We start from the raw sequence: 144,179 nt of genomic DNA on the forward strand, positions 1-144,179 counted from the left end.
AGTGCTACAGGTTTTTTTCCCCCAAGGTAGAGTACCTTGCATTTTTCAGCGTTAAACACCATCAGGTTCTCATCAGCCCATTTCCTGAGCCTGTCGAGATCTGCCTGGATCATCTTCCTGTCCTTAGGTGTGGATGCCTTACCCCAAAGTTTGGTGTCATCAGCGAACTTGGACAGTCCACTTCTGACTCCAATGTCCACATCATTAATGAAGATGTTGAATAGAATTTAGGGCCCCCGTTTTGTCTACACCTGTATAGTTAGTGGGAATGAAGCTACAACTGGCACTACAGAAATGTCTACCACAGCTGAAAGGTGTTATTTCACTTTTCATGTGCTTTTCTATGCACTTACTTTAACTTTGTTTCCCAATTATACATGCCATCTATTGGATTTCCCAAACATACAGGGAGAATGCTTGGGATTACAGCTGTCTATTAATCAATACCCATTTCCCATAAACAAACACACATGACAATATCTAGACCAGTGCTTCTCAAACTATCTGATGTGGTGGACCGGCAATTTTTTTTCCAGTGGGCCAGGGACCGGTGCCTTGTTCAGCCGGCGGCAGCAACTGAGTGTAACAGCGCTACACAAACATGCAACTAGCTGTTTCTTTCTCTTTCCTCACCTCGCACAACGTGACGTCGCCTGGATTGTTGGAACGTATGAACTGTGGCGCTATGACATATCGATGTTATGCTTCTGAAAATATACTTCTTTCTTTCCTGGCAACTCACTGAGGACCAGTGACCGGTGGCTTGCGGACCGGCACCGGTCTGCAGACCACCACTTTGAGAAGCACTGATCTAGATAACACTTTGTTAGCAGCAACTTCAACACCTATTTTCCTGTTTATTCAAACAAGAATTAGTCTTGGTAAATGGAAGGAAGAATATTAGGTCTGCTCTGTTTTTTAAAGTACAGTGGAGTGTTGGTGGACGTACTTAAAGTGCCAGAATAAGCATTTATGCCAGTAGAAGGATTTATGCTTGCACAGTTTATTCCAGTTTGGGAACCAAAGTAAGCTATACCTGGAGTTAATGGTCACCTAAGCTACTGTTTTTAGCAAGAGTTAAAAACTGTCTGCAGGGCTGTGAATTAGGAGCTAGATTACCAGAATCAGCTAGGAGAACCAGATAGATTATAATGAACCATGAATTCAAGTGTCTCCCTCATTGTTATCTGAATAGAAATGCTGCTACCTCTGCCAGGCAATTGGTTTTAAGCTATGGGTGGACCAGGAATCAAAGGCACCACAGCACCTCCCCTGGATCCACCCCTGACTTTGCCTTCTGCTTGAATTGAGACTAACACAACTAACTACATTTAGTAAGTGGAAGCTTTCTCCTGAATCTTTTCTCGATTCACATGCTTCTACCCACAGTCAGTTAAAAAACACCAGAATAAGTTTAAATGCTGCTCTGTGGTACTACTTCACCCCATGTTGCTAAGAGCTGAAAGAAGAAGTGGAGAAAAGAAAAATGAGTATGACTGTAGAAGCCTGAACAGCCATGCTATGGATGCTGGCATATCATGAATTTCAGCCTTCTCTTCTTGAGTCCTCCCTACACCACTGGTAATGCAGTTTAACTACACAACCATAGATTTTTCTCCTGTGCCAAGTTATGATTCTTTGCCCAGGGAGACCACAGCCCTTTTCCTCCACTGGCCCTGTCTATATAACACACTGACAACACACTGTCCTCTTGATCAAGGAAATGCTGCTCTTGAATAACATTTGTCCCCAGGAGCACTTTTCCTTTTTGATGGTGCATAGGAGCCTTATGCATCAGCCCACACTGAAGGGAAATGTCTTGGGAACAAAAAGAAAGGGTGACTGGGCTACAGACAAGCAAGCGTTTTGAAAAGTGCAAGGAGGATAGGCCAAATGAACACTTTGCTGCTATTATAAACCACCCTGTGTCAGTTTGATGTCTGGTAAAACTCAGCTTGCTGTTCTGTTGCTGCATGATCAGCCTGGACTCCCTGCATGGGTTACAGCAAAATTGACTTCATTGGTGTGAGCCTTTTTATTTATGAAGTGAAGTTAGTGCTGTGCTTCACCTCTACAGAGCTGGGACAATCAGGCACTTTGAAGTTTGCAATCTGATCATTGCTGCTATTAAGAGAAAACTTGTCCTGCTCCCTGTCTGAGTCTATTCACATGGCTTGATGCAGGTTGGAAACATGTCTACCTAGTAAGGAGCTGGAGGACAAGCCATGTGAACAGAAAAGGCAACAGCTACACTGACCATGGTTCCTAGTCAATGGCAGCAACCAAGTGGTGACAACATGAAGGCAGCTATGGACCCAGAGGTAGCAGGAAATAGGGGCTGTGAAGAAATCAAGCAGCAGCAGCCAGATCCTCAGCTGACACCCACTGTAATTGCCTGCATCACCCGCTGGCAGGTCCGAGGGCCAAGGGATGCAAATCTGTGCCACTCCCTTCGCTTCGGTGCAGCTATGCTGATTGACACCAGGTGGGAATGGGACCGGAGGAGGGGAATAGCTTGGGTACATGCCATTTCCAGGGCAGGGTGTCATATCCTTGTTGTTTGTTCCCTATTGAAATAAAACCTGAAACATGCACTTAGGCCATAAGTAACAGCCTTGAAAACAGACCAAGTGTCAAGGTCTGCTTGAGCAGGCAGTCTGTCATGCTAGCATGGTTCAGGCATGGTAATCTCTGTAGCCAATGGCATGCAAGGAAGGGATGTGGGCAGCATCACATCCAGCTGCCTTTGATGCCCCAGCTTGAATGACCAGGTGTTATTCAGAGCTGAGTCAGATGGGGGCAGCTTTTGACACAAGCCCAGAGGCAAGGCTTGAACACATGACTCGGGAGCCATAGCCTGACCGCCTCTGTCACTGCACCCCCACTCAACAGGGAGCAGGGTTTTACTTGGTGGAAACTGTATTAGGCCAAATCCTGCTTGCCTCCCTTAGGCCAACAGCCCTACTTACTTACTGAAATATTATGGCTAAGGTGGTCACTAGCCTACCCTGGCATTACACAGTAAGACTTTAAATTAAAGTTCTGTACAAAGAAATTGCATTAGGAGACAGAAATGGCTGCTGGTGACTCATGGTTGCATGATTACGGTACAGCAGTTGCACAGGTATGAATCAGAACCCCTAATTGTCAGCCCTCCATCTGAAATCATTCTGAAAACAAGGTGCCTTTTTTCCTGCTTGACAGATAAGATGCACTGTGCAACAGCAATATTTCCCTCTTTTACATTCATTAACCCACAAATATAATTACAGTGTATTCAGGAAAAGGAAAAAAGAAAGGATCAATAGGACATCAAAAGAAATCATTATAGCTAAATAAATAAATACATCCAAACACAATCCCACCAACGGCTTAGTTTGGAAAATCCCAGGGAGGTGGGAGAGAATAAGTCTTGTTCTTTCCATTCACACCATTTCTGCTTCTTAAAGTTGCTTCAGTTCATACCCCATAAGGAATCCTATATGAAATCAAGTAGAATAAAACCACCTCAAAAGTCAGTCTCTTAAAAGGATCTTTTTCTCTGCTGGGTTAAGTTTGTTTCTGCTTCTTCATTATACAGTGATGGCTTGAGAAGGTTTTTTGTTTGTTTCTTTGTTTTTTTCCTCCCTGCATGTTATCACACCTTGATCAAAGGGATCGGGCTGCCGAACATTCAAACAACATCCTTCCTCCAAAACATTACAGTGATATTGAAGTTAAGCAAGTGCTAAAAAACTCAGCGAAATGAAGAAAAACACTTCACTGCAAACAATGCACCCTCCTGTCTGGTGTTCTTATTTTTTCACTAGGCCTCCAGTCACCAGAGTGATTTACAGGGTCAACAAAATGCTAAAGAAATATAAGAAAAATAAACACTCAAAAATAAAAGTAAAAATAAAAACCTGTTGGACTCTTTTCCCTGTGTTACAAGAAAAGAAAGGGGAATCAGCCCTGTTCTTTTTTTCTAGTTACATTTATAAGTGGCTAGGAAAGCTCTGTGAGGAGTAAATAAAAGATGACACAAGTGGTCTCAGCATGCACCCCCTCCCAAATGTTAGGTGTGGACCTACAATTTTATCATCATGCGGGGGGGAGGGGAGAGGGAATGTGAGTGTGAGTGAGAGAGAGAAGGTCAGCCTCTCCCAAAAATAGCCAACGTCATGCACAGTCAGCCTATTAGCATGCTAATTGTGCTCACAAAGGTAAGTATGTGACAATGCAAATTTATTTGGACACAAGTCATCTTCTATTTCATGAAAACATTCCCTTGTACGTCAGTCTTTGTGCTTGTCACATTATGATGAATAGCCAGGTTCTAATTCTGGCGTGTGCAATTCAAACACAAATATATTTGGTGCACTTCTTCCCTCAACTCGGTAATCACTTGGCTGGTGTGCACACAAACATGCTGGGTAGTGGCGCTTATAATGCAGAAGTATGCAGTTGTGCGTGGTTCAGTTTAATTAGGTACTCTCACAGTGCTTATGTCTAATGACGAAGGAACAAGTTCATGTTAGTCATTGGTCTGACTTGTCATTTGTGGTGAAGTTCATTACAAGATGTCTCTATTCCAGGTCTGAGTTGTTTAACTGGTTAATTGGAATGCTTAGACACTAGACTGATGGGTACTTCAGCACACAGTGTAACATGTCATTAGTAATTAGTAATGAATAACTGAATAATATAATTGCAATGCCATCTATCTTTCTCTATAATCTATACCCCACCCCCTTAGTGCTTGCATACAGAGAAGAGTCTCCCACATGGTGTTTTTAATATTTGCAGCTCAGATAGAAAATTGAAACAGCTTGGGGGGGAGGAGGGGGGAGGAGTTAGGAGCAAGAATCTGTTCCAGTTTAGATTAAAAAGATATTTTTTTGGAAGAAGTACTTGCATTTTATCCAAACTCTTTCACTCAAATTCACTGATGCATGAAAGACCCTGGCACAATTTTCCAACTATGGATGCCTTAAAGTTAGGCACCTAAAACCATAATAGGGCCCCTTGAAATAAGTAACCCAAACTTCATCATTCATGAACACCTGCCACCCCACTAGAAGCAGCTGCATACTCAGGCTATCAGGCCTGCATACAGATAAAGGAGCTTCACTTCAGGCACACATGCTCCAAAAAAGAGAGAGACCCTGGATTTCATGATGGTCAGCCTCATAATACTCCTGGGCCTATTATAGTATGGTTTTTAATCCTGTTACACAACCACATGAACAAATGACCCTGTAAACTGGTTGAGAAACCCATACTAGGACTCCTTCATCGAACTCCTGGTTTAAACAGGAATACAGAATAAGATGGCTGAGGCTGAAGAAATGTCTGACTCTTCAGAAACACACAGATTTTATCGTAGCCTATGTTACAGCTATTTCTTTAATTCCAAAACAGTTCACAAGTATTTTGCCAGCATAGCAAAGCTCTGGCCTTTATTGATTACACTTGATGCACAAAGGGCCTGATCCAGCACTTGCTGTAGTCAGTAGACATTTCTCTGCTGGCTTCACTGCATGGTAGGATCTGACCTACTCAGCCCCTTTCATCCAAATATTTCAGGAACTGTAAAATCACAGGTAATAAAACCGGTCAAACTGGTTATATTTTGCATTCACAAAAAGCATTCAAAGAAAAGTGGGGGCCTTTTGTCATTTTGTTCAATGATTTTTTAAATTTTATTTTTCAATTCAATGAGGGGGCAAAACACTCTTATTTGAAACAATATCCTTCCTCCCCCTCCCCTGCAACTTCCTACTGGAAATGAGGGTAAAATAAGGTGTGGGTAATACAGAGCGAGAGAGCGAGCGAGCGACTTTGGCTTTTAAACATTTAGTATAAAACATCAAAAACAAAAAAGGTGAAAGTGCAAAAGTGATTATCCTTCCCAGAGGCTGAACATAAAATACTAGTCAGCAACAAAAACACCATATTGCCAGGGACTGAAACCTCTCCCCCACCCCATCATGGGGTTACACGTTTAGGACTAGCCATCTTCCACTTTGCAGAATACCCCCTCAATGGCCCAGCATTGCAACAAAATTTAGAACAATCTGTATCCAGTGAAGTATCTAAACTCAAATATGATAGTCACCCGGACCAAGAAATGGAAGAGTTGAAGGGTGTTGGTGGAGCTGGCCCCTGAGAGCTTGCTTCTGTGGCTTTTCAGGGTTGCCATCTTGGCCAGGCCCAGCAGGTAATTGAGCAGTCATATCATGCTCCCTTCAGCTGCTTGGTATGGGGTAGAGAAGATGCACACAGTCTCGGAGAAGTCCAAGTCCAGTGCACCAGAGAGAGCTCTGTGGACAGCAAAGAGTGGCCTTAGCCAGGGGCAGTGCAAGAAGGGATGTCCGACTCCTCCTGCAGAATTGGCAGGCTGGTTTGATGCAGCTGGGTCTAAGTGACGGGCAAAGGTGTCCATGGCCAGGGCCTTAGGCAGCAGCCACCCCTGAGTCTCCAGTTCTCTTAGCAATGGGCAGCTTGTACAGGGTGCACTAGGCTGGGTAGACTTTATTTGATGTTGCTGCCGCTAAGTGCTGCATCCAGGTTGTGTCAGGGTAGATAGCAAAGACATAATGCTTTTAGACTGCTTCCATGTACAGTTCCTTTCCAGATGGGATCTTGAAGCAGATCCTACCCCTGTTCTCTGTGGGCATGCAAAGGGACAGCAGGGTACCAGGCCCACCACTGTCACCGCTGTCCATATGGCCAGATAATTAAAGCAGCAATGCGGGGGGGTAAGCCTGCCATCAAGGAGGGCTTGTGTGCAGAGGTGGTCCTCCAGGGCAGCAAGAGCAGCCAGGGGGAAGGCAGGTTTCATTTAATCTAAAAGATGCAAAGTAGACTGAATATGGGCCCAGTTTTTCCCAATTTTTTTACTGAGAGCGCCAGTTTGGGGTATGCATTGCCTGTGGCACATGGTATCAGTCAGGTCCTTTGACTGGCATGCAGGGCCAGACTGAGTCCAATCTAGACCAGCCCCAGATCCAGTATACAAGACCAGTCTGGCATGGGCAACCCATGTAGTGTGCACCCCAAACTTGCCCTGCATGCCGCATGAAGCACATGTGCCATGTCTAGCTCTGCCCCCCATCTATAGTGTATAACAGACCAGCTCTGCATATGGAACAGTCTAAGACCCAGAGGCAGCACCATGGGCCAGATAAGGCTTCAAGGAACAAATATATTTTGACACCCCTGAGGTAAATTATAATGAGCAATGAAGTCAATTGACTCCATCAGCACTGCTTGAATAGAAATGCCACTGCTGCTACCAGATAGTTGATTCTAAACTTTGGATGGAACAGGAATCAAAACGAGGTGCAACTGCATCCTCCCTGGATCTGCCTCTGCTGGACTCTGCTCTTCCCTCCATGCTGTTGCTGGAGGGGAAAAAAAAAAGGACAAGATGACACAGCAGTCATCTTATAGTGTCTCCATGCTTTTATTCTGGGCAGAAAATCAGTTTCCTCACTTAAGATAGGGACCTCAGTTTTGGGGGAAAAAGGTGAGTATGAATAAACATAGTATCTCTCTCTTACAATGTCAGTCACTGCTATAAAAAGATAGGAAAAATAAATATTTCACATCTTATTGTTTCCTCCAAAACTGGTGAAAAAAATTTATCTTAAATGCATTTTAATTAACATCTTTCTTGTTCATTACAGTCCACAAATATTTGAAAATGGATACGACTGCCAACAGGTGCAAGGATCTCATAAGCAGACAATTCATATTTAAGATCCAATTGTTCCAAAAACATAAAACTACAACTTGACAGAATGTGTATGCAAGTTTGAAAATTTCCTTAGGAGAGCAGCTTTCAACTCCTGCTATAGTAATAGGTTTTCCCACTGTAGGGCCTCAAAGGAGTTATTAAATACAATTCACCAGACTCATCCAAATGTCAACTCATTATAATCCATGCCCGTAAAGAAGCCAGACCATGGGATTTGTGGTTTGTTTATAACCATACTTATATTAAATCTTCAAAAATGTATAAAGGAGCATTACATTCCATTATTTTTTTCCAATAACTGCCCAATCTGTTTTCAAAAAGGATCCTTCATGAGAGGCCAAGTAATAAAAATTGGATGAGGATATTCTAATCCCTCCTTATCCATTTAAAAATATAATATTGCAAAAGCAATTCTGAAGTGCTTCTTTTGGCAGCCCTGTCTCAAGATACAGTAGAATCATTTTAATGGGTCACCCCAGTATACAGCCTCTTGTCTTCATTCAGTAGTTGTCGCAGTTACAGAAACATTTGTTAAAATAATTAAAAGTAGCCAAACGAGACTTCAAATGAATATTTTATTATTAATAAATACTTACCTCTTACATAGCTCATTTGACACCCAGAAGGAAGGCAGCGTTTTACCTCTCCATTTTTATAGGTGCAGAACCAAAGCATAGAGAGTTAACATGGTGTGCCCAAAGTCACTCAGCAAGCAGGTGACAGAGCTGTGAACAGAACCCCTGGGAACGGTGCCCTAACCTCAAGGCTACACTGCATTCCCCAGGGGAAAAAATCCTTTGCTGATTAACCGTACATGAATTGCAATAACATTATACATTTATAACCACCCTCCTTTTCCCCCCCTTCTGGGTTCCTGTTCTGAAAACACTTTCTGTGGGGTAATGCAGGAATATAATGCTGGGCATCCTATTGGCCACTTCAACGCTCAATGTTCTGAGAACTTCCACTCATGGAGGCAAGTCTCCTTCCAAGCCTCTTCTCTTCCTCTTCCATTTAGAACAGAGAACATTATTGCATTTCCTACAAATTTGCTAAATCACACATGCATGCATTAAACCAACAGAACGCAGACAGGCTGCTAAAGGGATGCATTATAAAACCCAGAAAACCATCATTTTTTAAGTCCCCATAATTTTGACAAAACATAACCCAATTTCACTAGACCATCCAAAGGCACTTGCATAACCTCTGCCTATTTTGAAGATATGACAGTCTAGCTGCTAGAACAGTTTGGGTTGGGGGGGGGGGGGGCGGGGGTTAAAGGTTACAAACCTCCTTTTTACTGACAGGAAGTTTCTTTTATTATTCTCCTCATGGAAGATGACTGAACATATTTCACTCAAACATTAAAAAATGAATGTTGCTACTGGGTGGAGAAGAAACCTGGCACATTTCAGTCCAAAAAGAAAAAGATTGACAAAAGACAAAAGCCACTAAAAATGGCCTCCTTGACTAGAAACATATACGCAACCTTAACAATATGTGCTACGTACTTTGCCAGTAAATAAGGATGGATTGAAAGTCTCTGTTCCTTTAATCTCTCAGAAGTACTGAGAGTTCAGAAAAAAGTACAGTAGTAGACAAACAAGATTAGGGAATATTATTATGCTAACCCTTTATGGGCTATTCAGGCCTTGCCCAATTCATGAGTAATAGAAAATTAGGCTACCTTAAGATTTATTACAGAATGAAAATGTGATTTTTCTTTAATAACAGTCACACACTTTCGGTATGTGCATGCATGGGCATGCTGAGGTGGATATGGTCATTTGGCTCATTTAATTCCCTCTGTGCTAGGAATCTGGTAAGGAAACTTGCCGTGTCAAGTGATATCCAATCTCATATGAAATCTAACACCTCAGGTACAAGTAGTTGAGCTCACAAGCTGGAAATACACCTCATTGCTCTTTGTATGGGTAAAATATAAGCACTTGCAGAAGTTTTGCACTGTTTGACCAACTCTGAGAGACACATTTACATCTATCCCACACAGAACTGGTGCAAAATTGCCAACTCTTGCAATTTGATTGAAAGCCTAACAACATTTGGTGTTTTCCCTCAAACCTCACTGACTGGAATTTGGTAATTACATTGGAAACTCATCTTGGATTTGTTTTAAAAAAAATAAATAAACATATGTTTCTAGACCTCCTGGTTGCAGAAGAAAGCTGAAAAGCACAGCTCATACACGTTCTAACATCAGAGGACAAATCAAAGTATCCAAAATGTATCTTTTAAAACCAAATCTTATGACTTTTAAGCCAATATTATGTTTTTGGGCTGCGTGTAGATGAAATGAGGGGCATGTGTACATGACATTTTAAAGCAGGTTAAATGCTTTTGCACCGCTTTAATGGTGGTGGTGTTTGCACAAGTTGGCAGTGCATTGCACAGTAATTCCAGCCGCTGTAGCAAATTCAGCAGCATAATGCACTTTAAATGACTTGGGGCACCAAGGACTCCAAGGAATTTTAGTTTGCTGCCCTACATCCGTGGAGCAAAGCACCGGGCTCCGTGCAGCTCAGGGGCACTGCAGGAAGCCTGTGCAGGCAGCCTGGCAGCAGCCCAGGAAGGCAGGCTCAGCCCAAGAAAAAAGAAAAAGAAAGCAGTGAGTCTGACCTTTTCTTTTTTTTTTCCCCCAGGAGCCTGCCTGTCTGAGCTGCACAGGGGCCCAGTGCTTCCCTTCTTGGCTGCGGTGCCCACCGGGACTGCCCAAGCTGGGTGCCTACGGGCGGGCGCTGCCTGGGAAAGGGGCCGCCACTGCCATGGAGGGAAGCACCAGCCCCTCGTGCAGCCCCAGGACCACTCTGCCTGCCGGCAGCTTACCCTCCCCTCCCCACTGCCAGAGAAGCTGGTAAGTGCACAGGTGTGTGCATGACACGGGAGTTTAAAGGGCCCTAAATTGAAGTGGTGTTTTTAAAAACCCACTGCTTCAATTTAGGACCTCTGTTTCATCTACACACACCCTGAGTCATGATATTTGAATTCTTGTGGTTAAATATTCCACCAGTAGGCAGTATAATTTTCATGGGTTAAGGCCTTAATGTGATATAAAAATGTGGAATCATGAACATGAGGCATTTAAAATATTTTTTATGCTTTCAAGAAATTAACTTTTTATTTAGTTCAAACCTTGCCCATTTGGGATTTGCACTTAGATCCAGACCGCAAAAGCTTGAGAGCCAGCTATTCAAATAGCACCCCCCCCAAAGATTTATTACTAGTGTAACAAATGAAAAGCAATCCACAAATGAAGAGCAATTAAGTTTTTCATTCAGGAAAGCCTGTTAGAGAATTTTAGGGGACCACTTTGCATCACAATTTTATTACTCCCAAAAGGCAGCATAGATATTGACTTGAAGCCTTCTGAATAAATTTTCAAGACAATTGCTAGTTTCATGTGTGGATAACGCAATCAAAATCCAAACATCCTTTTAGTTTCTTTTAATCATTTAGTTACTGAAAACTCTCTGCCTCAAATACATTATCTGTCTACAGTATTCTGAACTAAGCCTGCTTGTGAATGTGCATTCATTTTTGCCCAGTCTTGTAAGTGAACTACAAACACATCACTACCTAGGGAGGTAGTACTTAGTAAGGCGTGGTGTTTTAGTTGGACAACTGCATGCTTAAGTACCAGAAGCCCCTGAACTATATATTACCAGTTCTGATACCTCCTGTGCAGCCTTGAACAGGTCATCTCTTTACGACAGATTTTTCAAACAGCTTCACTCCCAATTATGTCCTAACTGAAGTATCCAGATTTCAAAATCTGTCCATTTGCTTAACAGCAAAGGCAAGCAATTATTTTGGGTGGAGGGGCACTTAATGAGTTTTGGTGAGCTGTCAAGGGCTGCATGGGTAGTCCCACTCCTTGACAGTGGCCTCAACCCCATGGTCCCCATCTTGTGACTTGAAGTCCCATCCCCTAACTCCTGCCACTGGAAGTCCCTCCCCTTCCCCCTGGAAATACTACTTTTGGAAGTGGAGGGTTGACATCTTGGAACCAGAACACCCCCCACCACCCCTCCCCATCATACTCTAACAGTCAAACACCTACTATAACATATTTTAATTTTATGGCAAAAATATTTTGTCATGATTTACGTTTACATAGTGTATATAGAGGATTGCATAGTAACTCAAAAATAAAGTCTTAGTCTGTGCAGTGTGTGTGAATGAGGGGGTGCAGTGTAGCTTTTGTGCGGTGTGAGGGACTGTGGTGAGGTGTGGGGACCCCCCGCATCCTCCCCCCATGGCGTGCACAGCCCCTGTCAGTGGCATCAGGGGCACCAGTAAGCGATGGGCGCTTGTGCCTGTCACAACCCAAAGTTGTGATTTTTGTTTGTGTGTGTGCTTCGGCACCGCTAAATTATTTCCCGCTATTTGTCGCTTTCTTTGCACGGTAGAGTTCTCTGCTGCAAGAGAGAACTCTGGTGCAACGGGGGATTTCCCGCCAAATTACAGCTTCTTTGCAGGGTGCATTTCTTTTGCATTGTAGTGATACACGCTGCAAAGGAGTTCCCGCCATTTGTATTCGGATTCGCGCCACATAATTGGCCAATTCCTAATATAGGCACACGTGGCGGCTAGAGATTGGCTTGCTAGCCGTACAAAACACTTGTGTGGTTTCTGCCCAAGTTGGAGGACTCCACGAACATCTGGGAGGAGGGAGGAAAAGAGAGAGATTCTGTGTGAAGATCTCCAAGTGCTGCGGACCCTCGCGGACCCAACGCGCCTCCCCTAAGCAGGCAATAGAATCGAACCTACAGAGCTTTCGCTTCTAGCCTCTCCCCGTCGCCAATTGCAATCCCAGACGTATCCCTTTCCTGTAACTTCGGACCTGTGGAGCCTGAGCAACTCCGGGGAACCTTCCGAACCTCGAACCGGACCCGCAGAGCCTGAATAACTCCGTGGGAGCAATCGATTTGTCGTGTTCCTCTAGCGAGGATCTAAGCGGGAGCTGTGCCTGGAAACCTGTCCAGCCTACACCAATACCATCTTTGGGTGCAAGTAAACAATCTTTTCAATCTACTATTACGCCTCCATAACTAATTCTAGCTCGCGCATAGCAAACCGCGCCGCCGGTTCTCTCCAACCCCGCGTGCCCGGGCTGCTGGCCACAGCCCGCGTGTGCGAAGACGGGCCCGGCTCGCCCCCAGCTCGCACATGGCGACGGGAATGAGATCGGAATTGCCGCCGCACATGGCGACAAAGGTGGGATCGGGGCTCGGCTCGCACAGTGCCCAGTACAAGTGCTGCCGCCCAGCAGTGCACGGCTCCAGCCAGTGTTGCACGAAGGGGCGAGGAGCACAGCCTGGCCAGGCTGCCCCTATTGCATGGCACTCCCCACACGCAGGTGCAGCTCTTGCACTCGCGTGGCACAGGAGGGAAGCCCCACATGCTGGAGCCTGCTGCCTTCCCTACCCCCTGCCATACAGGTCCTGGGGCTCTCCTCCACTTCCGGTGGAGTCCTGGGACCTGTGCTGCATGGGGCAGGGAAGACAGTGGGCTCCAGTGCATGGGGCTTCCTTCCCGTGCTGTGCGTGTACGAGAGCTGCACGTGCATGTGGGGAGCGTCATGCAGTAGGGGCAGCCTGGCCAGGCTGTGCTCCTTGGCCCCATGTGCAGCACTGGTGGGAGCCATGTGCCGCTGGGTGGCAGCACTTGCACTGGGCATGAGCACCCCTCACCTGATGTTGGTCCTGCTGCCACCAACAGGGGCTGTGTGCACCATGTGGGAAACGTGGGGGGTCCCCACTCCCCACCACAATCCCTCACACCCACATTGTGCCCACCCGAGCTGCACGCTCCCACCAGTCCCTTGGGCATGGGCTCTGCACTCCACACTCTTACCCGGCTGCAGCTCCACCCTCACTACTTCCCTACCTGGTGCCTGGAGTGAGTAGGATGCTGGGGAAGCTGAGCAGGTTCGCCGGCAGCTGCAGCAGCAGCAGCCACTCTGTCCAGAAGCTGCATGCTGGCCAGTCTGGGCCCTTACACCCACGAGGGTGGGAGTGAGGCACAATAGGTATGTTGGAGGTGGTATGTGTATGTAAGCACCTCACTCCCACCCTCTGAACAAACTGGGCACATCTACACATGCATTAATGCGCCATCGTTATTGCTTATTAAGTTTAGTACTTGTAATAATAGGTACTAACTGAATGCACAGTAAATGGTGCTAATGCACAGTAGTACCACACCTTTTTAGCGATGCTAATGTGCAGTGGACTAATTCTACTGTGCATAAGCACGGCTTTTGCTACGATGCAATAATGCACGGTAGAATTAATCTACTGTGCATTTAGCGTCTCAGATAGATGCACCCACTGTGGAATAGCTGGCATTAAAAACACCAGGAGCAAATTCTTAATCTCTGTGTAGCATTTACCAGTTTGAAGAAAAACTTGGACACAACAGGCCAACCTGGACTTCAGAGCCTCTTGGAAAGTCTTGGCTTCCAAGAAAGTTTCTGTTGGACTCCAGACAACTTCATAATGGTATGTGTGGCAGAGTAAAAGGTCCACAGAATCCTGACTAAAACCTTCCTTCTGAGTGATGAATGATGTCAAGCAAGGATACGTCTTGGAGTTGTTCCTTTTTAATCCTGTTCTACATGGTGCTGCTAGACAAGATGTACTGTAACCTGCATGTAGGCATCAGAGTTTGCCTTCAAAACACCAAGTTGCTTAATCTCTCTAGAGTTCATTCTTGGGTCAAAGAATGCCAAATGGACTATACAGGAATGCTTGAATGCTGATAACTGAGATGGTGGCTCACTCCAGGGAAGATCTTCACAGCTAGGGACAGACATTCAAAAAGACCAAGCCTGAATTGATTCAACCTTTGCAGGTTAGCCTAACCTGCAGAGATTGAACTGGTTTTCAAGTGGACAGATATTCCCCTTTCATTTTGGAAATGCAAGCACATGCATGGCTCAGGCCAGAAGCCTGGGGGCACTAGAGCAGCCCTTCCCTTTCACAGGGAAGCTAAGCTGGGGGAGAGGGGGATGGGGACGGGGGGGATGGCCGGGCCTGGGGAGGTCCTGAGTAAGACTGAGGATGGGTTTAAACCCCCACCTTGGCCTGCAGGGTTTGGAGGGTGGGGGGAAGAGGAAGCATGGCCAGACTCCTGTGGCAGGGGAGGAGGAGGAGGAAGGGAGAGCTCTGCTGGCCCCAGTGGCTCTGACAGCCGGGAGCAATCTGCTGCCTCCTCCCTCTCCCCTAATCACCAGAGGGTGGGGAGGGGAGCTCTGTTTGGTGCTGGAGGGAGTCTCTTCCCCCTTCCCCTCCCCCCGCAAGCACCGTGGGGTGGGGTGGGGAGGGGAAACTGCGGCGCTGCCTGGCCTGGCCCAGCCTGGATGCGGGAGTGGCCGTCACTGAACCACATCTGCTGTGGGTGGTCCTGCCCCTGCAGCCCAGGCCGGTCCCACTCAGCCCCAGTCGAGGCAGCTGCACAACAGGGACAAGCCATGGGGGTGGGGACCTCTCCAGTGGCTGCAGCTCTGACAGGGAAGCTGAGCCCTGTTAGCGAGTGCAGCCTCACCTGGTGTGCATGGCTGGCTGGGCAGCAGACTACCTGGGCCAGCTTGGAGGTGCTGGTGGGCCTGGAGCCCAGCAGCCACCCTCCCTGGGGTTTCACCCTGGACCCACAAGCCCCTGTGGCACCTCTGAGCCAGCCTGGGTAGCCTGCTGCCTGGCCAGCTGCTGCCCACGCATGTCCCAGCTACAGTCCCCCGGTGGAAGGGGGGAATTAACCTCCTCCCTGCCCCCTTAGCCTTAATGGGGCCATGCCAGAATGGCTATGGTCCCTGCCAGTCAGACAGGGAAAGGAGGGGTTGGGAAATAAACCCCCTCCTGGGCACCCTGACAAAAGCTACTACCCCTCCCCTTCCCGTCGCTGCTCTACTGGCGGCAGGTGGCCAGACACCATTCTGGCATGGCCCCATTAAGGTGAAGGGGGCAGGGAGGGACTTAATTCTTCCCTCTGTCCCTTCTGTCCCTAGGGCCCACCAGCCCCAGCCACCCCCTCTGCCTCCACCGCTACCCAGCAGACAGGCAAACCCCAGCGGGGAGGGGAAGGAGGGAAGAATGAAGCCCCTTCCTGCTCGCTTTGCCTTAACTGGGCCATGCCGTCCAGTGTCTTGCCACATCCCCACTCCTGCTCAGGCTAAAGAGCAGAGGGGCTGGGCCAGCCCTGCTCTCTGGAGCAGAGAGCACATCCCAACCCAGACAGCATGCTGGGATGCTGGAGGACTCTCATTTAAATTAAACCAGGAAGGGGATCTGGGACAGAAGTTACATAAATTGATTTGATCCAAATCAGTTAAGTCTGATACTATCTGCAACCAGGTTTATTTTAAACCAGTTTCAGCCATTTTGAAAATAGTTTATGTGCCCTGAACTTACGTTCTTTTACAGATTTAAACCAGCTTCTTATCACTTAAACTGGTTTATGTGCAACTACTATCCCTAGCCCAGCTGTTTGTAGACCATTTTGCTGCCTTTGCAACCAGCTTTGGACTTGCCATCGCTATGACAAACTATTAAGTTCTGTGGCAAGTGGACCCTGGTAAAGAGTGTATCGTCTCTTCCACATTTGTCAAAAGAACTGAACATCCATTTATTCACGAGCACACTTACCTTGTTTTTTGCATAATCATATCAGCATTGAAAGGGAGGTACTCTTACACTTCAGGGCATGTTTACATAAGACATTTACTGCACAGTAGACTAATTAGCTGCACAATAAACATTGCACACCTGCACATGCGCCCCATTAGGCTGGAGTAAACTAATTTAATCTGCAGTGAGATAGTACTTATATTTACAAGTACTATCCTGCTATGGAGCTTTTTACTTCACAGCAGCATATGTGTAGATGCTGCCCTGGCTGGCTGGGGCATGGGGGTACTTCAGTGCAGGTGCTACCTGCCAGCTAGCCCCATGCTGAAGCACCTGCATGCGCCAGCCAGCCCCATCCACATTGCGTTGAACCAGGGGAGCAGCCCCTGCCAGTCAGGGCTGTTGAGACTCAGCTCAACATGCTGCAGTTCTGGGCGCACATGCAAATGGTGCTTCATGTTAATATGGACACGTAGATGCTCCTACAGAAAACTAGCATAATCTTAGTCAGCCTTACAATGTGAGCAATGAGTCAACATGAGACCAAGCTCTTAACCAAGATGGAGCATACAAAATTGTCAGGTTTACCCTGCATGGCCGTGAGATTTGAATACTGTACAGAATGTATATCTAGCAACTGAAGAAGTTTCAGCAGAAACACTTTTATGAGTAACAATGGTGTGACCTTGAGTGAGAAAAGCACAGAGCAAAGGATGTGTTAGCCGCAGCAGGCCGCTTCACCCACTGAATGGGGCTGGGAGTTTTGTGACAACAGATACTTATTACTTACAGGCTCAGGTATCCCCGTGGCACTCAACTCCACCATCACCTCCATGGCACTGTCATTTTTGACTACAAAGCCCTCAAGGCAACCACCATCATATCTGAGCACTGCACAGCCTTTCCTGTATTTATCCTCACAGCATCCTTGTGAGGTAAGGAAGTTGAGGCCTGAGGAAGCTAAGGGTTTGTCCCTATGGTGCAAGGCAGTGTTGTGCTGAGCAGAGCAGACCTGACCCTGCTCCTGAACCAGGAGTAAGAGCCAATTTGCCTACATGTAGTGCCATGTTAATGGAACCCCACTGTTTCCAGTTTGGGAGAAAGCATGGAAAGGAGCCACAGAAAGGCACAGCAAGTTAATGGGATAGATCTGCCCAAAGTGACTTGCCTGAGGTCATGCAAAAGGCCCATGGCATAACAGGGAATTGAAGATGGGACTCCAGAGACCCTAATGACTCTGCAATCCTCCCTCCCTCTGTCTCCAAGAGAAACATAAGCGAGAAAGAAATCTGCTACAATTTTCTTTATTTTCTGTTTCCCCAAATTTCCACCTAAGTGTTAAAAGAAATATCTGGAGGTCTGTCCATTTCAGTTGCGTAAATCAACAAAACGCTATCTTCTTCCTTACTGATGAGCATGTAAACGTTCTATCCCCTAGCTACAGGCTGCTAATAGGGATCATGCGGCTTGGATGTACTGCCAAGAAGAAAGCTTCAACACTGCTTTTTTCCAAATCTCCCAAGATGCCCGGTCTGTGCACAAATGCTTTCTGGATTATTTTTTAATGTTCTGTTTTGTTAGGTTTTGCACTTCCAAGTAATAATCCGACATACCAGATGGCCACATGTTGGCTATGAAAGGCAGAAGGGTCATCAATGGAAGGTTTGGATGCTCTTGTATTGCCTCAAGTAAATTGGATTACGAGGAAGCTGAACAACTCTCACATTCTAGTTTGGTTTTGGAGTCATAATAATTTTGCTTTTTTTATTACCTCATTTTACTTTGCCAGTGATAATTATCTTCTTAGTCACAAGAACAAACCAAATTTGTGATTATTAATGCGGGTATGAATCTCAACGTGCTCAAAAACAAATCTGAGAGACTTTTTTAAGATAGGAGGCCAAGCAATTGAAAGAGTGTCCAGGGCAGGGGGAAATGTATCCGAGCAAGAAAATCCAAACAGTGTACCTGGGGCAACAGTCCCTTCTGAAAGTTCACCTAGCTCCTCACCTTTCAGGGTGAACTTGAATGAGAGGTCTGTGTCCCCTCAGGAGTTAAGATACCCAGTCTCTTTCAGGGAGATAAATAGTGTCACTTCTATTTTGCAATTAAGACAAAAAAGATTAAGCAACTTCTTGGGAGAAAACAAGGACTAGAAAAGGAGAGAATTGTTCAGGAAACCTTGAATAGAGAGTTGTTGGAAATAAAGGCTGCATCACTGGGCATCTTCCAAAAGGCAGAGCATAGCCATTTATTAAATGTGGTCTGCATTTTTGTTGCAGAAGCCACACAAATCTGCTCTTCTGTCCCCATCTGTAAAATAAAGACACAGGGCTAGATTTTCATTCACATGAAGATCCCTTTATGCTGCCTGAGTATAAACAATAAAGAGTGTCCCATTTAGTGTAACTTAAGTTGGTATTATGCTAGCCTTGGTAATACCAAAATATGTCACTCATTCCAAAACAAGGGTGGCAGTGCACTGGTTTGCACCGAAATACTGAAAGCTGCAAATCACAGCCCGTTTGGCCAAATCAGCTTAATTTCCATGTAAACCAGTTGTTAGAAACAGACTTACTTAAGTCAGTGTAACCCGCCCTGTAGACACTATGGAACTGATTAAATTGATTGATATATAAATGCTCTTAAACCAATTCAACAGTGTCCACAGAAGGCAAGGCTATAGCAATTTTACCACACCTTTTTCTAAACTGATGCAGATTAATTGGTACAACTTGTGTGTGCAGACAAGGTTTAAGCGTATCTTATGACCCAGGCTTGTAACAACAGTGGGAGAGAGAACATACTGTTTTCAAGTCTGTCTTTAAACTGATGCAATGAAATATCAAACACAGCAAGACAATAATGCTCTTTAGAATCTGGATTGTGTTAGCATTAAATCTGGTTCATGATCTGAATGGTGTTGTTTTCAAACACTTAAAGTTAAAGACCAATGGAGGTATTAAGTGCTTTGCATACATTAAAAAAATGCCTGTGAGAACATGTCTAAAACACAAAAAGCAGTTTATGCCAAGTGTTAGCAAACTTTCAGCTCCTTCATTCCTCTACAAATAATTCAAAATGAGAGAATGAAAAGCGGAGAAAGGGGAAGAAGCAGCAGATAAAAACAAGCAGAGCATTCTACTAACCATGGGATTACTGAGAATCATACAATCAGGGGCTTGGATGGTCAGTTAGTTCAATTGTCGTTCTGATTTTAAATTTTTGCTCTCCGATTTTAACCATCATACTAATCAAGTGACTTTAGGAGTGTCAGGCTGGTGTTGCTTTCAGCCTTTGGGTGATTACATCATCTGAACTGCTGAAAGACTTATTAAATAAATTACATTCTTATATCTGTTCTTGTAGTTTTCTGTCTTTCTTCTCCCTCATCTCTTTTCCTGTGCCAAGTATAGGGCCACATCTAGAGTACCGTGTCCTGTTTTGGGTCGCCCACTCCAGAAAGGATGTGGACAAAAATGGTTAAAGGGCTGGGACACACGACTTCTGAGGAGTGGTTGAGGGAACTGGGCTTATTTATTCTGGAGAAGAGAAGACTGAGGGGGAATTTAATAGCAGTCTTCATCTACCTGAAGGGTGTTCCAAAGAGGATGGAGCTAAACTGTTCCCAGTGGTGGCAGATGACAGAACAAGGAGCAATGGTCTCAAGTTGTAGCAAGGAAAGTTCAGGTTAAATATTAGAAAAACTTTCACCAGGAGGGTAGGAAAGCTCTGGCACAGACTACCCAGAGAGGTTGTGGAATCTGCATCCTTTGGAAGTTTTTAAGACCTGGCTAGACAAAGCTTTGCCTGGGATGGGTGGCTCTGGGAAGATCTTTTTAAGAATAGGGTCTTTTTCTAGTATGGGTAGAAACTAGGAACTAGAAAGAGACCCAATTCTTAAAAAGATCTTCCCAGAGCCACCCATCCTAGCCTTCAAACAAGCACCGAACCTCTCCAACCTCATCACAAGAAGCAAACTTCCTCAAGCCCAGAACACACCAAAAGGATCCAGACCGTGCCATGACGAGAAATGCAAAACCTGCCAACACATCTCCACCACCCCCACGATTACTACACCCCACAACAGAGCCATCAGCATCCTAGGATCTTACAGCTTCACCTCCAGAAATGTAATATACCTCATCCACTGCACCAAATGCCCTGATGGAAGATATGTAGGAGAGACCAGACAACAACTGCGCACCAGAATGAATGCACACTGGAAATCGATCAAAGCCAAGAATACCCAATTACCAGTGGGGGCACATTTCTCACAAGAAAACCACTCTCTTTCCAATCTCTCAGTCCTGATCCTCAAAGGAAACTTACACAACACTTCCCAGAGACGAGCCTATGAACTCCACTTCATCAACCTCCTGGATACTAAAAATCATGGACTAAATATAGACATTGGATTTATGACACATTATAACCTGCCTGACATCTGACTCCCAAGGTATCTCTCCACTATTCATCCTCCTTCTCTCTCTCCCCCCCCAGCCTGTCTCTCACCCACTGACTCCTCAATCTACATCTTCACTGACTACCTGTCTTGTACGCATACCAGCCCAGACTCTGGCTGCTTTACTATTCATTCCATCCAAGAAGAGCACGCACCAACTCCTGAAACTTCCTTAGCTTGACGGGTTTTTGAAGCCGAAAGCTTGCTTAATAACTGTTTTCCAACTATTTAAGTTGGTCTAATAAAAGATATCAGATTCACCCAAAGAACCTTGTCTGCCTATGTCCTCAGACCAACACGGCTACAACTTACATCTTCTCTTTCTCTTCATTTGAAGATCAAAATACTTTTAAAATACTGCTTCAACCTTGAGATGCCTCACGAAAGATTATGGAAATATTAACATGATCACTTCAACTGCCACTGAAATAAATGAATCTTTTAAGCAGTACTGCTTCATGTAACAGCAAGTAGATATGCTACAAACTACTTAGGACAGGAAGTAAAGATGACTGTTGCATCCAACAGAAATTGCAAGAGTATTTAGTTAAACAAGATCTAATTGTGCAAGATAGGAATTTGGCCAGGACAACAGTTCTAACACTGAAGGCAAGGCGGAGAATCTAGCTCTGGTTCTTCTCCAAGTCCAGAGTTGTTCTGAATCGGGATTTTGGATCAGGACCATCTTTATTTAACACATCTATTCTTACAAAAATGTCTATACAACCTTTGTTCACCACAAATGGTTAGCACATCAGTTACATGTCAACTAAATGGCAGATCTCAAGTATGTCCCTATACAAAATGTAAATATTATTGCAGAGTCTATTAGCCCTGTAATGCCAATGTTTCTGACAGCTGAGGCTAGAGGCCCTTAAATAGGAAAGAAAAAGAAGTTCTTATTAAAATACCAAGAGAAAAAGTAATTCTCCCCACCAAATTTCACTCTATAAAGCCCTCTGTTTAGTACACATGATTATCTACTGGAGAATGCATAGTGATTGCAAGAGAGATCATGTGCTCTGTTTATAAAATACATGCCAATGACCGCACCTAGGCACACCTGCCCACGGTTTAGCCATTTACATCATCATTGTCCAAAACAGTGTTGTTGTTTTGGGGCCCTGGCCTATATTGGCAGTTGTAAACAAGGCATTTATACATGTTACAACTGTTGTTTTGCAGGTGCTAAAAGATATCACAGGATGTTCTAACAAGCAAATCTAGTTGCTCCAGAATAGCTTAGCGCAATAATGACGCCAGAATGAAATCACATAGGAAGTGGAATTGGTAATGTCGAACAGAGTCAAAGGACAAAACTAGCTATGAGTGTAGCCATGATAAGAGTGTTGAGCCTCTGACTTTATTGAAGTTAAGGTGTGGTGAAGTGTAGATGTTATCAGATGGAAGGCAAGTGCAAAGCAACATATACACTTTACTGCCAGCAAGTGCTCCCACTGAGACTTCTGACATGTTCAGCTGGCTTTAAACTCTTCATGTTCCAGATATGTTATATTCCTAGCTCAAGTAATTACAACCTGTCAGCCTAAATCCCTCCTTGTAATTTGGTCTGCCTGACACTTTTCCTCACATGGCTATCTGGGGTAAAGAGAAGGTTCATTAAAAAGATGTTATAATTTTGCAAAAATACGTGTGTGTCTGCTGGAAGTGAGGGGCAACACATTAGAGTGAAGCAGGGCTGCCTGACCTACACAAAATGAAGCCCTAAAAGTAACAATATACTCAGTCTCTGCTGCACATCAGTCCACTGGACTCTGTCCCTTCTACATATGGGTTTAAGCTCGGACATTCAGATCCAGACCCAGTTTGGGGGTATTTGGATCTCACATTTTAGTTCAGTCTCATTTCTGATTCAACTACCTGGACGTGTTGTAAAGGGATAATTTTAGTGGTTTATAGCAATTAATCAAGGTGGATGGAAAGTGGAGCATTGAGTTCCTGTGGCTTTTACAACCATCAGTAATGGTTCACAAGCATGGTTTTTGCACCAAGGTGGAACAGTGATACTTCATACATTCCATGTATAGACACATGAGAGAGGTTCTAAGGCAAATTCACCCAATTATCAATCATTCCCAAAAGCCCTTCTGATACGTAATTAACTTACTGCTTAAAGCTTTATAATTTAGTTACAGATCTTAGACATATGCTGTAATTCTTGACTCCATTATCTAGCAGGACGTGGTATATAGGCTTTTACCAGGTCTCTGTGGGATGATGTTACATCTGTGGTGCGTGTTGCTTTCTTCATGAAAAGATATATAAAAGGCCAGGACATTTTTAGTGGTCAGGGTGACAGATCCTGCTCATGTAATACTTAGGTAGACTAGATAGGGTTCATAATGGGCACTGGGAAACAAGCAAGATGAAGGGGGTTTCTGTCTGATCTCCTCTTATGGGATTTCTGCCCAAAATTGCATATCTGAGGGGGTCATCATGGTTCATAGATTTCATAGACATTAGGGCTGGAAGGGACCTCGGAAGACCATCGAGTCCAGCCCCCTGCCCAAAGGGCAGGACGTCAGCTGGGGTCATAGGATCCCAGCAAGATAAGCATCCAGTTTCATCCGGAGGTGTTCAATGAAGGCGCTTGAACCACCTCCGGTGGCAGGCTGTTCCAGACCTTGGGGGCTCGGACAGTAAAGAAATTCTTCCTTATGTCCAGCCTGAAACGATCTTGAAGTAGTTTGTGATCATTTGACCTCGTCATCCCTTGGGGCGCTCTGGTGAACAAACGTTCCCCCAGATACTGGTGGTCACCCCTGATAAACTTGTAGGTGGCCGTCAGATCACCCCTGAGCCTGTGCTTTTCCAGGCTAAACAGCCCCAGGGCTCTCAGCCTGTCATCGTAGGGTCTGCTTCCCTGACCTCTGATCATGCGCATGGCTCTTCTCTGGACTCTCTCAAGCTTCTCCACATCCTTTTTGAATTGTGGAGCCCAAAACTGGACACAGTACTCCAGCTGCGGCCTCACTAAGGCCGAGTACAGGGGGAGAATGACGTCCCGGGATTTGCTTGAGAAGCATCTATGGATGCAAGCCAGCATTTTGGTCGCTTTACTAGCTGCCGCATCGCATTGCAGGCTCATGTTCACTTGTGGTCAATGATGACCCCCAAGTCTCTTTCTTCCATAGTGCTAACCAACATAGCACTGCCGAGCCTATAAGGATGCTGCGGGTTTTTTTTCCCCCCCCCCAAGGTGGAGCACCTTGCATTTATAGGCGTTGAACACCATCAGATTCTTGTCCGCCCACTTGCTGAGCCTGTCCAGGTCAGCCTGGATCACCCGCCTGTCTTCTGGTGTGGATGCTTTGCCCCAAAGTTTGGTGTCATCGGCGAACTTGGCCAGTCCGCTTCTGACTCCAGTGTCCACATCATTAATGAAGATGTTGAACAGTATGGGTCCAAGGACAGAGCCTTGGGGGACCCCACTGGTCACAGGACACCACGATGAGTGATTTCCATCAATTACCACCCTCTGGGTCCGACCCCGGAGCCAATTTTTCAGCCAGTGGATCGTGGAGAACCCAAGGTGACAATTGGCCAGTTTCTCGAAGAGGAGATCATGGGACACCAGATCGAAGGCTTTTTTGAAGTCAAGATATATGACATCAATCTCTTCTCCCTTGTCCAGGTGATAGGTCACCTGGTCGTAGAAGGAAATGAGATTGGTCAAGCAAGACCTACCCACAACAAACCCGTGCTGGCTATCCCTTAAGATGTTGGCGTTGGCCAGTCCATTAAGGATGGCCTCTTTAATAAACTTTTCTAAGATCTTCCCTGGGGTAGAAGTCAGGCTGATGGGCCTATAGTTAGCCGGATCCACTTTCCTCCCTTTCTTGAAGATAGGCACCACGTTGGCCTTCTTCCAGTCTTCAGGCATTACACCAGAGCGCCAAGAGTTTTCAAAGATCCATGCTAGAGGCTGTGCTATGATGCTTGCCAGCTCCTTGAGTACCCTGGGGTGAAGATTGTCAGGGCCGGCTGACTTGAAGGTATCCAGCTTCTCAAGATGTTCCTTCACAAAGTCAGCATTAATGGAGGGCAGGGGATCACCCTCACCCGGACTTCCTGGCCCTGTAGCGGGCATGGGCATCCCATGGGGCTGATGAAAGACTGACGCAAAGTACCTATTTAATAGGCTGGCTTTTTCCTGGGCGTCAGTTGTCAGTTGCCCCATCTGGTTCAGCAGGGGTCCAATGTTGCCCCTGCTTTTCCTCCGGCTCCCCACATATCTGAAAAAGGACTTTTTATTGTCCTTGATGCTCAAAGCTAGCTGGAGTTCAGTTGCAGCCTTGGCTTTCCCGGTCTGCTTCCTACAGGACCGGACCAGTGCAGAATAATCCTCCTTGGAGGTGACTCCCATCCTCCATCCTTTGTAGGTCTTTCTTTTTAGCCTCAGGAGGTCTGCCAGGTCCCTGGAGAGCCAGGGGGGCTGCTGTGCCCTCTTGCTGCCTTTCCTCTGAGATGGAATAGACTTAGCTTGTGCACTGAGGATCGCTCCCTTGAGGAGCAACCACTCTTCTTGAACTCCCCTCTCCCTGTGGTCACGGTCCCTTAGGGCCTCACTGACAAGCCTCCTGAGCTTGTCAAAGTCGGCTTTCCTGAAGTCAAGGACTTGCGTGTTGCTGACTGACTTGCCAGCTTTTCGGCGGATGGTGAAGGTGATCAGCTAATGGTCGCTGTCACCCAGCTTCCCATCGATCACTAGGTCGCCAACTAGGTCCTCCCCAGTAGCCAGTACCAGGTTGAGCAGCGCTTTGCCTCTCGTTGGCCCATAGACTTCTTGAGTCAGGTAGAGGTCATCCACGCACGAGAGGAAGCTCTGCGACAGCTCAGATTTTGCCGAGCGATCCTCCCATGAGATGTCTGGGTAATTGAAGTCACCCATGACAACCATGATCCTGGAGCAAGCTGCCTCAGCCAGTTCCCGGGCAAACTCCTGGTCAAGCTCAGGACTTTGGGTGGGAGGTCTGTAATAGACTCCCACCATTGTGTCCCCTGTGCCGTGTTCCCCACGGATTTTAACCCAGAGGGTCTCCAGCCATCCACCCTGGTCGCCAATATCGGCTTGCAGGGACGTGTAGCTTACACGTAATGGTGATTACAGATGCAACTGCTAGTTTTTGTTTCTTTCTATATACAAGTGGTGAGCTGCAGGGAGATCTATCACCCTGTTACTGCTAAGGCGGCAAAACCAGCAGTCATGTACCTCAACAAGAGAAGCCTTGCCCTGAGCCATTGACCAACAGAGCTCTGTTCTGACCTCAAGGCTCCAAGCAAGCTGAAGAGCCACTACAGGGCTGTATAAATAAGAGTGCTTTACTCTTAATCACATAAGATGCAGGGTTGCCACCCTCACTGGCACTGAATACTACCTTATTTTGCATGATGTCGGGTCTACTTACTTACTAAAAGGTATTATTAAATGGGTTAGATTATAACTGCAGTCTGACAGGAGCAAAGTACTAAAGACCTAGCTGCAATCTGACCACAGCAAGGGGTAACACACATTTCCTTTTACCTAGAAAAGTAATCCTCTAGTAGATTATGGAAACAAGGCATTTATACATGTTACAACTGTTGTTTTGAAGGCTAGAAAAGTAATCCTCACTCAGGAAGTCATGGTTCCTCCTTTCTTCCCCACTTGTTTGGCAAGGGGGTAGGAGGATTACTCCCCATTGTGCACTGGTGAATCCATGAGGAGAGTTAGGTTACTCCACTTGTCTTCCCTTTTCTCTACTTCCCATCTGCTTGCAGTGAGGCATATTAGGCAAATAGTTCCTAGCCTCGCCATTGCAGCCAAATCTCAATCTGAGTAAGGCTGAGCACAGGAAGAGAAAAGACCCTTACTCACCAGTACACCTGACCATAGGCAATGGCAATCAAGCTTGGCATGAGGATGACAACTGAAAAAGAACCCACCCATGACCCACCAAATTCCCCCACTCTCCACAAGCAACAAAAGCAAGCCTTACTATCATTCTAATAACCCTGCATTCCTCATTAAGGAACAAACCCTGCAAAATGTGCCAGGTGCTTACTCTCCTGAAAGGCTTGCCCAGGACCTCAGAGGATCAAATCCTATTCCTCCATGTCTAAAGGCAATCCAGCACAGAGCTAGCAGACTCACAGGGTGATGTGAACCCTGCATTCAGTGGTGCTCGTCTCCAGGCTGCACTGATACCGTAGCTGTTTAAAACCTGAGTATTGGCTGCAGTCTTCTGAGAGCCATTTGAAAAAAAATCTTTCATCCAAAAATAACATTTTATAGACTAGCTATAAAAGGAACAAAGAAGAAAACAGGGCAGGTTGCAATCACTAAGAAGAGACAATTAAGGTAGTTTGAATACTTTAACTGTGAATTCCCATACACCTGTATTTTGGAGTTTCTTATAAAGTTTCTAAAACTCCTTGAGTGAGTACAGAAGTGCTCCTTGCACTTTTTATAGCAATATAAAGTTACAGTGCTCTTAAACATGGCAGAAGTGCAGTGGGTTGGGTTTTTTGTGGGTTTGTTGTTTTGGGGTTGTTGTTTTTTTTTGGGGGGGAAGGTTTCTGAGCCTTCCTGCACTTTCCAGGATAGGTGGCAGGGGGGACTCTGCAACCTACTGGGGCTTCTCCACTGGTCAGAAATTTGCCCAGCATACAGAAGTTATTTAAAGTGCTAAGGTTGGTAAACTGCTGTAAAACACAGCAGCTTCAAATTTAATACCTCATTTAACAAGGGTTAATTTAAAGTGCCATACCCATTTTTAAAGTGCTGTAAAGCCATGCACTTCTGACATAAATCATGTCAATAAAGCACTTTAAAATGGTGAAAAAAGCAACTTTTGTACACACCCCTTGTTCCTACTGTAAGCATTTCCATCCTGAAAATACCAGGACCTACTTGCAATCTTACCTTTCCAAAGCGGATTGTTGTTGTTTGAGTAGGATGGCTATAGGGGGCAATGTGAAATCCAGGACCCTCCCTCTCTCCCTGCAGGGAGTCAATGGCCCGTTAATGCCCCAGTGTTCTTTACTTCAAGGGTGTTAATAATCACCTGTGAAGTAACAATTAGTGTTAATAGGCTTCCTACTTCACCCCTCCTGCTGCTCTGCCTTCAGGCCCTGAACCCAGGATGTTCATTTAAATTTTTCACCAGCTGGCCGGGACCAGCCTCTGAAATCTGGGGCTGTCCTGGCCAATCTGGGACATATAGTCACCCTATTCGGGGGGGAGGGGAGATTATTGCAAAGGCTGAATTCAACCTTTTTTTTTTTTTTTTTAAGAAATGTTTCTGTTGGCAATACTCTCCGCACACAACTGAACCCCACACAAACAGAACCCAGCAGGTTTCACATAGCTTTTAAATTAGGGTATGTCTACACTGCCTTTGCAGTGAGCTTGTAGCTACTACTGAGAGGCATAACCTGCCCACTCACTCCTGTTCAGCTGACGCCAAAGCCCAGAAAATGAGGCAACAGGGGTCAGTTTAGTGTGATCCTGAGTGCACACCAAGCATCCTATTTAAGACAAAGCCTAGGATTGGCTCTGGATGTGTATTCAGGGTCATGCTAGCCTGCCAATGCTGCTCAACTCCTGGTTCCAGAGTGCTTCTCAGTGGTGCTCCTAGGCTTTACTACAGGGGTGGTATAAAGTGCCTTTAAACATCATGAAAAGGCATACAGGAGAACAGAATATTTTGTTGTGATGAGGGGAAGGAAGGATGCTCTTCTTGTGCTAAAGATACACGGTTTGGACCAAGGCCTCCTGATTCCTATTTCCATTTTTAACAGGAAATTTCTACATGACATAAGCAGGTTACTTAATGCCTCAGTCTTCTAGGTATCAAAAGCCTGAATGTCAGAATAGCAGACTTCAACTCACTCAGGAAACTGATGGGCAGGATCCCCTAGGAGGCTAGTCTGAGGGGGAAAGGAATCTAGGACCATGAGCTGTATTTTAAAGAAACCTTGCTGAGAGTGCTGGAATGAACTGTCTTGATGCTCAGCAAGACTAGCCCATGTGGCAGAAGACCAGCTTTGCTTAGAAGGGAACTCTTCAGTGAGCTAGAACACAAAAAATAAGCTTATAAGTAGAAACATGGATAAATGACTAGGGAGGAGTATTGCTTGGGTATGAAACCAGTAAAACCAAAGTGCAATTGGAGTTGCACCTAGCAAGGGACATAAAAGGGAAACAAGAAGCATTTCTACAAGCATGTCAGCAACAAGAGAAAGATCAGGGAAAGTGTGGGTCTCTTAGTGAATGGGGGGTGGGGGTGGGGGAGAGCAACCTAGTGAAAGATGAAGGGAAAATGCTGAAGTACTCAATGCCTTTTTACCTCAGTCTTCCCAGGCAAGGTCAGCTCCCAGACTATGGCACCTGGCAGCACAGTCTGGGGAGGAGGTAAGCAGCTGATAGCGGTGAATGAACAGGATAGGGACTATTTAAAAGAGTTGGATATGTACAAATCCATGAGGCCAGATATAATGCACCTAAGGATGCTGAAAGAGGTACCTGATGTGATTGCAGAGCTGCTGGCCATCATCTTAGAAAACTCATGGTGATTGGGAGAAGTCCTGGATGACTGGACAAGGACAAATATAGTGCCTATCTATAAGAAAGGGAAGAAGGAGGATCTGGGAAACTACAGACCAGCCAGCCTCACTTCAGCCCCTAGAAAAAATCCTCAGGTCCTTAAAGGAATCCATTCCTAAGCACTTGAAGGAGATGATGATGATTAGGAACAGTCTGCATGGATTCACCAAAGGAAAGTCATGCCTGACCAACTTCATTATCTTCTATGATGAGATAAATAGCTCTGTGGATGCAGGGAGAGCAGTAGACATGATACACCTTGACTTTAGCAAGTCTTTTGATATGGTCTCCCACAACATTCTTGCAAGCAAGCTAAGAAAGTATGGGTTGGATGAATACACTGTAAGGTGGATAGAAAGCTGGCTGGATCATCAAGCTCAAAAGTTAGTAATCAATGACTTGATGTCTAGTTGGCAGCCAGTATCAAGTGGAATGCCCCAGGGGCCGGTCCTGTTCAATATCTTTACCAATGACCTGGAAGATGGGCTGGAGTGCACGCTCAGCAAGTTTGCAAATGACACCAAGATGAGGGGAATAGTAGATATGCTGGAGGATAGGGCTAGGATTCAGAGAGACCTCAACAAATTGGAGGACTGGACAAAAGAAATTTCATGAGGTTCAATAAGGACAAGTGCAAAGTCTTGCACTTAGGATGGAATAATCCTATGCACTTATACAGGCTGGGGACTGATTGGCTGGGCAGCAGCTCTGCAGAAAAGGACTGGGGGGTTACAGTGGACAAGAAGATGAATATGAGCCAGCAGTGTGCTCTTGTTGAGAAGGAGACTAACGGCATACTAGGCTGCATTAGTAGGAACACAGCTAGCAAATCAAGGGAAGCGATTCTTCCCTTTTGGGCCCCCCACTACAGAAAAGAATGTGGACAAATTGGAGAGACTTCAACAGAGGGCAATGAAAATGGTTAGAAGGCTGGGGACATGACTTCTGCGAGGCTGAAGAAACTGGGTTTATTTATTCTAGAGAAGAGAAGACTGCAGGGGGATTTAATAGCAGCCTTCAATTACCTGAAGGGGGGTTCCAAAGAGGATGGAGCTAGGCTGTTCCCAGTGGTGGCAGATGACAGAACAAGGAGCAATGGTCTCAAGTTACAGCACGAGAAGTTTAGGTTAGATATTAGGAAAAACTTTTTCAAACAGATGGTAGTAAAGCGCTGGCACAAGCCACCCAAAGAGGTTGTGGAGTCTCCATCCTTGGAGGCTTTTAAGACCTAGCTAAACAAAACCTTGGGTGGGATGACATAGTTGGGGATAGTCCTGTTTTGAGCAGAGGGTTGGATTAGATGGCCTCCAGAGATCCCTCCCAACCCTAATTTTCTATGATTCTCATGTTTATGGCAGGGATAAACTCCTCTGTCTCTGTGGAGGGACTGCAGGGATTAAACCACAAATATTTATGAACAACCTGGAGATTGTCGGTTGGAAGGTATGATAAAACAACAAAAACTCTATGTTAAGGCTCCTTTATGGTTGTAAGAGAGGATACACTTGCATTGCAACTAGGGAGTTGTGATTGCATGATACACAGGTCTATATGAGCTAGCTTTAACTAATAGTGAAGCTGAGTTGAAATGAGCTTCAGGACAGGCCAGCAACCCCCAGAACCCCAACAGTACAGTCCCTGACAACAGATTTGTACAGCTGAATATTTCAAAAGTCTCAGTGGGAGCACATGCTGGCAGTGTTTTCAGTGCTATTTTTACATGAGCTAGTTAGCTTAAAACTACACGTATCTAGATGTGATGCGATCACACTTCTGATGGCAGGATAGATGAATTCTGAGAATAATGCCAATGTATTATTATTATTGCTGATGTACTAGTATTATTAGTAATGCCAATGTAACTCTGAGAATAATGCCAATATACCATACCCTATGAGTAGTTCTACTGAAATGATGACTGCCCAATCTCACTGTAAGGGTAAAAATCAGGACCTAAATGTATGCACAGTATAATGAAAGGAGCAGAATAATATTCTCTCATGGTCTTTGAGAAATCAGTGAACTTTCAGCACCCAGCCCTATATTAGTCCTATATTATTCAATTTCTTAGGTATGCAAGTTATTTGGAATCCATTTCTTTCTAATCTGCTCTCATCAGCTGCAGGCTACGGGAGTACATAAATCTATGTATATTTGACGCTAATGGAAAATCTGCTTCGTGACTCCCTGGGGTGCGACAGTAATAAGCCAAGCTTTGCTCTGTCTGCCCACAGAAAAGGAAGTCAGCAAGATGGTGGTTCATCTTTCTGAGCATGGCACCATTTTGCCCTCACAAGCTGGGACTTGTACTTCTATATACAACTGCATGCCAACAACAATCAGTTATTTATGACACCTACAATAATTTGTCATAACACCTCAGCTTGTCATAAGAGGCAGAATTGGAATGAAATGCAGGATCTTGGCTGGCATGATGACCCAAGAGAGTTGCGAAAGTTGTCTACGCCCTCTTGATTCTCTCCACCGTGGTGGCAAATGATGCATTGGGGACATCAATGCAAGCATAATGAAATGTAGCAGGTGAAGCCAAAAGTGTTACACTGCTGTATTCCCATAAACTGGTTCATGTGAATACAAGCTGTTACCTAAAACCTTGGTTTAGAGTAAGGATGGACCAACAACTTCCAGTATAAGAAGTCTTCAGCTTTCCCCCAAACCTCAAGCCCTATCTATTTTAGCTAGTAAGAAAAGTAAAAAAGGGATGATGGAACTGGGGGAGGATGTTTTTTCCTTTGAATGTTCAAATGCTTCAGATTTCCAGGTTGAAAAACATATGAAAATACAGCCGGCGGGGAGGGCACACCTTTTTTGTGGTGTTCAAATGATCTGAAAACACGACCAATAGAAAATTTTGCAAGAATGCCCTTTCTCATAAGAATTTCAGCTTGGTGCTTTGCTCTCTTTCATAAAAGTTTTCTGCCATTCAGGAAAGGAGAAGGAATGAAGATTATTCTCTGGGTATTATATATTTGATTGTTGTGTTACATTAGTAGTTGCAGCTAGACAATCTGAGTGGTCTCCAAAGCGGACAATCAGCAAGCAAGTCAGCAAGAAAATAAAGAAGGAACTTTAAAAAAAAACTATTACACTTTGCTTTACTATAGCTCCTTTTAATTAAGCATCTTTAGCTTCATAAGTATTAGCAATTGTCTGAGATAAGCATTAATTACTCTTCCCACTTAATGCATCAGAAAAAAAAAAGGCACAGAGGCCCTGATTCTCCACTGCCTTGCCCTGTGCATAGTCACATATCACAAGCAAAGTGGATATAAAATGCTACCCAGATGGAATAACACCCTACTGAAAATGACTAAAAATGTTCTGAAGCAACAGCAAAACAGGTCTCAAGAGATTATGGTGGTATAGAATCGCCCTTTGTGATGGTCTATGGTAGACAACCTTATATGCATAAGCTCAGGAACAGCTTAACAAATAGTGATATCTAGATGGACACCAATGCTTCTTATATGTTAAAAATGGCTTAAGGAATGCATTTCTACAGTAGAAGGAGCTGGAAGTATTCTTACATTTTTACAAAATGCGTTGGGTTTTACAATGGACAACTAGGAGTTCACACTGTACCAAAGTAAAGGGCTCCAAAGGTTAGGAGACACAAGTAAGCTGGGGTAGGGGCTAAGAGGAAAGGATGCATTACAAAAATCAATCCAGAAAGCATGTAGAACCTCACATGGATCAATGGGACTGCATGGCAATTGCACAAAAACAGAAAAAAAAACATTTAAATGGTTGGTCTGTCATGCAGTTCAGAGGCTATTTTTGTCAGAATAAAAGCCACTCCTCTTAAACACTCACACCCATGCATGGTTGCTTAAAATAGGATTTTATTGGAAAGGTTTATTTGAAGAAATGAAAGGAAGACTACCGTGGCTTAATGGCACCCTTAAAGGAAACACTCTTATTAAGACCCCCTGCTGTAAGAAGTCCAGAGTATCTCAATTGCACATGGAGACGATGGCTTCCTGAGCTGCCTCTTTAAACAGAACCTTGCTCTTAGTTCAGGAGAAAAATAAATGGACTAGTGGCTGGATGGTTTCTCAGCAAAGCAGCACTTTAAGGCTGTATTAACAATGAAGATCGTATGTTGCATTCAATTCATATATTATTAAAGGATCTATAGTATAAATAGTTACAACCTCCCCATGTCCTGGTTTTAGGGTTAAAATGAAGTCTCTTAGCTTCCTACTATTGATTATTCTCAGGGTTGTACTTTTTTACATCTCACATTTTCAGTTACCTTTCTTTAATAGCTCTCTCCACTTCCCTTTGCCCTACCCCGGCTGTATTCTCCACACTCCTTTATTCTCATCCTCATTCAGCACTCTGCACCCCTGCTGTCCTTCCCACTATTTAATACCCAAAGAAAGCAAGTGATCTTATACAATTATTTGTTTTGGCAGGTTTGTTGATCCCCTTTCTCCACCCTCCCCCTATCCAACTCCCACCCTTAAAAATGCATATAGCACTAGACAGTTCCTAGGAGATGACAGAGCAGAGAGAGAGAGAGACATACATCTCGTTTGGAGATTTGTAACAATCTTTGTGGAAAAAAATGTCAATTTTTTTCTTGCAACCCAAGCATTGTAATAAAAACAATGGATGTCATGGGTGACAGCTGGTGTTCAAAAACTATAACCTTAACATCAAAGCTGGAGAGTTTTAGGATAAAAGGCAGACTGGCACAATGGACTGAGATTTGCTAAAGAGCAGTAGACAAAAAGCATTAATTTTGAATAAAACTTTTTTCAGGCTTTGGGCTAGAGAGTTTACCTCTGGAACAAATGTAGTTTGTTTGGAGCTTGTTGCAGAGATCGTATCTTCTTCAGACTTATTCTTTTTCTATCCATATCAGCTTTACCCTTTAAACAGTTGTTTTCTTCTCATTGACCAAATCAGCCATGTTACTAATTTCCATGACAGTCCCAGTGACCACCCTGAGGTTCTTTCAGGAGATCAAGAACAGAAGCATATCAAAAGAGAAGGCCTTTTCAATAGCAGAGCTGGGTTGCATGGCAAAGCAATACAAGATAGTACATAATAGACTCAGAGTGCTATCACTTTTCACTGATACAACAGTTACCTTTATCTTAGAGATAACACCTAATTCACTTGTGTTGTACAACCAAAAATAGCTTCACTTTTTGACCCTGCTTCTGCCTGACCAGCTCTGCATCCCTGAAATATGAGGTAATCAAAATGAATAGAGTCCACAGTTTCAAATGTTGCTCTTGGTTCTTTTATCCTCAAACCACAAATTACAATGTGTGCAAAACACACATCCCATATGAAAAGAAAATTGGACCCTTTTGAGTCTTGTGGCTGTCAGATCACAAAGACTGGGTGCATGTAGCAACATTCTTCCCCACTCCTGCAAAAAACAAACAAACAAGCTGTTATACAAAATCCCACTTTGTTCACATTGAGACAGTGAGAGCTGACTTGCAAATTTAACAGCAGATCTACCTGGCAGCCTCCTCTGTAAGTTTCTTCAATAAAATAACTGCTTTCAACTGAGTCGTCCCCCACAACATGTATGTGTGCATCCACACACACACTCAGTGCTTAATGGAAGAAGTGAAGGCAAATATCATCTGTAATTCTCCCTTTCAGAAATAACTTATCCCATGCCAAACTGGGGATGCAATCTCACCACTGCAATGTTTGCACTGCAAACATTCATTTGCAGTCGGACAAAACAGGCTGCCATCCTCTTCTCAGTGACTACCAGCCAATAATGTACTGACCCACCTTGGGAAACCAGCAGTAAACTACAAGTCGCCTGTCAAGGCAACTTGGAAGATTCAATGAGGAGAGATGTCAGAAGTGCTTAGAAACTGTGGTGACTGGTGTGGTATAAAAACCTGAGCAGAGAAAAATAGGATAGATATGGCAAACCAGGATGAAGCACAAGAATATTTGTTAATATCCATTCCAGTTTTAGTCACTAATTTCACAGTTTCAAGATTTTAAGGGCCGCAGGGGAGTTGAGAGACTGAATGATTCAAAATACAGAAAAGATGTTTGAGTAAAGGCAAAGAAAGAAGTGATTTAAAAGAAATAAACTGTTGACCTTTCATGATGGCTTGAAGTTGAACTTAATCCACCTTAACAACTTTGCCTTCACAGCCCCCAAAAGACTGCAGTCTCCTAAAAACAGCTCTCTAAGGGAGGCATTGAACAGGATGAGAGGCTGTTGGCGTGAAAGGAGTATCTCTATAAGGGTACATACAGCCATTACATTTAGGGTTAGGGTCAATCGAAAGGCCCACCTGTACAGATGTTCAGGGGGGTTCAACTGGGCAAAAATGGCAGGGCTGATCCAAGTTAGCTCACCTGAGGAGGTAAACTAACTTAGATCAGGACCATGTTAACCCAATCTATCAAACATCTGTAATGTTTGGAGCACAGCCTAGGGGCTGGGAAGACCCAGCCGCTTGCCCCAGCCTAAGGGCTGTGCTATTCCTACCCTCTGACCCTGACCAAGATTTTTTTAGCCCTCAACCCTCACCCCCCTAGATAAGCCATCCATTCCCCACAGACCCACCAACCCCCCCCCACCCCCCCCCAAGACCTGCCAACCCCACCCCCCAAGTTACTTATGCCAGTTTCTCTGTCAAGCTCCTTGGCCTAGCAAATGGCTGCACACACCGCTCCCAGTCTACATTCACATGACTTAAAGCAAGTCACGGGAATGTAGAGTGGGTGCAGCAAACAGTTGTACACAGCCTATGGAAACTGAATGCACAGCACTGTACTGTACAAAAATACCCAAGCTAGCTAGGCCATGGGAAGCAAAGTAGTCTTGGAGAAGCAGGTATATTAGTGCAGATGAACTGTTATGCTAATGTAGTTATACTACTTCCACTACCTGGGTTAGCATGTTCATCTGAATATCTCTTGGGTATCTCTGCATGCACTGTCTTATGCTGTGAGACACAAGGCAATGGAGGATCAGAAGCTGGAGGACAGCCAGTGTTTTTTTAGCAAAGAGAGTAATAAAGATGTGAGTGATGCCTATAGTTCTGTACCCTGCAAAATCCTGCCATACAGACTATAAAAACACAACTGCTCTAACAATAAAGAAAGCAAACCTGTACTGGGGTCAATGGCCCACTTTATTTCTACATGCATTTTTAGCCACAAATATGCTTAATCTTTTCTTCATCCAATACACCACAGTTTATACCCAGGTATGCTCTATGCCAGAAGCTAATATAAATATATCATATCTATGTAAGTACATAATCTGGGTTTCATTTGAGTTCTTTGCCAATTTCTTTAATCATTGTGAAATTAAAGGTTTCAACTAACCTTCAGTATTCAAGCCAAAATCTCCTAATTAACTTATGCATCTTGGTTGAGTGTCCTGAGGGAGGCCCAAGATCCAAGTGAATAGCATAAAGAAATCTACACAGAATAAACAGTCCCTACCTAGGTTTCCTGCCCATAGTGGCCTGACCTCCAGATAGTTACTCACACAATTAAAACAGCATGAAGAAAAAGAAAACCAAAACAACAACTCCTGTAGATTGCGGACTGCTCCTCGAGCATGACATTTTCACTTAGTGCTTTGCAGTCCACCTTCTAAATTGGGCTGGTCTCAAAACCATGAGCCCCCCCAGTGAAAGATCTAACCTCAATGTGACATCATGCTCCTGCCAGTCACAGAGTTAAAAGGACCCTGAACGCAGCCCCGGCTGGCTCTGCTGCAATGTGACGCAAATCAAATGCTTCCAGCTATCAGTGCAGCTGCCACTGGCCGCTGTGACTGTAGCCCCTTAATACCACTGGGGAGAGGGGGAGGGATGTTCAGGCTGTTCCAACATGGCCTGGTATTTTAGATAATCAGCCTCCTCTTTTAAACTGCAGCCAACACGGCATGCAGAGCACTTGCCCAGGTCAAGGAGAAACTGTTCTCTCTCGCAGCTCCTGTTGGAGAGACAAACGCCGCACCACTGAACAGCTTATCTAGCTCTTTCTGAAGCCACGCTATTGCTTCCCTCACTCTGCACAACAAGGGCATGTTTACTGCATTTAAAAACAGACACCTGTCTTTTGAGCTTTCGTTTTGGTGATTCAGCCCTAAATATGTGAACGAACTAGACATTTCTAAAGGTGGAAGAGAGGGGAAATGCCACAAAATGTCTGAAGGCAAAAAAAATAAAAAGGCTGAGAACTATGTGACCTGTGCAATAATACTGCACAGAACTAGGTTGGGTTCATTTGTTTGTTCTTTGTGTGCATGTCTCACACCCAGGGGCCCGTAGGCTAAGTCTGCTCCCTGAGCCTGAAGGGAAAGGAGAAAGGGAATAGGCAGCAGGACTTGTAGGTACATAATGCTTGAGTAAGAGCCACATGATTCTGTTGCTTAGCTCCCGCTCTTGGGTCCTTAACAAGTCCTTCGGTTCAGTCACAAACTGCTTGTCATGGCAATACCCAGTAATGCCATTCCAGCCCAGAATAAAATTCTGCTTTGTTTCTTCCTCTGTGACTTATAAACCAGCTCTGCATGCAATTTTCCCTTCTTCCTTGTTTCATCCTCCCTGAAATTTTGTTTAGATTGGTTCAACTGGATTGCATTTACAGACTAGCAGGGAGAAAGAGAGAAAGAGAGAAACAACCCTTCAAACTACTGCCAGAAAATCAAGACAAAGACGCATTCTACAAAACTTAGCTCAGAAAGTGGAAGTGGTAACAGCAACAAGGCTGAATTCTTCTCTCTGTTTAACTCACATTTATGAAAGGTGTGACATCAAGAACCCTGCAGAATGAAGCTCCTTATTTATCCACAGAAGAGGTCCATTACAGGGACAGCCAGAAATACTATTCCAGTCATTGTCCTACTAAAATGTGAACACATGCCTTGGAGGGACCTGGCTTGTATACTCCATCTTTAGGAATGAAAGGGCCTTTCTCCATGTCCAGAACTCACGCCATGTACAGACAATTAGTTTCTCCTGGGAGAGTTGTGTATGTCTCAGGAGAAACTATGAGTGAGTGCATAGACGTTCAGGATTTTTCTTTTTGGGCAACAATGGCTGCTCTGGGAGAAAAATAACCCAGGAACAACCAGGGTTAATTCACTCCCAGAAGGAATTCCTAGAAGCAAGTGTCTGTACATGTTCTTATGAGAGAAGCCACACCACAGTTCACCAGCATCCCAAGGGCTTTGCTCTCCCCTCTCCCTCCAGGAAGATAGGGTGTCACTCAGTGAACTCTACTGCTCCAGCCAAGCAGGGAGCAGAACAGGTCCCCTCCACAATCCCCACATCGTGAAGCAGGAGACACAGGGTGACCCTGAGCAGTCTGGGTCAGCCAATCAGGGCTTCCCTGTGCACTGCTGCCATCTGCCTCCAGGCAGACTGAGGAAGCCTGCAGAGGAGGCTGGGATGTGTGCAGAGGCCCCCCCTGGCTTCACAACATCTGTACTGCAAGCTCCCTGCTCTTCAGAGACTCAGCATAAACATGTCTGCTCAGTTTTTCTACCAGAAAAATAAACCCAGGAGAATTCTCCCAGATCATTTGGACATGTGTACACAGGCTCAAGTTTTTTCCTTTGAGGATGACAGTTAATATTCACTGCCATATATACCTTTCCCTTCCATTGTATAAACAGATCTTTGATAGTAATATGCTTTAAAATTGGAACTGGAGCAGGAAAATATAAACAGCATGTACATGCACAATAGTGATGTTTTAAAATGGTTTTTGCTGCTTCTCTGGTTCATACCACTTCCTGTTAGAGGTCTGTGCCATGGGCTTACAAAGCAAAGTCCCACAGGAATTTGTCTTGTATTTTCAATAAAAATAGTTCCAGTGATGTTCACAAGAATCTGTGAAATATGGAAACAGCAAAGCTTCTTGTAAGCATGAAGTAACTGTACTAACCAGTGCATCTTGCATGTTTTCTGGGTATTTATGCAATACAGTTCTTGCACACAAAAAATCTAGAAGTCTGTACTCTATCCATGTGCTATATCTGATTACCTAAAGCTAAAATGCAATGCTCCCAATACACACACACAGTAGAAATCAGCAATATATATATTTTACATTTGCATTTGCAGCATAGACTTTATTTATACTAATTGAACTTCACAAACTGATTCGCCCTACAGAGTGTAGGAAACTGGAAATAAGTGGGGCTAGTAGAGAATTCTATCAGTAAAGCTAGTGAATTCTCTCCAATATCACATATGTGTGAGTGCATGTGTGCACATACACACACACACTATATATATCTCATTAATATATATCCTATGCAATATATGTGCGTGTGTGTACACGCACTCACACATATATTGTGATATTGGAGAGAATTCACTAGCTTTACTGATAGAATTCTCTACTAGCCCCACTTATTTCCAGTTTCCTACACTCTGTAGGGTGAATCAGTTTGTGAAGTTCAATTAGTATAAATAAAGTCTATGCTGCAAATGCAAATGTAAAAATGACCCAGTTGAGTCAATATACCACCACTGATCTTTTTCTTGTTTTTTATACCCCAAGAAAAAACAAAGAAGTAAAATGGGGGAGGGGGGGCTAACAATGCAATAATAGTTTTGAGGGTTTTTTACATATGAACATCAGTTAGCACTGACTTTTAAACTCACATTTTCCACAGCACCTGAAGTTTGGTCCCCTTGAAAATACATACTTTGGATGTAAATATATCCTGAAATACTGCTTACCTTACTTTTAAGAGTAGCTTCACTGTGCCTCAACAGGTTGTTTGTGCAGGTGATATCACCAGAATTCATCTCAAAAGACAGGGGCAACATGATAAACATCCTCAGTGCATTCAAAGGGCTTTGCAAATACCAGCATTGGGACCTTTTAGATTTTGGATTATAGCTTTTAAGGTTAATAACTTACACAGTAATACAAAATACTATTGTACTGGCATATCTGGACAAGAAAAAAAAAGAAAAAACACAGCTGTTGTGGGAATTAGAATTAGGAGTGTTCTACTTATTTTGTGTACAAAACTTAACTCACAACAAGGCAACTGTTGATCCTCTGGATCATGGTGTTCACGTAAGAGGTTTAGTCAGGTGCCTGATATATTCACTTGTGGCTGACAAGCCCAATTCAAGAGTGACACAGCTTGTGACAAGTTTCACAGATCCATGTGTTGTCTGAGTTGGAGTCCCCCTTTACAGCTTGCTGCTACCTTCTTTGTCACTTTGCTGCTATCCTCTGGATCAAACCTGCTTCATGTTGAGCTGTACCCAGTGCCAGTTGTTCCCTATAGATTGTATGGGATTCTGCGCGCTCTTCCGAACTTTCTACCTTGAAGTTGGATGACCTCGTATAATTTTTGCACATGTTATAGTACTGCCATAAAGGCCAAACCTGCTTTCCAGAATCGTCCCGAACCTCACTGTACAAAATATTCTTGGGGATATGATCTCCTCTCATTCTACTGACACGGCCAATCCAACTAAACAATATTTTATGTAAATAAACAGTTTTGCACCTAATTTAACTTAACATGAATTATCTTCTTTAGATATCTCCCTTGGGTTAGCTCATATAAAAAAGTGATATCTAGATTTTGTCAATGTTGTACATGTTTCGTGTAAGTCAGTCATTCTAAGGGACCCATTAAGAGCTTAGTAAATCTGAAGGAGCCGTAGACCTGATACAAGGTCAGTAAAAAAGTCGCTGGGTTCCCTCTCAGTATCTCATACTTCTGCCTCAGAAAGGAGCCAGGAAAGTCTATGCAACTACTGTTAAAAAAAATAGTAGAAGATTTTTATTTAAGCCATATTTATCTTATTTATTACAAGCACCAAAGGTAAGCTAACTGCAAAAGAGTACAATAAGCTAATGTGAAACATTTAAACTGGCAAGAGCAAGGAAATTTAGGTCCAACAACTGCACTCTGTTTTTTAAACTCACCATGATGCTTAGTTATTACCAAATAAAATATCATTTGTTGTGCCATTAACCTTGCAAGCTCCTACTCAATACTGCCCACGAACCTCCCAGCTCCTGCTGAAACTTTCCAAAAGTTAGCCTTAGCCCATGGAAACCTTAAGTCCTAATCAATAACATTTGGCAAAACTACAAGCAACTGAAAACAAGGTCTTATAATGGAAAGGGCTTATAAACTTTACTATAAGTAGCGCTAAAAGTTCTGCCAATAATGACAGGCCAAACCAAAACAGCAGGTCTGTGCATTATTGGAAACAGAGAGATCAGGATTTTGGAACTAGAGGTCAACTCTAATCTACAACAGGCACCAAGCACTAAATCCAATAGGCAGACCAATGTCCTAACCAGGAAATGCTAACATTAGGTCCCTGGCATTCCTGGGTGCTCTTAGTTACTGTGGTAGTAGTTATATGCAGCCAAGGATGATTTGTAAACATAATGACAAGAAATGAAAGATCACAGTTCGCAGAGCCCCACCCCTTGTGGAGCGCTTTGTTTTGTTTCCCCATTTTTACCTTTTTTCTATGGCAAGAAAAACAGAACTAAAAATTGGTGTTATACAATGATTTGCGTTGCGGCCTTCTTATGGAAATAAAATCACGGGCTCACACCATGACTTGTGCATCTTTTGGTATAACTGCCCCTGAGAGAGGAGGGCAGATGGACTACACACACAAATATGAATGTGCACTGTCGCAGTAAGGGGAGTGCTAAGGTCTGGGATATTGGTCCAGCTACCTGTTTCACCTGTCAACCTTCCCCCACTCCATCTTCACAGGGGGTGTGTGGGGGTTTGAAGATGAGAGAGCAAACCCACAACAGCAGCAGCACAGCCACAAACTCCTGTGAAAATCTGTTTACTCCAACTTTATACACTGAATGAGCATCCAGACTCCACTACCAAATTACGCGCATTCTACCTGGTAAATAATGAGACTCACAGTCTGTTCCTGCTCCAGCTGAAATTACCAGTGATTTCAGTGGGAATAAAGATCAGGGTCAGGACCAAGGTTTTCCAGTTTCATTACAATTACACATATTGTCATAATGGCACCAACTGCATCATCTTTCTTGTAATACAAATAGCTACGTTAGCCCTTCTGCTAATGGAACAATACAAAGGTACTTTTGCAAGCAAAGAGCACCCATTTGTGCACTATCACATTTATTTTGGTCATCTTGTAACCTTAAGGCAGAAAGCTGGGTTCGTGATTGCTACTCGTGTTTCAAAACTGCAGCACAAATTTTCGTCAGTCCTAACATTCTCCAAATGTCAAAGGGAGGGGAGGACCAAGAAAAAATGGAGACAGACGAAATCTAAAGCCACTAAGGGAAAGTTAAAACTGGTAGGAAGCTGCAGTTGTCGGCTCAGCAGTCTGGGAACATGGTCTAGTCTCCAAGGCTGCTGTCGTGCTGGTGATGAGAAGGGTGGTACAGTAGCTTATGCCCAGGTGCTGACACCAGGATCAGCAGTTTGTCTCTGGCATCAGACAGCAACTTCCAAGATCCCAAGCCTGCTGCTGGTAATTTGCTTCAGACAAATCTAATAACAAAAAGCCAAGAATCTATACCATCTGTTGGAGGTGAGAACAGCTGAGTTGCTGGCTATGTGTAGCACCAGAGGAAAGCATAGGACATCCACTCTGCCATTACAGGCATCTGCCACTGAAAGGTAAGGCCTATAGCCACTGGGACAGAAAAAGAAAGAAGGTGGTTTCAGAAGGAAATAGTTTAATAAAACAGAAAGTTTAGCTAAACCATCACACCAGAGCGCAGTGTTTTTTTCTCATGAATACGTGCATCTTTTCCCTCCCCCTCCCCCTCCCCCTTCAAAATATTATAGAAACAACCAAGTTTCCCTTGCAAAGGGAATCTCTGGAGAGCTGTTCTGCGTGCAGTGTTCTCACTTTAGTCAGAGAGATGTGCTGAGCTGTACTTTAGAGCTGAGGGTTGACTGAGTTCAAAGGGTGGTCAAAGGAAGGGATGGTTCTGTAGTTAAGGCACTTAACTCAGATTTAGGAGACACAGCATATGCCTATACCGTGCACTCAAGAGCACCTCCAAGAAAGCACCTCCTCCACCCCTCTGTGTACCTGAAATGTGAGGCAGTGAAGTTGCCCTGAGGCTGTTCTCAAAGATGTAGGAGACAAAGATTAAGAATGGCAGTGGGGAAAGACCTCACAACATCCTCATCCCCCACCCCTTATTTCCCAGATTTGGCACATGCAAACCAGAAGTGAGCAGGCACAGAGTGCTTCTTGCTGGCAGCACCATAACAAGGGATAGACAAGTAGAGCACAGGGCCTGGACTCCAACATAATGAGGGTCCCAGAATAGTGCCCCTTCTGGGGAGCCCACTGTGTGCCATTGCAACAGCAGTTGGGTGCAGGAAGACTGCACCGGGCAGGTAAGACTGCTGCCCTCCCCACTCCTCTCCTTCTCCCCAATGACCAGTAGCCTTTCTGTGCATAGTGGCACTCCCGCCCTGTTTCCTTCAAGGTTTTGCCCAGGGTGCAAACCTTGGTAGCTATGCCCCTGCACAGCAATGTTCTCAGGAGCAACGCAGCAGAGGTACAGCTACACCCCTCAGACTCAGCAATATCACAAGCTACTGCTGCATAGACTTGGAGACATCCCTTTCTCTCTCTAGGCCTCAGTTCACCATTTGCATAACACAGTGAACAATACTGCCTTTCTCCCACTTTTTATCCCATGTCTGTTTAGATTATAAACAGCTCCACTGTGCAGGTTGCCTCTTTCAGCATGATCATACAAAGTAATAGCCCTGATATCACCTGGGCCCCACAAGTACTGGCATAAAACACAAAGAATTAGTAGAATCCCACTTAAGGCTTTACTGAATGGCTAAGGTCATATCTCTCTGCCCTCACTGTCCCTTTGAGTCCCCTGGTTCTTACTATAGCGAACAGCCAAAACAGAATTATTTTCAGGAGGCCTCTTAGATATAAGAAAACTTTAAATTTGGGGGTCTGTTAATCATTCCTTTAACAGCTCTTTTAATCCTAACGCTACTGTTAACCCCCTTGACATTAAAAAGAATTGCTCAAACTGTTTAGAAGTGGCAAAGTGCAGCCAACAGTCCACTTATGACTTGCACCCAGTCTCCCATTCAAGCCCCAGGCTTCATTTGAGCAGAGCATCGAGCAAACTGCACAACGGTGTCCTTGTGTGTAGGACTATTAATTAGTGCAGCAATTCTCAACCAGGGTTCTGGGGCACCCTGGGGTGCTGTGAGATCTTTTGAAGGTTCAACAGGAAATGTAGGAGATAAGCGAGGTGCCTGGCTGCTCCTCTACCCCCACTGCTTGACCCTTCTGCAAGGAGGTAAGCCCTGTAGTAAATAAATTGGTTTCTGAAATGTGGTACCTCTCAATTCACTAAAGTTATGGAGGGGTGCCTTGCAACGAGTACCTTGCGTCTAAAAAGGCTGAGAACCACCGCATTAGGGGCTTTTCTTGTAAAACCATGGTAAAGCGCCATCTGCTGGAAATGGGCAAGGACCACTGTGGCTCTCTATCACGAACATAGGAGAAATACAAAATCTCTCCTAGGAGCATTGTCTGTTTCTTCACTATTCTTGCCTGCTGCATCTTCTGACTCATCACAGCTACTGACACTGATTTGTATGTGAATCATAGTTGTATTATGCTATCAGACCTCTGATTACAGTGTGAATGAGGTACAAAAAGAGGAGGAACACTAGAGCTGCAAACGAAAGGTAAATCACCAGCTTATTTTCTGTTATTGTATAAATGAGGGTGTCCAGAGTTTCCAGTCTCAGCAAGAGAATGCAAGGCATATTGTAGTGCCAGAGATGAAGTTACGGTGGCTACACAAAGTCCCTGCTTTTTGGAACATGAGCAGGCATTCAATAAGCTGGCTCATTTCTCTGTATCCTCAATGGTTTTCCTCTGCTAAAGAAATCAGAAAAAGAGACAGGAAAATGTAAGGAGACAGAGAGTGTCAAGGGTGACCAGGACAATACCTATCAAATGATTTTAAAGACTCATACAAATATATCCAAACTACTAATAAACTGGTATTGTTTGTTTGTTTGAAATCTCAAAACTACCTAGTTTCTTTAATGAAAACAACTCCCTTTTGCATCATCTGGTTTTTTTCCAAAAACCAAACAGGAAACTCTGTCACCTCTGAGAGGGAGGAACAGTTAAGCAAAAAACAGTAAAACATGCACTGAATAACTGTGTTACTGTTACCTTTACCCTTTCTTTTGCCTCCGCTTCCTCCCCACTCCCCCAAATTACCCTTACTTTGTATGTAACCAGCAAATGTTTCTTGTCAGGGACTGCTTATTATTTTGTCTTGGAAGACACCCACCACCTTTTGAGAATTAATGATGCAATAGTCTCCAGGCACTAACCAGCTTTATTGAGTGAGAGCTAGCATGGGTCTCCAGTGCAGGGTTCCCTCTAAGCTGTGCATGTGCACAGCCATGCACAATTAAAAATTTTGCCACGCACCAACTTTTTAATGCTGCGCACCCGCCTGGAGAGGAGCTGGGCGTGGAGTGCGGCAGAGGCACCAGGGCCGGCGTGGGACACTTAGAAGGTAAGCTCCTCACTCCTTATGCAGGACAGGCAGCAGCTCCTCCCGAGGCAAGGTGGGGACTGGGACTGGGACTGGCGTGGGCGCCGCGGAGCAGCTCCATGGGCTCTGGGGAACTGCTCCATGGGCTCTGCCAGCTCAGGGGAACTGCTCCGCACCCCCGCATCACCTTGGGGAGCGAGGACACACATGGCATCAGGGCTGGGGAGTGGAGCAGTTCCCTGGAACCCGCGGAACAGTTCCCCGGAGCCAGTGGAGCCCACGCCAGCCCCCAGCCTCCATCCCTGCCTTGCCTCACCTCGGGGAGAAGCTGCTGCCTGCCCCATGTGAGGAGCGAGGTGCTTACCTTCGGTAAGTGTCCCATGCCGGCCCTGGTGCCTCCCTTTCAGTTCAATCAATTGGAGATGATATCTTTTATTAAACCAACAAGATTTTTGCAAAAAAAGTTCATTAAAGAGAGTGAGCACACTTTGTCTCTGCTGGGTGATTTTCTGGTTTCTTCAGTTCTTAGTAATGATTTATCCCAAGAAGGCATTAAACAGCAAGTGACTGTTGGAGCAGTGGCTCTGCACCCGGGTCGCTGCCCCTGGGGAACACACACACGTCTTGCAAGCTGTGTGTCCCATGGCCCTCGGCTGCGTTAGCGTGCATCTCCCTTGCACTGGGAAAGGTTCACAAGTTTGGCAAGCTCAGAGCTAGGACAAGAGTTGTATTGCCATCTATCAATTGATTGTGTCCAACCCATGGCTGCCCCACAGCACTCCAATACGCTGCTCTGAGCAGCAGTTAGCATGGAGAAGGGAGGTGGCCAAACTCTACCCGCTCCCACCTGGACACTTATTGTGGGACACTTACCAGCGGACCACACCAAAAGGGGGAGGCAGGACCAAAGCGGCACGCTCACAGACCGCTACTCCTTAGAGGGAACATTGCTTCAGTAGACACTTATGTGGAGCAAACCCTCTTCACTTTTGGCAGTTAATATTGAGCAAGTGCCTGAACACCTGCCGGATCATCTCTATTTGTAGTGTCAATCTTGTCCCTGAAGAGCATGATGTTCTATTAAGGCCTTTAAACAAAAATGCTTCTCCAAAACCTGGATTTTGGGAATCTTTGGGATGCGATTCCCATTACGTGATAGCATATCAGCTTGAAAATGGCATAATTCTTTTTTGGCGTTATTCTTCCTCCTGTGACACCTATTGTTCTTTATCTGAATACTTGACATAGTTCCATATTACATGGGCACTGATGTTACTCCAGAATGTCAAGACTCCTCATTAATTAGAGATATGAGGATTATTTTGCAGCCTGTTCCAGTTCTCATCATTCAGTTGTTTTTATGGGGTTAGCAAGCAAAGGAGTTAACCTTGTGCTGGGCCCTAAAGGGGTGTTCTGGCATTTTTCATAATAGCTCCCAAGCCACTCCTAAAAGTCAGGTTTTTGAAGACAGACAAAAAAATCAAAACAAAACAAAACAAAACAAAAACAGCATTGCTTTGTTATGGGAATCAAAATAAATTAAACAGTCAAACCAAAATCTTCAACCTTGTGAGTCAATGGCGAATCTCAGTCCTGGCAGTGCTTTGTCAACTAGGTCTCAAACAAGGAGAGACAAGGTTACCTGTTCAGATTTCCAGTTAGCTTACTTTTCCCTCCAGGCTAGCAGGAGCTGGGAGAGCTGCAGAAGCAGCATGCTCAGTGTACAAATGGCACTGTCAGACACCAAGCAAGCCATGGTATAGCACAAAAAGGGAGCAGAGTGGTTCAAAACAGGGCACCTGGAGGATAGCCAGGGGAGAAAAAAATTATTTAATCTTATGGTGTACTAAGAAAAAAGCAATAAGGACTAATTGTTCACAGCAGCTGACTGGCAGTTGTTTTCAGCATTCCTTCAGCTTAAATCATTATCATATCACAATAGGCATATATCCAACCCAGACACTACTGAGTCCAAAATGCTCCAATATCTCCCATTTGCTTGCATGTTTCTCTCATCATGAAGGATTGATTACCAAAGGATATTTCAAGCCAGATCATGCTTATTGAAGATCCAAACCCTTATGTCAAGTGTCAGCAAGCATCTCTGAACACCGGACCAGAAGAGAGGAGTTTGGATCCAGTTTGGTTTCCCCAGATCTGTGTGTACATTATCAGCCTCAAAAAAGGGCTTTGATTAGGATGTCTGCCTATCAGACATAGTCATTGCCCTTGCTGACATCCACAGTGGGGTTCTGCTTAAGTGTCTGCAATCTCTTGGATGTCATCCTAGTTGACTGATTCACAGTGGATCGCCTATTCATTTCCTTATAGCACAGATGAACTTCCTTTCTAGGAAGGCTGGGCAATTTCTGTCATTGGAGGTTTTCAAGATGAGGCTGCACAGACATTAATCTGGGAAGGTTTAGAATCCTGAATCTGTGAAGGAGGGTTGAACTATGTCAGAGCATAGTGGTTGAGTGCCTCGGCACAGTGGAACTTTCTAGCACAAGGCACGGTGAGATTTTGTACGAGGGAATTTCTTGGCACGGTGGAGAACCCCGGCATGGAAAGGTTCCCGCCACTCATATGCAAATTCACATGTTACTATTGGCCGGTTCTAAATTATTCCTACGTGGCGACTAGCAATTGGCTTGCTAGCCGTATAAAAGGTTGAAGCAGTTTCCGCCTAAGTTGGAGAACTCCGCGTCCATCTCAGAGTGAACGTGGCAGACTGATCAACCGCCGACGACTCCCCGTCGCCGACCATCCCCGACATACCCCCGTGTCCTGCATGCTCGTGTTAAAGATATCTCGTGTTATCAGAGCTCCTCAGTTAAACTGGAACTGAAGTTTGAAGTTAACTTTCTTCCTACGCTGTACATCTTGACAGTGTAAGTAAAGCCATCTTTGTTTGAACCAGTACACGTTTGTGCCTAATTCTACTCCAGCGGTCGAAAGTATCCATCTGTACGTGCCGGGTTTGTGGCCACAACCCAGCCGACCCTTTCCCAGATCCCCCTCGGCCCCCACAAACTAGATGACCCTTGGGATCTCTTCCAATCCTATGTCTCTAAGCTAGCACAGTCATTGCAATGGAGAATATATAGCCTGCGTCCCTATCACCTCATCAAACTAGAGAAAAAGCTTAGACAAAAATTTGTCCTAGAATAACTGTCTGAATATAGCAAGAATCTGATTTTGGTGCCAGTTCCCAAGCTCTCATCAGATGCCTACATTTAGGTTTCAGCACATCTAAAAACAAACACCTGGTCCCAGGAGGCTGATACAAATCAACAAGGCTAGGCTCCCCAGGTCCCCTTACCAGTTAATGTGGTAGACTTAGGGGCCTGCAAAGGGTGATGCAGAGCACCAAGGAGCTTAGCAGAGAAGGCTGCGAGTGAGCCAAGAAGAAATACTCAGCATTCTGAACTCCCACCTCTCCTCAGAGCCTATGTGCCAAACTCAAAGGTTCCTCTTTGATACCTCTGTGCACTCCAGAGCACCCAGAGGAAAGTGCCTAATGGACACTGATGGCACTGAGTTCAAAGTAGAGTATCACACTTGTGGCCACTCATGTAACATAGTTGGTATCGCCTTTTATCCAGTAGTCCAGTGACTGGAGCTCTCACTCAGCAAGTGGAAATCCTGTATTTTAGGGTATCCTCAGTCTGAGTGATTTCAAACCCATATCTCTGGCCTTCCAGGAAATGGCCCTGGCCACGAAAGTATAAGACATTCGGGGAAAGGGAGAGTGGCGGGGAAAGAGGGCTCGCTACTGTTGTTGAAGCACACCTACTGGATGGCCAAGAGTCAATGGCAAGGAGAACAGGATTTGGCTCAGTAACCCAGTGATGAGGGAACTTCTGTGGGAGGAAGAGTCCTGGTTCCTCGCCCCTGCTCCCAGAATATTTCTGTTCTTTATCTGATGACCATCTGAGGTACAGAGCACCAAGAGTCCAGGAAAAAGGGACTGAAACTCCCCACATCTCTGGGAGTGCTCTTATCATTGGGCTACTGAATCAGGCTTCCTCTTGCTTATTCTTCTAGGTCTGTGACTCTCAGCTCCCACTGCTCAGGTGTCTCACACCAACAGCAAGAGTGGAGATTACATCTCATCCAGCTTTGTAATGAGGTCACTCACCTATAAAATGGCAGGGTGTGACAGAACATGCCCTAGGGCTGCCATGGCACCCCCTTGATGGCTGCTGTAGTCCTGACCAGCCTTCGCTCCCACCTCTCATGGTCTTCCCCCGAGATCTCACCTGCTACACCGTGATGTTGATGATGAAGAGGGGAGGCTGCCCTTAGCTCGCTCTTGGTGCTCTTTCTATTCCCCTTTTTCTTCTCTGTGGGCTCACCCTGGCCCACTTGGCTGGGAGTTCAGACCGCCAACCTTCAAAGTCTCTCTCTTTCTCTTTCTACTTGGACCAACACTGGGTCTCTTGGACCCCAACCCTTATCCAGGCTTCCGCCTGTTTGGCCTTATCCCGTTTTCCTTCTAGCTGAGGCCCCTCAGACCAGGTCCACTAGTTAGGATCCTGGCTCTTCACGCCTCAGCCTCTCAGTGGAAGATGCCTGCCAGGTACCCTGCTTATGGCCTCCTTCACCCCTACAGGCACTGCCAGTCCTCCGGTTATTCAACAAACATACATCACCTTGACTGAAATACAAGCAAACCACTTCCAGAAAGTTTGCTCTGCTATCCATCAATATCCTATCACAAACTATAATTCCCAGGTCTAGACCCACTCTCACCCTTCTAGATAGCTTGGGTTTCCCTGGGCACTGCTTCTCACAGTCAGCTTCCATGGAGGAACTCCTCTCCCTCCAGCCTGCAGGGTCTGACTGCCTGCTCTGATTCAGGCCCTGGGTTTATATGCCTGGAAGGCACACTCCCTTTCTGCCATATGCCCTTCCCCACCCAGCATAAGAGTTTTACCTTTTTCATTAAAGGCCGGTCGGCACTCCTGCAGCTGTGGCCCCAGAGAGCCAGCTTAGCTTACTACATCCTCTTCTCCCTGTTACCGTCCCCTCTCTCCCCCAACCATTATGCCTGATTACACGGGGGTTCCCTGTTACACAGGGGTTAGCTCGAATCTGCCAGGCAGTGGATGACCTAGAACTGAGGTTTCCTAGGCCCTGGACAACTGCTGTACCCATTAGAGATATTGGGCCTTCCCACATTTTCAAATGAATGTGACCCTGAGTCCCCTGTTCTGTGCTGAACTCAATTCTGTTGGAGTGAGCACCTAGCAAAAAAGGACTCTAGGGATTTTGGTAGAGTTTAAGCATGTTTTCAGCTTCCATCTGAATCACAACAGAGCTTGGGTGGGAGTTAGGCACTTAGTAGTTTTAACTGGATTGCCTCTGAGCATGACTAGAAGCTTGAGGAGGAGCACTTGAAAGTTAGCCTGTCTAAATATAATCGCAATCATGCAGGTGGTCCAATACAATACCCACAAAAATTCTAGCCTAAGTCTGGTTATGTAGGTTCTTTTCAAGCCAAAACTGAGATGCTTCGGCACCCAAATAGTCCTCTGCTTCCTGGAGTGGAGCTGACCTGGATTGTTTTTGAAACCAGGGCATCTAAATTCTAAGTCCCGTTTAGGTACCAAGTTGGCCACTTTGGATCTGGCCTTTGTCCTTTAAGGTCCGTCAGCCAGACATTTTCAAAATCTGGTCTAAGGAAGCGTGATTTAATTAATTGCTACCTGTCAAACAAGCTGCTACCTGCCTTGACAAGTCCCAAGTACATTTGTAATTAAGGGTGGAAAATTCAAAATCTCCTTTTGTAGTAGCTGTGACCATGATCTCAAATCCCCACAAATTACCTACATTTCTCACTGCTAACAACATCACTCATTCATCCATCATCTTCAGTCAAATGTTGCAGTGCATGTTCAGGCAAAACCCTTACTGGAGCCCCTGGGAGTTTTGTTTGAGTAAGGCCTGCGGGATTAGATCATTTGACATAAGAATTTACATAGAGCCTGGAGAGAAGAACACTCTTTTAATATTTAAACAGAGAACGGTCAGGCAGCAGAGAGGTCAAACCACTCTCATACCCTCTGTCAGTGAAGTGAGAGCTAATAGTCAAGCCTCAGGGTCAAAGTCTGTATCTCCATCTCCTACTGTCTCTTTCTGTTTATTGTTTCTTTTGTTCCAGTTCTTTTTCTTTCTTCCCTTCACTTTCCTTTTCTTGCCTCAGCCCTTTTCTCACTCTCTGACCAGCCCCCTATTAACTCCCACTCACTACTGGTTTCCCTCTCAGGGGGCTTCTCCTGCTGTCTCTACTTTTCCATTGTCACAGGAGCTCTCCATCCTACCTAAAAACTCCTCTTTGCTTTTACAGTTTGTCAAACAGCAGAGAAAAAAAAGCATCCCCTCATATAGGTCCTCTTACAAACTCATTTGGCAGTGTCAACACTGTAACAAGCATAATCAAGCTAACCTTAAGCTATAGACCACTGGCACTGCTAGCACCATAGCTGCAGCTGCACAGAGCTCAGCACAGGCAGTAAAACTGGCTCAAAAAGCAGGGTGAGTACTTGCTGGTTGCCTCACACTGACCTCCAGACTACAGCTACATCAGTGCCAGAAAAGAAGTAAGTTAGTTTAAAGCAAAATCAGGTAAGTCTGCTCTATGCTGTAGACCTACTCTTGGCTTCCCTTCAATTGCAACCACATAGGGAGACTCCATTTGTTTCCTGACAAGCTACATAGCTAAATTCCTTCCTAGGTTCTACCACACTAATTGTGTCTTAGAAAGGAGGCACATGGGTGACTAAGGGCACAGTTAGTTGCAAGCAAAAAGAATATTTAGCAGAGGGCCAGATTGCATTTTCATTCTCAGGTCAGTTGTGATGACCAGTTAGTGTTCACCTCAAGTACTGGTCAAAACAGATCAGCAGGTAATCCTTGGCAGAAATAAGGACGTCATTTAATTTTAAAACTCTTGGTCTGAAATCTCCAGTGGCAGACAGAAGGAGCAACTGGGCACCAGTTGAGTTTGCTTGATTTGCAGATCTCCATTCCCAGCCTAAGTTATAGCAGAAGATCTTGCTGTCACTTAGGTTGAAGTTACATGTTACACTTAGCGCCAAATGGGATTTTCAGTATAGCCTGAAGGCCAAATTCAAATTGATTTTTAAGCACCTCAGGTGGGACCTAGGCAGGGTTGCAGCATGTAAGTTCCAAAAAGAGATTAAAACTGGACTACAAAACTTATTAGGAACCCCAGATCATTAGAGGTGTGTACAGAAGTTGCTTTTTTCACCATTTAAAGTGCTTTATTGCCATGACTTAACAGAAGTGCGTGCCTTTATAGCACTTTAAAAATGGGTACAATGCTTTAAATTAACCCTTGTTAAATGAGGTTAAGTTAGAAGTGCTATATTGTACAGCACTTTAGCAACCTACAGTGCTTTAAATAACTTATGTACACTGGTCGAACTTGTGCCGGTTCCACCAGTATCCCAAGGGCTTTGTGAGCTGCTGCCTGGCCCTGTGGCAGATGTAGTACCTGCTCCTAGTGAAGAAGGTTGGGGGTAGGGCAGGGAAGGGAGTGAAAGGGACATGCCAGTTGTGAAAGAGCCATCCACACACATGCAGGCACATGAACACACACACACATGAATGCACACATGCACACTCCAAGGTCCTGTATGGCTGGGGAGACCATATGCTTGGAGCTGGGCTGTCAGCATGGGTGAGAGCTGCCTTCTCCACTAATCTGCTGCTGCTGCTGTCTTCAGTCTCCTGGTGCTCCTGCCACTGAGCCTGGAAAGCACAGAGAGGTTCAGAGCCCCCCCATCCCCCCAAAATAAAACAAACAAAAACACTGCACTTCTGTCATGTTCAAGAGTGCTGTAACTTTATAGTGCATGGAGCACTTTTATACATATCTTGGCCAGCCACATCCAGAGAAGCATGGTGTGCGGCACATTGCACATGCAGGTATTCCCCATGCTGCTACCTTGCAGTGCGGGGGGAGGGAGGGTTGACCCTGGGGTCAAAAAACCCACACCAAAAAAAACCAGGTCAGTGCACGTGGTGGCAGCACACACTGCCCAAAACTGGAGTCTGGATGGAGTCCTGCTCCAGCTGCCAACCAGGCTTCCTGCTGCGGCTGTAGCCCTGGGAGACCCCTGAACCCCAGGTAAGGCTGCTGGGTTGCCGGCCCCAGCCTCCCCTACCTCACTCAGGGTAACCTGCCATGCCGCAGAGCACATGTGGCATGGGCGTTCCCTGGGGACAAGCAGCAGTGGTACAAGGTATGTCACTGCTACTTGTCCATGGGGAGACAAACATCTGCACTCATTTGGATGCACTCCTTAGGTCTATCTGCCTTTTTAGGCCCATAGATACCTTTAGAAATCTGGGTCTAAATATCTAAGTCCCAGTGTAAGTCGTTGAGACTTGTGTCCAAATCCTACTTCACATATTACGTGTAGAAAGTAAGGCAAGGGTGGCACCTTACGGACTAACTGGTGCAGTATAAGAAAGGGTGAAATTATACATTATACTTTGACCATACTAAATCTGTGAAATGTGAAGCAATGTTAAAATTAGAATGTGTTGCAAGCAGTCACACATTGAGGGTAAATACTGTTTCCTGCCTGCACAGATCTAACTTGTCACTAAAGGGCTTGCGAGCAAGGGTATGGTTGAGGGGGAGGAGGGGAAGTGCTTGGAGCAGTGCATCCTGGGGTGCTGGAGGACTGCAAATTGCTCCTTTTAGTCTTCATGGAGCTTACCTGACATGAGCTAGATAGTATAGCACAACTTAGATGATCAGAGGGCACTTAGCATGAGTTAATGAGCTCTAACATGAGAATGCTCAAGTTTGAAGTGTTCTTAGTATGGTTCAAGTGTAACATGCAACTTGTCTTCACCCTTACACTTCTGACCCTCAGTCCCTCAGGGAAGGGGAATCAGGTGTAGTTGAGCTCAGTTCTACCACATCTGCTTCTGGAGGATTTCTGGCCCATCTCCTTCATGCCTTTACCTCAGCAATGAAAGGGAAGCTGGCTATGGGGCAGCTTGCCACTTCTGGTAGCCCTACGCCAGCAGAAAAGTCCTGAAGACTTCTGTTATCCTCTGCCTGAAATCCCTAGCAAGTCTATTGTTAAAGCATAAGTGGCATGAAGTGGCCTTAGTAAAACAGAGAAATCAGCCCACTGTAAATAAACTTGAGCTACAGAAGAACAGTGGTAGTGGTTTGTTGACAGAAAACCAAATTTTAAGCTCTATCAGAGTTAGGCAGTTCAGTTTTAGACAACCCAGTCCTGTTTTACGGCTTGCATTATGATTAGTTGGCATCTCACACAAGGCAATTCCTGTTTCACTTATCATGAACCCTACAGGCCAATGTGGTGGGTAGGCAGCATTCGCAGGGTTGGGAAGGTAGTTTCTCACAGGGGGCAGGCTTGATCCATGTTAGAACTGGAAGCCACTGAGGGAAACCCATCTGCTGCTACAGTAAGAAGTGGTGTTGGCAGTTCAGTAGATGGCAGTCTTCCCTCTAAATCAGTCATGAGCCAGTGTCCCAGCATAGCCATAGAGGCTTCAGAAATTGGAGAGGAACACATAGGGGTGGCATCCTGTCAGACTCCTAGACTTAGAAAGGGGAGCGCTGAGGGAGGCGGGGTGCTGGAGCCTGGGGCAGAGGGAACGCAGGGCACTGAGAAATAAAGAAGATAATAGAAGTTCAAGGAAACATGGAGGATGGGTTCATGGGATAAGGGGAGAATTAAAAAGGGGTAAAGGGGACTCCTGGAGAAGAGAGAAGAAGCAGTATGGGGAGGGGAATAGTGGAGAAAACCAACATGGAAGGGAAGGGACCAGAGAAAGAACCTACATTGCTTTCTCCCCTCCATTTGTACCAAGCCTACTCTTTCCCTAGATCCAGATTCTTCCCACAACCTCCTTGCCAGTCTCTCCCCAACACACAAAGCCTCGGTATGGTCCTTGTCCTGGAGCAAATGCCGTTGCTGTTCTCCTTGTTCTGTCCAGACCACCCCCAGTAAAACTGCTGGAAGCAAGCAGTGTAGTGTCATGTAGGGGCAGAGGTAGGGGAACCATCACAACTCTGTTCTCAGTGGTGACAGGTGAAACAACAAGGAGCAACAGTCTCAAGTTGTAGCAAGGGAGGTTTAGGTTGAATATTAGGAAAAACTCTCTCACTGGGAGGATGGGGAAGCACCAGAACAGGTTACCTAGAAAGGTGATGGATTCTCCATCCTTGAAGGTTATTAAAGTCTGACTTGACAAAGCCTGGCTGGAAGAATCTAGTTGGGGATGATCCTGTTGGACTTGACTTCCTGAGGTCCTCTTCCAACCCTAATTTTCTATGATTCTCTGCAGTTTTAGCTAAGGTTAAGAAACAAAATATCTCACCCATAAGTCACATAAACAACAGTAATTCTTTACTGTTGCACCTTCACAGACTTGGAGAAATCTCAAGCATCTTTCACCACAACATTCAGAAAGATTCTAAATTCTCTCCTGGCTAAATTTCAGCATTCTTCTCCCAACCATTTTACCTACAGGGATTTTTTTTTTTGGTTTGTGTTTTTCTTAATAAAGCCACAGTAATGGATATAGTATATGCCTCCTCTTTCCATTTTCCTTAGGCTCCATCTTTTCTCCAGCTTATGAAAAAAAAAAAAATTGTTCTGGATAGGCCAGCCCAGCCTGGACAATTTCAATTGGAGACACTTTCAGAAAAGTGCTGAATGATTGATAGTAAGGAGCGATAATCAAATTGCTTTGGTAACCTGAGTCAGAGCTGGAACACAAGCCACAGAGCAGTTCCCAGCTGTCAATAAAACTTGCATTTTCAAATAAACTTCCCAAATTACTCTTTTACACAAAATACCGAATGCTGATTCCCCTTGGAACTGTTGGGAAAAGCAAAATGGGAATTGGGTTTTTTTTTCTTTTTAAAGATATCTCACAGTCATGTTTGTCATGTTAATATTTGTCAGAGGCAAAACATGGACTATGTTTATAATTTGTAATTAAAAGGATAAGTCTGTCCTTCCAGATCCTTAGTTGCTTTTACTTGACATTCCAATACTCATGTGCCTCCAAAAAAAAAGACAGACAAGGAACCATCACTTTCCCAGCCCATGATGATGCCTCTGTGATGTAGCCCCAAAATCACATTTACTTTTTTGCTGCCATTATTGTTTTACAAGCTGGTTCTCACTTGCTGATTGGTATCACACTGGCAGTCACCTTTGTTCTACTCATTATTGAAGGGAGATAGCAGCCAGCACATTAGGGATATGAGCATACAGGACAGTAACAGCAGCAGCAAAAGAAGTCAAAGCGACCATATTTAGTCTTTGAATGAATTTATGACTCCAACCAAAATCACCAGGAGCTTCTTCAGAGGGGAGAAGCTAATCTAATATGATTTGGGATGGCTTGCAGAGAAGTGTATTTGGATATATAAATTACTTGCAACATGTTTAAAATAATAATTAGTCAAGATGTTTCTACTGATTAAGCATTAGGAAGTTGCTAAAGAGTGTAAATCATTCCAGCTAAGTGGGCCACTAATTTACACCCACTGACAAGGCTCTATTTCTACTTATTTTCTACAGTAGCATAAGATAGGATCTTCTTTTGTACCAGATAGTTATACTGCAATATTTTTAAACCTCGTCCCCCACCCCCAAATCAGTTGAACCAAACAATTACTCAGTCAGAGTTATCAATGTAAATATGGGGGGAAATGTAGAGACAAAATTTTTTGGAAAATAAAAGAAATCCAGCAACCTGTAAGTTATATCATGAGGTTTCCCTGCACCTGTTCCCTCACAGGCTCAAAGCATGGATCTAAGGAGAGAATTTTTTCCTTATACCAAGATCCCCCAAAAAACCTTTAGTAATTCTTTTCCTCACATGGCCTAGCAGATTTTCAATATTTTTTCTCCACCCCCGCTGCCTCCTCCTTTCCCTCCATGCAGAGTAATCTCCCTGGTCCTGCGTCACCCATTCAATGATCCTTCTTATTCCACATGATCACATGCCCTGTATATACTGTACCTTCCTCTAGGGCTCTAATGGTAAACATAAGGGAGAAAACACCCTCCTTCCACTTCTTTCCTTCTGCTATGTTTTTAAAGACATCTTATTTTTAGCCAGGAAGTTATGATGTTTCCCAAATTCTTGTCTTGAACGTCACCTCTTTCTCTTTCAAACTGCAGGACAGTGTTTTAAAAACTGTTTTTTGAAGTTATGGCAACTGCTAATACAGTGTGATTTTACTTAATTGATTCAAATGTCTCTCTACCATCACAGTCCTTTTCTGTATAGTATGATAACCTTCCAATCACCCATCCTCTTCTTCCAACGCTACAAGTAATGAAGCCTCAAGCCCACGTTTTGTGTTCCAATACAGTACTGGGACATGTCAAATGAACGACACACAGCTTGCTCACTCTGCCAGCTTTCCCATGTATTCGTGTCTATACACCACACAGAAGGCATTGTATTGCAAATCAGCATGCAGCTTAGTCACAAGGAAAGCCTGAGCCAGCTTGTAGCCTCAAGTAAAGCATCAGATTCTTTCAGTGTGAGAATCAGAGTAAAATGCAGTATTATAGGAAAATACTCTCTGAAGTGTCCTTTTTTGCTCCCCCTTCCAAAATGTATTTCCAACCCTGATGTCCCTTTTAGAGTTTCAGTCCACAGAGTAACACACATCCTGCAACCAATGTTGCACACAATTCCACATATCTTGCACCCAATATAGTTCCAGACTGTCAGAAGAGCTGTAGGTAAATGGTTCTGTAAATACATTATCAATTTACAGGGTGCATAACTTTGTAATGAGTGATCTCAGAAGCCCGTTGTTTCTAGATTAGGCTAGTTCTGTGAATGAAAAAAGCAAGAACACCAACAAAAATTTAGTGGGAATCAGAAGGCCTAAGATAGGGAGGGTCTTATTTGTCTCTCTTCTTTCCCATCGTCAGTTTCAGTCTCCCGAGAACTCTTCCAGAATGCTTCCATCTCCTCTAGGAAAGCTATTTTCAATTTAGCGGAGATGATTTAGTCTGATGATGAGGGTGAAGAGAAGGAGAAAGGTTTAAATCAAACCCAGTTAGCAAAGCCAGATAGGCTTCCCTTCTAGGTGTGACCCATCAGTTCAGCTGCCTCCATCCTCGACAGAATCACGTGTGGACGTTGTGAAACACAGCCATGCTACTAAAACTCTTCCTTAGTCTCAAGAATTAGCCGTGAAGGAATATGGGAGAAAGTATCAAGATTCTTAAACTGAGGAAGTTACATCCTCTAATTGGTGCTGCAGCAATCAATGACCAGAGTAAACATTAAAAAGTTCAATCAGCATTTCATCTGAGAATCTTAAAACTTCACATGAGTGCTGTGGCTTTAGAAATAATCCATTTAAGAGATTATCTCTTAGCCACGCTGAGGTAATCTCATGAAGCAATTGTGTACGTTCAGTCCCCGTCTTCAAGACACCTAAGCTCTCTGCAGGACTCTTCCCCACCACGTGAGTGGTTTATTAGGATTTAGGGAAGGCCAGATAGGGCAACCAATGCAATCAAATGTGCAACCAGTCAAAGCAATAGATAAACCAATGAATACAGTGGGCAATATGGGGTATGGAGGAAGACAAGGGAGAGGAGTTACAGTAGGATACCCACAGGGGGAAAACCTGACACAAAGACATAATGTATTTATATAGGACTCCTTCCACACACGTTAAGTGCTTTAATGCAACCCCTACTTCTTGTAAAAGGAGCTGCATATAAATTTCCATTGCCTGGACAGCCATAATTATTGTACAGAATACAACCTCAATACAGCATAAAAACATAGGTATGACCAGACTGGATCGTGTCATTGGTCCAACTAGCCTGGTGTCACAAGAAACTGCTGGTGATGTTTCCATCTAGTCCAGCAGACTCCAACATGGACAAACATCACAAGCTTTACAGAGAAGTGTACATGAAAATTATACATCTATTTGTGTGTGTGTGTGTGTGTGTGTGTGTTAGAGAGATTCTTTCAAATATTTGTTTAATTTTAAATAATGATTATTATAATTTTAAATAATAATTTTAAATTAGACACATTTAAAATTAACAAAATTAAGATAAATTTAAAATATAGTAAACAAAATAGTAAATTCTATTTCACTGGGGAAAAAAAGCCCAACAGCTGTAATAATGGGGGGAGGGATTTTGACCAATACCTATAAAGAAAGAATTTCCAGAAGTGCAGATGGCAGGTGCTATTATATTAGTACATGTGTTTTGCTCTGGGCAGGGTGATGGTGAAGACTTTGTGGTTAGGCCTATCCCTCTGCATTTTGCAAGGAGGATTGAACTGAAGAGTTGCAAGGCTTGCTTCTGGAGGCTGCCAAACAGGAAGTCACACCTCCCCTGAAAGGGCTAGCATACCTATGCTCCGTTTACGAGAATTAGGGGTTGCATTAAAGAGACCTGATTTCAGGATTGGAGCTGAAGGGGCTTTTCCTTCCAGAACTGTTTCATTGATATGATCTTGACAAACGGCAGCAAATAGAATATGCTCCTGCTCATTTCCGTAATAAGTCTGAGCACTGACCCGACGCACAGAGCTTGCCATTTTAACACTCTGTGCAAGGCTCCTGGATGGGCCGTAGTGCGGGCTGGTAGAACCAGGAAGAGGAAGGACAGCTTTTTGTGAAGATCTTCTTGAATTAATAAAACTGCCAGGGGGACAAAAGCAGCCCATGCTAAAAATCTCCATAAAAATCAGATTAAAATGTGCCCATTAACTCAAAACATATGAGTCTGAACATCAAAAGGTTTGTAATTCATGCACGTGCTGCAGATAATTATCAGTTTAATTTGATACTTCCTACAGCGACAGAACTGACGTCAGAACAGTTCAACTGCTGTCTTTCAAATAAGACTCTGACATTGAAAGAAGGCCCCACTGCCCAGCTGCCTTTCTAGTATTAAACAGTCTGTTCCTTCCCTGCCCCCTACACAACAACCATGCCAAGAAACAGCTTGTACCCTTGTGCTTCATCCTCTTCAAACCTCAGTGCTTCAGCAGATGAGGCTTGCACTATGCTCTTGTTCTTGCAAGGGACCCCTCACTTCAAATTCCCCACCTCATGACTCAACCAGTGAAGAATTATGAAAGAAAACCTAATTGAAACACGGCCCCTGAGAACCATTCGAAATATGGCTTAGGAAATAAATGTCAGATTCCATTTCCTCCAGTCCACTGGAATCTGCAGATGGCAGCAATACCACTGCTCGGCTTCCCTCCCAGGCCTCACCCAGGCAGACAGGCTGCACTGCAAAAAGGCCTCAGCAGACAGGTTCACAAATCAGCTGGCAGAGGAGCCTTTCCCCTAGGTTCACTCAGGGAATGCTTGCTGCTCCAGGTCAGCCAGAGGCTGCCCTGTGTCAGGGGCTGAGGTGTTGTGGGAGCCGAGTTATACATGCACCAGCTTGACTGCCTGTAATCCGACAGTAGTCTCATATCACTGCCTGGCCGGGGGAGCTCCTCTTAGAATTCTCTGCATATTTCCAAAGCTGTCGGGTTACTTGTGATGGCAGAAAGCAGGTAATAAATCTCAGCCCCTCCAAGAAAGCTGCACGTATCATTAACTTGAGAATAATGTGACTTCAGGCACTGGCAGAGCAAAGCACTTTCATGTCATATTTCAGAGATATTTGTTTAATTCCAAAGCTTCCCCTGGAGTTGCGATGGGGGTGTGTGTGTGTGTGTTTGTGTGTTCAAGGAAGTGCCTTTTTCCCCCTGTTTAAAGAAAAGATTCAAAAAGCCTACTAAAGTATACTCAGCCCCTGTAATTTAGTTTGATGACAGACCCCAAGCAACATTCCCCTTTCTGCTACCCACAATGTACAGTAATAATCAAAGCAGCTTATTTATTTTTCTCTACAATGAGTTCTTCCCCCTCTGTCCATAGCTACAAGACACTTGTGTGGTGGCCTTCCTATAATTCTTCTTTTTTTTTTTTTTTAATTAAAAAAGAAAAGAAAAACTTTTATTGCATGAAGTATGGGAAATCACTAATGGTTAAAAAAAATCCCTTATTTAGCACTTTCCTACCACCCCATCCTTGTACAAGAGGGTTTTCATTTAATTTGTGGAGAGTGGTATGGAAAAGGGCTCTATGAAAGATTTGGGCCAAGCCCCGAGACCTTTAGGTAGGTACAGCATTTACTATAAGCATAACAATCCATGAAATTTAGTTGAAGGTTTTTGGAGAACTGTTTTTCTTGTGAAATTTAGCTATTAATAGTTTTCCTGTCTGTGCCAAGCAATAAACACAGGTACCTATCACTTAAGAGAACAGATAAGGTCAATATATACAGCAAAACTACGTACATGCTGCTGAGCATTAGAGACAGACCAGCTAACCTGTTCTGGAAGTTAAAATCTGTCCCACACTGTAATCAATTGTACTACCCCAAGCCCAGCTCAAAGTGTCATTTGTTTGTTTTAATAAAAGGAATGCCAGACAGAACTTTAAACCTGTTCCCACAATGTTACTTTAATTATACAAGAAGACTGATGATAATTTACATTTTAATTAAGATGAATGAATTATGCATGATTCATTAGAACATTTTTCATAGATAGCGCTAGAGCAAAAGTGGTATGGACTACAGGGATCATCTTAGCAATGTAAAAAGGACAGCATCCTGCATTTTCAATTGCATTTGATTGAAGAAAGACAGCTGTAAAAAGGTCACCTCATCCAAGTACTGATCTAGTATCTGAGCTCTGCAGCATGCTGTGTGCTACTGCAGAAATTATGTTCTATGCTTATTATGCCCTGCAGGAATTATAAATTACAGTTTTATACAATAATAATGCAGTATTTTAGATCATCTTAATACAGGATTACCCTTCAGAGTATTTTAGGATTGCAGCATGTACACTGGAAATTTAACAGTGAAATAGCTCATCTTTCTAGCCTAAACTAGGACTCATCTAGGTAGGAATAATCATGTACAAGACCCTTGGTTTGAAGCTTAAGTCACACTAACATCTCCAATAGTGATGGGTCTTGCCATTATATCAGGGCATTCATAATATGGAGTTCTTTGCTTGCAGGCTTGCTTATAGTCCTTACTTTCATGGATGCATAGGACTACATGAAAATCTTAGCATTCACCTTTAGAAAGAAAGAAAGAAAGAAAGAAAGAAAGAAAGAAAGAAAGAAAGAAAGAAAGAAAGAAAGAAAGAAAGAAATCTAGCTGTCAGACCTGCAGAGGGAAATGTGAAAACTTGAATCCTGAAAACTAAAAATTCAGAAAACATCATCTTGAACCCAAAGTTAGTATTTATTTCAATATCTTATTATTGTTTTTAAGCTGCCATATGATTTCTGGCACTTGTAGCTGGCAACAAAAGCATCTCTTATGCAATATTCTTATTTCTCTGTATCCCTTTCCTCTTGCTGCCAGTTTCCTCATATCTCTTGCCCTAACGGGCAGGCCAAATTTGAAGAAAAAAAAAATGTAATGCTGCCAAATTAAACTGGCAACATCTGACTGGCCGTATCTACTCCCCGTGCTGGATCCTAGTGCAATTGCAGCATTCAAATTTCATGTTTTATTTGCTTGCTTTGGCTTAATATTAGTTATTTCCTCCCTTATATCATCATACTGCAAGTATACTGGAAGCCATGACAGGAAATATGTCATAAACACTGAGGACAAACCTTCACTTGATAAATACAACCATGACCAAGTACCTGGGGCTTTCCCTTCCCCTTGCTGGAGATGTCACTGTCCTGTATGCCCATCTGAAGGGAAAATGTCTTTTTGGAAATTGGAGAAGTCTATCTGGACTTCCAACCATTACCTAGAGAAGTCATTTGGATCCTGGTACTAGATGAAGCCTTAGTCCTGTAGCAGTCTGAAGGGCTAGGAAGAGGTCCTAGCCAGCAAAGCTCACATATCAAGGGGAGCTTGCCTACCCTACCTCTTCTGAAGTGGGTGAGCAGTGAGTGAAGCCAGCTAGGGCAGCAGCTTCAAAAGCATAAGTCAAGTGCCACCCAGACAAGGGCCTAATAATTCCAACTAAACTGGCAACTAAAGCTTACAATAAACAGTTCATTTTGTTGTGATGTGTGTTGAAGCATAAGGGACTGTATTTTAACAGGACTTCCTGTACAGGACATCTTACTCCTGGTGATCTTTGACAATAGCCCCAACTAAAAGATAATTCCTGGTTGTGCTTCAGATACAAGAAACATTGAGAGGATGCTCATGCCATTTATTAATTCCTTCATATCATGAGAAAGAGTACAGTGCACATACACAAGGGCAAATCAGCCAGTGTACCAAGCACTAACAAGAATGCAGGGATTACCCTATCAGACTGGTCTAACAGCCAGTCTAATGCAGGAACCTGTCTCCAGCAATGCCAGGGCCAGAGGAAGGTGCAAAAGAACCTCAGGTTGAGTAGTTACAAAATAACTTGCCCATAGGAAATGTGTCTTCCTAAACCTAGTCAGTTAGAAATTGGTGTATGACTTGAAAACTTAACAGGTTTGTGCTCATTCTGTTTTATTCCTGCCCAGTATATCTGTGGATGTTCTCCAACTTGTTTGAAAAATTCTACTAAGATTCAGCAATAATTATATCTAAAGAAATTAGTTCCAAAATTAAAATCAGGGCTCCAAAAGGGATTCATCATGAGAGCAAGCAGCATAACCATCTTATTTACACAGTGTTCTATGCATTTGCTTAGAACAGTTTATGATTTTAGCTTTCTTCTTGTTTAGGAAATGGCTCTCTCCTTATTTGAGGCATGCTGCTATGCAACAAAGCTGCTATGCTTTGCCACTTACCATTATCACACTTAGGTAGACCCCTTATCGCCTTCCATTATTTCCAGGGGCTAAATCACAGTGAAAGGCAACTAAAGATGCACTAAAGACTTTCCCAATGTTACTTTTTTTCAAAGCAGCTGATGAGGTTGCCAAGGGAATGTTACCTGGTCAAACAGAAGGAGGGCTGGTCTATGAAAAACAGCTCCCTCTAAAGAGGTAAAACTATAATATGAAAGACCTTGAGAATTTCCAGTTTGTTGCCTACCAAAGGCAACAAATAAAATACAGTTCTGAGAATTCCCATGAATATTAAAAGACAGAGTCCAACTCAGTAACAACTGTAATAGTTATTTTGTTTACATGTTTGTATTAAACATACAGCAGCCATCTAGTTACTATCAAACTACATGTGTACTAGAGACCATTGGTTAATTTTCCATAGGCTAAACAGCCATCCTTAGAGAGATTTTCTATCACTATTAATTTTGTCTAGAGTCAGACTAGTGACTCTGAAGCAAGGCTACATAGTCCCATTGCCAGCCCTCTTAACAATACTCTCCTCTATTGGAGTTTTTTTCCCCTACAACCTGAATCTCTCTCTCAGATATCTAACGACCATCATAATTGGTTCAATATATCTCCTGTTTCTTTACTACTGACTTATTAAGAATTTTCATGATTCTAGCTGCAAGTGAATTTAGGGAAGATAATCTATTGAAGCCCTTAACTCATTTGTGTCCATGGAAGCAGAGGGACATTTCTCCATCCATTTCCTTGCTTCCCCTTCACCTCCAGGTGATATACCACCACTTAATCTCAATTTAGGTCTCCTGGGCTACTGCCATGCATAAGAAAGTAATAAGAAAAATGCTTTCAGCTGTTGTTGCATCTGCCTTTGTTTTGCTCTTCAACCCTGCTCTCCAATACCAGAGGGGAATGCTTGACTCATACTAGCGTGACTTGGTGTTCTACCCTGCATGGTCCATTTATCTGCTGTAACTTTGCTTGAAGTAGGTCATGGGGCAGAATAAAGCTTCTTCCTTCACAGGCATACCAATGCCCTCTAGTTCATGCGGGCTTTACAAATGAGAGCAGACATGTGCACATCTCTTTCTATGCAATCACATGCTGGGAAACAGCTTATTGCTTTCCCGAAAGGGAAGCGCCTCAACCTCAAAAAAGCAGGCAATGCCTCCATGCTTCCCCTTCATTCTTCCAAGCTAAATTAGGTTTGTAAGGTAACCAGAGCATTCTGGCCCGGTCAGAACACAAACCATTCAGGTCAAGAGATACCAAGCAAGCTGATTGTGGCCCTGTAACAAAGTTGATCCCATACATTGCTTCAGTGACAGGTCTCTTGAACCAGACTCTGTTTGCGACCTTCTGCGGACATGCAGCGAATGTGAAGTTTTGGACCAGAGTAACTCTGCATAATCCAAGAGGTGGAAAAACAGGCCTCATGTCTGAAGGGAACCTGAGGATGCAGTGGAATCTTGCTGGGTTTGAGTCCTTCTCCAAAGCAAAGGGGAGTGAGGCAGACATATCAGGTCTGGAGGCCCTGGAAACTAAAAAGGAATTTTGGAAACAGGAGAGCCTGTCTTGAAATATCAACTCCAAATGGGATACCAGCGGCAGATGCATGGCTGGGGTGAGAGGCCAGGTATCAGTCTTGGCAGTGGTTTGGCTTCCCAGGAAATCCGAGGGAGGAAGGTACAGTAAAAAGCTCACAATCTGTTAAATCCAAGCAGCTAGAACTGTTGCTGAGAGATCTTCTCTCAAATGTGTTGGGCTGCAGCAGTGACCAAACACCCTGGGAGAGCAGGTGTAAAAAGAAATTTACAGCAATAGACTCGGGGGGGGAAAAATGGAGCAGCTAAAAGCATGGAAGACAAAAGGAAGCAATTTCAATTGCACTGAACTCCATACCTAAAAGCCAGGAGTGCCAGCAAAAAGGCAAAACTAAACAGCAACTATGCAAGAGAATGAACTCTCGCCGGAAAAAAAGAGGACGGAGACATACACTCACCATTAGGAGAACATTTCTCACACAGCAACCACACCGTCTCTGACCTCACTACCTTCGTGCTCAAGGGAATCTACCTAGCAGTTTTAAGGCAAACTAGGAAACAAAAATTCATAAGCTAGCTGGACACTAAGAACTAAGAACCAAGGACTAAACATTGATATTGAATTTATGACCCATTATGAGTTTATCCAACTGCTGAATTCTTTCCACATAGGAATGGCAAGATTGAGCTCCCCACTCCTGCCTGCCCCTTTGGATAGACCTTGTTCTCCTAGTAACCAGCTTCTTTTCTTTAGCTAATCGTGAGTCTGCTACCCCTGAAAATTTATCTCAGACCTTTCCCTATGCTGTGTTTCACTTGCTGTGTCTGGCTTCCTGTAATTAGAGACCTGAAAAAGAATGTCTAACTTTATCTAAATTACATAGTTGGCCCAATAAAAAGATATCACCCTAAGAAATTCTTGCCTCATGTAATTTCTGGACCATCATCACAGGTACAACATCACTCTTACACTACACTGAAAAAAGCAGTCAGTCAGAAGGCTACCTTGTAAGACTAGCTACTCAAACCAGTAATCAAAGACCACTGTTGTACAAGAGACATGGAGTGCAGTTCTAAATAAAGGAGTTCAACTGAGCTAAAAAAATCCTTATCCTTAAGATCTAAGACTAAGTGCAAAAATTAAATGGTCTGTTCCAATACCTTCAAGGGTGCACTGGCACCGTTCACTTACAGCTTAAAGCTGGGGATTGGTAGCTTATGCATCAGAGATTTCTACAACATGTAGTGCCAATATACTACAAGAGAGGAGGTGGCTTTGGCATTCATGTATAGATTCAAAAAAAGGTTGTGTGCTTTTATTTATGTGGGGCCAACGTTAGCTGAAAGTAAACCATAAACCACTTATTACTATTGCCAAAAAAGCGAGGTAGGAATGTAGTGTTCCCTGAGTACGCAGAAAGTTTGAGAAGCGGCAGCTCCCCCCTACTTATAAATATATGGTTTGTAAATCAAATTAAAGCCTGGGAGAGATTTACTGGTTGTAGAGGCCTTCTCAAGAGCGTTTAACAAAACTGCAATGGAGCAAGTGTCAGAATTAGCTATTATACAGGCTTTCTCCAAGACTACATGAGCCTTAAAAAAAAAAAGAAGAAAAATTCAACATCAACTGTGATTGCCAGAACAATAGCTCAGGATGAAAACTGGGAAGACAGTGGATAAAGCTATTAGCCCAGGGGGTCTAAAATAGCATGTTCCCAGCCCTGTACTGGATTTTGTTTAAAGAAACCAGAATTCAAAGATGTTACAGAAACATACATTAGAAAGGATACGTGGAAGGTCATTTAGGGATTGAGAAATCTAAGAAAAATCTAGAGACATTTTATAACGGCCTCAAATGAACTGTGATAGTGAGGAAGTTGCCAAGGCATGTCATGTATGCCAAGAACCAAGGCAGAGTCAAGCGAAAGAACCAGTGTTGGTGACATAGGAAAAATTAGCACCCAGAAGCAAAGTAGGTAATGATTCTTTTCCATTGAATGGAAAAAAAAAATTGTGTGTTCATAATCTAGATGATTATTCTCATGTCTTGTATTTAGTGTTGAAATAATAAAGCATCTACTGAAAAAGCTATGGAGTCAGACCCTGACAAACAGGACTTAGAATACTGTAATGAAAGAAGCCGATGTCAGAAGATCTCAGGATCTGATGAACTATAATAAGGTTAGACATAACAACAAGAAAAACAACAGCAACATAACTTGGGGTCTCAGGAACTGCCACCACTTCATGAACACCACACAGTGTGCATCTCTGATGGAAAATCAATTGTCATGAACAATAGCAATGTCACATGAGCTTACCCTGCAGTAGAAGGATTTTGTTATTCTGAAGAAACATACACCAAAGAGGAATGAACAACAACCACTTCCAGAAGAGATGAACACAGAGCACATGGTGTCTGCCATTTTGCTTGAGAAGGTTTCCAAGAAGAACTACAGGAACTGGAGACAGCTGAGCCCCAGCACACAGCATTGCCAAAACAGATGGACTTACAGTCTCTTGACAATAGTAGTACAGATGTCAAGGAAGACCTGCAAGTCCAAGTGACCATGTGAAGCATCACAGAGATTAAATGGAACATTTGAAATAGGTTTAGTTAGAAGACTGGTTATAAGGACTTGAACACATGTTATTTTTAGGGCAGAAGGCAGGATAGAAATGCACTTACAGACTAGCTGCCTTATGTCTGACTTCAGACTAACATGGATAACAAACTCTCTCTACTCATGTTATATTTAAGTATTGTTATTAGAGTTTTGGTTGGGATAAGAAGTGGTTTTATTTCTCAGACACAAGAATGCTGGGGGAGGATAGGTCAGAAGCACATGCCTGTTGTTCAAAGACAACTGAAACTGCATAAAAATGATCTCTTTCAAAAACCTGGGCCCCAGAGTGATTGCTAGTTATCTTATGGGGTAGGGTGATAAGATGGAAGACTCCTTTTTACCAACACTAAAGTTTTTAGGACTGTTATATTAGCCTTAAAAGGTAGGAAAGTCAATGCTTCAAAAGTGTCCAAATGCTACAAGTCACCATCCCTTTGATTACAGCCCTACCACTGCCAAACAGAAAAACTCTCATGCATGAATTCTCAGAAGCCACAGCCCTGGTGAAATATGGGCAGTGGTAGTCTTAAGCCACTTTTCCACACTCAGGCCTGGTTGCAACATAGTGTCAACACTAGGCTGGCTAAGTCTAGCTCCCCCTATGGGAGCATCCAGACAAGCATGCACGTGCCTCTTGCAAACCCCTTTGAGATGCTGCAAGATGCACTGGGGGGGGGGGGGGGGAGGGGGGGGAATGTTCCCTGCGCTGAAAATTTGCAGCATGTGGAAAAATTAGACCCCTGGATATTCAGGATTCAAGGAAAAAAAAAAAAAAGCACCGTGAAACAGCGGGGCAAGGCACGGTCCTGGACCATGCTCTGAGACAGCCAAATGCTTGGGTCCTCCACAGAGATGCTCTGGTAACCAGCCAGAGAATCTCTATGTGTGACCCTTGCCTCAGTGCTGAAGCACACTGCCTGCCTGTGCAGGGCAAGCAGCGTGCCAGATGCTGGGACCTAGACCCAGGCTCCATGCAAGGTAAGTAGGTGGTGGGGGAGGAGGGAGGAGACCATGGGGGGACCCCTGCCCAGCCCCAACTCTCGATCATTCCCCCACCTGGCCCCAGCCCTCCCAATCACTGCCCTACCCAGCTCCAGCCTCCCAGTTGCTGCCAGCATCCCAGAACTTAAAAAACAAAACAAAACAAAACAAAGAACCCACATTCACTGGCTGTAGCAGCGGCCGGAGACACTGGGGCCTCAGCCCTGCCACATGTGTGGGACAGTGGGGAACAGCCCCAGGCGCCTGGCACCCATGCTTCTGCTGTCAGATTTCACGGGTGCTGCATAGCTTGGCAGGGCACCGAGCAGTGCCATGTGCAATCTGGGAGCTCGTCGCAACTCCAGCTTTTCACCTGGATCATGGCGCCACTCAGCCCCAGTAGCCCTGAGCTCCCAGATGGCGTGCAGCACTACACAGTGCCCTGCCGAGCCACACAGCACTCATGCAATGCAACAGCTGCAGTTTGGGTGCCAGGCAGCTGGGGCTGATCCCTGCTGCCTCCTGCTATGCAGGAAGACTCTGCCATGAGGTTCTAGTCGCCCTGACAGCTATTACTACAGCCAGTGAGTGCGGGGGTTTCTTGTTTTTTGAGTGCCAGGACACTGGGGCCAGGCGGGGCAGTGATTGGGGGAGCTGGAGGAGCAAGCAGGGGTCATGTGGGTCCTGTAGGGGGTGGTATCCCCTGCAGGGGGGCATGTGGCCCCTGTTGGGGGGGGGCTATGGGTCGGGTTTGACATTTGGACCCACCCCTCCTGAGCAGCTCCCCCTATATGCCCCCCTACACCCAGTCCCCCCACAATCCACCCACAAAACTCCACACCCCCAAGCCGCTCCTACAAACCCCTCACCCACATTCCTAGCCCTCAGGGTCAGGAATGAGGTAACTGGGATAGGGGCAGGGCACTGGCATATCAGTGTTGCTCAAGGCTACACATCCTGGTGAGCAAAGGGGGTAGGGGCAGCTCTGGTTTTTCTATGACAAAAAAACCAAAAGTCAATGCCAATGCCAAACTGTATAGATATTTAGAATGTATAGATATTTAGAATTTATTATGATGATGGAGGCACCAGTAGGCTTCTAAATTGCTTTAAAATTGTAAATATATCAATAAAACATTGCCCAACTAATTTGATCTCCCTTTCTCTCTATATATAGATCTCTAGTGTTATTTTGTTTTACTTGTGGAAGAACATGGATTTTGGTGTATTTTAAACAGTGACTTTGGGATTTTTTTTTATCAGGGATTTTGCAGCTTTTAAATAGGGAACAGCAGATTTCCTGATCGGGAGGCAAGTGGCAGGACCCAGGCAGAGGAGCCTGCTCAGAGCTGGCACCCAGGATCCAGCTGGAGGCGGATGACCTCCTGGTCACTTGGGGCCAGGAGGACATGCTTTGACAGTTCAAAGCAAGCCACCACATGGGAATATCTTCCAGGCAATAGCTGCCCAGATGGCCAAGTGGTGGTATACATGGCAGTAGTGCTGCACAAAGTGCAACTGTGCAGCCACAGCCCACTGGCAGCTGGCCCAGAGGTGCAGATGCCTTTAATGGCCATGCTGTCCACATCTGGGTCTGGCAGGCATTCAGCATTGGAGGCCACATGCTGTCACAGGTACACAGCAAGTCACAGCTAAGCAGCAGCTCCCACTGCCAGACTGCTGCAGTGGGTAAAGGGTGCAGGGAACTCTCAGGTCTGTTTCAGCAGTCCACTTGGCACAAGAGGTAGTGTCCCCAGATACCAATTGGCTGGGCCCCAGAAGCTCCTGTCTATTTGTATGTTCCATATTAATGTTGGCCTTAAGGCCCACCCAGTTAACTAATAGCCTGTTTGTGGGGCGAAAGGCTGAAAGATGCAAGTAATTTCTTGCGACAGCAAAAGCAAAAAACAGGATAGGAGCACTGTGAGGATCAAAGGGTCAAAATATGAAAATAAGTGCACCTGAGGGGGACACCAAGCTGAGCCCCCTGGGCTGCACCCACCGGTCCTCAAAGGCATCCAAGGAGCTAGTGGATGCCACTCACTGGTGCCCTACCTGGAAACATGTATGGACAAGTGAGAGGAAAGTGGCCCTGCAGTCTCTGGGCACCTACTCAGCCAGAGTCTCCTTCCCGGTCAAGTACAGGGCCCACTTGGCCAGGGCCAGGAGGAAGTTGACCAGGAGGTCCTGGGACTTGGTGGGGCCATGGATGGGGTGACCAAAAACAAAAAGGTGGGGGGCGAAATTCAACCAGAACCTCAGGAGGAGGTTCTGAAGGTGGAGGGGCTGCAGACTGGTGCACTTGAGGGTCATGTGTGCCAAGGTCTCCCTCTGCCTGCAAAACAGGCAGGAGAGTGTGGGGTGTCTGTTAAGCTCACCACATACACGCCTGTGGTGACGGCACCATGGAGGAGCTGCCAGCTGAGATCCCCAATGGCTTGTGGGATGAGGGTGGAATACAGACTCAGCCAGTGGGTGCCCCAGCCACGCCCTCACCAAGCAGGTCCTGCCACCCAGAAGCTCCTGAGAGCAAGTAGCCCTGAGCCACTTGCCAGGACAGCCCTTTGTACTGATGGGGCCATGACAGATGCTTGCCCCACACTCTAGCTCCCCCTGGCTGCGGATCTAGGAGGAGCTAGGCAGAGTTATTTTGCCTTAAGTGGTACAATTTGCCCCCCACCAAAGTGCATGTCCAGGCATGTGCACTGAAGCAAAAAGCCTGGCTTAAATTTGCACCACTTCTATTTGAGCTGCTGCAAGCAAGTTAAGTAGTTAACAAGAAAAAGGAAGGAAATTAGTGCAATAAGTAGGGAAAAAAGGATAAAAATCCACAACAGAACTGTGTATTTTCCAACTGACTGCCTCTGAGTGAAATAAAATGAAGGGTATTTCCAGTCAAACCTTAATCTAGCAAAGAGCTTCCAGGCATATTCCCAATGAGGTTGGTGTTATTAATCTTAGTGACGACATCACCAGCACATAAAGAAACTATGGCACCACAGCACAAAGACACAAATATTAGCATCGAGTTTCTGACTGACCCACGACAAACAAGGCCATTTATATAAACATTCAGAGGGAAAGGAATCTCTGGCATGTCACCCCAAAACCACAGCTGAAGTTTTAAATTTACAGCTACCCCATTCCAAAAAGGCCACTAAGAACATATGTAATGACACGAATTTCACAAGTTCCTTTGGTAACTCTGCTTCATTTTCACATGGTTTTAGCGTCAACTGTAGTTGTAGGGCCTGGTCCTACCTGGTTTATACCCTGCGTATTTCTAGTGTACCACAATGGAATTGACAAGGTGCAAGTCAAAATGGGTGAAAAATCAAACCAAGAGATGCAACCGCTAAAGGTGCAGACAGACGTGACAATTTTTGCCCTACCTGGCCCCTGAAGGTGCACTGCAGTTTGAACAAGTGAACGGTTGCAGAGTGCTTAAAAGGGGCCCCACATCCCACGACAATCTGAACCCTTATTACATGAGGGGCCTGATGAAGACGCTTCAAAATGGAGCGCCTTCAGTAAGTTGTGTCTGCATGCGCCGGGAGCAGAGTTTGGCTTACACAGCTCAACACTGCTCTTGGAACTGTCTTCAGACTGGAAAGGGAGCAGAGGGACTTTGGTCTGGGGCTTTTTCAGCCAGTGCTGGAGGGTGAGGCAGATGGATTAGAGTACCTTGGTGGGGGCTCCAATCTATGTGCCCCATCCTCTAGTGCCAGTTGGCCAACCCTCTGAATGGACTCCCTCTGTTCCCTTTCCCCCTCTCCCATTCTGAAAACAGCACTGGGGCTGGGAGGGAGGAGGGGCATTGCTAGGGGAGAGCACTTGCAGGCTCACAGCCACTCTAAACTGCAGTTCAATCTGCCAACCTCTGGTACTCAACAGTGAGCATCTGTTGGGTCTGGGGATCATTGTAACTCATACCACTTCCTGCAAAGCACCAGGAGTTACAATAGGGAGCTACTTTTCTGTCTGCACCCTTAGAAAAAGAAAAAAAGAAAAAAATAAGAGAAAGCTCTAGTCTTTTATCTTTTTGAGGGTCTTTCTGCAGAGCTTGCTTTATTATCTGCAAAACTAAAAGCAAATCACCCTGAAAAACGCTAGGCAATAATCCCCACAGGCTTTCCCCACTTCAGCCAATAAGACAGCAGGAGCGAGAAGCAGCCCCTTGCTTTTCCTTCCTTTTATACTCTGTCCCTGAGTAGCTTCATGACCAGAGGAACCTTTTAACCCTTTACTTATAGAAGCACATTTGCCTTGGCACAGCAGAATTTGCCATAAGCTTTTTAACATTTGGCCTACATTTCCCTGCTGTATCTTTAGCCTGTTGCTTCTTAGCTCCTGAGATAAATTGACCCTTCTCCCCTTTCTGGAATGGCATTTGGACACCACCCCTACGCCATCGCTTCTCCTTGCTGAACATGCCCTATTCTCTTACCCCCTACTTTGAGCCTTTGTCATATATTTTTAATGTACTTTTCCTCTGAATTCTGCCTAATGTGTCTGTCTCTTTAAAAGTATGATCACATGAAGGCTAACCAGAATCTGAACCAGTACTAGAATAATTACCTCACTTACTTCACATGACAGACTCTAGTTAACACAACCCCAGTGCCCAGTTTATCATCTCCTATAGCCTCTAGCTCTCCCTGTGCAGCATGTTTGCCTAACCAATCAGTCTTCATTTACATTTGTGTATTTGCTGACTCCTTCCAACATCAGCTACTTTACGTTAGATTTTATTTCCTTTTATGGATTTCAATCCATGTCTACTTAGCCTGTTCATGCTGTATTTTAATCCTATCCTCCAGCATATTTACAATCTCTCCTAGTTTGAGATCAGTCTCACATAAGATTAACATATTCTGCTCCACCCTCTAGGTCATTTTTACTGTTTGCTATCCATATTACAGAGGCCCATATCAGGATCAGAACTCTATTCCCCTAGGCATTGTATAGATAGTTCCTTTTCCTGAGTGTGTGCAGTTTTATTTAAAAATACAGACAACACAAGGAGTGTAATTGGCACGCTGAGGGAATGAGGAAAGACCGACATTTTTAATTGCATCAGATTTGTGGTCCATAATAGTTCTGTCATTGTGATGACAGAGGCATTCCTTCACTCAGAACAATAAGAAAAAGCAATGTCAAACTGATACATGTTTTACCTCCACCCCATCAAAGTTGCAAAGTACAGTGGTACATGGACAAGTGCAGCAACTTGGAGGGGTGAGCACAGGTTACAGGAAGAAGAGTTTGAAGAAGACACAGGAGGCCAATCCATGTGCACAAGCTGACTGCACAGACCATATCTGTAAACAGTTCTCTTAAGGAAGAACCAGGTTAGTGTGAGAAACAAAGTCCTTTTCATCTGTTTCTCAGCATGTGGTACATCAAACACCAAGGAAAGATCCAGGTTGGCAGCAGCTACTTAATTGCCTGATACAGCATTATTTCAACCACAGGCCTTTATGCACTGGTGATGGATAGAGTACAAAAACCCACACAGAAAAGATGAAGTTAGTTAGGCTCCTTTAGAAGCAGTAGCCTTAAAACTATATTGAATAGTCCAGTTACAGCAGAAGCCCAAGTTACAGCTCGTGCACCTAAGGTGCAGCACCTGCTGCAAGACTCAAGATGCCAAGACCTAGACCCAAATCTTGGGGGATCCTACCGGACACTGGCTAAGCCCAGTACCAAAACAGTCAGCATTGACTCTTGATTGTCTTTAAAAACACACTTACTTATTTCACAGTGGCTCTATGTAACTGCACATCAACAGTTTCTTTATGACCAGAGCAGCTAGCAATTTTCTTATTAGAATGCCCTGAGCTCTGTAAGTGGCAAGTTCAGTGCAATATGGCCTTGTGCTCCTTAGAAACATTGTGCCATACCAACTTAATTTTATTTTCTGAGTGACAGCAGGCTATTGCCTCTAGTAAATAAAATAATGGTGATCAGTCAAAAATGAGATGGCTTTCTTTGGGAATTTAAAATTCTAATGATTCCTTTGATCTCCTGAACGCTACAGCAGGGAAGGGATAAATGGAAGAGGGAAGGGGGACTGTCTCCTGTGGACTTCAGGAAGTATGCAGTGTTAAATTCTTTCTGGTGAAGTATATCTGCCATCTAATAAGTCTTAAGAGGCATGTTAGGATACCCCAGTCCTTACTAGGCTGAGAAGTCTACCCAAGACATGTATTCTTGATGTGTAGCTACAGGATGCTAAACACACACTTCTAGAAAACAAATCCTCACAGTTGGAAAACTGGAGCTGTTACTTAGGAGTATTAGCATTGGATGGGTTATGAGGAAGACGTAGACATTTTAAGATGTACCTGCTTGCCCAACTAGTTCAATAGACAGACTATGGACAATGTTTTCAAAACCGGGTACCTAAAGTAAAGCTCTACAATCCGTGTTCAGGCATATATAGCAATGATGTTTGGTTGTCAATAGGTGAAGTTGAGTATCTCCAGCTCCCATCAACTTAATGAGATTTGTGGGCTGCAGCTCAGCCCTGCTGGAAAGTAGGACACTCTTAGAGAAGTTCTTGGCTCTGGATTTAGAGGGCTAATTTGAGATACTCCAAAAATTTTAGCCTTACCTGAAATGCCCTCCGACACAGGGATGGTGTCATTTGGCTTCTTTACTTGGCGATGTTGTTGACTGACTTGTTCAGGGCAATACAATTAGTTTCAGACATCCTGTAAGCAGTACTAGGCCATTGGAGAGAGAGCATTAAGCAGAATGCAGAAAAGACTTTAAGACAATGAGTCTATAAAGCTACAGGGCTCTCTCTTTCAATAGTGTAGCTCTGTCATGAATTGTGTTAGCTGGGAATTTCTCATGAGGGGGAGGTGAGAAAGAGAGAAAAAAAATAATGAAAATTGACACAATGTGCAAAAGATCAGATGTGACGATGTTTGTTTTGAATAACTTTTTTAAACAGGTAAAAAAAACCACCCTTTCCAACATTTTCAAAACAAGAATACTTGGCCCAAAATAATTTTTCATTTTAAAATTGTAATAATTATCTTTAAATTTAAGAGGTCAACATCAAAATGAAACACTTCAAAAAGATCAAAAATAATATTTAAATTAGCTGGACCCATTTATTTAATTATTGGTTCGTGAGAATTTAGGATTTTGACTTTATTGTGATGCCAAATAGGGAAAAAGAACATTGAAATGCAATATATTTTCGGGATAGAAAATATATTTGTTGTTCAGCCATGAGACTCCAAGAGGGGAGTTCAAGAAAAAGCAAACTACACTTTCTTATAGCATCAAGAAGCCCTTACATGTATTTGCTTTAAGTTTTTTCTAATGAGTTCTCTTAAGGTAACTGCACATTACTTACCTTACTTGACCAATCTGGCAAAAGCCTTACATTCAGCTTGAAGGCAAATCTTAGTTTTGTCTCTCTGTATAGAACCTGATTAACTTAGTGGGAGAGAGGTTAGGGAAACTGCGGGGAGTTCCTCAAATACTAGGAGATGGGAGCTTGGCAGGCAGGGAAGGAATAGGGCAAAGAGCCCCTAGTGTGTGCAATAAGTTCAGCCAATAGAAAGGACAGTGTTCAACACCTCCATCCCTGCCCCACAGTCAAATGACAGGTGGTTAGCCTGAAGTCAGGCAAAAGGCAAGGCAGGGCAACACTTCAGAGAGACATGAGCTTTCATAGGCAACAACCTACTTCATCAGATGCTAGGAATGGACTGGTGGGAAGAGAACATATTTTATATGGAAGGAAAAGTGACATTGGGAGAGGATGCTGCTAAGAGAGGTAAACAGATTGAAGAGAAGAAGAAAACTTACATCACCAGGGGTGAAATTGTGGCCCCACAAAAAAGAAAATTTTAAATCAGTAGGAGTTTTGCAAATGAACACAGTGGAGCCAGGATTTGTAATTGCATCTCTCAGCTTTCCTGTGTACAGAAGCCACGACGTTTCCTTCCTTTAACATTTATTTTTTTTAAAAATTCTGGAAAAGCAGCAAATATATAAATTTACTCCTCAAGATTTGCCTGACATCCTTAACCCCCTTGCATCTCTAAGCCAGAGCAGCCACACTGGATAGTCCTAAGAAAAGTGGTGGAATCCAGTCAGATAGCACAGGGCTTCTCAGACCAGTAAACGCCCAGCCAGGAGCAAGTTGCTTTCACTTTACAAGTTACTCATGGCATTTCCTGTAAACGTGATCAGCATCATCTGTGGGCTGTGAACAGGGAAACACAGTGACATTACAAAAAGTCTTTTGAAAGGGTAGGTTGCTTCATTTTTTCCATTATTTCCCAGTTACCGTATTCGAGGCAGGCAGGAGAGGCAAACAAGTTATGATTTATACAGCTACAGATTTATCAGAACCTCAGCCAGGTACTTTCCAAGGTTACGCATAAAGGTGGGCAGTGATTTTCTTTCCCTAACAAATATTTACTGTATACCCACAGGGAACTGAAGACAATGAATGCTCTTACTGCCTTCCCTTTCTCTTCTAAGCCTTTTTTGCTTCCCATTCTGGAAAACAACTTGTGCTCTAATGCCAGAGTAGGAGCCTAAATTAGTAGTAGGGCTACACCACTTCCACAATGCTCTCAGTGATGCCACAAATCCTGCACGCCCACTACTGCTCCCTGCACACCAAACCACAAAAGGACACCTCTGAGTGTGCTTCCCACTCCTGCTCTCCAACACACTGAGATCTCAAGATCATTGGGGTGTAGAAGGGTACCTCTGGGCTGGCTTCACCACTTCCTTTCAATGTTTGGCATATACAGAGGAGTGGATGGCCAGAATCTGCTGAAGAGCAGCACTCCACAGGAGTATTGTAGAAGTGGTTTGGACCTTACCCTTGAGGAATAGGCCTGATGGAACAATATACTACAGAGCTTGTATCGCAGACAATATTACCATTTCCAAAAACTCAGGGAGAAAAAAAACAAAAACAAAAAACAAACAACCCCCCCCAAACAAACAATCTCTCACAACCTAGGTCCTTAAAAATCATGAAGCTGGCTTAAAAAAAAAAAATCATAACCAGCTGAGTGCTTTATTTCACTTAAGATGTCCCAGGCTTTGGGGTTCCCATTTATGAGCTCCGCTCTACAACCATAAGGCCCAGAAACTTAAATGTTTACAAATGGATTCCCTGAACTATGAGGGTAATAACATACTTCCAGGTGTTTGGCACTAAGGCTGTGTGTAGACGAAATGAGAGGCATGTGTGCATGACGCTTTAAAGTGGGTTAAATGCTTTTGCACTGCTTTAATGGTGTTTGCACATGTCAGCGGCGTATTGCACAGTAATTCCAGCTGCTGTAACAAATTTTGGTGGCGTAATGCACTTTAAGTGACCTGGGGTGCAGCAAACGCCTCTGAGGAGTTTTAGTTTACTGACTTACAGCTGCAGAGCAAAGCACCAGGCTCCATGCAGCTCAGAGGCTCTGCAGGAAGTGGGAAATGGGATGCTACAGGGGGGAATGATCAGAGCAAGAAGCCAAGGAGATAGTCTTGAAGATGCATTCTGTAGGGGTCAGAGAAGGGCCAAGCATGTATCAGGAAGGTCAGAGAGTAAGCATTTGCAGTGGTCAAGAGGGGAAGTAATGAGGGCCTGAATCAGTTTCAGAGAAGTGAACAGGAAATAGAGAGAAGGATCATGGCAATAACAGTATAGGAAATATACAGGGTCAGGACAGCAGCTTGTGTAAAGTGGCACGATGATATCACTGCAGGGCTATGTAATTTACAGTATCTGGCCCATAGGAATCCTTAAAGTTTAGATTAAATGAAAGAGGAATGATGGATTATTAAACCTGCACAGACGTGCGACAAAGAGGAGGATGAGGAAAGGAAGTAAGGGCTGTAAAACTAAACCAATAGGCTAGCAGCATGCTAGGATTTTCACATCCTTTTAAAAAGAAGTCTTGACGATGGGTTCAGAATTTCCATTATAATTAAGCACCCAAACAGTTTAGCCCTCCAACTGCAATTAGAAAGAGTATTTGGGTGCAAAGTAGGCCTGACACTATGAAGAGAAAAGCTTTTTTGCAAGATTTCTAGCAGTTCCCTCCTTCAGACTGATTTGGAAATACCACAAGAATAGCTTCTCTCATGGTCTCTCTGCTACCAAGCTTGGATTAAACCAGAATTGGGGACAGAGGCGTGGGGGGATCTAACCAATATTTTTAAACCTCCAAAAAAGCAGAGTTTGGGTTTGGCTCAGCAGAGGAAAAATAACCACAGTGGGCAGGTTCAGATTTCAGCCCAAGCCTTTCACCCAGCACTTGTTATTTCTGCTTTGTGCAGTTAGAACTCTAGGTGGGATGTTTCTTCCCCATGCTCAGTCTCATCTGGGATCATAACACCAGATTACATATTAACCTACAGCATTCTGCTCAGCAAGCAGGAAAGCTGACAAATAGTTACAAACAATGCCTACTGAGTTTGACATACCTTCTCATTGTAGGCACTGTGCTCCTATAAACTCTTGGGTGCCTTTGCAAAGCTACCCATACACAACATCCTAGCAGGAAAGTCTGGAACAGTAAAATGCCAATGCAAGGAGCTGGAAAGAGTGGTGGACAATGGCTAGAGCATTACCTTCCTCCAGTTACTGAATTGGAGAGTTTAAGGTACAGTTCTCCCATCTATTCCTTTTGGGGTTGAGCTGGTATATAGCTTTCTCCTGCTTAAATATGAGAACGTTAGTTCAGGCTATCAGGAGAAGCAGGTATTCCCATGTTATTCCTTAAAAACAATCAAACTTCAAAGCTTACATTACAGTTAGAATTCCCTGCCACTTTCAATCTAGAGTACCCACCTGCTTAATGCAAGGGCTTGTTTTATATCCTGATAATGTTAAAATAAAGAACTCCTCAGTAACCTACCCATGGTCTTAAAAAAATCCTTTCCTCACTTCTATTCACCAGATCCTGACAGATGTTCAGTTGTCTCCAGAGGCACTAAAGAGAAAGGGGAAGAACATCAACGATGAGTTCTTTCAAGCACCTCCCTGAGCAGAAGTCTGCCCCTGCTTCTGTAGATGTTTTTATTCTAATTTTGTCAAAATGTCTTCACAATAAATGTTTAATTATACACAAAAGACTGCATAATAGTGATTATCTAAAAGCTGTAAAGTCCAGCACACCAAAGGCAGAAAGTACCAAAATTAAAGCTGTCTGTATAATTTTACATCAGCTTGCTGCTGTATGTGCATTATGAAACAGACAGGCAACCTTTAAATACATGATCACATGCTACTTTTCCCTCCAATTTTGGATGATCAGTTTGAGATACCTGATTTTTCAGAGTGCTTGGGTTTATGTAGCTATTGATAGAGGCACATATCTTGGTAATTTCAATTGTGGCTATGAATGCTACTGTAGATGGAAGTTCTCAAGCCAAGCACTCAAAGAGAGTGACACACAAGTAGTGACTATCCATGAAAAGGTTTGCTTTGAGAGATTTACCCAGCATTGCACAAACTCTATGGCAGAACTAAGGATTGAATTTGCATCTTCAGGGTTACCTTCAGTTGGCTTCACCATAAGTCCATCATTTTCCTTTCTGCAGTTCCCTGCCTTCTTCAGAAAACCCCATCCAAATTCTGAAGCAAAAGAAGCAACAGGACAAATGCTTTACAGACAAACCTTTTTCACTGAGGAACCCATATTAATCCCCAAAGTAGGCCCAACTTGTGCACTGAATGAGGCAGATTTCTCTTGAAAAAGGAAACGGCATGCCATCATTTAATTCTAGACTGAATCATAAGGTTCAGAAGGGTACAGGAAAACATTAATATTCTGGCATTTCCTAACTTTAGATGGTTTGATTGTGCAGCCTTAATAATGATGTTCTTTCACCAAAGTTGCAGGGGGGTATACACATACACATGCTGCTGGCAAGGAACATTTTTATTTGCTGGCAGCAAAGGACTGATGAGACTTAAAAAAAAAAGTCCCATTTCATGCTCGCTCTCTCTTTCTCCCCCTGTGCCCTCCAAGTTTGACTGCTTCTAACCTGCCCCTCTAGCCTGTCTCCTCTTCATTCTAGATCTTTGCCCAAGTCTCCTGGTCCAACCAGTTTTAATCTCTGCCTACGTGTCAACTGCCTCTTTCTAATATCCCCCTTTGCCCAAGGCCAGTCTCTTGTATAAAACGGTATCTGAAAGGAAATACCAACAGTTCACATCTGCTGATACTGTCAGATGACACTTCCTGATGTCTCTTCTGGATTTGGTGTTGGTAACACAAAGTGAAGGTCTGGATACCTGCAGAAATTTCTTCATCAATTATCAAAGTTTCTCACCACCATCCAAGTTATTGACATGTGCATTCAACACAGCTAATTCCACCCACAGAGCTTACTTTGCAAAACAAGAAAATGCCATTCTTTGTGTGGAATACTTGGTTGAGGAGGCATGCTATGTTGTTGCTTAAGCTTCAAGGTAAAGGGAACACCATAGCTGAGGGCAGATGATAACATCATTTCTGACTGAAAGCAAAAACATTTTTCTTATGGTAGCTGTGTGGAGCTAGCAACATTTTTTACGTTAAATGAGAAAGAAAGGATAGGGGCTCACTGCATGCAGGCCCTTATTCAGCAACATACTTATGCACGTGCCTAATTCTGAAATGCATAGGATTAGCCATGTGCCTAATGAGATGAATTGTGAGTTTAGAGTTAGGCATGTATGCCTTGCTGAATCTGGATCATAATTATGGCCAACAGCAGTGTAACACTCATCTTCCAAAGATCCCCACCACCAAGCAAGCAGCACTTGACCCATTACTGAAACACAATCACTTGGGTGTGAAGGGGACTAGACCTTAAAGAGCAAACAGCAAGAATATTATTAGTATTATTGTATGAGCCCCACCACATCACAGATCACAAATAAATGCCTTGTGCAACTGAAAAGACAAGGCAATTTTGGATGAGTGAACAATGTCATTTCCTAGGGCACCAGAGTTAACATTCCCATTCCTACAATGCAATTTTAATGATTAACAATTGCCACAACCTTGCTTTTTACATCATAGTACCTCTGGTATTGTACAGTGCTCCCAAACACCTTGAGAGCTGCAGTGGAAGATTGACCTACTCAGATAACTACCTACTCAGTTTCCTATTGCACTTACCGAGGCGCCTAGGCTTTCCTTGGGGTTTTCAGGACTAAATCTCAATGTCCTTATCACAATTTGAGCTGGTATATCTGCAGTATTGGCATTTCACAAAGGAGCCTCCTTCTTCTAGTAACAGCATCAACAACATTCTTGTTTAAAGACTGTCTTTTGATAATTTGGAAGCTGGAGGTGCTCCATTGTCGCTTAAGGGAATCTCTCAAGCTCTGAATACTTTTTCAAGTAGAAACTACCATAAAACATCTTTATGGCTGCCAACATTTTCTGAGACAGTAGAGAAACCCTTTCTCAGTAAGACAGCAGTATGAGTCACCAGTTCAACATAGTTCAGGGGTGGGGGGCACGGTATGAATGAGGAGACTCAGAGGTTTCCTAAAATGACTGTACCTGGCTAGCAACAAAGAAAGAGTCAAGCAGACTCAAAAAAAGTATGTCTTTTTTTTTCCTCCCCCAACTGCAATGTTTTCAGAGATTATGAAATAAATCATACTGCAGCTTTCTTGGCTCCTTTCCTTTCTCACGTATGGTAATTATTAGGTAAGTAAAATTACAAAACGTTGCCAATAAAGTTGTTTTGCGAGAGAAAGGAAATGAACCCAAACTGTTAAAACCTCACTGTAAAACTGCACAGCTCTTTTTACATTTTCTTTCTCTTACGACACTTTCTTTTCAATTATCTATATTCACAGAGATAACAAACAGGTAGATCTAATGAGCATTTATTTACTGGCACATCTGCACTAAAATCAAGCAGGTATTTATTGACACCAGGGCACCATTTTAAGGATTTTGCTTTTTAAAGGAAGGTGGTGGATGGTTGTTACATTAAAGGTGCTGACAGAAGTGACATTTTGGCATGTGATTGCCGCGGGGTGGGAAAAACCCTGGACCAAGCTCCCTCTTCTCCCCTCCCATCCTGAAAACAGCACCAGAGCTTGGGGCAGGGCCAGGGGAGAGAGGCTGCAGACATACAGCTGCTCCAAAGTGGAGCTCAATCCCCCAGACCCAACAGCAAGTGTCTGTTGGGGGGGCAGGGAATTGCTGCAACTCCTGACATTTCCCTTGAAGCTCCATAAGCTACAGCAGAGAGCTGCACATTTGTCAGCACCCAAGACAAGCTGCATATTAAAAACACAGTAACATCAGAAGTTCATGCTCTGATAAAATATAGGGAATATGTGCCTGAAAACTGTTTGTTAGCATACCGTGATAGACTGACAGCAAGAAATGGGCTAGCGGCTTCCAAACTTCTACAGAACACACACCACCAATTTAAAATGATACAACCTTAAGTACTACCAGCAAATTTGTCATATAAAAGTAATTATAATAAATCTGTTAACGCATACCACTGGTGGTACCCATACCACAGATGGGGAACTGCTGGTAGATGTTCAAACTAGGTCAGCAGTCACAACTGAGGCCAGATGTTTCCAAGTGCTCAGTTCCTATTTAGGCAGTTTGGGTTGGGACTGCAATACTGTATTCTGTGAGAACGGTTCCAAGCACTACATCTTACAGGAACACTTGTGAACAGAAGTATTTGTATCTATTCAAGGACAGGTATGGAGACAGTGGCATTTATTTCACAAATGCACTTAGCTACCACGTTTGTATATGCAACACTACCTTGTGTGCATGTGTTCTAAAAGTATTGGGAACTAGAGCTGTGCATAACAGCACTGTTCCACTTTGACTTCCATTTCGACGGAACAGTGTTTCGTTTCGAGTTTTGTTTCATGTCAAAAGCGCTGTTCCATTTTGTTTTGTTGAAACTGTTTTGACGTTTTCCCATAGGCTATTCTGCACCCAGTGGCAGGAAGATTGGTGCTGCTGCTGGCCCCAGATGGCAGCAGCAGACTCCTGTCATCCAGCAGGAAGATCAGGAACCCACACCCCTGGGAGGAGTCCAGCACAGCCTTGCAGCCCTCCCAGGGGTGCAGGTGAGCCCCAGATCTGCCTGCCGGATGACAGGAGGCTGGTGCTGCCGGCTGGGGCCAAAGCCAGCACCGATCTTCCTGGCACGGGCTGTACCTGGTGCCGGTCCCAGCCAGCAGCACCAGCCTCCCATCATCCGGCAGGCAGATCAGAGACTTGCTCGTACCCCCAGGAGGGCTGCAAGGCTGTGCCGAACTCCTCCTGGGGGTGCAGGCCCCCCAATTTGCCTGCTGGATGACAGGAGGCTGCTAGTGCCAGCTGGGACCAGCGCTGGGCACAGCCCATGCTCAACGCTAGGAAGATTGGTGTTTCCACTCGCCCTAGACAACAGCACCAGCCTCCTGTCATCTGGCAGGCAGATTGGGGGCTCGCCTGCACCCCTGGGAAGGCTGCGGGGTTGTGCCAGACTGCTCCTGGGGGTGTGGGTCCCCAATCTGCCTGCCGAATGACAGGAGGCTAGTTCTGCTGCCTGGGGCCAGCAGCAGGGCCCGGGGCAAATCAGCTTGTGCGGGGACCCGCCTCTGCCCCAGGATTGCACCAGAGCCGACCCCAGGATTACAGAGCTGACCCCAGGACCAGCACCAGAGCCAACCCGAGGAGGGTGCATGGCCCGGGACAAATCAGCTCGTGCAGGGAACCGTCCCCACTCCAATCCCAGAGTGGGGACAGGTCCCCACACAAGCTGACATGCCCCAGGCCCCGCCACTGGCCCCAGGTGGCAGAACCAGCCTCTTGCCATCCAGCGGGCAGAGTGGGGGCCTGCACTCCCAGGACCAGTCCAACACAACCCCTGCAGCCCTCCTGGGGGTGTGGGCAGGCCCCCACAATTTGCCTGCCAGATGACAGGAGCCTGGTGCTGCTGGCTGGGGCCAGCGGCAGCACTGATCTTCCCGGCTCTGGGTGCGGGCTGTGCCCAGCACCATTCCAGGTGGCAGGAACAGCCTCCTGTGATCTGGCAGGCCGATTGGGGGCCCCCCCCCCCACTTCTGGGAGGGCTGCGGGGTGGCCCTGATCTCGTGCTAGGAAGATCAGTGCTGCCACTGGCCCCAGCTGGCAGCACCAGCCTCCTGTCATGCAGCGGACAGATCAGGGGCCTGCACCCCTGGAAGGAGTCTGGCACAGCCCCTTAGCCCTCCCGTGGGTGCGGGTGGGCCCCCAATCTGCCTGCCAGATGACAGGAGGCTGGTGCTGCTGGCTGGGACTGGCACTGAAGCCAAGTAAGCCTGACTTTGAAACGTTTCAAAACATTTTGAGTGCCCATTTTTCATTTTGAAGCTATTTCGAAGGCTTTTGTTTTGTTTTGATTTCGTTGTTTTGAGCTTGAAACAGGTTCAAAATGAAACACCAAGCAAAATTTCACACAGCCCTATTGGGAACATATAAGCTGTAAGCATACATTTTTAAAGAAAGATTACCTTTTGATTTTAGCTTTTGGCTTTAGCTTGGGTTTCTGTTGATACTTTTGCCATACCTAAAGGCACTCTTGGTTTCCCATCTGTGGCTCTTCTGTTAATAGCATGTGTCAGAATGCTTCTGTGCAACATGAATCATTGAAACCTCTTTGTTTTTAACAGAAAGGAGTGCACTCTAATTAGCTGTTCATACTTATCTCTTCTTTCTAGCATTCCCTCTAATGTAATATTTTTAAGTCTGATCTTAGAGTGAGAGAGAGAGAGAAAGAAAGAATCAACATCAAGCATTTCAGTAGCCTCTCTAGGTAACTTGAAAAAACTCTAACCTGTCAGCTTGATCTGATACAAGCCCATGAAATATACAGCCACGAAGCTGTGAACAAAATAGCTATGTTAACAACACTATAACTTTCAGGCATAAATTATTAGGAACTGAGCCTAGAATATTCAAAGTATGTCTCTGGATATATCTTAAATTCAGATACAGCTCTTGAATACATGACTGCATGCACATATACCCCCCTTCCAGAGGCAAGAGGCAGGAACAAGTATGTACATATGATAAGATCTTTATTAAGTGTTACTTATTCTCTAATTCCTTTAAGTATTTCTCAATAATTGTGCTTTATTATATGGGTTTTAGGATGGAAATCTTCCTTTAGCACTACAGAGTATGGTAAAATAAAAGGGCTCCATCTCCAATGGATGAACCTCAGAAGTGGGGCTCTGGGAACAACTGAGGTTTTTTTCAGCATGACAGTCAAACCAATTGATTTTGATCAAATCAAAATTAGAATTTAATGGGGAAAAAAATAGGAAAAAAAACACACTTCTTCTTGAAAGTGAAAACTTCTCTTTTGGGGCATATGACAGAAAAGCAAAGAAAAATAAGAAGCAAAGGAAAATCCTTCTCAGGGTTAAGATACCACACCTAGGATGTGAGAGATCCACATTGAATCGTCTCCATGGCCTGCACAGACTTGAAAACACTCATTGAGTGCCACAACCACCTGACTACAGGGTAACTGGGGTAGAGACTACAGGTACATCTACTCCATGTCCCCAGTCCTTCAGGGACAGCCAACCTTGAATTCACCATGCCTCTCCAAGTAACTTGAAAAAACTCTAACCTGTCAGCTCTGGAGGCTGACATTGGCTCCAAAGATAAGCAGCTTGAAACCCTCCGGGTTCTGGATGAAAAAGGGGAGGGGGGTGGGGTGAGAGAGACCAAACTGTAGACATTTACTACAGGCCACCGAACCAAGAGGAGGAGCTGAAGCTGGAGTTCTCTTGAGAACTGACAGAGGCCATGCATGCAAGGGACTTGGTTGTCATTGACAACTTCAATTACCCAGACAGATTGGGAGAAACACTGGCTAGGTTGGATCAGTCACGTAACTTCTTAACTGTAAATCGAGGAGCTCTTTCTGACCCAGGAAGTACAAGGGCCAACCAGAGGTACCGCTCTCCTAGACTTGTTCTTGGCCAAAGGAGATAATCTGGTGTGTGGCTTGAACATTGAGGGTAGCCTGGCCAACAGCAACCATGAAATTATCAGGTTCACTGTCCACCACAAGGCTGACAAATCAACTAGCAGGATTGAAGCCCTGGAGTTCAAAAATGCTGACTTTGACAGGCTCAGAGCATTAGTATGGAAGGCGATGCGGAACCAGGGACAGAAGGTGAATGGGGTGCATGAAGAGTAGTTGTTCCTCAAGGACACAATCCTCGAAGCACAAAAGAAAACCATTCCCATGAAGAGGAAAGGTAGCAGAAGGGCTGGCAAGCCCTCCTGGCTCAATAGGGACATCAAGGTCTTCTTGAAAAAGGAAAAAAGAGGCATACACACAGTGGAAACTAGGGACTGTCCTCAAGAAGGTCTATACAACAGTGGTCTGCACTTGTAGGGAAATGATTAGGAAAGCTAAGGTGGCGACTGAGTTTAGGTTAGCCAAGGGAGTCAAGGACAATAAGAAGTCCTTCTTTAGGTATGTAGGGAGCAGAAGGAAAACAAATGGAAGTGTGGGGCCCCTGCTTAACACCTCGGGACAGCTGGTAATGGACACTCAGGAAAAAACTGAACTCCTGAATGTCCACTTTGCTTCGGTATTTCACTGGACCAAGGGGAAAGACAAGTGAGATAAGGATCACAGGGGGCATGGAAGGAATGATAGCCTCCCCACTGTGGATGCTGAGCTGGTGCAATGTAAGTCAGCAGGACCAAATGGACTTCATCCAGCTCCATCAGCACTCTCGGATGAGGTCATTGTGGAACCCCTGGCAAAACTCTTTCAGAAATCATGGCACACAGGGGAGATCCCTGAGGATTGGAAGAGGGCCAACATTGTGCCCATCTTCAAGAAGGGGAAGAGGGAGAACCCGGGCAATTATAGGCCAATCAGCCTAACTTCCATCCCAGGGAAAATCCTGGAAAAACTCATTACAGAATCTGAGTGTGATACTCTCGTTGAGAGTAAGATTCTGAACAACAGCCAGCATGGCTTTGTCATGGGTAGGTCTCATCTGGCCAATCTCATTTCCTTCTACGACCAGGTCTCTCGCCACCTGGACATGGGAGAGAAGGTCGACATTATATTCCTAGACCTCCAAAAGGCTTCTGATCTAGTATCCGACAATATCCTTATGGAAAAATTGGAAGATTGTGGGCTTAACTGCTCAACAGTTCAGTGGGTGGAAAACTCGCTGCATGGTAGGACCCAGAGAGTTCTCATGAACGGATCTGTATCATCCTAGCAAGAAGTGGCCAGTGGTGTCCCTCAGGGGTCCATGCTTGGACTGGTGCTTTTCAACATCTTTATCAATGATTTGGATGTGGGGGTGAAAAGCTTGCTAGCCAAGTTTACAGATGACACCAAGTTATGGGGTAACGTGGGCATGCCAAGATAGGTTGCAGATACAGGTAGACCTGGACAGGCTGGAGAGTTGGGCAGACTGGAACCAGATGAAGTTCAACACTCAGAAGTGTAAGGTGCTCCATCTGGGGTCAAACAATCCCCAACATACCTACAGGCTTGGTGGTGACAATTTGACTTGCACCACAGCCAAAAGGGACCTAGGGGTATTGATCAACCATCATATGAACATGAGCCAGGAGTACAATGCTGTGGCCAGCAGGGCAAACAACAAGTTGGCATGGATTAACTGTTGCATGCAAAACTAAGGAAGTGATACTCCCACTGTACTTCACACTGGTGAGACTGCAGCTGGAGTACTGCATCCAGTTCTGAGTGCCGCACTTCAACAAGGACATGGAAAAATTTGAGAGGGTCCAGAGAAGAGCTACCCATATGATCAAGGACTTGCAAGACATGCCATATGAGGAGAGGCTGAGGGATTTGGGCCTCTTCAGCCTACAGAAGAGAAGGCTGAGAGGGGACTTGGTAATGGCTTACCACTACATCAGGGGAGTACATCAAGAACTTGGTGTACAGCTGTTCACCAGGGCACCCCTGGGGAAGACCAGGGACAATGGATACAGACTCCTGGAAGGCCGTTTCAGGCTCAATTCCAGGAAAAACTCCTTCACAGTCAGGGTGTCCAGACTGTGGAATAAACGCCCTCCAGTGGTGGTGCAGTCACCTACCCTGGAAATCTTCAAAAGGAGACTGGAGAGTCACCTCGTTGGGGTCACTTGACCCCAATTGTCTTTTCCTGCCTAGTGCAGGGGGACTGGACCCAATGATCTACAAGGTCCCTTCCAGCCCCTAATAATCTATGAATCTATACCCATCCACATGCCAAACCAAGATTTTGGGTGTTAGAGCTGATCCTGAAGCACTGCCCACTACATGCTGGAAACAGAGATCTTAACAACATCCATGGCAGAAATCATCCCCAGAGTGACTCCACTGCTTCATTTCTAGGTTTGGCATGTACAAGCAGAAGCAGGTGTGTTTGGAGGAGAGGTAAGAGTTCACACCAGCCATCCCAGAAACCCTGGGGACAGTGTGGGCATGTCCTCAGCCTCTTCTGTTGATGCAGTTCCATTTTGCTGTAGTGAATATTTATTATATTTGCAGAAACTGAAACTCAGGCATCTCACTGCCTATGACTCTTACCACCAGGTTAGATATTCCTGTCAGGAAGTGGAAATGCTCTACCAGAAAGGTTTGAAAACATTCTCTGCCTATAGCCTAGTGCAGGGGTCGGCAAAATGTGGCCCGCGGGCTGGATGCAGCCTGCCAGGCCATTCTATCTGGCCCACCAGGCCATTCTATCTGGCCCATGGGGCCCCTAAAAAAAAATTTAGAAAATTAATACTTATCTGCCCCTGGCTGCCTGTCATGTGGCCCTTGATGGACTTTCCAAAACTCAGTAAGCGGTCCCCCACCCAAAATTATTGCCCACCCCTGACCTAGTGGCTGGGTCACTATCCTGAGAGATACATGACACAAGTTCAAATTCATTCTCTGGCTGGCTCAGACTGCAAAACCTTTTTGTGAAGGACTCATTTAGCTTGTTGGATTTTACTGAAGACGGGTGGATCTAGCTTGATTTGAGGTGTTAATCATGAATCTGAATTTTCCGCAAAATTCACATGTATTTGAGTTTGAGATTTCAACTCAGTTAAAGCTTTTGTATCCTTGTCTTCCCTTTGTCTGAGGGAAAGGATGGTTCCTATTTTGTTCCCCAGCATCTCCATCTTCAACTGATGTAACTCAGAACATAAAAATGTGTCCAAAACTTGAGCAAAATTTAAACCAGCCTAGTATTTAAACCAAAACACTATTTTATTGCACTTATAGTATAGCAAAACAAACAAACAAACAAACAAAACACCTTTTCAGGGTGTAGGCCAAAATGGTCTGGGTAAGCCAAAGACATACACGCCACTTTTGGGTTGTGGAATCAGAAAAAATATATGCCTTAAACTTTGATTATTTTAGTTATAAGATGACATAACCGCTTTGTGTAGAATTGCTGGCTCGGTACAGTAGAACAGATAAGGGCAAGTGTTTGTTCTTTGTAACTCTTCTGCAAATGCTTCGCTCACCGCGGCCTTGAAGGTAGAAAAAAAAAAAAAAAAAGTATGTACAAAGTAGATTTCCAGGTGCAAGAAGGAGGTTTGTGAACTAACCCTATCTCCCCCATAATTCCCATCCTGATAACAGCAAAGAAATAATGAAGTAATATTATAGCCGCTTTTCATGCTAATTTCACTATATGATCACGTGAGTTGTAAGCGACTGTTAAAAAGTATATAAGCCTCCTGATTTTGCTCTTGGGGGGGGACCCCTTCCAAGTGCTTGGGAAATCCATGTCACTTTGGAACTCCCCCTACAGCTGTAGTTTCTTTTGAATAAAAGCTTCTGCTGACCTGACCCAAAAGTACTCTGTGTGTGTTTCCACGACAATTCCTGGTGCCGTGACTCGGATCCAGAACACAGGCTGAGGAAGGAGGACCGCAGGCTACCCCCCCCCCGAACCCTGAGGCGCCAAACTTGAGAGGTAAGAGACCTAATTCAAAATCTCTATTGGGGTTTCGGAGGAGGACTGCCTGTAGGCTCCCAACTTGGCCGTGGTAACTGGATCTGAACCTTGTTAAAACAGGTCAGTCTGAACCTTACTGCTGGCTAAAATTTTCTGTCTGGTAAAGGATCCCATTTTGTGTCTGGTAACGTACGTTTTAGGGAGAAACTGTTTGAGGCACCTTCATCCAACAGCACATCGGGCTTGTAGTTAATTAACTAAGGCGGTGTGGGTTAGGAGGTCTGGCTGACTGAATAAATGTGCATGTGTGGTGTATTTAGAAATATGAGCCACTGACCAGGACTGAGACTACGGTTGGGCTCAGCCGCCCCAATTCTGCCTGACAGGGCAGTTTTGAAAGCAAGGGGGCCCAACTGGAACCTCGTGACCCAGTGGACAGGGCTTATTGAATGAATGTGTGTGTGTATTTAGAAATATGAGCCACTGACCAGGACTGAGACTACGGTTGGGTTCAGCCGCCCCAATTCTGCCTGACAGGGCAGTTTTGAAAGCAAGGGGACCCAACTGGAACCTCGTGACCCAGTGGACAGGGCGTCTGAGTGATTTTGTCTTTTCCAAACCCCTCGTCCCAGTAGCTTCTGCCGAAAGCAGGAGTGAAAGGATCCCTCTAGTGTTTCCCTCCCCATTTCCATTTTATGAGCCGGTGTCGGGTCAGAAGCCTTTTGTCTGGGCAGTGAAAAACTGCGGGGCAAGGCACTGAGCGGCCCGGACATCCTAAATAAGCCTCTCCTACGTCTCCCTGTGTGACTGAAAATGGGAACAAGTCAGTCTAAACAGGTTCCTGTCCCCCCTAAGGGGACTCCGGCGTACTTTATGTACACACACTATTCTCCCGAGACTTGCAAGTACCTGGATAAGTGGAACTGGTATACTAGGGATGATCCTGTGAAACATTTTCCACAGGAAGGAACATTTGATCAGGATAAAATAGTGCACTTGAGAGGGGCGTTAGAGTCCCGTGGATCCAAAACACCACAAAACCAGTGGGACGCGTTCTTTTATTGGTATGATGAGATGTCCAAAAGGCGGACAGAATCTCAAACTAGGAGCCTAAAAGACTCTCAAGAAAAATTAAAACAGCAGTTAAATCTGTTCGGGAGAAATTGGCTGCTCCCCCAAATTACACGCTGGCCACCGCTCCAATGTATCCAGCATTGCCCGGGGCGCCCCCACCACCGGAGCCAGCAGAGGATATCCTTGACCTTTGTTCGAACCCCGCTCTCCTGGGACTCCCACATCAGCAACAACCGGTTCAACATCAGGCTGCAGCCCAGGCTAGTGACCCATTAGCTGAAGCTCCTTCAGTAAATCCATCCACGGAGCTTAATAGTCCGGACTCATCCACCATATCTGCCACTCAATCATCACCAGTGTGGCAATTTACTCCTGGGTCACAACCCACCACAGGTGTATTTAGAAGAATGGGAATAGGCATGGAAAGATCTCCCATCAATCTGAGATCCCGAACTGCACAAGTTTACCCCCTAAGACAAATGCCAGGCATTGGCACCGATGGACAAAATATAGTAACTGTGCATGCACCCTGGACTCCAGGTGATCTCTACAATTTAACTCAAAAGTTCCCAAAAATCAGGGAAGACCCAGAAAAATTTCAGGAAGAATTGCAGACTGTTATAAATTGTTATAATCCAACATGGGCTGACATTAATCAGCTCATGCGATCCATTTTGCCCAAGGAGACTATGCTACGTCTGTACGCTGCCTGTACTTGGCCAGATCAAAACCCAGGGATTGGCCAAGACTTTATTGACAAGAGAAATGCTTTGGTTCAGGCAGTTCTCACAATTTGCCCAAAAAAGGCAGACTGGACCAAAATAAATACCTGTAAACAAAACAAAAATGAACACCCCAGTGACTATTTAGAACGCCTCAAACAGGCATTTGAACGATACTCAGGAATGGATAACCCAGTCGGAAATGCTAAACAAGCAATAGTGGCAGCATTCGTCCAGGGACTTAACCCTAAAATTGCTGAGAAAATTCAAACAGTAATTATTGGCTGGGAAACTAAAGATTTGACCGAAGTCCTTGCTGCGGCTAACCATTTTCATAACAAATTGGAACGGTCTAAAGACAGTGCCGAGTTTAAGTTAATGGCCTTACAGATTTCTCAGTTGCAGGGTCCAGGTAGAGGAAGGGGACGAGGACGGGGAAGGGGAGGCCCGGGTAGATTCAGGGGAAGAGATAGATCCTTGAGCCCACAAAACCCAGGCTATGGGAACCAATGTCATTATTGCAAGCAAGAAGGACATTGGAAATCAGAATGCCCCAACCGCCCTGGCCAAGGACCCAGACCCCAGCCCCCACCTCCACTTCCTGTCAATTTTCCCAGTGTTGAATAGGACAGCCTGAGGGACAGTGACATCATTGCTCCTTTGCTTGCTACTGACCAATCTGGTCCGTTTGTTGAATGCCTTATTTCTGGTAAACCTGTCTCCTGTCTTGTCGACACCGGAGCGTCCCGCTCCACGCTAAAGGCTGCTGAGTTTCCTTTTCTACCTTATTCTCCTGAAACTGTAAATGCTGTCGGTATAGGCGGACAACCTATCCCACATCCCGTCTCTGAACCTGTCTCCATCTCTATTGGCCCTTTGTCTGAAAATCATGCCTTTCTTCTTAGCCCCTGTGCACCTGTCAACCTTCTTGGTAAGGACTTGCTGTGTAAACTGGGATGCGTGATTTATTGTAGCCCAGATGGTGTTTACCTTGAGGTACCGGAACATAGGGAAACCGAGCTTGTGGCTTTGCTAACCCAGGAGTACTCTGATTCTGACACTTCCTTCTTGCAAGAGGAACTGTTGGCACGAGTACCTCCACAGCTGTGGTCCACCCATGCGAATGAAGTGGGGCACATGCTGAGTGCTGAACCAGTGCGTATCATCCTGAACCCTGCCAAGCCACTTCCTCGTGTCCCACAGTACCCCATCTCAAAGGAAGCTGAGGAAGGGATCAAGCCTGTCGTTTCCTCACTCCTTGAGCAAGGGATTATTGTCCCAATACGCTCCCCTTGCAACACACCTATCCTACCTGTCAAAAAACCTGGTAAAGATACGTATCGCTTTGTGCAAGATCTTCGAGCTGTAAATGCCACTGTGTTACCCGCTTTCCCCGTGGTCCCTAACCCTGCCACTATTCTTTCCTGTATCCCTTCAGATGCTACATATTTCACAGTAGTGGATCTTTGTTCTGCTTTTTTCTCTATCCCCGTTCATAAGGATAGCCAGTATCTGTTTGCATTTACTTATCAGGGATTTCAATATACCTGGACAAGACTCCCTCAGGGATATACAGAGTCCCCAACCCTGTTTTCCCAGATCCTAAAAAAAGATTTGGATCCTATCACGTTCAAAGGGGGGTCCACCCTTGTTCAGTACGTTGATGATCTATTGTTAGCCTCACCCACTTTAGAGGCCTGTGAGCAAGATACTTTGACACTCCTCACAGCTTTAGCTCAGAAAGGCCACAAGGCCTCAAAATCTAAATTGCAGCTCTGCAAGTCTAAGGTACATTATTTAGGGCATGATATCTCAGCAGGAGAACGACACCTTTCCCCTAGTAGAGTTGAAGCTATCCTCAACATTCCCAAACCTATGACTAGAAAACAGATGAGGGGATTCTTAGGTGCAACGGGTTATTGTAGACAGTGGATCCTGGGTTATGCTGCTTTCGCAAAACCCTTGCAAGCATTCACTCATGATACCACCCCGGAACCCCTCCCTTGGACTCCTGAAGCCGAACAAGCATTTGTGGTCCTTAAGCAAGCCCTCACTCTTGCTCCTGCTCTTGGACTTCCTAATTATAAGAAACCCTTTACCTTGTTTTGTCATGAACGGGAAGGAATCGCTTTAGGAGTACTCACTCAGCTGCATGGTGAAAAGCATCGCCCAATTGCATATTACAGCTCTGCCCTTGATCCCGTAGCTGCGGGACTTCCTCCTTGCCTCCGTTCAGTTGCAGCTGCTGCCTTGTTGGTTGAAAAGGCAGATTCTCTAGTTTTGGGACACTCTTTAACCGTTGCAGTTCCACATGCTGTGATGGCCCTTCTGCTCAAGGGCAAAACTCAGCACATTTCCAATTCCCGTCTTACTAAATATGAGAAACTTCTACTGTCAGCTGCAAATGTAACCTTAAATCGCTGTTCAATTCTGAATCCTGCGTCACTTCTGCCTATTGCCTCTGATGGTGAGCCTCATGATTGCCTGTCTATCACAACTCAATTGTTAACCCCTCGAACTGACCTCAAGGACATTCCTATCCCGAACTCTGACCTTGTTTTGTTTGTTGATGGTTCCTGTCTTAGAAATGATGCAGGCAAATTAGTTGCGGGATATACAGTATGCACTCAGTATGCTGTTTTGGAAGCCTATTCTTTACCCCAAGCTCGTTCTGCTCAAGTTGCTGAACTCATTGCTTTAACACGTGCTTGCATTCTTGCAAAAAATCAAACCACAACCATTTATACTGACTCTAAGTATGCTTTTGGTGTTGTTCATGATTTTGGACAAATCTGGAAACAAAGAGGGTTCCTCACTTCATCAGGGACCCAAATCAGTCATGGTTGTTATGTAAAAGCGCTCTTAGAAGCTGTTCAATTGCCTCTTGCTATTGCTATTGTTAAATGTAAAGCTCATGAGAAACCGTTTGATGATGTCACACGAGGAAATGATCTGGCAGACCGTTCTGCCAGAAATGCGGCCCTTTCTGGCCCACAGGCTCCTAACTCTGTTTTTGTTTGTTTTTCAGCAGACCAGTCTCCTTTGGCTAGCCTTTCAAGTCTGGCCCTTCTTCAAAATCAGGCCCCAAAAAAGGAAATAAATGACTGGCTGCGTGCAGGATGTTCACTGCACCCCGACTCTCTCTGGCGCTCCCCGGACGGCCGCCTGGTGGCGCCTAGAGAGCTTTTGCCACATCTTGCTCGTTTAACCCACTCTGTGGCCCATACGAGCAAGGGAGGAATGATTGCTACAGTACAAAGAAATTGGTTTGCCCCAAATTTTCCTTCCATGGCACAACAGTACTGTAGCTCCTGTCCCATCTGCTTAGCTCACAACATTGGGCAACGGGTAAAAACGACACCCGCAGCCCATCCCCCTCCATGGGGACCGTTTGTAAATCTGCAAATTGATTTTGTGCAGCTACCTAAGTGCTGTTCTTATGAGTACATTCTTGTTATTATTGATGTGTTCTCTGGATGGGTGGAAGCCTACCCATGCGTACGTGCTGATTCCATCACTGTAGCAAAGAAATTGCTCAAAGAATTCATCCCTAGATTTGGATTGCCTCTCACAATAGATAGTGACCGTGGCACCCATTTCACAGGACAGATAGTAAAAAACATCTGCCAAGCACTCAATATACAGCAACACCTACACTGTAGTTATCATCCACAGTCAAGTGGTGCTGTAGAACGTAAAAACTCTGATTTAAAAACGCGCATTTCGAAGATTTGTGCTGAAACAGGCCTCAAATGGCCTGATGCACTGCCCATTGCTCTTATGCACATTAGAAACACTGTTAACAGAAAACATGGCCTAACCCCTTATGAAATACTCATGGCACGACCCATGAGGATGCCAGCTACACCACCTGTTGCCCCTCACCAAACAGACCTACAATTAACTGATGAAACTGTACTAAATTATTGCAAGGCATTAATGAAGTATGCCAGGTCTGTTCATTCACAGGTCCAAGAAGCCTTACCTCAACCACCGGATGTTCCCTGTCACAACCTCGAACCAGGGGATTGGATCTACGTAAAGGTCTATCAACGGAAAAACGCACTTCAACCCAGATGGAAAGGACCTTTCCAGGTACTTCTAACCACTAATTCTGCTGTTCGTTGCCAAGGTCACCAAACGTGGACTCACGCCTCACACTGCAAGAAGGTATCACCTCCATTGGACCCCGAAGCAGTTGTATTCCAACCAAGGTTGGGATCTTTCCCTGAGGCCAAGGACAAAGACCCTCAGGACCTCACTCAGGCAAGTGAGGAGCATCAGGGTGCAAGTGCTAGTAACCTCTCCCCTGCACCCAACACCTCAGCCCAGCCGGATTCATCAGTTGAAGAACGAAGATATCATCTTCGGCCTCGAAGAAAGTGAATGCTCCCATTCGGAAGATCACCACCTCGATCAAGACCAAGAGCCGACATTATCAGTCCTTTAGGTAACTTGAGCCCAGAGGACGAAGAAAGACTTTGGCTGCCATCCTGGGTTTGGCTGGTAGTGTTCTTTTTCTTACTGGTGCTGGTTATGTTTGTTGTTAAGATTCTTTGTCCCTCCTGTATCTAAAAATGGCACTGATATCCTTATATATCACACTTGGGTATCTCAGTATCACCCAAGGGGGGTGGGAGAAAAATTTGTATTTGCAGATCTCCCATGCGGTGGCTCAAGCTGGAAATAAAAGTGACTGCTGGATATGCTCTCACAGCCCAGCACACCTACACCAAGGAATCCCAATGATCGGAGTACCAATATCCCTCCAGCAATGGGGAACAATAAACGGCGGCTTCGTTAGACACTACTCGTTAGCTGCCCATCGGTCCGCTCCTAAAGAATGGAGGGCCGCCCCTGCTAACTGGATAATCTCCCCAAGAGTAGAGGCGCCTTTCTGTTACAGATCCAACAACACCGGAGCTTATAATAAAGCCACACCTGTAGGACACTACCCTCATTGCCTAACTACTCTAGATTATAGCCCTAGTAGCACCAGTGGAATCCTGTTGGGTAACGTACCCTCTCTCAATTGTACAGGATTCATGGTCTACAACTTTTCTAAGGAACCTCATGTTGCTCTCATTGCAAACAGATCAGAATTTTACATTCACTCCAATTTTACTTCTTGTAATATATCTCGGTCCAGCAGAATAACAGCTGAACGTGGACCGTCCTATACGATGCATATCAATCGAAAGTGCCGGATAGGGCACAACAACTGCCGAGATTTGAGTACCCTTTCTGCCCCAGGCCTTTACTGGCTCTGCGGAAACAGGGCTCATAAAATCTTGCCCTGGAATTGGGTGGGGGCATGCACTCTTGGACGTGTTATCCCTGGTTTCGAAATGCATAGTGCAATATATCTGGAACAAGTAAAAAATTTCAACCATCACATGAAAAGGGCGGTTAACCCCTTAGCTACCAGAAACACAGGGTTCCATCGATTTGTGAGAACCTTCATACCGTGGCTTGGAGTAAGAGAATTGGAACTAGCCATAATTAACATTTCAGCCACAATGGAAGCTATGGGAAATGCCACTGCGGATGCAATTCAGGCTCTGCAAAAAGAGATCTCCCAGATCTCACAAGTAACTATACAACACCGCATAGCCCTAGATTACCTATTGGTATCCCAGGGAGGAGTATGTGCCTTAGTAAACTCCACCTGTTGTGTCTATGTCAATCAGGACATGCGAATCGAAACTGACATTCGCAAAATCCGAAATCAGTTAAGGGTCCTACATCAAGTGGCCTCAGAAAATACTGACTGGGGTCTAGAAGAAATGTGGTCTTGGCTAACCTCCTGGCTCCCAGATTTCGGGGCCCTTGGCAAGAAAATCCTGTATGGAATATTGTTTGTCTTGATAGTTCTGATAATGTTCTATGTCTTAATGCAACTGATCCTCTGCTGCGTGAAAGCCAGCAGGGGAAGCTTTAGCAAGGCAAGAAAACCCACAGCAGAGTCTAGAATAATGGTGTTACAAAAGTGTGAGCAGATTGAAAGAAAACATGAAAGGCTGCATGATGAAATAGAGGGGCTCATGAGAATGGAAATTTAAGGCTAAAGTGAGACTAAATAGTCTCAAAGGGGGGGGCTGTGGAATCAGAAAAAATATATGCCTTAAACTTTGATTATTTTAGTTATAAGATGACATAACCGCTTTGTGTAGAATTGCTGGCTCGGTACAGTAGAACAGATAAGGGCAAGTGTTTGTTCTTTGTAACTCTTCTGCAAATGCTTCGCTCACCGCGGCCTTGAAGGTAGAAAAAAAAAAAAAAAAAGTATGTACAAAGTAGATTTCCAGGTGCAAGAAGGAGGTTTGTGAACTAACCCTATCTCCCCCATAATTCCCATCCTGATAACAGCAAAGAAATAATGAAGTAATATTATAGCCGCTTTTCATGCTAATTTCACTATATGATCACGTGAGTTGTAAGCGACTGTTAAAAAGTATATAAGCCTCCTGATTTTGCTCTTGGGGGGGGACCCCTTCCAAGTGCTTGGGAAATCCATGTCACTTTGGAACTCCCCCTACAGCTGTAGTTTCTTTTGAATAAAAGCTTCTGCTGACCTGACCCAAAAGTACTCTGTGTGTGTTTCCACGACAGGGTGGTTAGACACAATAGTCTCCCAGGATCCAAAGTTTCAGAATTCGTCCTTCACATCTAATGATGTCCCAGCTTATGCAATTAACTGACATTGTCCTTGACTTGCAATCAGATCCCACTGAAGGCTCTTACATTTTGTACTAGGTGTGTAAATATCTATTGGGTGTTTATACTCTGAAAGGCAGCAGAATGTTATCACAGGGGGTGCATCTACATGTTCACTAATGCATTATAGTTACTGCACATTAAAGTTTAGTACCTGTATTACCGGGTACTAAATGGATGTGCAGTAGCGCTGGCGCGCACTTTTAGTGATACTAATGTGCAGTAGACTAATACTACTGCTCATTAGCATGGCTTTTACCGTGACATGCTAATATGCAGTAGAATTAGTCTACCGTGCATTTAGTGCCTTGTGTAGACACGCCCAGTTTGCAAGGAATGCTTTCAAAATGTTACAAGCCTCAGTGGAACTGAGACACAGAAACTGTACATTTTGTTGCCAAATTAGTGGGCCTGTTGCTAACAAGCTATTTAATTATCAGGTTTAAACTATACACATACCTGTGCTATGATTGCTATCTCTCGCACATCATGCTTAGCAACAAATCCTGAGACACCAGACGGAAGCCACTGTGAACAACCCAGGAATCTACACACGCCCACCTGGTATGCGTCTTGAAAATTTACCTGACGTGACAAAGCAATTCCCAAAGGCAGCTGCTTAATAAGGCTTATGACTAGAAAAGCTGTCTGAATATGCTTGGAAAAATTTAAACTAGACAAATATGCAGACACATAACCTCATATAATGTGATAATACTGCGAGAAGGTTCAATTGTCTTACTCTGCTTGTGAACCAACTTAAGTCCAGATACCTCTTCTGAGCAATGTGCTGTTTTGCCAAAGGCTAGTCTAGATTGTTAAATGAGATTCAAGTTGGCACATGGAGTTACATTAGCTACCTTCATTAGCTACATTCATTAAGCTATAGAAAAACAAGGGCGACTAAATAAAAAAGCCAGCAGCAGGCTACTACAAGGTACTTTTTGAAGAATGTATAGTAGGAAATAGAGTGGACATACTTCAAGTGCATTGCATAGCTGAAAAATTGTGTCCACTCAAGGAGTTCAAGACCACACCCAGGAATGTCTTAACACTACTGTAATTAAGGGTGGGACAGTTCGTTCAGATAAAATAAAGGAACAACCTGAAACTACACCCAAACCTTGATGCGACCTTCCTCAGCCTTTTCAAGGTTGCTTTGCTTTTAGTACCCTGCACCTCTCATAAATCTTCTCTTTCAGTACCAGACTGGAACAAAAACAGAAATATCACACAATTGGCCCTCCTCCTAGAATCAGGATTTGTTAAAAATCTTACCACATTTTCAAACTGAAACAATTTAATTCTCAAAGTACTTCACAAAGAGTTAATTGTTCACGCTTTTAAAATAGGCAATTAAATATAACCCCAGGAAGCCAAGGTGGAAAGTTCAAAAGTAATCTGTAAAAGGCGTAAAATTATTTTTCCCTTTTACAAAAAAGTGCAAGAGTTTTTATAATACTATTTGATTTTACATTAGAAAAGAAGGAAAAAAAAAATCAAGAATACCCAATTTCTTTTCTGTTTTACAAAATTCCTAAGTGGCAAAGAGAAAGTCAACAGGGATTTATTGTTTACTATAATCGGTCAATACAAGAACAAAGGGGTCACACAAAATGAAACTAATAGCTCATAAATTTAAAACTAACAAAATTGATTACTTTTTCACACAGTGTGCAATGACAGTGCAGAGCTCACTGCCCGCCAGATGTTGTGGAAGCTGACCATTTAGTTAGATTCAAGAAGGGACTGGACCATAGGCCATGAAGCGGGGTGGGCCATGGCCCGACCAATTATTAGCACGTTAATTTAGCTAGCTATGCGGTTAAAAAAATAGATATAGTTTTAACCAGAATGACAATTGCACATTTGTGGGTTATATAAATCAACATGCTAAAAGTTGGTCAGGCCATGGCCCGGGTGGCCCACTCCGTTCTGCGGCCTATGGATTGGACAAATGCTTGGAGGAAACGAGCATCAGTGGCTATTAAGCACGGCAGTCATGGGCACAGCCTCTGAATGAAAACTTCCTACCATAAATGCTGGAGGCTGCAAGAGAAAAGGGAATAGTGGAAAAAACTCTGACCACACCCTGTTCACTCTCCCTTTCAGCATCCCCTCTCTGCCAGTGACACAGGATACCAGGCAAAATTAGCCTATGGTCTGACCCAGTAAATGGCAGTTTTTATGTTTACTGGGGGATTATCCAGTAAATATAGAGAGATATGGTTTGGAATCTCTCTTGAAGCCTTAATGGAAACACTGAAGCTGAATTCTTACCAGAACAGCTTTTATTCCAGCTACCTGTCAGGTATTGGAGCTCAAGCAGATGTATGTTAATCAAGTTAAAACTAAAAATAAAGTTTTGAGCAAACCTCATTTTCCTTCCCAATTACATTTCACTATTATGAAACTGTGATATTCCCGAAGAGTTCTTTGAGTACCCAAGAACCACATGCGATTTTAATCTTTCATCCCCATTTCCAAAATTGAAAGATCCAGTGACAGTTGGGTAAGTCTACACTGCACAATACAGTGTAGTGAAATATGGCCAAGCTAGCTTGGGTTATGGTGGCATGCAAGCATGTTAGGGTAGAGCTCTATGTTAACATAGCTATAGTGATTCCAGCACCTAAGCTAAGTTAGACATTCAAGCAAATATACCTGCTGTCTCACATCATTCACATGTTTTTGAAAAGGTTGCCCACAACCTGAATTTCAGATGTAAGAAAAAACCAAGCAAAACTGTGGAAAAATAGAGGGTTCTTCAAATGTTGTACATCATCATCCCTGTACATTTCTTCTAGGGCTGTGTGAAACTTCAGGTGCTGACTTGATTTGGAGGAGATTTGGCCCAATTAAAAGGTCCACATCGATTTGAAGCTCTCTGAATTGCTTTGGAAAAGAATCAGAGAGCTTTGGAGATTCAGGCAGTGCCTGCTCACTGCTGCAGGGAGCTGGACCGGGACTCCACGCTGCTAAGTAGGGGATGGGGGAGGGGGAGCTGGAGGAGGTGGGGAGGGTACTATGGGGGGGACCCCTACCAGGCCCCATCCCCTGCCTGCTCCCCCAGCCCCCTGCCCACTCTCCCAGTCCTGCCCGGCCCAGCTCCTGACTCTTTAAAAAAAGAAAAAGCCCCTACTCACTGACTGCTGCAGCATCCTCAGGGCTTCTGGGAGCTTGCGACAGAGCCCTCCATGCAGCGTGGGACAGTGGGGAGTAGCAGGGATCACCCCCCCCCCCCCCACGGCCTGGCAGCAGCCAGTGAGTTCAGGGCTTTTTTTGTTTGTTTGTTTTTTAAAGAGCCAGGAGCTAGGGCCAGCCCATTGGGGGGGAGGGGGGAGGTGCTGGGAGAGCTGGCGGGGGTTGGGGGGCTCATGGCAGAGCCCCCCACATGGTGCAGGGCAGTGGGGATTGCCCCCCCCCCCATCTGGTAGCAGTTGGTGAGTGCTTTTTTTTTTTTTTTTTAAAGAGCCGGGAGCTAGGGCTGGGCAGGGTAGCCATTGACGGGGCTGGAACAGCAGGAAGGGGATGGGGCCAATTCAGAGATTCAGCTGCAGCCAAATCTGCAAATCAGATTCTGCCGAATCAATTCAGGACAGTGATTCGATTTGGTGATTTGAATCACTGTCCCCCAAATCAGCTGAATCTGAAGCAAATACTAGCCACTTGGCACAGGCTTAATATCTTCTTTAAGGCTTCCATCCTCAAACATTTACATGCTTTATTTTGAGCACAAATAGCCAATGAGGACTAGTCAGTTAAGAAAATGGAACTGCTTACAGTTTAGCTCATACATGAATATAATGTGAAGGATCAGGATTCTTAAGCATCTTGCTCAAAGGGAGAGAGGGGAGGGAGGTCAATAGGAAAGCTGCAGTTAGTAATTAACAGCCTAGCAGTTAACTTTTTCAGCTTCCAGGATTTATTTTGTTGCTACTTCTATTACTTATTCTTGGGGGGCGAGGGGGAGAGTTGCATTAATTACAAGTCTTGAGCATTTGTTTCAGTATTTTTTAAAATACAGTAATTAAAAAATCCACCATCATTATTTTATTACCCCAGTCAATTTTGTATTGTGTCATGTGTCCTATTAACTAGTTTAAACCACTTTCTAACACTGCTTTAAAATATTAAAATCCAAAACTGTGAATTACGAACCCAAAAAAGTCACAAAATTAGATTAAGCTATTCAGTTTGTTATGCACTGTATTAAATATTTGATTAAGGACTTTGTCTCTTTTTATTAGTCTTCTGGATTTTCCGAGCCATTAGAATAGACAATCACATCTCAAGCTTTCCTTGGAAATGTAAAAGTAAAAAATTTGGTCTGATTCTGATTTAGTCTTGATATTCTTGTGTAATTGCAACTCTACCATCTGGCATTTAAAAAAAAAATCTCTCAAAATACGTGATAAGAACAAACAATACTGATTGTTTTTACAAGCCTAAATTCAATCTGTAATGTTATAATAGAGTTAGAATGACATTGTAGCCATGATGGTCCAGAAACTGAGAGAGAGAGATACAGGACGATTAGGACGATACCTTATTGGACCAAATGCATAGTTGGGATAGAGTTAGATATGCTTTGTTCTTTTTCAGCAGTGGATTTTGGTATCATCTGTGTTATGGTAGCAAAGAAGGTCTTGTATTCAAAACCTTGTCTAACTCTATCCAGCTATACAGTTGGTCCAATAAAGGGCATTACTGTAAGAAATCTATAATGCGCTAAATAGACACATGGTAAATTTTAGGTATCATAGGTATTTCTATTACAGTATCTGAAAAATTTGGGGAGGTAATCCAATAGTCATAACACGCTTTCTGACCAGCTCACTGTTGTGTCCATCAAAGTATTTCCCCCTTTTTCCCTCCAACCTCTTGACTTACCCATAACTTTCACAAATTGGTACAATTACTCTTACATTTGCTTCTTTACATTTGAACTTGCAATGGTGGTAGCAGGAGAGATTGGAAACAGATGAATTTCATTCCTCATTACACCAAAAGAACCTGAAGTGTGCACAATGGCCAAAGCTTCTATGTGAACACATATAAGCCCAGCTCTGGTCTATGGTGTTATCATTACTGTGTAGCTGGCAGGAAGAGAACATGAGGATACCTCTGTGGCCAAAGCACATGCTTTCACTTCCAGGAAAAGATCTCTCATTTTTACTGGTTGCTGCTAAAAACATCTATGGCAATGCTGGCAGGATTTTTTCAAATTAAAAGCAGAATTTTTCAAATGAAGCCTTCCTCTTCCCCCCCCCCCCCCAATTTAAAATCGAAGTTCCAGACCCCTAGAAGAAATCCAGACCCCTTTCCCAGAAGAAGTCCTCTACTAAACGAGTAAAGAATCTACTTGGGTATGTCTCACTTTTAAAGGACAGATACTGTTTTTTCATTCCAGGAGAAAGCTATTCACTGGCAAGACAATGTGGGAAAAAAAGGCACTTTCTGGTTTCCTTGCCAGTGCCATCTAGATTTCCTTTTTATGGCATTATTTTTCTGTCAGTTAAATCTAAGATGCAAATGACACTTCTGTGAAAGGGTATTTCCTCATAGGACACGTCTGCATGAGTCCCTGCTGTGAAATGGGTCATGGAAGTGTCACGTAGCTGACAACTGGCAGTAATGGTAGGAAAAAAAGATCAGGAGCAGTGTGAAAGATAGGAAAGTCTTGTTGGGGATAAATTATTTTAGGCTAGTAAGCATACACCTCTGAGCTGAAAGTAGTTCCTTCTGCACACCCATCCAGTTCTTGGCTGTTGCAATGGGGGCTTGTGGGATGTGGCAAATGGTTTACTGGGAATCAGAGTGAGACTCGTCATTCATTTCACAGAGGCTGCCAGAGACAACTACAAAATGACTTCCTGAAAAATCCAGATATAAGCCAATAAGGGCTCCTATGCACATGCAGCGAGGCTGCTCTGATGTGCTGCAATTATAGCACGTCAGAGCTTGAGTCTGCTGGAACGTGGTAATTGCCTCACTCCAGCAGGACTCCAGCACCATGTGCATCAGTGTTCCCATGCTGAAAAATGATAGCAGGGAACTTTAAACTAAAGCTGATTTGATGAGCTTTAGTTCAAAGCACCCCGCCACCATTTTTCAGCATGGGGACGCTGACACACGTGATGCTCTGGGTGCATTTAATTACTTGGTTCTCAGAGCTGCGCTAATTAAAGCATCATCCTCTCCCACCTCCCAGAGCACATCTATAAATGCATATCACCCCTTACCTAGTCCAAGAGCCCTTAAATATTTTTCTTTTGAGCCATTTTCCTTATTTTAGGTTCAAACCCATCACACACACCTATTTTTTTTAAAGATAAAGAGAGGTTTTAAACAAAACAAAACAGGTCCTTTTTTAAATAGTACAACAGGCAGAGGAAATGGATATTGTTAGATGAAATGCAAGAGTTTATAATAAAACTATTGTGGTTACAGGTTCAGAAACCATTAGGATGGTTTTTGGTGTGGCTTAACTGTTACCTAGTACAAGCATTTACCTACAAAGATTTACAATGTTAACTTGCTCAAAAGGCAAACTGAAACCCTGGTTTGGACTGATAATTTTCTTCTTAGCTAGAAGTGCCTTTTTTCTCTAGCATTGAATCAAGATGCAATTCCCCCTCAAGTACTACAGATGCATATGAAACAGGGTTAAAAACACCCTGCTATCTCACTCCCTTCATTCTCCCAATGATAATGACTTTTCCAGCTCCCCACCCATCACCTCAAGGCAACTGGTTTCCTTCTGTTTATCTTCATACTATCTTCCACACTGCCCTTTATCCACCTCCCAGTGCAATTCACACATGCAAAAAGCCAGCCTAAGCCCCCTCTTATCACTCCAAGCTAAGTGGCAATTAACTAAAGTGCAGTCCACCCCAGGTGGCCTCCTAATATCTGTAGAATTAACTGGCTGCCCTAATGCCTCATTCAGATCTCTGCTATAGACTCACTTCTTTAAGTGGCTGATTAGCACTAGTTCATGCCATTCATTTGCTCTGTTAAACCAAATATTAACTCCACAATCAGTTTAGGTTACTATCTCATTTTGGATCCCCATACCTCTGTTTTGTCTTTACCTATTATCTAGAGACAAAGGTCTCTAGGATGGTAGCTGCCTTTCTGGCTTGTACAGCATCAGTCAGCTTGCTGGGATTGAAAATTGGCTCATTTGTAAAGGTGCGAGCTTCAATAACCTGACTTGCCAGTGACATCCATTGAGTCACTACCAGTAAGTCCCTAGTCCCCCTTTGTGGGACTCACATTTCTTGTCTTCTTACCTTGGAGGAATTCCACATGCTGCAGTGGCTTAGGGTAGGAGTGTCATCTGGCCCCCTGGCTGGAAGAATAGCACAGCACTGATCTATGGGCCAAATCCCCTCCCCTCTCCCCCAGCATACTGGATTGGGTACCCGCTCCATCTGGTCTGGGACCCATATGGCATCTGGGGCTGCATGCATCACAGATCCCAGAACTACCAGGGTGAACACCATGTGCAGTGCGCATCCTAGAGCGGGCACCTCATGTAGTGCAGTCTGGCCAGGGTGGGCACTGTGTGGGGCACGATGCCCACCCCGGCTGGTCTGGGATTCATGCCAGAAGTACCCCATGATTATACAGCACAGACTGAGAATGGCTGAGGTGGACACCATGTTTGGTGCTCATGGGGCTGGTCCAGCATGCACTATGCCCCCTGTGGGTCTTCTCAGATGCAGGGGTAGCACTGGGACCAGAGGAGAGCCCACATGGGCTGGATTTGGTCTGCAGCCCATATTTTCAACAGCTCTGGTCTAGGGGGATTAAAATGATTTGTCCCAAGTCATATAGACTGGAGGCTGCAACATTAATTCAGGTCAAATAGCTAGTTGCTCTGCAAGGAGCCCTGTTGAGTAGGATCTGGTTCAATGCAAGCAAATTTAGCAACAGAGCTGGGAACAGAACACTAGTCTGGAGCCCTTCTACCCCTTAGCTGCTCTATTACAGTGTTTCAGGCAGGGTGGCACCTTCAAGAACAGTTAGTCTGACCCTCCTCTAGCACCAAAGACCTGCCCTACTTTCTGCCTGACTTCAGACAAACACAGCTAACTGCCTCCATTTCTGAATGAAGGGTTTCAGCTTTTCAAAACACTGTCATGTTGAATTTTAACTTTAAAATGTTCCATGTTCTGTTTTCAGGTTCAGTTAAACATGTATGATAAAAAAAAAAAAGTATAAATATTTGACATACAAAGGGAAATTGAGGGGGTTACCATTTTGATGAAAAAACAAAACAATGCCTCCCCCCCACCCACCCCAAAACAACAACAACCACCACCACCACTTAGGTGGGCCCAAAAATCATCTGGGAAAAAAATTACTTTTTTTTTTCTTCTTTTAACTATAGCTGAACAAAAATTCGTTATTACTACAGGTCATTTGCTGACTGTAATGCACTGGTAGGTTACAAGCAGTCAATATTGCCATGTATAAGCCAACCATGCAGACCTAAAGAAATAGGCAATATGAATAAATGTTTGTTGTAGCAACACAGCTGACACTTGTGCAGGGAAGAGTCACCTGCATTAAGCCATGAAAAACCAAGAGGAACACTCTTAAAGGAGAAGATGCGGATCACATTCCCTCCACTTGGCATGAGGATAAAAATATCCAGCAGTTATGTGGAACTCTAAATTAAACCTCTTAAATATGCATTCAATTCAGATTTCCTAAAGTCAGTTAACCAACTATCCACAGACACTTAGAAAACTTTATTAGACTTTATCAAGCTACAAAAGGAGAAAATATTGCTTAACTATTATTCAACAAATGTAATTAGTTATCAGTTGGTATTTGCTTAACTAGCTTGTCTAGTTGTAGCTACAGAAGCACACATAAAACTGCCATCTGGTTTATGTTGCACTGGAGACACACCATGTTTTGTTTTGTTTTGTTTTGTTTCAGCTGTTGTCATTGCCTCACTGCATGATACATCCTAAACAAAATTTGGAGACTACTGCCTATGCTTGCTGCTATCCAGGTTTTTCACTTACCCTCATACTTCTGTGGAGAATCTGGTCTGAGCAAACCAAAAGGCAATGACTTTAGTAAAAGCTATGGTTTGCTTGTTCCCCTTCATTACTTGTTATAATGCATGATGTAACTGATTTACTTAAAGCCAGACCCTGTTACCTTTACTCATACTGAGCCCTACCTTTCTGCACCCACAGTCCTTCTGCCTTTGATGTAGTTTAGCTTTAAGGGTGCAGTTAGGGCTTGTGTTTTTGCTTAACAAGGGAAAGGATAAAACGCCCACAAAATATGATGTAAATAAGCTTAGGAGGGTTGCAGAGGTGACAGGCAGTGCTTATGCAGTTACTATAAGAACACTATGATTTGCAGTGAACTCCCACAATGCAACAACTATGCTGTTACTCAATGGACAGAAGAGAGCTCTCTTTCCCCCAGATTTCATAGTAAAGAGTACTTAGGCTTCACTCTGAAAAAATATTCTAAATGATGAATAGTCTCTCGAAGTCTTAAATCAGGCAGCCTGCGTGTGTGGATGTTCATAATTACATTCTAATGGCAAAAATATATTCCAGACGTTTTCACTCCTGCTCTAGTACAGGCCCAACATAGCTGTATTGGGGTAAGGCATGGGCACCCAAGTGATTGTCTTGGCTAGAAATAAGTGCCTTTCTCTGGCCCAAAAGAGACCTTCTCCCCTGTGAGACTCTCAGCAATACCCCTTTTTTTTGGAGTTAAGTACCTCAACCTGGTTTGCACCTCTGTGAAAAACAAAGCTAGTCCCAACTAGCAACAGCCAAGTGGCTGGTGTACCCCTCCCCCTTAAGGGATGGAAGAGACTTGGATTCAAACCCTCCCTGCCCACTTTGGGGCACACTTGTAAGGCTACAGCCCAGGTGAGCACGTTCACCTGCAGTCTGCTACAGATTCTGGGCCTGTCTCCATCTTGCCTCTAGGGAATGTTTTGTTTTGTAGAAGTAAGTGTTCAATGGGCCAGAGAGTGAGGAGAATTACACTGACACTGAAGCCTGATCACCTGGGATGTTCAAGACTGATTCAAGTCTCAGCTCCCACAAACATGCAATCATTTTTTAAAAGTATAATAGCTTCAACAGGAGAGATTGGGAAAAACCCATCACAAGATACCCAAAGCCCAGAGCATTCACCTGGAAGAAGCAGGTTCAAAGCCTTCTAGCAAATCAGGCAGAGGCCAGACTTGAACCTATGTGTCCCACACTACAGACAAGTCATTTGAAACATGCACCTCCCTGGCAGTTTTATGTGGGCTACATTGATTTTAAGCATGCTTTGAGCATGCAATGGGATTATGCCCCATTGACAGATAGGGTGGGGAGCATCTAGCTGGAAATTCCACTTTGACCTGAGCAGTTCATTAAGTGTGGGCTAGCATTAGTGCAGGCCTGACAGAGAAACTGGGGGAGGTTTATACTGCTTAGTGATAGCACACTGTGTTGCTACATATATACCTATACCACTTCCCAAACCAGAAGTCACGTAGTTGCTTTAGTACAGGGCTGTGCACACTCTACTGAGAGGTAGAATCAGATAATGCATTGATGCAAATAGACAAAGGCAGCTACACTGTTGCCAGTTTGGAAAGCAGCACACCCAGGGCAGTATACCAAGGCCTGTACCATAACAGAGAAGTAGACACACCCCCTTAGGTACTTATGGGACTGTGGTTCCTCTAGGTAATCATCTAAGCAGTGTTTTTGAAGATGTCAGGATGCCTAAACTAATAGATGCGCGCAGATCTGACAGAGTATTTAGGGGTCCAAGGCCAACCACTGAGATACAGATATAAAACTTAAGAAATCCCTTTCCAACCAATCTAAGTTTACAGAGAAAAACCAAATGGAAGAGTTTTGAGTAATGAGTTTATCAGCTGGCTCCCAAGTAAATTTTCTGTGAGGGCCTGTGGGTCAACAGCACTTTATGTTCATTTCTGCTAATATGTAACCTTCATTCTTTTATTGCCATGCCAGGGGATTTCTCCGGTTAACTGCATTGGCTTTTGCAGGAATACCTAAGCCGTTACAAATGTGGCAAAGGGAAGGGAATCTCAGCAGAGGTCTGCTTAGGGGAGGAAAACGGAGAGATAAAAGGAATGTACCTATGTTTGGGATAAGAAACACATATAACTGTAGCACTGAATACTGGGTATTGTTTTGTTATCCGTTGGGTTATTTTATAACAGGGAGACAGATGATTCACTTAAATGGGCTGCAGAGCAAGCAAGTCAGGTGTTGCTGAATGAGCCTGAGGTCAAGTCAGCCCTTCCATGGGAACAGAGTAATAAATCTATCCTCTTGCAAATTAATAGTGCTTTCCAAACTTGTGCTTTTCAGAGACACTCTTTGGAAGTCCCCTATTAGTCCCTACATGGCATATAGGGTCTGACTCTCAACCTGATGGTAAGCAAAGAGCTTGCAGTGAGCAGTGGCAACACTAGTTTGGCAAGTTTGCACTTGTTTACAGGTGCATATTATTGTTCTGATAACGACGTGGCTTAGTTTCTGTTAGTTTTATAAATTTAAAAAAATGAAGCTTATTTTCCATCAAGGAAGTGGTACTACACCCTGCCAGCTCACATACCAAACGCACCAATTATCCAACTGCTTAAGCAGTGTTGGGGTTTCAAGAGATACAACAATTCAGTGGTCACAAATAAAAGTGCTTTGAGATTTAACATAAAAGATTACTGCATACTAATGAAAAAACAAAACAAACAAACTGTTCTTCTTAAGTATCTCCTTGGTGTTCCTTTGAAAGATCAAGAACAGGAATAGGTTTTCCATCTAAAGTGTTTTTCCACAGAAAATTTGGCTTTAAATTAAACAACTGCATGTGAGCGTGTGTAAAAAGTGCCTGCTTTCCATAGAGAATTTTAAGTTTTAAATTTTCAACATAACAATGTGTAAAAAATAAACATTCCAATTTGCTCTCTCCACAGACTTATCACATCAAAGTATAGACCCTGAAAAACAAATAAAACGTAACAAAGAAAAAACAATATTCACATTAATAACATACCTTGGGAGAGTTTCTGTCCCACTTCTATTGTAGATCTTCCATTCCAGAATCATTAAACTCCAGTTTGACTCTAGGGAGACTACATAATAGAAAGGCACTTGATGTATGTATTTCCCCAGGTATGTTAATTAAATCATCTGACTTTCATTATAAAAATGAAATGTTCATCTGCATTTGCTTTTCTTTTCACTTGACTCAGTCCTGCAGACCCAACATCACCAAGGGAGAATGAGCTGTGGATTCTCCCTCATCTGGTACCTCCACTGGACTGCTCACTGAGTTCCACTGGGTTTTGCCTGTGTTAACCCACTCAGGACAATAGGCCTGCACAGGTTTCATTGAGGTAAATTTGGGGGCCTTGGCTTGCCCAGGTGTTACTGAGGGCCTGATTTAGCCAACAGAATATATAGATCATGAGGAATAAGGTGAAAAGAACACAAGGTGACTCTTCAAGGCTAGGCAAAGTTTGCAGTGTTATGGGCTAAGTACTTTTTGTCATCTGAACACTTTTGATATAGAAATCATGAATGAGTTAGAGTTACTGCTCAGAGAAGAGCTACACTGTGAAGCCTCCCAGTCTATTTTTAAGATACCATTTCAGTTGTAACATACTCACTTTAGGCCTTTGAGGGTAGATCCACATAGGGACTTTGGACTTCAGTATTCTAAAACTTAACTTTAAATCCCCAAATTCACTGTCCATTCACTGCCTAGCTGTGACTATCTAAATTTCTAAATGCCTGAGTTTCTACTAAGAAGGCTGCCTACATATCTATGAATTTCTGCAGCTGGATATAAGTGCACAATCACCTAAATCTAGAGAGCTCTGAGCAGCTTGGCACCTGAGCCCTGGAGGGCTTCACAAACCAGGTGTTCCTCTGTCTAGTGCACTTGTGGGCAGCATCCAACTCGCATACTATATAGGGGTGTGCAAAGCGGGCCCTATTTGATTTGGATCTGGCCCAAATCAGGGACAGTGATTTGATTCATTGATTTGGATCACTGTCTCTGATTCGATTTGGCCGAATCTGAAGATTTGATGCTGATTCAGAGAATCAGTAATTTGGACACAGACACAGCTTTAAATGTTTTTTCTACATACCTTGAGGTACCAGCATGGCTCGTGAATGCTGCGATGCTCGGGCGCATGAAGCTTCCCACAGGAGCGCGGGTGGGGATGTGGCCTCCATGTGCTCGGCAGTGAACTGGGAAGTGGACCGGAAGTACTTCCGGTCCATTTCTGGGTCTGCTGCCTCACCCTTGCAATGGAAGGTGCTGAGCAGTTCATATAGGCCCCTCCGCCCTGGGTGGATTGTCTGAACACATCTTGCAGTATCTGGAGGCACTGTTGAGTGGTAATGCTGGGGTTCTAGAGCTTGGCTGTCCTGATTACCTCAAATGCCAGTTCTTGCAGCACATCCAGAAGATGATGATGTTTTTCTTTGTCTGGTATTTGCCATGTCATGAGAGTCTCTTGCACATGGGCAACCCAGGATTCAAATCCCTCATCTCCGGTAGGGACTGGGAGGTTCCTAGAAAAGTTTCTTAGTTTTTTATATGCATCCCGATCATCGGAGGAGCTGGCCACCTCCCTAAGGACCTGCTGCATAGCCACAACCCATTCCTGGGTGATGCTGGGCAAGGGTGTTGCCCCACTGGTTCCAGGAGGTTTCCTGGCATCATCTCTTCCTGGTGCCTGGGACATGTTTTCTCCTTGCTTGACTCTATAGGGGTATAGAGCACGTCACAAAATTAAGCTCCTGCCAATAAAATCCTGGACGAGCCCCCAAAATGTAGCCTGGGTGTACATGGGTTTGTACTTCCCTCTCCAATTGAGGCAATTATTGGCAGGGTAGTGTGCTGCAGAGGAACACAACAGCCCAGCGGCTGCCTCTGTCCCCTATAGAGTCAGGTCCAGTCAATCAGTTACTTAACTATATGCAGATTTATTATTATAACAAAACCATTAAAAGAGTAAGGACATAGACTATATATATATATATATATATATATATATATATATACACTCCAGCTGCAGCCTCACCAAGGCCAAGTACAGTGGGAGGATGACATCCTGAGATTTACTTGAGAAGCATCAATAGATGCAAGTCAGGGTTTTGTTTGCTTTACCAGCTGTAACATTGCATTGGTGGCTCATGTTCATCTTGTGGTCAATCATGACCCCCAAGTCTCTTTCAGCAGTGGTGCTAGCAAGCGTAGCACTGCAGAGCCTATAAGTATGCTGAGGGTTTTTTCCCCAGGGGTGGAGTACCTTGCATTTATCAGTATTGATGGCCACCCTATACAGTGTATATGGCCAAAAGGAGAACAAATGAGAAAGTGATTCACATTGTGCATAGAGCAGGTAAACTCTACCTCACAGAGTATATCTGCATACAGCACTTTTATCTAAATGTTATTCTAGAAACAAAGGCAAACCTTTTACATGGTCCATTCCTTCCACTGGATGCTGAGACCCTGGCTGTTCTCCAGTTAAAATTGCATTAGCAACAGTCTGTTTAGAGCATCTGAGAGCAAGTACAGTTGCTACTAACACAGCTTCCCTAACTAGTGCTAGCAGACAGAGATATTCCTTCAAAGATCCTGGATAGCCAAACCATGCTATATTCTTCACTTATTCTTTAGCATGATTTTGTAAGACCATGATCAAAGTAATCATGAATAAATCTAGGTTTTTAAAATGTATCTAAGAACCTACCCTCAGAACAGTACTCAGTCTTATACTAGAACACAGACAATGCTCAAGACACTGTGGGCCAGATTCTGTGACTCTTAATTATGCTTAGTAGTAATGTCCTTGTAATGAGTAATGTCCTTGTAATGAATGGGAGTACTAGCAGAGATATTTACTGAATGTAAAGACTGCTCTACACACAGCTATCAAAATAACAAAACCTATATTAATTCACACTCTTTTGTGTATGTCATTGAAAAGTCTTTGTAGGTTCATTCTTAACTTTAGAATTACACTGCCTTCTTTCGATTTAGCTTAAGGTTTGTAGAGCCCTGCCATCAACTATAGTGACAAAACAAGATTATAATACATTTTTTGTTGTTTTGTTTCATGCTAGTGCTATGGGACAAAAATGGCCATTGAAGACTGTGGGCGTGTCTACACATTCATTAATGCACCTTAGTTACTTTGCATTTAGTTTAGTACTTGCTTAATGAACTAGAGTTACTGCACAGTAGAGTCAGCGCATGGTTATTTTGTGACACTTACTGCACATTAACCTAATAACACTGCACAGTAAGCTATTAGCATGGTTTTTTAGCCTAATAACACATGCAACTGTGCAATGTTATTAGACTAATGCACAGTAAGTGTCTCGTGTAGACGTACCCTGTTAGATTCTATTCACTAGCTTACCAACAGAATTTTTAACTAGTCCAGCTCTTAGTGATGTGAATTGAATAGGAGAGAATCCAGCCAGATGTGAGTCTTTGAAAGCCAAAAAAAAAATGGAGCCTTGCAATGCCATCTGCAAGGCTGCTCTTCAGAGGAACACTGGACTTAAGAAGCTAGCCTGCTCTTGCTGCCTTTTTATCTCACCTGAAACCATAATCCTCTCTTTGACGTTTCAGTCACTTCCATAATAGGGGTGTGCAAAATGAGCCCTATTCAATTCGGATTCAGATTGAGCCCGAATCAGGGACAGTGATTCAATTAGTTGATTCGGATCACTGTCCCTGATTCGATTCAGCCAAATCCGAATCTGAAGATTCAATGCTGATTCGGAGAATCAGCAATTCGGCCATAGACACAGCTTTAAATGTTTTTCTACATATCTTGAGGTACCAGGCACAGTTCGTGAATGCTGCAATGCTGGGATGGATGGAGCATCCCACAGAAGCACAGGGTGGCCTCCCGTGTGCTTGGCAGCGAACCCAGAAGTGGACTGGAAGTACTTCTGGTCCGCTTCTGGGTCTGCCAGGGAGTGTGCTGCCCCCACTCTCTGCCCCTTGGCTTGGTGATCAGCTGCGGGGGGGCCCCAGGTGCCCCCCCAGACCCAGAAGGCACCAGTCGCTGAGCCGCAAGGGCACAGGGGGGGCCCCCTGCTCGCTCCCTGGCAGACTCAGAAGTGGACTGGAAGTGCTGCTGATCCACTTCCAGGTCTGCTGCCACGCGCACTGGGGAGCCCCCCGCACTCCTGTGGGACACTCCACCCGCCTCAGCATCACAGCATTCACAAGCCGCCTGCTACCTAGGAATACATAGAAAAAACATTTAAAGTTGTGTCTATGTCCAAATCACTGAATCTTTCCAAATCTCTCTGAATCTATTTGGAGGGTTCTGATTCGTTTTGGAGAGATTAAAGGGTCCTCTGATTCAATTTGGATTCGGAGATTCATCCACCAAATTGGGCCGAATCTCTGCCAAATCAAAACAAGGACCAAATCTTTGCACAGCCCTGTCCCATAGCAACCAGTTGTGATGACTTTGAGGATTAGAGCTTCAGGTAGGAAATATGCAGCAATTGAAGAAAACGGACTTTTAAAAACCACTCTGATCCTAATTCCATTAGGGATGAATGAACAAGTTCAAATAAAATAAAGAACAACCTGAACTTTAAACCAACTCTCAAGCAAGACCTTAAGCAGTAGATGTGTTTAAATGTTTGTACAACTGGAAGGGGCCTTCTGGGGTACTGAGTCAACTGCTGCACCTTTGCAGACAACCCAAAGGCAAGCCCCTCTTCCAAAAGGGTCCACAAGAATATCTGCTCCAATCCCTTCAGCATATCAAAATGAAAAGTTCCCTATAACAACTTCTATTATATGCCACAGAAAGAGCAGGGGAGACCTGGGGACTGCCACTGCTTTATCACTGGAAGCAGCAGAAAATCATGGTATTATTAAAGTTATGTAGCCCAGGTGTCCTCGGGTATATACTCCCCTTCTCCAACTAAAGGGAATTGTTAGCTGGCAGGTTTGCTGTGAGGGAACGGCAGACCGCTCAGTTTCCCTCCGTCCCTATAGAACCAGGCCAGGACAGTCAGGGGACTTAACTATATACAACTTTATTTACATTAACTTATCACAAGGAAAAGAAACATGGATATAAACATATATGTTATTTGCTTGAATATCATATATATACATATATAAATTTATATCCATGTTTCTTTTCCTTGGGATAAGTTATTCAAGCAAATAACATAAACAATACCCTTATTGTTTATCTGCAACCCTGGGCATGTAGCCAGAGACATGGTGCACAGGCCGGTGCATGGAGCAGTATCCTTGGAGCCACTTGGGCAGCTCAGGTTCCCAACTCTCGGCTCAGGAGGCGCTGCATGGAAGGTGAGAGACCCTGGGAGAAGCTTGAGGCAGCTCGGGTCTACAGCTGCTGGCACTGGGCAGCAGCTCAGTGCAGACGATGTTGCACAGAGGGTCTGAAAGCGGTCTGAGCCCCAGCGCTGCACGAGGTGACCCAGGCCTCTAACCCATAACAAAAGGTTGAGTCCAGGGAACCAGACGGTGCTCAGGCTACTGAGCCAGCCAGCAGAGCCGAGTCAGAGGCCCCAGAAGCCCTGCATGGTGGAGCCCAGTTCCAGGGGACAGCAACCCTAAATTCCAATGCAGGTGAGAGAGCAGCTCAGCACAGAGGACAAGGGCCACCTCCCAGGCCTGGGAGCTGTGAGTTGCTGGGTAAAAGGATTCCCACAGGGAGGGGGAGTCCCCCCTAGTTAGTTAAGGGCTCCTGAAAGTGGAGGTCCCACTGGGTGGAGGCCCTGAAGTTACCCGTTTCCTTGAAGGGTTTGGGAAAAGGCCCAAGGGGCATTGGGGTTTTCCCTTGGGATTAAATTTATTTTTGAGGTTCTTGCGCCATACATGGTGTGATGTCGCACATTATATTTTGTGAACTTTCATATTTGTAAATTAGTAGATGAGTAGAGAGTCTTGAATTTATTACTTTGACTAGGGCTCTGCTGGGACCTTCTTTTACATTTATTCACCTGTTGTTTATTTGGAATTATTTGTGGCTTATTTACTGTTCACCTATACTTAGCTATAGTTTATCTTTTGGTTATCTATGTTTATTTAGGGTTTACCTGTTTCAGATCAGTTACTTATCTGTGACTTACCTGTATCTGGAGCCCTGGTATAAAGTTTTATAGCATTTATCCAGAGGGTATTGTTTATGTTATTTGCTTGAATAACTTATCCCAAGGAAAAGAAACATGGATATAAATTTATATATGTATATATATGATATTCAAGCAAATAACATATATGTTTATATCCATGTTTCTTTTCCTTGTGATAAGTTAATGTAAATAAAGTTGTATATAGTTAAGTCCCCTGACTGTCCTGGCCTGGTTCTATAGGGACGGAGGGAAACTGAGCAGTCTGCCATTCCCTCACAGCACACCTGCCAGCTAACAATTCCCTTTAGTTGGAGAAGGGGAGTATATACCTGAGGACACCTGGGCTACATAACTTTAATAATACCATGATTTTCTGCTGCTTCCAGTGATAAAGCAGTGGCAGTCCCCAGGTCTCCCCTGCTCTTTCTGTGGCATATAATAGAAGTTGTTAGAGCATCTGAGAGCAAGTACAGTTGCTACTAACACAGCTGCTACTAACACAGCATGGTTGCAGACCCAAGCTGCCTCACGCAGCTTCCAGGGTCTGGACTTCATGCGCCATGCTGCGGCCCGAGAGCCTGGCCACTGGAGCTGTCCACCGCTCCCCACCACTCCCCACCCACAGAAGTCTTCAGGGGCTCTTCCAGGCTACTGCTTCACCCTGCTAAGCAGCTCTCCTCAGCTCTTGTAAGCCCTGCTCTTCTCTGCCCTGGATGCATCTGCCGCGTGCGAGGCACGCAGCTCCTTTTATTCTCTTTGGGAGACTCCGCCCCTGAAGTTCTGCTGGCCCGGCAGAGTGCAGTCTCCGACCAGGTCCAAGGCTTCTTTCTCGGGGGGGGTTTCTCTTTGCCTTGAGCAGGGGTGGGGCAAAGCCCCTCCCAACAGTTACCTGACTAGTGGATGAGCTCCACCAATCACAAAGAGGATTCTCTGAGCCCAGACATGCCGGCTGTATCGGTGAGTTCACCACAGTTAAAATTAAGTCACCCCGCTTTTTCTCCCCCTTTCCCCATTGCCATACCTTACTTAGCCTTCTAAATAAGCGAAAACTCAATGGAAAAAAAAGTTCTTCTAAGGTCCAGCTGTGATTATGGTGGTTTGTACAAGCCAGAAAACTTGTACTTGTCTGTCTAACTGAACCGAATTTTCAGAGCTTCAAGCATCGATATGTTTTCATGCGAGTTTCCCTTGTAGTAAGAAAGAACAGCAGAAAAGAAATAGGCAATATAGATTATGCAGGCCTGCTCCAAGACCCATTGAATTCCTATGACTCAGAAATATCTCTTAATAATATCTTTGTTGTTTCCTATGAGATGTCAGTGTCTTTTAAACAGTCATTCTTCATACAGATTAAGACATCAATTTTTAAAAATATTTTGATATGCTAGCTCTTTGTGTCTATATTATTTCTATGCAACACAGAAAATAGGTCTACTCCTTTAGCAAACATTTAATACTGAGCCGAATAATTTAAATAGGTCTCCTTTAGCAGACATTTAATACTGAACGGGGAGAGATTGCCAAAGAGGAGTATACCTCCTCTGCTCACATGTGTAGGGAGGCAGTTAGACGGGCCAAAGCTACCATGGAGCTGAGGATGGCATCCCAAGTAAAGGATAACAAGAAATTGTTTTTTAGATATATAGGGAGTAAAAGGAAGGCCCAGGGAGGAATAGGACCCCTGCTAAATGGACAGAAGCAATTGGTGACGGACGGGGGGACAAGGCTGAACTCCTCAACGAGTTCTTTGCCTCAGTGTTCCTAAGCGAGGGGCAAGACAAGTCTCTCACTGGGATTGTAGAGAGGCAGCAGCAGGATGCCAGACTACCATGCGTAGACCCTGAGATGGTGCAGGGTCACTTGGAGGAACTGGATGCCTTTAAGTCGGCAGGCCTGGATGAGCTCCATCCGAGGGTACTGAAGGCACTGGCTGATGTCATTGCACAGCTACTGGCGGGAATATTTGAACATTCGTGGCGCATGGGCCAGGTCCCGGAGGACTGGAAAAGGGCCAACGTGGTCCCCAATTTCAAGAAGGGGAGGAAGGAGGACCCAGGCAACTGTAGGCCAGTCAGTCTCACCTCCATCCTAGGCAAAGTCTTTGAAAAAATTATCAAGGCTCACATTTGCAAGAGCCCGGCAAGACAAATTATGCTGAGGGGAAACCAGCCCGGGTTTGTAGCAGGTAGATCATGCCTGACTAATCTAGTCTCTTTTTATGACCGGGTTACAAAATGCCTGCACACAGGAGTAGGGGTTGATGTCATATACTTAGACTTCAGGAAGGCCTTCGATACGGTATCCCACCCCTTACTGGTAAACAAGTTAAGAGGCTGTGACTTGGATGACTACACGGTCCGGTGGGTGGCGAATTGGCTAGAGGGTCGCACCCAGAGAGTCATAGTGGATGGGTCGGTATCGACCTGGAAGGATGTGGGCAGTGGGGTCCCGCAGGGCTCAGTCCTTGGACCGATACTCTTCAATATCTTCATCAGCGACTTGGACAAGGGAGTGAAGTGTACTCTGTCCAAGTCTGCAAATGACACAAAACTGTGGGGAGAAGTGGACACGCCGGAGGGCAGGGAACAACTACAAGCAGACCTGGACAGGTTGGACATATGGGCGGAAAACAACAGAATGCAATTCAACAAGGAGAAATGCAAAGTGCTGCACCTAGGGAGGAAAAATGGCATAATTTCCTAGGCATACCTACTGCCTAGGAAATGACCTGCTTGGTGGCACAGAAGCGGAAAGGGATCTTGGAGTCCTAGTGGACTCTAAGATGAACATAAGTCGTCAGTGTGATGAAGTCATCAGGAAAGCTAATGGCACTTTATCGTGCATCAGCAGATGCACGATGAACAGATCCAAGGAGGTGATACTTCCCCTTTATCGGGCGCTGGTCAGACCGCAGTTGGAATAGTGCGTGCAGTTTTGGGCGCCACACTTCAAGAGGGATGTGGATAACCTGGAGAGGGTCCAGAGAAGGGCCACTCATATGTTTAAGGTCTTGCAGGCCAAGCCCTATGAGGAGAGACTAGGGCACCTGGACCTCTTCAGCCTCCACAAGAGAAGGTTGAGAGACAACCTTGTGGCTGCCTATAAGTTCATCACGGGGGCACAGAAGGGAATTGGTGAGGTTTTATTCACCAAGGCGCCCCCAGGGGTTACAAGAAACAATGGCCACAAGCTAGCAGAGAGCAGATTTAGACTAGACATTAGGAAAAACTTCTTCACAGTTAGAGTGGCCGAGGTCTGGAACGGGCTCCCAAGGGAGGTGGTGCTCTCCCCTACCCTGGGGGTCTTCAAGAGGAGGTTAGATGGGCATCTAGCTGGGGTCATCTAAACCCAGCACTCTTTCCTGCCTATGCAGGGGGTCGGACTCGATGATCTATTGAGGTCCCTTCCGACCCTAGCATCTATGAACTATGAATCTATGAGCCCCGTTAATCATCTTTGTGACCACAGTAGGAGTTGCGGCTCAGGAAGGAGTTCAGAATTATGAATAGCAGGATTTTTATACTCTAGATAAAAAAGGCACTCTACAAATGTGAGCAATCTTCTCAGCAATGGTAATGGGCTTCTCATTTCCATTTTAATACGTGTAATGCTCAGTCTCTAACCCTACCACTGTTTTAAAAAGGGATGAGTTTCAACAGGTTCACCTTTTCCAGCTGCCATATATTTCTTCAGGGAGGGTCCTCCCGATTAGCAAATGCTTTTCAGAAGGGACAAAAGGTATTTTTTCCCTTTCTCAAAGAAGATCCTAATGGAATGGGGCTGATGGTCTTTTTTTTTCCTTAATCTGAATACATTTTCTTCCATTCCCAGCAACATAGCAATGTGGCCAGGCATGCAGGGCACAGGAGCAGCAGCAGTGACTTGTGGTTGTTGCTACATGGCCATCGCAATTGCAGTCACAAGGCTGCCAATGGCAGCTGGGGTTTTTTTACCCCTTCCCTTCAAGTTGGCACTCAGGGCAGTTGCCCTGGTTGCCTCACTCTAGTTATGTCACTCTGGATTTCTAAAGACTGATTCTTTATCAGGACCTTCTTTTTCAGTGTGTTTATCTTACACACATCCTTGGAGTTCAAGTTGGATTGTATTCTTCATTACCTTCTGCCCTAACCCATTGTGCAGGATTGCATTGCACTATTATACTTCACATCAGCAGTGTTGTAAAGTGGTTTTTGAATCTATAGGCCCATAAACTCTTTTCCTTTATGCAATCTGTATCAAAGATTACAGCAGTAAACACAAGCTCCAAGCTACCTCCCTGTTACAAAGGGCTATATGTACATGGCCATAGGAGTCAGGGTGTATAAGTACCTTGGCAACAAGTCGCCTGTACCTTGGCATTGCTTTAAATTGCTCCTAGCTGCCCACTGTCCAAAGGTCCTGCTCCAGAAGCTCAGGAATGCTGATGCATGGGGCCCTGGTACAAATGCCCCCTTATACTGCTACTCAGGGATCCACCACCACACAGAAGTGCTCAGCTGAGCTGATTAGCCAACCTCCATGCTACTTTGCACTGCCAGATTGTCACAAAGCAGGTGGAATGAGGCCACTATAATATATTCTTAATGCCCGTTCAGGGGTAGCAGCATCAGGTCCTGGAGGAGCACTGGCAACCAGCAGTGATTTTAACCTGGCTAGACCTTGTTTGCTCATTAGTCATTACTGGATTCTTTAGAAGTGGGGAAACCATCTATCTAAAATAACTCTGTCCCAAGACCTTACCGTCTTAATCACATTGTATGCTGGTTTGTAGATCTAATGTTCAGAGGATAGCCAGCAATTGTGCGTTGCTTCTCTTCAATTCCTACTATGACAATGAAGCCCTCTTTGTTTCCTCGCTGGTGGTGGTGGTTGATAAATGACTTGTGCTAATTTTTGCCAGGGAAAAGAATCAGATTTCCACTTTGTTCGTGAATGTATTACTCAGGAAACAAGAGACTAACAATACTGGTTGTAGACAGACAATGGGGAGACGTTGGTATGTGGAGTAATTGAAGGAGGAGAGCAGGATAGGATGATGCCAGAGGTTCTGTGAAGCCCCATAGAATCTCTGCGATAACTGTTGATTTTGCATGACAAGCTTCAATACAAAGGCAATGATGGGCAGAGGTTCAAAACCTTAAACTAGGGAGATCTACTGCCAGTGAAAGGCCACAGTCGCAGTCTGTCTGAGGATGATATTGGTAAAGATGTGGCCATTTCCCTTCATAGCTCTTTTATTAACAGTTCTGAGCTGGATCCTCAGCTAAGCAGATTTACAACAGCTGAGGATTTGGCCAAAAGTATTTTAAGCCAAAAACACTCTTGCAGTCTCCCTGCACCCAGTACTATGACTGCTACCATTGTGCTTCTGGCAGTCAGTGTCATGTTTTTGTGTTATGTTAAGTACATGTTATATTGTACAAAGATTATGGTTATAAATTATTACCCTGGAACAGCCCTAAAGAGATGGCAAGGCCAAAACTGTAGAGACAGATTGGGCAGATGACCTTGAAAAATTGGAGAGGAAGCTGGTTGCATTGGTAAATATCTCCAAGGAGCCTAATGACAACTTAATGCGTTTAATCTTGCACTGGCTTCCACCATTCAAAAATAACAAAGGAGAGCTCAAAATTGTGAGTAGGGTACTGAACTGCAGTAACTGGGATTTACTACCATTTGTTGATAGGTTACTCCAACTAGATCTTGATTCACTCTTTGTAGCAAAGATGAATCGGGTCCAATGAAGGAGAGTTAATAGATATTATCTTTTTGCTCAAGTGTGTTTTGGGGGTGGAAGATTAGTGCAGCATAAGAAACAGTGCATGTAATGAGATTTAGCTGAGGACTTTGGTACTGCATATTAGAGCTATTTTTTTATTCAAAAATGGTTTTTGAATGGGGGCTTTTCACCAAAATCATGTTTTGTTTTTTCCCTTGCTCCCCCTTCCTGAAGGATATAAGGGTGGGAGACAGAGTAAAAAGTAGAGGAAAAAAAGGAGCTGCGGGAATGAAAAGCCTCTGAAAAATATTTCATCGAGAAAAATACTTCCTGTTTGACAAATAAAAATATTAGATTTTTTTGAAAAATCTTTATGATTTCTGACTAACTCCAGTGTTCAGCCATGCAGCTTTGCATTGTCACAGTGTAGAGCCAAGGATGTCCCCAGAGGAATGTCCAATGGGGTTGTTAGCAGGGAAGCTCTGTGGCCAGGACAGAGCAACACATGGGGCAGTGCCAGGTGCCAGGCTGCCAGGAGTTGTGATGTGGCCAGCAGGCAGCTATGGCAATGGCTATTTTTGCACCCCCTCCTCCAAATTAGCACCCAGGACTGTTGCCTCAGTTGTCATCCCCCCTCCCCCACACACACACTTAGTTATGCTGTTGTGTCCTACAACCTACTGGTTCCCTTAGGAAAGGGAGGGGAAAATTGGCAGGTTAGAATTCAAGTGTACTGGATCAATTCAGTTAATTAGGATCTTCAGGAATTGCTAAAACTTCTCTGAAAATCATGGACAATGGTGCAGAAGGATCTGACATCTCATCTAACAGTAAGAAAAAATGCTTACAGTTCATTAAAACACATACACAGTCCACACACTCACCCACAATGCATGAGGATTTATTTATTAAACTAGGAACTAAAGTTCTTCACATGAGATTCATCCTAAATTAGCGTACCTGGTGCCATTAATGTAATCAAGAATGTGTCATTATGTCTGTTCAGTCAATCATGCCAGACCTAGTTCATTATAATCTCATCACCTCTTCAGCCAAATCCCCTGGAGTCTCTGCTTAAGCAGCCCTCAAATGCTGGTGTTGCAGCTTAGAAAACAAGTCATTATTATATACTAAAGTATATCCATACAGCATATGTTTTTAATTTAAATAACATTCATGTAGAAGACTTGAGACCAACCACTAACCAGCCTGGAAATCTGACAAGCTAAGGTTGCGCTGATAGTGTTACCTCAGCCACATTTCCTCAGCTATGGCATTGCCTGTTCTTTTTTCACTTATTAAATGAAAACTTCAGTGTATTAGGGATTCAATCCTCATTTGCACTGAGTCCTTTTAAACAACTCTGACCAGTTTAAGAGGTACAAAAATGGATATGAGTGACTTTCATGTTTATTGTAAAGCCACTGCCAGAGGTAAGAAAGGAATATCTGTGCCAATAAGAATAAGGCCATTCTGCCTTCTACATCCCAGTAACATAATGTGGAACTAGGCCACATTAATGTTGCTAAAGCAAGATTAAATGTATGTCTTTTCTTAAAAAAAAAGAAAAAAAAAACTGTCCCTTCTAGTTGGTAGTTCAGGTCAGTAATCTTGCAACCTGAACTTTGCATTAACATTTAATATCTTTAAATTAGTTAAGAGTGGTAGAAAAAAGAAAAATACAGCAGAGAGTTTAAATGCTTAGACTCTGCCAGTTCAGCTTTGCTAGTCAGCATGCCCCATCCAGATCAGTGGTTCTCAATCAGGGTGCTGTGATACCCTGGGGTGCTATGAGATCCTTTTCAGAGGTGCTGCTCCAAACAGAACCAGCCTTAGGGATTGCAAAGTGGATTACCAGCCAGGGTGCCATGGTCAGAGGGGCAGCAAGAGGTGTCAGGGGGGGATGTCACACACACACACACACACACACACACACACACACACAGCAGTGCTCTACCCACTTCCTGCCCTTGCCAATCCCTGCCCCCACCACCTCCAGCCGCTGCTCAGGAAGAGCTAAGCTTGGCAATGTAGGCAGCTGTGGGAACATATTCCCCACCCCACCGCACCCCCTATGATGGGGCTGGAGAGATGCCCACAGTGCTGGGGACTGAGCTGGGGATGGGACCACCTGCCTGGACAGCCACAGTCCTCCCACCCTCCCCCTCCATTCCCACCATACCTGATCAGGGCTGGCTGCACAGCTGCACCAGGGATGTCAAGATCACTCCTGGCCTCAGCAGCTGCTCCAAGTGAGCACTCAGGCAGTGGCAGGCTAGGCTGACAGCTGCCAGGGTGCTACAGCATGGCAGCCAGGGCCAGGGTTGGGGCCAAGGCTGGGGCCAGGGCTGCCTGCCCAGAGAAGCTGCACTCCCCCTACCTCCCTGCCTGCCTCTTCATGAAGCAGCACCACTGACTTGTGGGGGGGGGGGGGCAGCAAAATACAAGTTCGCCCAGGGCACTATTTTCCCTCAGGTTGGCTCTGGCTCCAAATTAGCACTGTTAGATGTGCAAATGCCTGTGCATGATTCACAAAAATCAACCCAGAGATTTCAGATAGAAATCTATAGAAAACCTTTCAGACCTGTTGCGTCTGAGTTCTTTGCAATGGGAGAATTGCTCTAGTATTTTTTCTGCAGTCAAAAAATGAGTGAAAACTAAGAGCTAGCATTTTCCAAGGGAGAGCCCTTGAATCTAATGAGACTGAGAGCCACTGTATTATATTCTTGGTAGTCCTGCTGCTACCCAGCTCCACACTGGCTTATATTATCTTTTTCCATGTAACATTCTCTGTGCATTTCAACAATATCCTAACTTAGGTGGCTTATTCAACCAACTCGACTTTTAGATGGAACTATAGTTTCAAAGTTAGGGCCCTGATTCAACCCCCCTCACTAATAGCATTGTGCACCAGTCTACAGTGGCAACTGGGTTAGGCTCTTTGAGAGAAATGGGGTATGATAAACAGTGAGCAGAATGGAGTTGGGTAAAGCAAATCAAAAGGATATAACAAGGAGTAATTGAATAAATAAGAAATAAATGTCACACTTCTACCATTCTGTTCCCCTTCAATGCTCCATAGAAAAATGAAGTAACTAAATTAAGCAAAAGAACCTCTAAAATGAATATTAGGAGTGAGGGGGGGAGGTCTATTAGACTGTGAAATACTCCCTGAAGGGAAGTGGCTGAAGCTTGAGTCATTTGAACAATGGACTGGACCAAGTGATGTAAAATAGGCAAAAGGGAATAATTTTGCATTAGCAGAGGCATGGCCCAGATGATTTAATAGGCTTTTTTCCATCCATAATTTTTATGTTTCTATAACATGACCTTTGCCAGCAGAAGGTGATAGAGATTTCAGAAGTGGATACACCCTGTAATGTGCAGGGTATTGAAGCAGTGTTGGGAAACCAGTGACCTACAGAGTTAAGTGAATGACAACTCATGTTTTAGAGTGTCTGAGTGTATGCTAAGTGCCTCCCACTGCCCAGAGATGCTGGATGTGATTTATGCACACACCTCACTACCACCCCCACTGTATTTGCAGGGTGACGCAGCATGGCTGGAACATTTGTGTGTATTAGCTGTTTTTTTTAAGTGAATAATTTGGGGCACAAATACAGGGTTTTCCTGGTTTTGCTCGTCCTTTCTAAATGATTGGCTTCATCAAGTCTCCATCTGTTTTATGGGGATAAACTACTTGAAAGCCTGTAGAGTCTAAACATGGGAAATAAATGAGATAGAGTTTAAACCTTTCCTTCTCTAGTGCATGTTGGAAGCCACAACTGCAAAAAGGTACAGACTGCCTTCCAATAACAAATACCCACGTCATGTACCTTTCTCTAGACCCAGGATAAACAATCAATCCTATGAACTGCAGTCCTGTTAGAGGCAGCTCTGTGTCTTGAACAACTTTAACAGTTTTAAAAGGAACAGTTTTAAAAGGATGCTAAAGTACTGCTTCCTTCATTCACAGTATAATTCCTGGTTTGGATCCTCAGTGCAAACGGTGTGAGTGGAATAGTACAGTTCAGTATACATCCTGTCAAGAAGAGGCACTACCAACTGGCACGCAAACTAAGTAGAGAGTTGGGGTTAAGGATGAGATGCTTTCTCTCTTGTTATCCTCCACCCCCAAAAATGCCTTGAACCTGCACACATACATGCATGCTATTTCTCATCATGCAAGTATAAAACAACAGGCTAGCCACCTGGGGGATACTCCCCCAATAGCACCTCTTCTGTAACTCCTACCCTGCTCCCCTTACTGCTACTGAAAATAAGCAGTCAGGCATTCCCCTGACCAAAGCACTCTGCTCTTCCTTGTCACATCCCCTCACCAGTTACAGACCCCTTACCTGCCACCCCCTTACAAACACAGGTTGGTTAGCTCAGCTGTTTTCAAACTTCCTAGGGCCATGAATACTGTATTTACTCAAATAGAAGACCCTGACTATAAGATGGCCCCCCAATAATTAGATTCTATATATGGACAACATATAGATTTGATATAATCTATAAGGTATAGAATCAAATGATTGGAGGTTTGCCTTGAATTTGTCCCCCTCCCACTGTTACAGCAAGGAAAATAAATCTGGGGGGTCAGGTAGCCCCCTTGCCCTCTGCTTCCCCACAGCTTCTTCCCCAGGCAGCCCTTTCCCTGTCCCCTTATTATCAGACCCTGCTCTCCCTGAACATGTGGAAGTGAAGGACAAATTTGAAAACGATAACCTTGAAATTAAAGATTAATGTAATAGCAATTTACAGTAAATAGTATATACCCATAAGCTTAGTTCATCCAAAAATGATACGTTACTTATTTTTTTAAACTTCTGCAAGTTTTAGCACAGGTGTTTCATAAATGCACTTTTGAGCAGTACTTTGGCACCTACATACATCTAGTGTAAACTATGCATGATATTAGTCCTGAGACCCATGGCTGCTTAGAGATTTGGAAAAAAAAAAACAGCACTTTACTTTCAGCTTGACATGCCCCGCACCAAGCGCAGAGCATGCCCAGAAGAGGAATCATGTCAGTTTGACCCAGCTCGCCCAGCGTCTGTATAGCTCACATGCTTCAGTTTGGGATTTTTGGCGCTTTTATCTAATAGCTGATTGAATCAGATGTGATTCCTCTCCAGTAAAGCACATTTTTTCTTTTTTCCCATATCAGTATCCTTTATGCTGAGGCTGCACTTTAACTTGTATTCTTTGGAGGAATATCTTCAGCCTCAAAGGCTGGATCCAGCTGTGCAGACACATAAGGTTTGTGGTACCACAAACTGCATGCCTGGCATGTTAAAATGTGCCCCACACTGCAAATTTGCAGCATGGGGGCAAAGTTTGCTACCTGAAAATCCCGGTAGCAAATAAAAATATGGTAAAAAAAAAAGTGGCACGGTGCATGCCATAGGACCATGTACCAGCAGATATGGAGGCTAGGTCCTCCAGGGAGACACTCTGATTGCCAGCCAGAGTGTCTCCCCTCCTTTAGTTCCACCCTGGCTCCTCCAGCACATCGGAAGGTAGGAGAAGTAAGGAAAGGGCAGTTTGTACAAAGCAAGGCATTTTGTCCCACACCAAAGCACACTTACAGGGACATGCACAGCAGCAAACAGTAGTGGCACAAATTTGTGCCACTATTATTTTTGCGGCTGCAAGCGCACACCCCCGCATGTAAGGACATGGCAAAAGAGGCCTCTTCTACCTATTCAAAGGAGCTAGGAAGGAACCACCTTTCCTTGATTGCACTCCATAGTGTTGTACTGAAGGAGCTTATATTAGCCAACCACTGTCCTCCATCCCTCAGCTCTGCCTTATGGAATGGCTTAGGTATAGTGGATCCTGCCTTAGCAGAAGGGATGGTCTAGATCAGCGTTTCTCAACCCTTGGGTTGCGACCCAAAAGTGGGTCGCAAGAATATTTCAAAGGGTCATGAGCTGCAGCAGGGCAGGGGGGTGGTGCCCATTCCAGTGGGAGAAGGGGGAGGGGTCCAAGCTGGGGCTGGACTCAGTCCATTACCACCCACATGAGCCAGAGCAGCTGCAGCCACCGTGCTCCAGCCCAAGTGGGATGGGGGCAGCTGGGGGCCCCTCCCACAGGGCTGGGCTGAGCAGGGGGATGCAGGTGGAGAGCAAGGGACACCAGCACGGCCCGGGGTGGCAACGGACTCAGGGTCAGGCACCAGCAGGGCCAGGGGGGTGTGGGTCAGGACAGGCCATGGATCTTTGGGTCCTGGTAGGAAAAGGTTAAGAGCCACTGGACTAGATGACCTCTGAGGGTTCCTTCTGGCCTATGATTTTCTTCACTGTGCTGCAGGTGGTAAGGGAAGGAATGTATTCATGTAACCCAAGATTTTTGCTTGCTTAATGAAAAAAGAGATATATAATGTATAGGCCATGCACAGTGTTGTTAGCTATTCTCAATAATGCTGATGGATAAGGAAAGATTATTGGCCCTTCCCTTGTTCTTTCTGGGGAAATAATTAGAAGCTGTCCAGAGCAATCTCACGTTTTTAGGCTTTAGGCTCTAATGCAGTATGTGGAGCTCAAAGCATAGCTGTTCCATGCCCCTTATATTTAACTAAAGGATAGAACCAGTGGAGACAGATTAGTTAACCTAATGTGTCCTGTTCCATTTAAACCAAACCAGTCGTTTCTCAACATCCTGAGGGATAGCCAGCATGGGTTTGTTTTGGGTAGGTCTTGCCTGACCAATCTCATCTCCTTCTATGACCAGGTAGACATTGATATCAGAAGTGGACTGGCCAATTTCGCCAATGACACCAAACTTGGGGGTACAGCATCCACACCTGAGGACAGGATAGTGATCCAGGCCAACCTTGACAGACTCAGAAAATGGGTGGACAAAAACCTGATGGTGTTCAACACTGAAAAATGCAAGGTACTCCACCTTGGGGGAAAAAACCCACAGCACATTTATAGCTTGGCAGTGCTACACTTGCTAGCACCATGGCGGAAAGGGACTTGGGGGTCATGATTGACCACAGGATGAATATGAGCCACCAATGTGATGTTGCAGCTGGTAAAGCAAGCAAAACTCTGGCTTGAATCCATAGATGCTTCTCTAGCAAATCTCAGGATGTCATCCTCCCATTGTACTCAGCCTTGGTGAGGCCACAGCTGGAGTACTGCATCCAAGTCTGGGCTCCACAATTTAAAAATGTCATGGAGAAGCTTGAGAGAGTCCAGAGGAGAGCCACATGCATGATCAGAGGGCAGGAGAACAGGCCTTATGATGACAGGCTGAGAGCCATGGGACTCTTTAGCCTGGAGAAGCGCAGGCTCAGGGGGGAATTGGTGGCTGCCTATAAGTATATAAGGGGTGTACATCAGGATCTGGAGGAACACCTGTTCACCAGAGCACTCCAAGGGATGACAAGGTCAAATGGTCACAAACTCCTCCAAGACCGATTCAGGCTGGACATAAGGAAGAACTTCTTTACTGTCCGAGCCCCCAAGGCCTGGAACAGACTGCCGCCAGAGGTGGTATAAGCATCTACTTGGGATTCCTTTAAGAGACATTTGGATGTTTATCTTGCTGCAATCCTTTGACCCCAGCTAACTTCCTGCTTCTGGGGCACAGGGCTGGACCCAATGATCTTCTGAGGTCCCTTCCAGCCCTAATGTCTATGAAATCTATGAAGTCTGCTGGAGCATGACTAATTAGCGTGTTCCAGCCAGCCTCTGCACCTCATGTATCAGTGTCCCTGCACTTCAAAATGGTGGTGGGGTGCTGTAACTAAAGCTTGTTCAAATCGCTTCAGATAAAGCACTGCCGCTGCCATTTTGAAGCATTGGGATGTTGTTACATGAGATGCTCTGGGTGCTTTAATTAGAGCAGCTCTCAGAGCTGCTCCAATTAAAGCATGCCTTCCACCCCCAGAGAACATGTAAAAATGCTCTTTGTCTCCATAACTTCTTATGCTATTGCCAGGAGCCATCACTGGTCACCACAACACCCAGAACACCTTGCTATGACTGCTTTCTTTTGATTGCTACAGTAGTTTTAGACAACATAACACCTGGATCAATTTGCCCATAAATCTCAAGTGTGGCCCCTTCTGTTATAGTTGGAATAATAAAGGCCATATTACCAAACCATTTTCAAAAGCACGTAGGTAGGGAAAGCCCCCCATTTAAGTCAATATGAACTTGGTACCTTACTTGCATAGATACTTTTGAATACCCCACGGCCTGCCTATCCAAATCTTTATGGGCAAGTACTTTTGAAAATCTGGCCCCAAGAGTCAGGAGGCAAATTAGAGAAACAGCAGTTTGACTAAGACAATGTTACACAAAGGACAATACTGGTAGCTGCAGTAAAGAAGTTGAAACTGAATTTTCTATTAACTGACGTTTTTATGCCTCTAGAAAACGTATCATAGCTGAAAAACAGGCTGTAGCTTCAAAGATCACAGAAAATGCACAGGTGAAAGTTGCTGGATGCCACAATGTGCTTGGCAAGTCTTATTTCAATGCAGTGGTCTGGTGCAACATTAGAAGAATTAAGCAATGTATTTGGCTGTATAGAACTGTCAGCAATAGGGTCTGCAACAAGTTAGAAAACAAAACCTATGGATAAAAGTTGTTTTGAAATCACTGAGCTCATCGGACAACAACATAGCTGTTCTTCGTCACCCCATATTGGCCCCATGGGCATCTCATGTGGAACAAGTTCAATGCACACAGAGCCTCAAGCGAGCCAGCAGATGCAGTGGAAAGAACTGCTTTCTGTTTGTTTTACTATTTGAGAGTTAGGTATTTGCCACTTTGGAGCTATAAGATCATGAAATTCCACTGCTAGGAAAGGTCACATGAGGGAACACAGGATTTCCTGTGACAAGGGGAAATGAGAAGAATTGTTAAGAATTGTTAACTGTATGCTAATATCCCTTGCTTTGGAGACTCACCTCTCCAGTGTTTAGAAAGCTCAGCTCCAGCTGCTGAAAGAGTTGGAGCTGTTTAATTTACCCCCTGTAAATTAAACAGCTCTAATCTATCAGCAAACTCAAGTCAGCTAGTTTTCCTCATTGCTTACTATTATACAGAGTCTGGTCACATTTAAGGCTACTGTTTGCCTTGTGTTATTAATTGCATACTTATTGCACCTGCTGTCTCCAGGGCTGAATTTGCCCAATTTTGTTTTTCTGGTATTGAATCAGAATAGAAAATTCAAGCCACCCTTGGTGTCTGTAGTCCTGTAGTCCTGGTATCTACCATTTCATAGATTCATAGATTCATAGATGTTAGGGTCGGAAGGGACCTCAATAGATCATCGAGTCCGACCCCCTGCATAAGCAGGAAAGAGTGCTGGGTCTAGATGACCCCAGCTAGATACTCATCTAACCTCCTCTTGAAGACCCCCAGGGTAGGGGAGAGCACCACCTCCCTTGGGAGCCCGTTCCAGACCTTGGCCACTCGAACTGTGAAGAAGTTCTTCCTAATGTCCAATCTAAATCTGCTCTCTGCTAGCTTGTGGCCATTGTTTCTTGTAACCCCCGGGGGCGCCTTGGTGAATAAATACTCACCAATTCCCTTCTGTGCCCCCGTGATGAACTTATAGGCAGCCACAAGGTCGCCTCTCAACCTTCTCTTGCGGAGGCTGAAAAGCTCCAGTTTCTCTAGTCTCTCCTCGTAGGGCTTGGTCTGCAGGCCCTTGACCATATGAGTGGCCCTTCTCTGGACCCTCTCCAGGTTATCCGCATCCTTCTTGAAGTGTGGCTCCCAGAATTGCACGCAGTACTCCAACTGCGGTCTGACCAGCGCCCTATAGAGGGGAAGTATCACCTCCCTGGACCTATTCGTCATGCATCTGCTGATGCACGGTAAAGTGCCATTGGCTTTTCTGATGGCTTCGTCACACTGCCGGCTCATGTTCATCTTGGAGTCCACTAGGACTCCAAGATCCCTTTCCACCTCTGTGCCACCCAGCAGGTCATTCCCTAGGCTGTAGGTGTGCTGGACATTTTTCCTCCCTAGGTGCAGCACTTTGCATTTCTCCTTGTTGAACTGCATTCTGTTGTTTTCTGCCCACTTGTCCAACCTATCCAGGTCTGCCTGCAGCTGTTCCCTGCCCTCCGGCGTGTCCACTTCTCCCCATAGCTTTGTGTCATCTGCAAACTTGGACAGAGTACATTTGACTCCATCGTCCAAGTCACTGATGAAGACATTAAAGAGTATCGGTCCAAGGACCGAGCCCTGCAGGACCCCACTGCCCACACCCTTCCAGGTCGAGACCGACCCATCCACCACAACTTTTTGAGTGCGACCCTCTAGCCAATTCGCCACCCACCGGACTGTGCAGTCATCCACATCACAGCCTCTTAACTTGTTCACCAGTATGGGGTGGGATACCGTATCGAAGGCCTTCCTGAAGTCTAAGTATACGACATCCACCCCTCCTCCTGTGTCCAGGCATTTCGTAACCTGGTCATAGAAAAAGACTAGATTGGTCAGGCACGATCTGCCCGCCACAAACCCGTGCTGGTTTCCCCTCAGCATAATTTGCCCTGCCGGGCTCTCACAAATGTCAGCCTTGATAATTTTTTCAAAGACTTTACCAAGGATGGAGGTAAGACTGACTGGCCTATAGTTGCCCGGGTCCTCCTTCCTCCCCTTTTTGAAAATGGGGACCACGTTAGCCCTTTTCCAGTCAGGATGGCATCTCTAGTTTGGGAAATGTTAATTGAAAGTTTTTAACTTAAAACTTTTGTACCTTGTCCTATCCAATGGGCTTGTTGCTGCAAGGTGGAAGAGGATGGGGAGTCAGGGGAAGTAGGATCCACCTCATAGTTTGTGCTAATTAGGAAGTGCCTGTGATAAATAACACAGGGCTAAAATATTTTCTTGAATCACCTGCATTCCTATGCTTTCATGTAATAAACATTTGTCCAAAGGCAAGGCATCCTCCAGAACATCCCCTCCAGCCCTTCACACCAACCATACTCCTTAACAAACTTAGGGATTTTTAATACAAAAATAAGAAAATAAAATCTCCAAATCCACCTACAATGTACAATAAGAAGGGAAGAAGAGAGATTAGGGTGGCCATCATAGAGGACAGTCCAGTTGTCCTCTGTCCTCTATTGATGCAAAACTGGATGCCTTTATGTCCTCTATTTTTCTCTTCAAGACATAAAGGTTTCGGGTTTTGTATCAATAGAGGACAGAGGACAGAGTAGCAGAAAACTTGAATGTCCTCTATGATGGCCACCGCAGGAAAGATGGGAGCACCATCAAAGCCTTCAACCCCTGAACTGGCAAGGAATCAGTTAGGTAAAATATGCTCAGATGAGCTAATAAAAAGGACCATGTCCCACACTACAGAGGGAGGCAATATTGCTCAATGGTCCTTGTCAATCTGAGGTCGGGAAAAAATGATGGGTATGAAACAAAATAAACAGCTTCCTTTTCACAGCAACCTGCAAACCTAAAACAAAAACAGAATTAAACCCTGAGATCACCAAGACTTGGATTTCATCATTGCAGCAAATCAATAATTTCAAATAATTAAAATAATTTTAAACTCTCTTTGCAAGAAATATTTTGCCTCTGTCTGAGACCCCTGAGCACTCCCTGATCCCTAAAGAAATTCCAGAATTTACTAGTCTTTGCTATCACCAATGCCTATAATCTCATGCAATTTATGGTAGTGGAGCTGATGGAAAATAACTGATTAATTCTTAGAATCTGTGGTTTAGCATCTGTCTCCAGTACTAACATGAGAACTGGAGTAGCGCTCTGTAGCTCTTTCTAGTCTTAATTTTCATCACCTCGAGTTTGAATTATGGGTGTTCTCCACCTTTTTGGAGAAGCATGAAAAATACTGCTTGTATTACTATCCATGTATCAGGCTCATTTAAATGCACTGTCTTTTTAGCACATGGTAATTTATATGAGTAGACCAATGACTTGAGGTGACTTTGTCCAATCCTGTCAGACAGATTGCTTCCCATCCTCAAGGGAGGGTTGCACATCTGACTATATATCTCGGATGCCTCAAAGCCAACATGTATATAGCTACGCCCATATGGCTTACAATAAAGATGTGGGTAGTTAAGAATTACAGAATCAGATCTATGCCTCCCTCTGTCAAAGTCTTTATGAAGATTATGCTTAAATCTTTGGAAAACATAGGTGAGTCCAAACAAGTTACAGAAACTTTTTTTCCCCTGGGGCAGTTAAGATCCACTCTTTCGCTTCCAGATTTAAATGAATTTCAATCAGTTGAGTTCCCACTCTGAGCATTTTCAAAACTAAAGCAAGACTTGTAGTAAAGCATTCTACCACATCGGACACATCCATAAAGGTGAAGCTGGCTGGATTATATAAATAATTGTCTGAGTAGTCAAACTTTGAAATTAATTAAAAAACCTAAGGCAGAAATGTTCATGGGAAATGAATTCCAAAGTTACGTGCATAAGTAGTACTGGAAATCTAATTTAACATTTACATCAGGAGTCCTTGCACATTCCTGCAATGGGAGACTAGGGAAAAAGCACCATGAGGATCTATTTGACCAATTCCAACTACTCCCATTCAACCAGAGTCAAAAGTTCTAAGAGGTCATACTTCTATAAATCTATGAATTACACTGCTTGCCAGTCCTCTGCGGACAGAACAAAGCAGCTAAATTCAAATTACTAGTTGCAATTTTTTTTCTTTTAGATCTACACAGGTGCATAATATTCCATTTTTTTGCAGGCTGCTCCTTGCAATATGGGGGCTTTTTGCAAACCTAGCAGGTGGTCTGTGATAACAGGTATGTTAGGTCTAAGTTCCCACCTCTCCCTTGAGTATGTAGAGATTTTACACAATAAAATGGATTATGTTTATGCCACTATACAAAGAAATCTAAAAGAAATCACCGGTAAGGATAGTCAGTAAATACTTGGCTGGCATTTCTAAAATCCCTGCCAGACTTCTGACTAGGAAAACGTTCTTCTAGACATGGGATACACAGAAGGCAAAAACAATTGCCAGGAATCAGTAGAAAGAGATGCAAGATAAATGATGTCATTAAAAAAACACTTGCCTCATTCATGATTATACCAACCGAGGGCCCAATCTAATAGTCCTAAACCCTGTATCCATTTTTCTTTTCTGAACCAAAAAAAGAAATAACCTATCCCTCATCAAATTCCTGGGAACAGAAGCCTTCCACTCCAAACTGCTCTCTCTGCTACTCCACAAATCTGCTAAAAGAGATGGGAACAGTTAGCAAACTGCATGATTCAGTAGACCAATACTGGGATGTGAACTCTTCCATCACTTATTCAAGATACTCATATCTTAAATGATATTAGGAATATAGGATTTGCTCAAGCTGATCAAACTATTTGCCAGCTTCATATGACATTTCTGCCTCTGACAAATAATCAAAAGCACCCCCATTCCACAAAACACCTATATAAATTGTACACATAGAAAAAAAAAATACCCTGCTTCCTGATCCCCCACACACAATCAGCAAAGCCTATAAACCATGAAACTGGATTACCGTTATCATTAATTTAACTGTCATAGCCAAAGGGGTTACTAGTCATGCAACCATTCAAAGACTGTCTTTGACATGCAGTTCCCTGTGGTGCACACTGATCGATTATCCACAGGATGAAGTTGCATTTCCTTTTATTTGTATTTAAATAAACACCCTTTCTTTTGGTGGAGCTTGCCTTATTTCATGGTGTAGGCTGAGTGAAGAGGAGATACCAATCAATTTCTATCTTGAGCTTCACAGCATTGTATGCTCAACTCAGGCTTCTTTCCAACCCATACAAGCTTCAGCGAAGTTGACTTTTATTATAAATACATCCCACCTTACATTAAATCATAGAAATCTTGAAAATTAGGGTTGGAAGGGACCTCAGGAGGTCATAGTCCAACCCCCTGCTCAAGGCAGGACCATCCCCAACTACATCATCCCATTTTTACTGTAGTAAGCAGAATCCTTTATATACAAGAGGCAAGGATTTTTTTTGGTGGGTGATATCTTTTATTGGACCAACTGCATGGTTAGCATAGACTTAGCCAAGCTAAGGCAATGCAAGGCCTTCTTCATTCACAGCACAGAAGGCTAGAACTTCATGATTTAGGGGATCAAATTACCCTGCATAACCCAGGCTGATTCTCCACAGGGAAAGAATCACTCAAAACAGTTGTGGTGCACCATCAATGAAGCACATTGCTTGGCTTCCACAGCTTTTGTGCTGTACTTTCCCTGCACAGAGATTGATGGCACTGATAAGTGACTATCTAGCACCTCTAATAAGCAGTTGCATAAAAAGAAACAATGATGGGTCATTTCTCAGCTGCCTTAAGCTTGACAGTGTCTGTTTAACCCAAACAGACAAATAAATAGAAACTGGCAAAGGTAACAAAACAAAACAAAGGGAACCAAGGTGCCAGGTCTCACTAGGAGATCAAAGTGCCAAGGAAAGGAAAGCTAGAAGCTGCTGAAGACTAAAACAAATGTGGAACACAGCAGTGGAGGTGAATTTCAGAAAGAAAAAAGGAAGACATTAACTAAGAGAACAAGAGTGAAACTGCACCCCAAGGGTGTAGGGACCAAGCCACCGTGTTTTATTTAAATAAAATAATGTAATGCTAAGATAAATCATGTAAAAAAATAGCAAGTAATAATTTTTTTTTTTAAATCAGAGGACCCATCAAGTGAGCCAGTTTTTTGTTTTTCTCTGATTTTTTTAATATTATTACTTTTTATTTTTTATATGATTTATATTTTTACAGTGGAAACATGGTGGTTTGATTCCTACAAGGGCCCCCCTTGGTAGATTCAAAGCACCCCTTGGAAAATGCCAGCTCTTAGTTTTCTCATTTGTTCACTCATTTTTTCTGGCGTGCACCCCCTGTGCGTCACCAATGCCTTATACCACAGATCTAAATTCAGGTAAAACACAGGTAAGTGTTAGGAGAAGGTCCTAATCGGGGTTGGGGGCATACAACAGCAACTCTATAACAACAAATCAACTCACAAATCAAGGTACCTAAATGAACAAAATATGAGGCGCTGTTTACAGAATGTAAGGCGCATGAAGGGGCAGATTACCTCTTTAAGGCCCAGGCTGTTGTGGAGCAGTGGCTGTGCCCCAGTGACCAGGATGGGGAAAGATCCCCAGTGCCTTTCTGGCCTTCCTTGCCCCTGTCAGGATATCCCCTGAGGAGGAGAAACTCCAAAACCTGGGGAGCCCCACCCCTTCAAGGCTTTCTCTCAAGGGGCTAGTCTCACAAATGGGGGGGAAAATCCCTCCTCCCCTGTGGGAATCCCCTTCCTTGGTAACTCACAATTCCAGGGTGAGGCCCCGCAGCTGTCCTGGGCTCTCCAAGCCATCTGCCCCACTCGAGGCCCTTGCACTGTCATGTGCACCAAGGGTACTGCCTTTTGGTCAGGGTTGGGGGCTCAGGCCACCTGCTGCAGCTCTGAGACCCAGGTCCCCGCCTGGGACCAGCCGCACACCGAGTGTGCATGTGAGTCCTAGCCGCATGCCAGGAAATGGTGGACCCGAGCTGCTTCAAGCGGCTCCCAGGGTCGGGGTCCCACCAGACCACACCACCCTGACGGCTCCAGGTTCCTGGCTTCATGCCACACGGAGGTTGCAGACCCAAACTGCCTTATGCAGCTCTCAGTGTCTGGGGCTTTGTGCACTGAGGTTTTGGCCTCACACCTGGGTTTGCAGACCCAACTTCCATGCACCAAGCTGTGCACCATTTGCCGCACTCCTCCACAGCAGGGCTGGGGACACAGCCGCTCGCTGCCCCCATTTGGTGAGAGGGGCTTTGGGGCTCTTTAGGGCAACAGCTCCGTCCTGCTGGCCAGCTCACACCAGCTTCTTCTCTGTCCGTCCTCTTCTCTGTCCTTCGACGCAGCCGCCCACATGTCAGGCATGCTGGTCTTTTATCCCCTCCAAAGGTTCCACCCCCAGATTACAGATGGACCAATCAGGTTGAAACAAGGTGCAGCCTTCAACCAAGTCGGGTTCTCTGTCTCACCCCAGGCAGGGGTGGGGCAAGCCCCTCCCCAGCAGTCGCCTGATTGGTGGAAGTGTTCCACCAATCACAATGAGGATTCTCCAAGCCTGGGCTGCTATTGGTAAGCCCGCCACACTTGTGAATCATGTTTACACACCTAACAGTACTAACATTGCATAAAACCGCATGGCACCCCTGAAAGGATCTCAAGGCACCTCAGGGTGCCACAGCATCCTGGCTGAGAATGACTGCTCTAAGTAGCCCAATTTTGAAGTACTGCATTCAGATCAAGATGGTATCTGAATGGTTTTTTTAAATTATTTTTGGCCAATTTACTTTAAATGTTGGTCTTTAAAAAAAGAGATTTACAAATAATGGGCACAACAATGCTAAATGTTTATGCAATCAGATCACAGGTGAATGGCTGCACAATATATTTGGAAGTTTGCTGCACAAGTGGAGAGAAAGTGGCAAACATGCACGGCCCTCTGCAAATAAAAGAATTGCAGTTCATTGGCTGAAGCAGAAAGAAAAAAAAATTACAGTTTGTTCCCATCAGGTCTAACATATTTTGTTTCACTGTTAGGTTATTTCTTCTTACCCTTTTCAGAGGGTTTAGGTCAATTTCAAAGTGAAAAAGTCATTTCAACATATTTCATTTTGGCATTTTCAAAACAAAACATTGACTTTTCAGAACATTTTCTTCCTTTTCTTGGCTATAATTATATTTGCCAAATTAAACTTAGATTTTAAAGTATTTTTGGAGGGTGTGTGTGTGTGTGTGTGTGTGTGTGTGTGTGTGTGTGTGTGTGTGTGTGTGTGTGTCCCACATGGCACTTTTCAGCAAATTTACTCCCTGTCCCTCCACACCCCTCCCGGTACTGCAGTTCTATATGTATGTGCAAAATCTGCAGCTTCTTCTCAAGTGCCAGCGCGTATATGTGCACAACACTGACAGGCTAGAATTGGCAGCCTCACCAGCTGAAAGCAGGAGCAATCCTGCTGCTCCATCTGAAGTACATCTTCTCATCACTCCCGTGGCTTTCCATGAGGTATATGACTTCTTCCTCACCTCCCAGCGAAAGAGAATCTATCTTTTGTAGAGTTTGGGGGAAATCAGAAGCAAGATTCAGTGCTGAGCCCTTGCACTTTGGTCAAGTAAAGTGTTCAACATAGAGATCTGACGCATAGGACAGGACGCTTCAATAGGTACCATACTTCAGGCAATGAAGCAGTTTAGGCCCCTGCATTACCTTACCCCTCATTTCCTTGTCTTTCTACCCATTCTCCATATTCCTATCTCCAGTTTCTCTTCCTGTTCCCAACCTCTTTCTCTTTCTGCTGCTATATTCCCATGTTTTCTCCCTGGACCCCACATAGTAAATATGAACATCCATCCTCAAACTCATCAGAAACAATGGGGGACAGTAAGTACAGACACCCTCCTTCCCACCCACAAGTCATCAGCTGAGAGGAGCCTTGGCTTTATTCCCACTGAGAATGAGATATGCTAATAATTTTTTAGCAAAACCAATTATCTGGAGCAAGCCCCAGCTTTCTCCTGACATAGGCTTTACCCATGACTGACTTCAAAGATCAACTCAATTGAGAAGCAGTTCTGTTAAATGCTCTTACAGCTGCTACCACTTGCATTAGGTTATGTCCACATGGGACATGTCTACATTTGTATTAATGAGCTGTGGTTACTGCACATTAAATGCTCTGTAACCAGTGCTACTGCACAGTAGTGTCAGCATCTGCCTTTTAAGTGATGCTAATGCACAGTAGACTACTTCGACTGCGCATTAGCTCAATAGCACGGCTTTCGTTGTGATACACTAATGTGCAGTTGAATTAGTCTACCGTGCATTTATAGATGCGCCCACTGTAGCATAAAGCAGAGGCTTCCAAGGAGCTAGTCTTTAATGTGGGCAAGTTAGCCCATATCAGACACTTTCCCATAGCCAGACTCAGTAGCAGAGCAACTAGGACAGCAACCCCAGGTGCCAGTTTGGGGTGGGTGCCAGGTGCCAATGGGGCAGGGAGAGGAAAAATAGTAGCTATGTTTCCACTCCCTGCGGGTAGCTGCAGCCACACAGATGCACTGGTGGGGCACAGCGGCTGTCAGAAGTTGCCACCGCTTTCATGCATTACAACTGCCCCAGGCACACAGCTGACTTGTTACACCTCTGGTGAGACTGCTTCAGTAAAGCGCGTTTTGGCAAGACTACTTCAATACCCAAGAAAGCACGTTTAAAGCTAGCTCTAGGTACAGGGGCTCTCAACCCCTTTAGAATGAGGGCACCATTCCATAACTTTCTGGTTCTTCTTCTTCTCTTGTCTTGTCTGAGATAGTTGATGACAGGTAGTTAGCATAGTTTGCAGGTTTGTTAGACTGATAGGACCATGATGCGTGCTTCTGCTGTGGCCATTACGGCAAGTGGAACTTCCCGGTATTTGGTGATCCCCCTGTTGAGAACTACTGTTGTACTGCCTCAGCTTCCTCCGTAACTCCTTATTCAGTAAATTTACCAGACCATTAACATTTGTTTTCATCACCACCCCACCACCCCGCCAACAGCATATAACAGCAGCAGTGTAATTGACTTCTGTCTACACGTTAAAAAACAACCCCCTGCCTCCTTTACAATAGGTTTAATTTTTCTGTCTCTTAAACAGCTTCTCAATTATGTACAAAAGAAATACTCCTGATTTACACCACTGAAATAGGAATGGCAGTGAAATAAAGCGCTATTTGACTTTTTCCTCTATGAGAAACTAGTATTGATATGATTGGGACTGTTGCAAGTGGAATGAAGGTAAAACAATGAATTACGTCATTCAAATTGACCTGATTTCTCCTAGTTCATATATTTTTCCTCTCTTGGATTTACAGGAAATGAAGTTATGAACTCTTTAAAAAGAGCAGACCATATCTGACTGGGAACAAGTCTTGCCACAATACATAAGCATACAAATACTGTGTGTTCTGTCAGCCTATCAGTGAATTCTCCTGTCCTTAGGGCAGCGGTTCTCAACCACCTGGCTGCGAGTGCCACTACTGGGGCCAGATGAACCTGGGCTGCGTAGCTCCTGCCGAATACGATCAGAAAGCGACTCTGGCAGAAGCGCCAACTCCTGCTGCAGTTCTTCCCAGTATGATGCCACAAAGTTCCTCCCAGAATCAGAGCACAGGACAGTTCCACCTGTCCCACCTGCCTCTGTTTCTAGGAGAGACCTTGTGAGGTCAGACCAGGAAGGGCTGAAGTGAGACCACAGCCACCTCCCAATCTAGTTCTGTAGGTTTAAATACCACCTGGCCACAGACAGGTGACAGCAGTGCCCGTGCCAACGCACTCCTGAAAGGGTCTTACAGGACCCTGATTGCGAACTACACTGCACTAGTATTTCCACACTACACTGTGGTCTGCAGTGTAGATGTACCCTTAGTCTAGTTAAGCCTGTACCTTTTTTAAAATACGCATTTTAAAAATTACTATTTTAAAGGTAATTTGAGTTCAAAAGTTTCCAATTAGAGGAAGACAGTCACAGGAACTCCCATGGAGTCTGGACTCTTCTGTGCTCTCTGGGACCTCTTTAAATTAAGGTGTCAGAGAAAGAAAGACAGTCTGTTGGGAATTAAAAACTACACATGACCATTTTCATTCTAGGCCTATGAAGGTCTGACACTATCACTGGCTTACTACTGACACAGACGGGATGCAGACAGATTACCTCCAGGTGAAAGGTTTCCA

The 144,179-nt window shown here is 44.5% G+C and overlaps 1 protein-coding gene and 1 long non-coding RNA gene across 4 annotated transcripts; one reads left to right on the forward strand and one right to left on the reverse strand.

Moving 5' to 3' along the window:
* Nucleotides 1-32,531: 32,531 nt before the first annotated feature.
* Nucleotides 32,532-82,310, reverse strand: LOC102571045 (uncharacterized). Its single transcript, XR_002090152.2, has 4 exons — nucleotides 82,229-82,310; nucleotides 81,576-81,653; nucleotides 80,935-81,009; nucleotides 32,532-34,869 (listed from the first exon to the last, which is right to left on the reverse strand). It is a non-coding gene; the product is annotated as an uncharacterized LOC102571045 (long non-coding RNA).
* Nucleotides 44,982-100,366, forward strand: LOC132247735 (syncytin-A-like). 3 transcript variants are annotated; one of them, XM_059720767.1, is made up of 2 exons: nucleotides 44,982-45,180; nucleotides 97,757-100,366. In XM_059720767.1, the coding sequence occupies exon 2, from the start codon at nucleotides 98,365-98,367 to the stop codon at nucleotides 99,847-99,849; it is 1,485 nt and encodes a 494-aa protein (XP_059576750.1). In that variant the 5' UTR covers nucleotides 44,982-45,180; nucleotides 97,757-98,364; the 3' UTR covers nucleotides 99,850-100,366. The 3 variants fall into 3 exon arrangements, with proteins under 3 accessions (XP_059576750.1, XP_059576752.1, XP_059576751.1); XM_059720769.1 differs by lacking the exon at nucleotides 44,982-45,180 and adding an exon at nucleotides 91,325-92,009 and having other exon boundaries at nucleotides 97,741-100,366; XM_059720768.1 differs by lacking the exon at nucleotides 44,982-45,180 and adding an exon at nucleotides 91,325-92,009.
* The last annotated feature ends 43,813 nt before the right edge of the window (nucleotides 100,367-144,179 follow it).

This window comes from Alligator mississippiensis, chromosome 1, assembly GCF_030867095.1.
Source record: "Alligator mississippiensis isolate rAllMis1 chromosome 1, rAllMis1, whole genome shotgun sequence".
Lineage (NCBI taxonomy): Eukaryota > Metazoa > Chordata > Crocodylia > Alligatoridae > Alligator > Alligator mississippiensis.

Bases quoted from the DNA above. Each gene is read 5' to 3' on its own strand.
- LOC132247735 (XM_059720767.1), top strand. From the start codon at position 98,365: ATGGCACTGATATCCTTATATATCACACTTGGGTATCTCAGTATCACC.